The 142,556-nt window shown below is 33.2% G+C and overlaps 14 protein-coding genes, 3 long non-coding RNA genes, 2 other non-coding genes and 6 pseudogenes across 29 annotated transcripts; 10 read left to right on the top strand and 15 right to left on the bottom strand.

The window, feature by feature from the left end:
• Positions 1–1,639, bottom strand: part of LOC140841588 (protein trichome birefringence-like 19) — a 3,946-nt pseudogene extending 2,307 nt beyond the window's left edge.
• A 2,789-nt stretch (positions 1,640–4,428) lies between these two features.
• Positions 4,429–7,327, bottom strand: LOC140841587 (protein trichome birefringence-like 19). 2 transcript variants are annotated; one of them, XM_073209117.1, is made up of 2 exons: positions 6,445–7,327; positions 4,429–5,332 (listed from the first exon to the last, which is right to left on the bottom strand). In XM_073209117.1, exons 1-2 carry the CDS (start codon positions 7,150–7,152, stop codon positions 4,571–4,573), a joined length of 1,470 nt encoding a protein of 489 aa, XP_073065218.1. In that variant the 5' UTR covers positions 7,153–7,327; the 3' UTR covers positions 4,429–4,570. The 2 variants fall into 2 exon arrangements, with proteins under 2 accessions (XP_073065218.1, XP_073065217.1); XM_073209116.1 differs by having other exon boundaries at positions 4,433–5,332; positions 6,364–7,325.
• Positions 7,328–10,992: 3,665 nt separating this feature from the next.
• Positions 10,993–11,699, bottom strand: LOC140840526 (basic leucine zipper 43-like). Its single transcript, XM_073207705.1, has one exon. It carries the CDS (start codon positions 11,644–11,646, stop codon positions 11,140–11,142), a length of 507 nt encoding a protein of 168 aa, XP_073063806.1. The 5' UTR covers positions 11,647–11,699; the 3' UTR covers positions 10,993–11,139.
• A 6,819-nt stretch (positions 11,700–18,518) lies between these two features.
• Positions 18,519–21,594, bottom strand: LOC140840525 (GDSL esterase/lipase 7-like; annotated as a pseudogene).
• Positions 21,595–24,519: 2,925 nt separating this feature from the next.
• Positions 24,520–27,965, top strand: LOC140841586 (transcription factor BIM2-like). Of its 3 annotated transcripts, XM_073209115.1 has the most exons (8): positions 24,520–24,723; positions 24,833–24,923; positions 25,041–25,110; positions 25,190–25,285; positions 25,650–25,875; positions 25,957–26,062; positions 26,712–26,841; positions 27,600–27,965. In XM_073209115.1, exons 1-8 carry the CDS (start codon positions 24,666–24,668, stop codon positions 27,681–27,683), a joined length of 861 nt encoding a protein of 286 aa, XP_073065216.1. In that variant the 5' UTR covers positions 24,520–24,665; the 3' UTR covers positions 27,684–27,965. The 3 variants fall into 3 exon arrangements, with proteins under 3 accessions (XP_073065216.1, XP_073065215.1, XP_073065214.1); XM_073209114.1 differs by having other exon boundaries at positions 24,836–24,923; positions 25,650–26,062; XM_073209113.1 differs by having other exon boundaries at positions 25,650–26,062.
• Positions 27,966–28,850: 885 nt separating this feature from the next.
• LOC140841585 (uncharacterized) lies at positions 28,851–31,731 on the top strand. The gene is made up of 4 exons (XM_073209112.1): positions 28,851–29,075; positions 29,276–29,383; positions 31,084–31,158; positions 31,257–31,731. The coding sequence occupies exons 1-4, from the start codon at positions 28,942–28,944 to the stop codon at positions 31,486–31,488; spliced, it is 549 nt and encodes a 182-aa protein (XP_073065213.1). The 5' UTR covers positions 28,851–28,941; the 3' UTR covers positions 31,489–31,731.
• A 113-nt stretch (positions 31,732–31,844) lies between these two features.
• Positions 31,845–32,972, bottom strand: LOC140841584 (uncharacterized). The gene is made up of 2 exons (XM_073209110.1): positions 32,674–32,972; positions 31,845–32,566 (listed from the first exon to the last, which is right to left on the bottom strand). The coding sequence occupies exons 1-2, from the start codon at positions 32,846–32,848 to the stop codon at positions 32,001–32,003; spliced, it is 741 nt and encodes a 246-aa protein (XP_073065211.1). The 5' UTR covers positions 32,849–32,972; the 3' UTR covers positions 31,845–32,000.
• A 3,238-nt stretch (positions 32,973–36,210) lies between these two features.
• LOC140841583 (E3 ubiquitin-protein ligase At3g02290-like) lies at positions 36,211–39,543 on the top strand. Of its 3 annotated transcripts, XR_012120231.1 has the most exons (6): positions 36,211–36,398; positions 36,830–37,193; positions 37,349–37,775; positions 38,082–38,191; positions 39,132–39,241; positions 39,300–39,543. XR_012120231.1 is itself a non-coding variant. In XM_073209108.1 (5 exons), exons 2-5 carry the CDS (start codon positions 37,077–37,079, stop codon positions 39,156–39,158), a joined length of 681 nt encoding a protein of 226 aa, XP_073065209.1. In that variant the 5' UTR covers positions 36,211–36,398; positions 36,830–37,076; the 3' UTR covers positions 39,159–39,543. The 3 variants fall into 3 exon arrangements, 2 of the variants coding, with proteins under 2 accessions (XP_073065209.1, XP_073065210.1); XM_073209108.1 differs by having other exon boundaries at positions 39,132–39,543; XM_073209109.1 differs by having other exon boundaries at positions 36,827–37,193; positions 39,132–39,543.
• Positions 39,544–40,458: 915 nt separating this feature from the next.
• Positions 40,459–42,015, top strand: LOC140840524 (uncharacterized; annotated as a pseudogene).
• A 644-nt stretch (positions 42,016–42,659) lies between these two features.
• Positions 42,660–46,883, bottom strand: LOC140841581 (agamous-like MADS-box protein MADS2). Its single transcript, XM_073209107.1, has 8 exons — positions 46,404–46,883; positions 44,727–44,805; positions 44,522–44,586; positions 44,285–44,384; positions 43,817–43,858; positions 43,690–43,731; positions 43,066–43,205; positions 42,660–42,961 (listed from the first exon to the last, which is right to left on the bottom strand). Exons 1-8 carry the CDS (start codon positions 46,586–46,588, stop codon positions 42,871–42,873), a joined length of 744 nt encoding a protein of 247 aa, XP_073065208.1. The 5' UTR covers positions 46,589–46,883; the 3' UTR covers positions 42,660–42,870.
• An 8,092-nt stretch (positions 46,884–54,975) lies between these two features.
• On the bottom strand, positions 54,976–56,555 carry LOC140840522 (uncharacterized). Its single transcript, XR_012120013.1, has 2 exons — positions 56,410–56,555; positions 54,976–55,397 (listed from the first exon to the last, which is right to left on the bottom strand). It is a non-coding gene; the product is annotated as an uncharacterized lncRNA (long non-coding RNA).
• A 78-nt stretch (positions 56,556–56,633) lies between these two features.
• TRNAD-GUC (transfer RNA aspartic acid (anticodon GUC)) lies at positions 56,634–56,705 on the top strand. Its single transcript has one exon. It is a non-coding gene; the product is annotated as a tRNA-Asp (tRNA).
• Positions 56,706–57,670: 965 nt separating this feature from the next.
• LOC140841580 (uncharacterized) lies at positions 57,671–60,171 on the bottom strand. Of its 2 annotated transcripts, XM_073209106.1 has the most exons (8): positions 60,000–60,171; positions 59,765–59,886; positions 59,599–59,651; positions 59,386–59,449; positions 59,196–59,238; positions 59,018–59,065; positions 58,037–58,231; positions 57,671–57,855 (listed from the first exon to the last, which is right to left on the bottom strand). In XM_073209106.1, the coding sequence occupies exons 1-7, from the start codon at positions 60,084–60,086 to the stop codon at positions 58,061–58,063; spliced, it is 588 nt and encodes a 195-aa protein (XP_073065207.1). In that variant the 5' UTR covers positions 60,087–60,171; the 3' UTR covers positions 57,671–57,855; positions 58,037–58,060. The 2 variants fall into 2 exon arrangements, with proteins under 2 accessions (XP_073065207.1, XP_073065206.1); XM_073209105.1 differs by lacking the exon at positions 57,671–57,855 and having other exon boundaries at positions 57,922–58,231.
• An 8,436-nt stretch (positions 60,172–68,607) lies between these two features.
• LOC140841577 (putative receptor-like protein kinase At5g39000) lies at positions 68,608–77,315 on the bottom strand. Of its 2 annotated transcripts, XM_073209100.1 has the most exons (8): positions 77,154–77,315; positions 76,919–77,040; positions 70,919–73,050; positions 70,140–70,300; positions 69,822–70,029; positions 69,479–69,683; positions 69,256–69,394; positions 68,608–69,104 (listed from the first exon to the last, which is right to left on the bottom strand). In XM_073209100.1, the coding sequence occupies exons 1-8, from the start codon at positions 77,238–77,240 to the stop codon at positions 68,808–68,810; spliced, it is 3,351 nt and encodes a 1,116-aa protein (XP_073065201.1). In that variant the 5' UTR covers positions 77,241–77,315; the 3' UTR covers positions 68,608–68,807. The 2 variants fall into 2 exon arrangements, with proteins under 2 accessions (XP_073065201.1, XP_073065202.1); XM_073209101.1 differs by lacking the exons at positions 68,608–69,104; positions 69,256–69,394 and having other exon boundaries at positions 69,544–69,679.
• Positions 69,357–82,503, top strand: LOC140841579 (uncharacterized). The gene is made up of 6 exons (XR_012120230.1): positions 69,357–69,493; positions 69,566–69,700; positions 70,965–71,074; positions 71,157–71,232; positions 71,351–71,549; positions 82,428–82,503. It is a non-coding gene; the product is annotated as an uncharacterized lncRNA (long non-coding RNA).
• LOC140841578 (putative receptor-like protein kinase At5g39000) lies at positions 78,536–85,446 on the bottom strand. 4 transcript variants are annotated; one of them, XM_073209103.1, is made up of 9 exons: positions 85,313–85,446; positions 85,078–85,199; positions 82,597–82,766; positions 80,644–82,458; positions 79,859–80,019; positions 79,545–79,752; positions 79,202–79,406; positions 78,979–79,117; positions 78,536–78,827 (listed from the first exon to the last, which is right to left on the bottom strand). In XM_073209103.1, the coding sequence occupies exons 1-9, from the start codon at positions 85,397–85,399 to the stop codon at positions 78,588–78,590; spliced, it is 3,147 nt and encodes a 1,048-aa protein (XP_073065204.1). In that variant the 5' UTR covers positions 85,400–85,446; the 3' UTR covers positions 78,536–78,587. The 4 variants fall into 4 exon arrangements, 3 of the variants coding, with proteins under 3 accessions (XP_073065204.1, XP_073065203.1, XP_073065205.1); XM_073209102.1 differs by having other exon boundaries at positions 80,644–82,766; XR_012120229.1 differs by lacking the exon at positions 78,536–78,827 and having other exon boundaries at positions 78,982–79,117; positions 79,202–79,402; positions 80,644–82,766.
• A 1,619-nt stretch (positions 85,447–87,065) lies between these two features.
• On the bottom strand, positions 87,066–109,851 carry LOC140840882 (putative receptor-like protein kinase At5g39000; annotated as a pseudogene).
• LOC140840521 (cytokinin riboside 5'-monophosphate phosphoribohydrolase LOG3-like) lies at positions 90,805–91,616 on the bottom strand (annotated as a pseudogene).
• LOC140842197 (small nucleolar RNA R71) lies at positions 97,117–97,227 on the top strand. Its single transcript, XR_012120329.1, has one exon. It is a non-coding gene; the product is annotated as a small nucleolar RNA R71 (small nucleolar RNA).
• A 1,598-nt stretch (positions 109,852–111,449) lies between the features above and the next one.
• LOC140841576 (ABC transporter B family member 27) lies at positions 111,450–116,708 on the top strand. Its single transcript, XM_073209098.1, has 17 exons — positions 111,450–111,757; positions 112,417–112,491; positions 112,589–112,624; positions 112,708–112,782; positions 113,079–113,203; positions 113,316–113,415; positions 113,494–113,665; positions 113,735–113,853; positions 113,936–114,046; positions 114,343–114,487; positions 114,679–114,811; positions 114,889–114,964; positions 115,216–115,281; positions 115,378–115,485; positions 115,562–115,669; positions 115,763–115,960; positions 116,296–116,708. Exons 1-17 carry the CDS (start codon positions 111,674–111,676, stop codon positions 116,524–116,526), a joined length of 1,962 nt encoding a protein of 653 aa, XP_073065199.1. The 5' UTR covers positions 111,450–111,673; the 3' UTR covers positions 116,527–116,708.
• A 409-nt stretch (positions 116,709–117,117) lies between these two features.
• On the bottom strand, positions 117,118–121,005 carry LOC140841575 (uncharacterized). Its single transcript, XM_073209097.1, has 10 exons — positions 120,814–121,005; positions 120,533–120,662; positions 120,004–120,142; positions 119,715–119,927; positions 119,471–119,609; positions 118,124–118,274; positions 117,884–117,993; positions 117,707–117,804; positions 117,562–117,631; positions 117,118–117,404 (listed from the first exon to the last, which is right to left on the bottom strand). The coding sequence occupies exons 1-10, from the start codon at positions 120,904–120,906 to the stop codon at positions 117,315–117,317; spliced, it is 1,233 nt and encodes a 410-aa protein (XP_073065198.1). The 5' UTR covers positions 120,907–121,005; the 3' UTR covers positions 117,118–117,314.
• A 1,103-nt stretch (positions 121,006–122,108) lies between these two features.
• Positions 122,109–122,546, top strand: LOC140840519 (large ribosomal subunit protein eL39x). Its single transcript, XM_073207704.1, has 2 exons — positions 122,109–122,130; positions 122,230–122,546. Exons 1-2 carry the CDS (start codon positions 122,128–122,130, stop codon positions 122,380–122,382), a joined length of 156 nt encoding a protein of 51 aa, XP_073063805.1. The 5' UTR covers positions 122,109–122,127; the 3' UTR covers positions 122,383–122,546.
• LOC140840520 (uncharacterized) lies at positions 122,414–123,759 on the bottom strand. Its single transcript, XR_012120012.1, has 2 exons — positions 123,215–123,759; positions 122,414–123,159 (listed from the first exon to the last, which is right to left on the bottom strand). It is a non-coding gene; the product is annotated as an uncharacterized lncRNA (long non-coding RNA).
• A 7,984-nt stretch (positions 123,760–131,743) lies between these two features.
• On the top strand, positions 131,744–135,534 carry LOC140840881 (protein LONGIFOLIA 1-like; annotated as a pseudogene).
• A 3,982-nt stretch (positions 135,535–139,516) lies between these two features.
• Positions 139,517–141,159, bottom strand: LOC140841574 (uncharacterized). The gene is made up of 2 exons (XM_073209096.1): positions 140,728–141,159; positions 139,517–139,787 (listed from the first exon to the last, which is right to left on the bottom strand). The coding sequence occupies exon 1, from the start codon at positions 141,117–141,119 to the stop codon at positions 140,736–140,738; it is 384 nt and encodes a 127-aa protein (XP_073065197.1). The 5' UTR covers positions 141,120–141,159; the 3' UTR covers positions 139,517–139,787; positions 140,728–140,735.
• Between the last annotated feature and the right edge of the window lie 1,397 nt (positions 141,160–142,556).

Raw genomic sequence — 142,556 nt, 5'->3', positions numbered from 1 at the left:
CTCAATTTGTGATATTAATTAGTTTGTATATGAAAATACCTAGAAACTAATTAATAGTTTGTTAGTTGTGCCGATCTTCAGTATCTATTAATTTGACCGTATAGGTAAAAAAAACATGACATATAACCATATAATTAGTCGTATTCATTTTTAAAAAATCTAGGCAAAAACTTGTATAAATAGGTCTCCCGAGTCGTATTTTGTGATGCTTATATTTTATTTGGATCATCCATAAAAAATATTAATTTTTATGTTAAGAATATTACTTTTTATTGTGAATATATGTAGGGTTGATCCGTCTCATAGATAAAGACGAGACCTAATCAAATATCTATTATTTATAAATTTAAACATATAAAAAAAATACATTTATTTACCAAGTAAATATTTGATTGGACGATTGCAAAAAGGGTCGGCTCTAACTTTTTGTGTTACAACCATATTAGCTAAGCAATTAAAAAATAAATCGTCAGTTGTATTTTGTCACATTCGTAATATTCTTCCTAGAAATAATAAAACTTAATTATATCACAATAGAGTGATTAAAAAGAGTTTTAATGTGCTGCAAATTCATAATACATATTTAATATCGATAAATATTAGATATATAATTTTTCAATTTTTTTAGGTAAAAACTTGTGTGAGACGGTCTCACCGGTCGTATTTCTGAGACGGATCTCTTATCTGGGTCACTCATGAATAAGTATTACTTTTTATGCTAAGAGTATTATTTTTTATTGTGAATATGGGTAGGATTAACTCGTCTCACAGATTATGATTCATGAGACGGTCACACGAGACTCACTCATTTTTTTATCATATGTAATAGATAAATGTCACTTCATGTAAAAAAAAAAAAAATTGATCAAGAAATTACCCAAAAATCAAGTCTTGATCGAAATTAATTACTAGTTAATTATGACAGAGAATTAGATGGAGATGTATACTTACTCGCGACAGAAGGCAAATCAGAGATTGCATGTGATTTCTCGCGACTGAATCTCCAACGAAGCCCAAGGATTTCCCCTTCACCAGTTCCAAGAACTTGTGCGGGTCGAATATGGGGAGCTCGCAGTCATCGGGCCTCCATCTCCATTTCATGAACCCCGTGTCGGGCCGCCCGAATTTCATGCAGTTCTGATGCTCCTGTATCGTTTGACATATCGCGTTCGTGTAATACGGGCCGCCGGGATTCGGCACCCACTCCCCGGAAAACAAGTCGCAGGTTGTACCAGGATCGCCGCTGTTCGGGACTTTTCTACTCTTTTTTCCTGGGGTTTTGGCTTTGGAGTCAGCCTTGGCGGTGATTGGTAGTGGTAGTGGTGGTGGGTTACTGGCCGACGATACGCCACTGTCGGGCGTCGTTGTTTATCTCCGTCAGCTAAAATTATGGTGTTCTCCGAGGGTTTGTCGTAATATGTGATAATGAAAGGTAGAGCTAATTTCTTTGGGAAGAAAGGGAAATATAGTGTGAAAATTAGAATAAAGAATATAAGTATTGAGAGAAACTTGGGGGATCTTTTTCGGGTTTGTAATTTTCCTGAGAGAATTTCAGAAGCTTGAAACTTCATTGAAGAAGTTTTCTCAGGAGAGAATGAAACAGAAAACCAAGCTGGTGTAGATGACAAAATGTCAAGAGTACTGATGGCTTTCGATTTATATATTCAAAAGATATTTAATATTTTATGGTTTTGTATCATTTTAAAAATAAACAAGTTGTGATTTAAATAACATGTATCTTTATTCAATTTAAATACAAGTTATTAAACTACAGTAAATTTTGATTAATTAGAAGATTTTAATTTTATCTAGGCCAACTTACAAAGCAGTTTTAAAATTTTCACTATATAAGAGTAAATTTCTTGTAAGATATTTTTACGGATTTATATTTATGAAACGAGTTTATCTGAGTCATATTTACAATGAAAATTAATATTTTAGAAATACAAGTAATATTTTTACATGGAACGATTAATGTTAGAGATATGTCTCACAAAATTAACATGTGAGACGATCTTATATGAGTTTTTGTTCATTTGAATAGATCTCTTGTAAGATAGTATAATACATGTATATAACAATGAGATAAATCGATCCTATTCAGAAAAGTAATATTTTTAGAATAAAAATAATACTTTTTAATTGGTCTGATCGGGTAGGAGATCCGTATCAAAAAATTGACCAGTGAGACATTCTCATAAGTTTTTGAGATCATTTATACAGTTCTGTTTGGAATTTGGAAATAAATAATTACATTAAATTTGATTTATTTTAATAACAATCGAACTGTAGCGTGATCGGCGCGTGATAATGTGATATCGTGGCCGGTGGTAATTTTCGCGTGAACGATGATGATATTACTAATTATAACTAAAATTAAACATAGGCTAAATTTTATTATAAGCATCTCTTGCTATAGACATAACATTAGTAGACATAGTCCCAAAACACATTAGTAGACTTCATAATGTTTTGATTATGCTAATTTTTTTTAAAAAAATATAATATTTGTACTTTAAAATATATAACCACAATAACACCAAAATCAACTCTCAAGTAGTCAAGTTGCCAAAAACTTAAATAAAATTGAGTATGTATCTTGTGAGACGGTCTCACGGATCTTTATTCGTGAGACTGGTCAACCAAGTTCATATTTATAATAACAAGTTATATTTTTGACATAAAAATTAAAATTTTATCATGAGTAACTCAAATAGAATATTTGTCTCATAAAATTGACCGTGAGTCCGTGTCACATTAGTTTTTGTGAATAATATTTGTCATAACATGATATATTGTTTTTATTATTCTAAATAGTTTATACAAACTAAAATATTTAGAAATAAGATTATATCATTTTAAAGATTTTCTGCCTAAAAAAATGCCTATTGATCTAGCCCATACGTATTCCGTGTTATAACCTTTGAATCCATTTACTTTAAGGTTTCGTTAATGATTGTGACTTTCTACTTTTCGATTAATTTTTCTAATTTTCAAATCAAGTATAAATTATTATTTTAATTAATTTTTTTTTACTCTTAAATTATCTAGTCCGCCCTTCCGCTACCAATTGTAGCTATACTTCAACGAATTTAATGATGATTGTACATAGACTAATTTATAGTTTGGACTTTTTCTTGTTACACAAATTTAATTATTTATTATAAACAAGTAATTTGTCACATCTTCTCAAAATATATTATTGTGCACACTTGCTTAATTTCCTTACATATATATAAGTTCCAGAGTTGTCGATTCCATTATTGTATGTAATCTAAAGGGAAAATTAATTTATGGTCAATTAAGTTTTCAAATTTTGGTTTATGTATAAATTTTAATTTTCTGTTATTTTTGTTCAATCGTCGATGTAATATCTGACATGTTAATAATAATTTATGTCACGTCGGTATTTTCGGTCTCAGATCAATAATTAGACCAAAATAAAAGAAGATTAAAAGTCTGTATAAAAAACACACTTTAAAAAATTAGTAAAACCAAAATCTAAAATTAAACATGTAAGAAGAGAAAAATAAACCATTTTCCAATCTCAAAATTAGCAAATGCCTACACTTTTGTCTCTCTAAAATTGACAGCACAACTGATTAATATGCTTTCCTTGTAAGAAAGAATCTCTTACTTATTATTTTTGCAAAAAAACAACTTTGGTCAAAAATAGTTGACAAAAATTTGTGTTTGATGGTTTCACGGGTCGTATTTTGTGAGATAGATCTCTTATTTGGGTCATCATTGAAAAAATATTATTTTTTATTGTGAATATCGGTAGGATTGACTTGTCTCACATATAAGATTCGTGAGACCGTCACATAAGAGACCTATTCAAAATGGTTTCTTGGTGCTAGAAGCAATTTATGCTTCAATTAGTAGAAAGGCAGAATAATTTTCTACACATGAAATTGGTGGAAAATCAAATTTAATTTCTTTGACTTTTATAAGCAATATGATTATGACCTGATCAAGTTGTTGGTGAAAGTATAGAGTATTTAATTTAAAGCGAATAATTAAACACATATATTGCGTATTTGTTATGTTAATGAATAAATACTATTAATGTTTCTTCACCAACAATCTACTAACAAACATCTAAATTTCTAGCAAAATCTCAAAGAATTATCGAGAGACACGTCTACATCAATAAGTATTTCATGGTTGATATTCGTTTACGAGATGATCATTCTACACAAATTCGATCAGAGCTCTCTTATTGAATTGCTCATTCAACGAGCATTCTCAATATTATGCCTTGAAGAGACTCGAACCTCCACGCTCTTTAGCACGAGATTTTGAGTCTCGCGTGTCTACCATTTTACCACCAAGGCATCTTGAAAGTGTATCTTATTTCATGAATATGATATCTATCTATTGATTTTGCGAAAGACTTTGATTTCATATTGGAAATCATTTTGTAAACGATGAATAAAAGTAATGAGAGTGTCAAAATTGATATACAAATTATAAGAATTAAAAAAACCTATCAATTTTATTTTCTATATGACTATTTTGAAATTTTCTGAATAAATAAATAAATAAATATAATGTACTCTCCAATAACTTATACTTCTATTTTCAACAACTGTAGCAAGAAATCATTCCAAGAATCGATCGGGCCAGGCAAACACCAATGAACACAATCATTAGCAAATGACTGTTTTAGCCCTTGCAAATGCCCATATTTACTCGGGTGCCCATCTGGTCTCAACAACATGGGCTTCGTCGCATCAAACAACCTAAACTTCGCCCCTCCGTTTCTCCTCCCTGCTTTCTGTGCAATTCGAAGCTCCTCCAGCTGTATCAGATACATCTCCAAGCTATAATCCTCCAGAGCAGTCTCGTTCCTCCTAAACGGCGCCGTTCGCACGCAATCGCCGCCCTTATCCCACGGGCCGCCCTCGAAATGCGACGGCGCAAACGTCCTCAGAAACGCGACGCCGACGAAATCGGAGGCTTCGTTTATCGCTCGAAGCGCCGTCCGGAATGCCCGTCGGTAGCTGAAGCTAGCCTTCAAGTGGCTGACTTCGGTTTCTGGGCAGTAGAGGCAGCCGACGAGTTGGCGGTTGAGGTAGAAGTAGGTGGGGCGGAAGAACCAGTGGCCGGCGGAGATGATGACGTAGTCGTAAAACGGGATTTTGGTTGTCCAGTTGAGATTTACTTCGTCGAGGTGGAGATTGAAAGGCCGCTTTTCGTCATCGGGATCGGTCTTGTCCGTGTGGACCAAGTAAGGCGACCAGAACATGGAAATGTTGAAATCGTGTTCGTTGAATTCGTAGCGTTTGTTTTGATCCAACGGGTGTGATAGGTCCACAGGAGTTGATGTCTGAAAATTGGATAAACAAATAAATCAGAACAAAATTAATTATTTTTATTGATAATAATATTCCATGTCATATTTTCAATAGTATAACAAAATAAATTAATTTACGATGAAAATTAGAGAATGCTATTTATCCATACAAAATCAGATGTAAAGCATATTGTAGTAATTTAATGACCCATTAAAGTAGCAAGATATACACAATTTATTAATGTTTTTTTACAGATTTATGAATTCATGGAATAATTCTATCAAGCAGGTAGTTTATTTTTATAATTCAACATTTCCTCGATCATGTTTAAAACAATTATTGGATTATATCTACTTAACACATGAATGTTAATGATTCAACACTTATCACTAGGTCAAAAATTGACAATCAAGACGCAATTTTATTTTCCTATATTCATGATAGCAGAGATAATATCATAAATTTGTTTTGTCCCCAACAAAGACAACATCATTAATTTTATAGTCAATTTAACTAACCAGATCAAGCTACGCAACGACAACAATTTGATGCACGAGAACTCCATAGCAGGTCGTTCATCCCAATATTACTCTTATTCTTGCATGTTTAACCCAACAAATGATTTTCATGTTAAAAAATTAATTTATTTCAATATAAATGAGAAAATCTAGTGGTACTAATTCACTATAAATCATAATTTAGCCATCCATCTTATCCCACAATTATAATTTAATAATGATATTATGCCTAGTTATATAAATATTTTGATTAAAATTATTAATGTATTTTACTATTTAGATCATCACATAAGGATTTTACAATTTTCCATCACTTTGTTCCAAAATTAAAAATAAAAATTGATGGTGTTACAAGTTAGCTCTTTCTTCTACAAGAAATTTTACTATAAACTATCATAATGCGGCATGTACAAAACTCATACTTCCATTTTTCAAGTTTCCAATGATCTTTATTACACTGTAAGAAGTAATTATGATAGATAACCACACACACAAAAAAAGGCAAGAAATTGAGTTATTTGGTCGTGGAAAGGAAATATACTTACCCTTGACAATAGGCAAACCAAAGACTGCATGTGATTTCTTGCCACAGAATCACCCACAAAAGCTATGGATTTTCCCCTTACCAGTTCCAGAAATTGAACAGGATCAAAGATGGGAAGATCACAATCATCGGGCTTCCACCTCCATTGCAAGAAACCTGTGTCGGGCCTCCCGAATTTCAAGCAATTCTGGTGCTCCTGTATCGCGTTGCACGTCTCGTTCGTGTAATACGGACCCTCTGGATTCGGCACCCATTCCCCGGTGAACAGGTCACATTTATCCTGATCCGCTACTTTCGATCGTATCGTTTCGATCCGATCATCGTCGTGGCCGGCGGCAGTTGCGAATTTCTGTATTGTGTTTTCTTCACGTACATAATCTCTCCGATGGACAACGTCCCTCTTAGCCCGACGGGCCTTGGTCCTTCTTCCCTTAACGTTCCGTCTACCTACTGGTGAGGAGACATGGCGCTGCACCACCGTATCATCACCCCCTTCGCTACTCTCACACCTCTCCGCCTCGGCGGAACAAGGCTGATTTATATCTTCCTTCACAGGAGGAGCCAAATATTCCAAATGAGACGTCGGCTGTATCGTGTCCTCTGCCGAATCCTGCAACGATTCGTATGCTTTCGATTCTTCCGTTAGTTTCTTGGAGGAATCTCGAAACGAAGGGTAATATAAAGGGATTGTTAGGAGTACCGTTAGGGCTATAAGTGGGGCGATCTTTGGAGTTTTTCTTCTTGTTTGTTGAGGTTTCCCCAATGGAAGTTCAGAGACTTGGAGCTTCATTGTAATCCTCGTGTTCTGTAAAAAAAGGAAAGGGAAAATCGGAAAATTCGTGAAGAAAAAAGACCAACTCTGCGCAGCTTTCGGTAAGGTGGTAGAGAAACCAGTGATGGCTATGGGAAATGGAATAATTAATAATAATTGGAGGAGAAATTTCAATATTTCCTTCGAAATATAATCACACAATTTTATTTATTGCGTGTAATATTATACATACATAAATATGAATATATATTATAAGATCGATAAATACTAATAATATTTATGAAATAATTCAATATTTGATTAGGAAAATGAGATGTAAAATCAATATTTAAAAATAATTCAATATTTGATTAGGAAAATGAGATGTAAAATCAATAATTAAATATTGATTATAACTTTTCAAGAAGCTGAAATTGGTCAGCAATTGTTAATGCCTGGCCTCATAATTTGAGGTTTTAATTTGATGATTATTATTTTAGGCATTTTTAATTATACTTTGTATACTTTATTCCAAAAAATAAATTGTGTATGATTTTCAGTTAAAAACAATGTACCTCTAAATGAATTAACGAATGTTAAGATAAAAAATTAGACTCTTTTTTAAAATATGATACTATCGAATATATAAAATTAAATTTTATTACGGAAATATATTTATTTGGTATTGTTTTTAAAATAAATAAAATCAAATCTGTTTGATCGGATTATCGATTTTTTGAAATAAATCAGTTGGTCTGTTATTTCGATTAAACAGAAACTTTTTTTTTCATATCTAAATTTGCTAATATAATAAATATATTTATATTGTTGTTAATTTTATTATATTTTTTATTTTAATATTTTTAACATTATTATTAATACAAATAATTTACCTAACATCATCATCATCATCTTATTTTTATTATTAATAAAAAGTAGTTCACCTATGTTTTTTAGTTATTTAATTTATATTCAAATAGATATAATATCATAATTATAAAAATTATTAAGAATCCTTACTATAATTTAAAATAATAAAATGAAATTATAAAAATTGATTATAGAATATGAATTTACAGTTTGAATAATAGATGTTATTATTCATTTATTTTGTATGATTCTTTATTAATATTATTATTTTTTAAAATAAAAATAGTGGCGGATTGCCTTAATTTGAAATTACGATTCTTTTTTCTCCAATATTTCGTGCCGACCTACGAATTAGTGAAATTACAATGTCGCCGTCGCGAACAGTAGAGGCCAAAAAGTCTATTTTCGGAACGTTTGTCACCAAAATGATATTTAAAAAACATAAGGGTCTATTGACTAATAATACTTTTCTAGCCTGTATGATCTATTGGGAATTCCACCCTCTTCCCTATAGATTCTCAAAACATCCCCAATCTGAAAAACACTAATAACCAGAAATCATAATCAATATGAATTTTGTATTGAAAGTGGTGAGGATTTTTAATGGAAGTGGGAATGTCTTCACTGATGCTAACCTAAACTCCATACTCAAGTCTTTAACTAGTGTTGGGAGATTGAGAGAGTGGAAAGAAATATTGGGAGCAATGGAGAAGGGTGGTTATCTACCTAGTGTTTCTTCTGAATGTCAGATTGCCTTCAAGCTTTGTAGTGGTGGGAAAAGTAGGGAAGCTCGGGAATTTATGGATAAAATGGTAGAGGCAGAGGGTGATACGGATAACAGTACTTGGGTTTCTTTACTTGAAGGATACTGCTTGGATCGTGATTTGGATGAAGCAAATTATACGTTACGCAAATTGTTAGCAAAAGAGGGCCTCTTCAGGTTGTTGGTGGGTACGTATTGTCGAAAGAACAAGCCTTGAAGTGCATACAAGTTACTGAAGTTAGTTTTAGAGATGGTTAATGGCAAAGGGTTAACTCCTCGGCATACCATATACAAAGAATTAACGAGGAAACTGTTGCTCACAAATCATAGCACTGGATGTGATGGATATGATGAAGAATCATGTGGAATCCTCTGTTGCATATCTCTCCAAGATTGGCAATGCTGAAGAAGCTGACTGGTTTTCACTAGCCCTGGCTTCAAAGATATCTCCATCGGAATCTGTGTGTCTTCTTCTATTATTTAAAAGCTGTTCGACAAAATGAAGCTCAGGATTTCCTTGCCAAATGCTCTAGTCACATAAAGAATCATGCAGATGTTTTGAATTTGTTTTGTACCATGAAATCTGGAGATAGAGCTCGGAATGTCACCAGAGTCCTTTAGGACTCGAAATATGTCTTACCTGTTGTTTCTTGTAGTACTATGTGATGGGGTATTTCCTTTTCGATCCCGTCTCCTCACATTCCAATTTATTAAATTTTGTACCGGTTTTTTAAGCATGCTTAGATTTTGATAGAAATAAATTCGGGAATAACACACGATGATCATATTTTTTGATAAATGTGATTATGATATTCGAATGGTGAAGTTGTGATGTTTTGAGGTCTTTCACGGGATATAAATTTAAATTTTGTTAATTTTAGTCATGCATCGTAGGCTAGGCGCTCCATAAACAAGAGAAGATTTGAGTTTCATACAGAAAATATCGGCCCGAAACAAGAAAGATAGACTCTGGGCTTGAACCGAGTTCGCAGGCAAGCTTTCCTCCTGCAACTGTCGAAATAAGCAAGACTAGCAGACATACCAGGGGTGATGCCCGTGTTCGTTGTGAGGTGTAAAACACTTCTCCAAGCAGACTGGTGTCGGATCATTTCGTTTGCAAACTTGTCGTCGACTAGAATGCTACCAAGATCAGGGTCGTCTTGATCTGGTCCGAGAAGATTGCTCTACCGATTCAACCTCTGTTCGAAATCCGGGACAATTTCCCCAAACCTAAGTTATTTGGTTGTTTGTTCTATTAAAATAATGTGTTCCAATTAAGTATTTTGTAATTATTATACAATAATCTTCAAAAAGTGAGCTAGGTCCTAATGTGATCCCAGCTTAGCACGTCATAAAAAAGATACATACAAGTCTTCAACTGTAATATTTCCACGGACTATACTCAAACTCAAAGTTAGCAGAATTCTCAGTATGACTCAAATAAATTCAGCAAGATCGCAGCTTCCCCATTCCAAATCACAATTGACACCAAGAAACTCCAAAACCCGAACCAAACCTTGATTTGGTTGGCCGAAGAAATCAAAGGGATCCCAACCCAGCAGCGTAAAAGATGCTAAAATCTGTAAAATTTCACAGATGATTAAGTATCAATCATACTGATTTATAAAGAGACAAAGAGAGATAGAATCAACGCAAACACCAATCTCTTGGAAGTCTTGCTAGTATCTAAAGCTGGTTGAGCTCAAAGTCCTATCCATATTTGTAAAATTTTCAATATGGACAGGAGAATATATTTCAAGAATGTTCAAAGCAAAGAGTCCTGGACCTGGCACAACATGCACATGCCGCGGATGATATTATCCGGCTTTAATTCGAGTATACTTTAGATACTCTCATTTGAGCCGCACCGATAATGTCCTTAAAAGATATGTTGGAACAGGACATGTTTTTTTTTTAAAATGAGTCGGACTTTATGTGGCATTTTTATTTTGAGCATTCGAGATTCCCCCTGCTTGCTAAAGGCCAAACTAGTGTACCGGGTATTCGGATGGATCCTTAATGCTTAAACTATAAAGCGCAATTAGAGAAGGTATTCTTAAGTTGCTTCGAGTCCTGTAAATGTATTAATTCACCTGGAAAGACTAATGTTTTCAATTGGTAGAAATGTTTTGTTTCATTCTAAGACTTGCTTGTACTGGTTGCTTTTTTGTGCATCCATGGCAGGGCAGATACCCAGAAACTTATTTACGACAACATATCAAGATTTCGATATAATGCAACTCTATTCTTGTAGTGAACACCAAAGTCTAACAAGACTTTAAATTTGTGAAAAAAAACGAAAACAAAACACAGAATCACAGCCTTCTCTCCAGGAAAATTCAGAGAACCTGAGAAAAGAAAATAGTTGATAATACTTGTAGACTTCTATTTTGTCATTTGCAGAGAATATCTTGGAATTCTCTAATCATACTGGGATAAGGACTATTGAGCTGCATATTAGCAATCATCTGACGAAGCTCGGAAGTTTCTTCTTTCAGTTGAGCATTCTCTTGAACTACTCGTCCATGATCCTCCGACACATGGTTCAACTTGTCGACGAGTTGATTATTCTCACCCCGCAGCCAAATGACTTGGGACCAGAGCTCATCCAAGTGCTTCTGCTTCCTCATACGCGATCTTCTTGCAGATTCTCGGTTAGAAATCTTTCTTCTTTGCTTCCTCTCATCTATGACGCTGCATTGTTGCTCATCTGCTTCATCAGAAGTTGTATTGTTGCTCAAACATGTTGTTTGAGGATTAAATTCACGAACTTTTGGATTAATGCATACTTGAAATAAAGGGTCCGGAAATCTGTTACTAGTCGTAGCAAAATGGGTAGGGAAGGCAATCAAATTTGAAGGAAATATATAGTGGAGCTCGCTGTCTTCACCCGGTTGCATTTCTTTAGTATTACCAATGTATATCTGTAAGTAATATGAGAATGGAAAATGCAAGTGAGAAGAAGTGTTGGTGTTAGAAGGCGAAGGAACTTCTGGTAATTTATAGTGTGGAATACCCCATTCTATCGATTTATTGTGCAGTAGAGTTCGATGAGACCATGGGATACTGATGCCAATTGAAATTTCGCTTAGTGTTTGAACCTAACTCAACCTCAAAAGCTAGCTCTGAGGGAAGGATTGTCCTTATTTATATATACAACTCTCAGATATTTTATCCAACCGATGTGGGACAACTAACACACTCCCTCACGTCTAAGAATGAACATCTGCAGAATGAACATCTGCAGCATGAAGTTCACAAATGACCTAATTGTGGGTCAAACGTGTGCCTCAACTAAAATAGATGGGTGAAGTTTCTTAAATTAAATATTAAATAAATATAATAAATTATCTAAAATAAAATTCTATAAAAAAGAATGTAAATACTTCATTTCATACATATTTGAAAGATTCAATTAGTTGGTTCAAAGACAAAAAAAAAGTCGAAGTTGATTTTGGACAGTCCAACATATGACGATGAAACTTGAGCTCTGATAACATGTTAAGAGTAAAACTTAGACCTAACTAGCTTTTCTACAATGCATTAATTTAACATGATGGACTAGTCCATACATTATGTTGTCCATGTATATATTTCTTTCATGCATGCATGATTATCATGGATGTTATTAGGGTCAGTTCCACCCGACATGTCAAATACCCCGAGGATTGATCCAATGGATATCGAGAGGACACGTCATTATTCATGTGATGCAATGTACTGATCGATTCACATGAAAATACACATATGTCCTCTTCATCACAAAAAGACTGCTCTTTTCATATGGAAGTGTTTATAGATATTACTTAAATTTTGAAATATTGGATGACATATGGATAATCTTCAAGATTTATTTCAAGTAAATGCTTACATAAGTGAGACGGATTTTATCATGGCCTCATGGGGCGTGCAATGATTGAATTGGGGAATACTAGGGATAGTGGATTGAGAGGTCAATCTAAAAGTGGTGTTAATACAAGGTTGGCCAGAGTAAAATTGTACACCACAATATATTGGAAATAGTCTTCTGAAAGTGGCAATCTTAAAGGGAAATATCGGTGATTCCATCGATCGCCACTTTTGTGGACTTAAATTAGGACAAAAAATTTGTACTTTTTATTTTAGTCATATTTCAGTATTGGGATTTTTTTGTCAGATACAGAAAGGAATGTCTTACTAGCACATTAGGCTGAAAATTGAGTTGGGCAAACCCCAGATCATCATGCATGACTCAACAAAATTAATATAAGTATGAGTCGGATCGACCTCGAGTTTGAATATTTACTTCGATTAATATATGAGTTAAGATTAGGCTTGTATAGGCTCATCTCATTTAAAGCTCAATCCTATTCGGGCGGCCCAAGCTCAATCCAAAGCTCGAAAAATTTTACGAGCCGGACACGAGCTGCACATACATGTGAGCTTTATTGAGCTGAGCTTGAGTGAGTCTAGCGTGTATTTCTTGTATGCATTAAGAAAAATCTTCTACGGTTTGTGGTGAGTATTCAAAGTTGTTGAGTGCATGAAATTGTACTTTGAAAAATGCATCTTTCCACTGAGAAGAAGGGGTGGAATGGAGGCAAAATGCTTTCTCCTACATATTGGTTCAAGCTGAGTGGCCTAAACGTTCAACTATGTCATTAGACAAATGTTGACTCCTCTTTCTTTTCTTGTCTGAATTTGTTGCTTTTGTGGTTTGTTTGTTTTTTTTTTTTTTTCTGATGATGATCATCTACTTTTTCCCCATGTATGTCTTTTACCATAATGGGGATTGAAAGGTTGAATACAAGACATCACCACTTTTTTTTTCCCTTTTTTTTTTGCTTTTAGGAGTTCTGCTTTCGTTTTTCCACCTACAGAATTTCGAAGGATCACCTTGCTATTTTACTTAGGAGCACATAAGCCAGAATCTTCCTATAGAGGGTAAAAATGCAAGGATCAATATCATCAAGCAATCTAGAGTTGCATTGCAGCCTAGACGCGAGCTTGCACGATCCTTGAAATACCACACTCGCGCGCGCGATGCCTTATTTAACCACTTCGATGCACTGCTGGGTATAGATGTAGAGAATTCGATACCGAGCCAACCAGGACGTCTAAACCATAGGTGACTACTCGTCACGAGCTGTTGATCATCCACCGGCATTCACATGGTGGATGAAAAGGTGTTTGGTTACTTAAAGCCGATGATACCAATGTTTTTCCTTGGTAAAATTGGTGTTGACAAAACATTTTGGAGATACCTATGTTTCTTGCTTTTGTTTGTCGAAAAGTATATCATGTAATTAATCACTTAAAAGTCTATTTAACTTTTTCTTTTGTTCGATGAATTCGTTTGTTCAATTAAAGTATGATTGATGGTGTTACATCAATTGTTTCGGATGATCGACAAACCACCCAACCGAATGGAATATTACGAAACTGATATGTACGAACAAAGACCTTATTAAATAGAAAATTAATTGTCGAAATCCACTCGTTAGAACAAATTTTACTCAAGCCAATTGATGACCCTACTCAACTGAATAAGTCGAACTAAACAAAAGATATTCCCTGAAACTATCGGTTTATTAAAAATCCAACTGATTTTTTGGATAAAGTTTTTCGTACTGATACCACCTCTGATTGTGTGTAAATGTCAAAATTCTGCGATTAATATCCGTATTGTAATATTTTAAGAAAAGACGATGACATGGAAAATGACCTGAACAACAACTACCGTATTTGGAACGATAATAAGATTTTATTTGATCGACTGTTGGATCGAAGACAGTAAATATAAGAAATAAGCAATCAGTCAACAACTTTATCAACATTCAAAATTATCTATTACTCTCAAGCTATTAAGAGCCAAATCGATTAAAATTTTCAAAAGTTACACACTTAAGAGTTTACATAAGACCATCAAAGAACTTTTGTACATAGAGTTTTCATTATACAATACTTGTAATCTTACTGTAAAAGTTTATTGATCAAGTTTTCTTAATTCAGTGAAATATTCTAGTTAGGCAGTGGTAAGATTTACTGAATTAAGTTGTTACAGAGTTTTGTAATTCCAAAGTCTTCTAATAAAAATCATTCAATGAGAAAAAATGAGTGACGTAGGAGTTATTTAAGTCTTCCAACATAAAAAAAAAAAAAAAAAGTTGTGCAATTCACATTTCAGCTACGCTGCTTTTAGCTTTCATTTCATAACCAAACTGATTGTCTTTCGTTTCATATCCAAACTGATCATTACTTAAGTCATTTTTGTGAGGTATAGGGCCAACGAAAGCAGGGGATGATCGTCGGTGTCATGAGGTTGCACAAACAATGAATGGCTCATGGCATGCTTCTAGGCGAAAGGAAAATGAACGAACCGATCTTACACCTGAAGGAGAGTGATTTCAAAAACTGTCTAAGTATGAGATTGTGCAGTTGAGGAGTGCTTAAAAGATTTGATATGTATTACTCATATCAAGAATGTGCATCTTCTTTTCGGAAACTCATCACGTAAGAACTCCAAAGTTAAGCATGCTTGACTTAGAGCAATTCTGTGATGGGTGACCCAAGTTTTATAGGGTGCGTGTGAGTGAGGACATAAGCACGCTGGAAAAACTCGTCTTGGTACATTGGGGAAAGTCGTCAAATCTGGGGCGTTACAGTTGGTATCAGAGCCGACCTCTCATAGTACGGTGTGGTTTGGGGACAAACCAAGTGGAAGCTGGTGGGCATGTAAGGCCCGGGGCCAAAGAGGGCAGGGGATTATCGACGGTGCCATGAGGTTGTACGGAGAATGAACGCCTCCTGACAGGCTTCTAGGCGAATGGAACATGAACGAACCGATCTTACACCGGAAGGAGAGGGATTCCAAAAAACTGTTTAGGTATGAGACTGTGTAGTTGAGGAGAGATTAAAAGATTTGATGTGTACTACTCATATCAAGAAGGTGCATATTCTTTTCGGGAGCTAATCACATAAGAACTTCAAATTTAAGCGTGCTTGACTTGGGACAATTTTGGGATGAGTGGCCCCCTGAAAAGTTTCATAGGGTGCGTATGAGTGAATGCATAAGGACGCTGGAAAGACTCGTCTTGGTACAATGGGGAATGCCACCGAATCTAGGGCGTTGCAATTTTTGTATTCAAATCGTGTCACTAAGCTTCTTTTCGTGGAGTACCTAATTGCTAACTTATTGATACCTAAACTGACGAGAAGTCAATTTCAGTCTAAGCTCAACCGTAGTATTTCTCAGAATTTATTAAGATTATTTATTCACTCCCTCTAAATAAATGATTAAATTATTAATGAGTAAATTTTATTTCGGTGCGTGCATGAATTATATGTTAATTATATAATATTGTCCATAAGCTCAAATATCTTAAGTCCAAAAATTTGTCCATCGATATTAATTTCAATGGTATATTTATTTTTATGAATAATTATAATGATGAAAATTGAAAGGTGTAGATCAAGCCAAAATATGCACCCTATCCTATGGACATCGTTTATCTTTTGGTGGCGCCTTGTCTGTTTATTTGCAAAACCCTTTTTTTTTACTCAAAAATATAAATTTCATCGCAATGCAATTATCACACATTTATCTATACTAGCAAATATTTTCTTCATATGAAAAGAATAAAAGAATTTCACCCTCATGGAATAATTATAAATGAGAATATCTTCGGAAAAATAATTAATTTATATTTGATTTCGAATAAGAACAAATAACTCAATGACAAAAACTTGTGTGAGACGGTCTCACGGGTCGTATTTATGAGACGGATCTCTTATTTGGGTCATCCATGAAAAAGTAATATTTTTTATGCTAAGAGTATTACTTTTTATTGTGGATATGGGTAGGGTTGACACGTCTCACAGATTAGGATCCGTGAGACGGTCTCACACGAGACACACTCTAACTCAATTGTCATTTATATTATATGATGCAAATTTATTTCGTGAGAAAGAAGAGACGTACATATATATAATTAATATAAAAAATAAATATTATATGTTGAAAATGTGTAATACATTTTTATTTTTTAAGTAATTAGTTTAGTTATTTATATTACTGAAATCACATAAAATTTAAGATTTCTTGTAATTGTAAAATAAGTGTAGTATTGAATAATTGAAAAATTGATCGAGTAAAAAATTTTTTTTAAAAAAAAAATTGATTGAGTAGTTGAGTGTAAAAGAATATGAAATTCGTACAACGTAAATGATCCAGGCATTATATGTGCCTTAAAATTTAATGCTGCCATATTTTAGAAACTGATAAGAATTTCCAGATATTACATGTCGGAAAATACCACTCCCCACGAATTGGAAAATTTGAGTATTTGACAAAGATTTTGATATATAACCTATTAAATTTTCATCGTCTTACGCAATGTATCAAGTAAGTGTGTGTGTGTGTGTGTGTATTGCAAGTAACAAAAAATCAAAGAAAATTATAAAACAAAAAATATTTAACCTTTAAATTCTATTTTGGTTGTAATCAATAAATAATGTAATGCATGCATTACATTATTTATTGATTACAACCAAATTAATATAAAACTAAATTTTTATAGATTTCCAGTTGTATTAATTTAAATGTAAAATAAATTAATTTTAATTATGTACATTAGTAAATTTCTATTTATTTTTAAATTAATCTAAAAATATGTTATAATTTGATCTTTAAAATCGTGTATGTAATTACGAAAATTACGACATCTGAATTCTGAATTCAGTTGAAAGGATGAATTTCAGTTTCGTTTGTACGTTGTTTTTGGTGATGATCATTCAGTTTAGATAATCAAGTTCACCATTTATGCAGTAAATCTACACTTTATGCATGCAAAGGCACACGCTTAGAAAACGCTGGGGTGTGCCATGCAGATAGAAAGAACATTATTCCTTATTGACATAAGATAAAATCAGAGATTGAATCTTATGGCCTAAAAGTTAATTTGGCGGCACGCTGATTTTGTTGAGAGTGTAAGACTGTAATTTCAAAGTATTTTTGCAGTTCTGGCAGATGGGCAAATTCTGCTTAGTTCCTCTACCTCTAGTTAAACTGAAATAATTGAACTTATCTTTAGTCCTGCGGTAGAGCTAGCAATCTCATCCTTGGATCTTGAAGTGGTCGGTCCTACTCTTCCATCATGATTAAGGCCGCTCAGTTCTTATAACAATGATGCTCCAAATTCAGACTGGTTGTTTTTAAATGTATATGACTATGATTAAATTTTAAAAATTCTGCTTTATTTCATCACCAAGACCTGGAAGCATCACAAAATGTTCACATTTCTGCTAGAAACTGAATAGGCTATTTGCCACGGTAGTTAATTTGGATGAAGCTGCAGATCGTCAAGGTGTTCGTGGAACGCATGGACAGCCGGCTTTTTCATTGTGACCTTTGTGGTCACAGGCAGATGTTTTACACAATAATTTGTAATGGAATCACATTTCCTTAAAAATGCCCTTGTCATGGAGTTTGTAGTATGGTAACGATGAGTGAGGAACGGAATGTAGATGATGATGAAGAATTACCCGCAGTCTCTTGTTGTTAGACCATTTTTTGTTAGATGAGGATCTTTATGTTTAATTTACCAATCAATTTTTTTTCTCCACCTTCTGTTTGTGAAAAAGGTTTTCATATATCAATATATGTGACCTTTTGTACTAGTGCCATTGACTAAAGGTAGATTAGGACGCAATATTTTGACTCACTTGTTATAAGTTCTAGAGAGGACTATATAATATAGTTCAGTCAGGCATAATTTTCCATTATGGCGTCAAATTTGAATTTTCAAACAATTACGTGAATGTGTCGTACAAAAAGGAAGAGTAATATGTCTTCAATGTGTTGAAAGGCAAAAACCAGAAGACTTATGTTTGCATCAGTTCCTGAATATTTTTCGGTATGCAGACAGAGGTGCCACTGAAGCAATAAGTGGCGAGTACTCTGTTACTGATTCCGTAGGATGATAGCCATCCCAGAAAAAGTGTTGTTCTGGATCGGGACACGCGGGAAGCCCTGGAATGCATGCTGATGTCCCATTCATCAAAGCTATGCAGCATGGGTTACTTGTATCTTTCAAACCTAAAAGTTAGACAAGATAATTAGTGGATGGTTGATTGGCTATACTCACTTTCTTGGACCCATCCCTGTGGACATGCTTTGTACATATAATAAGTAGATTTGAATTTAGTTACCGTATTGAGATGGGTTGAGGATCGCATCATATCCTAGCCGGTGACCCTGGCCAAGAATAAAAGATGAGCCTTGGAGTGTAGATGCTAGATTTTGAAGCATGGAGGCTAACTGAAGATTAAACATGATTGCCATCTGATTCAACTTCTCGACGCAGGGTCCACTGTGTTTGTATTGCCTAATAATGTGTGGAATGCACCCAAGAGGGCCGAGCTCGAACATCACCACCTTCCTTGCTCCCAACTTGTACAATCTCTGCAATGAGAAAGTTCAGTAGTTTGTGTATTTTCTTGATTATTTGTACGAGGAACACATAACCAGAGGAGGACTCATGTTTTCTGATGAGCATTGACAGAGTATTATTCGATGCTACCTGGAGGTGTAGGGAGAGTTTATTTATAAGAATGTTAGCGAATGATTGAGGACTTGTGGTGGAGTCATATTCTTGTGGGGAGACAATATCTAGGACCGAATTCGAGATACTTCGAGGATCGATCAAAATGTTGCTTGATTCATTGCTGTATTGAGCTGCAAAGTAACCGAGGTAGTCATTGCTCCCAATCGTGATCACAAATAATGACTTTGATAAATGGCTTGAAAGCTCCTCTGGATTGTTGTAGTATTTAGGCAAATCCTTTTCAACTGTTCGTTGAAATAAGTTGATTTGGTCACTTAGACTCAGGCACTTTCCCTGCAGACAACCACAGTTTACATGTTAAGAAAATTAGTGAGATGAATGGATGGATATACACTAATGTAAGAATATACGGTCTCACGGATCTATATCTTGAGACATATTAATTTGATCCATAATTGCAATGAAAAGTAATATTTTTAAAATAAAAAATATATTTTTCACGGATCGAATCGGTTTGAAGAACGGAACGGTCTCACCAAACTGATCTGTGAGACCGTTTCACAGGAGTTTTGTGGTAATTATAAAATCGGGCCAGAGTTTTTTTTGGAAGTAATATTATGTTTTATTTTTAGAAAAAATGTAATTTTGCTCTTGCACATTTGTCTCTTCGCGATTTTGGTTATCTATGTTGTCAAGTTTTAATCTTAGTTTTTTGTGTTTTTTTTTTTTTTGCAATTTTAGTTTTTTATCTGGCATTGCGTTGATATGGTAGTGACATATACTTTGTCATACTAGCACCCTGTGCAAAAAATACTAGAATCGCCAAAAATTGAAAGAAATTCAATAATATAGAAAATCAAAACCCCCATATATTCAAACAAATAGGACCGAAATTGAAATGTTGGCTTATTTTTGTTCTTGTTCCTACTTATTTTTCATTTTTGCTTTACAATTGTTGAGATAAACTAAAAAGAATATTAATGCTTAATATTTTTCTTTTTTTATTTAAAAAAGCATAGTAAACGTAGTGGTTAAAACAATTTAAATAGTAAAAATTGTATTCATAATCAAAAAGAAATATATAATCATATATTACGTAAATGTAATAAATATGATAATCGCAAATTATATATGTATATATGTGTGTGTTGTGTGTGTTTGTGAGCACCGAAGAGATGTCACTCACCCATTGAATATGATGAAATATAGAAAAATTGTGCATCCAATACCTATCGTGCACATCTATGTGAGCACCGATAAGGTGTCACTCACCCATTGGATGCTATGAAATATAGAAAAATTGTGCATCCAATGGGTGAATGATAACTTATCGGTGCTCACATAGGTATGCACGATAGGTGTGCAGCATATCAAAACTATATATATATAGATACGTATTGAAATAAAAAATAATTAGTTGTTGAAAAAATTTACCAAATCGCGTCCAGTTTGAGGAAGAATTCCACATGATCCAGAGGCAAAATTCAGTCCTCTCAATTCCAATTCACCTCTTACATTTAGCAAGCCAATTTGATCAGCCAACTTCAAGCATTTTCCCTGAAAAAGTCAACCCCCCGTTACAAAAATTATTATGTAAAAAATATCGAGTATTTTTACATAGCCAATCTAATTTTTTTAATTATATTCACGGAATAGTTAATTCATGTCAGACATATATATATAATTTTTATTTCAAAAAATCAGTAAAATAGTAAATTTTTAATCATAAATATATAAACAAACTTTTATTTACCCCGTTTTCCATTCCCGGTAGATTAACGGCACACGGCCCTGTTAATCCGTCAACCAAACTCACATATGGAGGAGGAAATGGCAATCCAAGAAACTCAGCTGCCAAAACAAAAAATTCTTACTTCATTAATTTTTAGCAGCAAGATTTGTAGCTACTAAACAATCGAGATATTGATTTTTTTTTTTTTACTTAAGAGGATTGTTGATCGAAAAGACATTCGTTTTGTTAAAATTACCTATAAAATCGACGGTCGTTTTGCCGTTGGTGAATCTTCCGGTGGGTCCTCTCTCGAAGTTCATACCATAGGGGGGATAATTCACCTTGGATAAAGTTGGCAGCAGATTATTATTGCCACTGTCGAACAGAGAATCGCCGAAGGCATACAATGCAGGTGCTGAAGGAGATTTCTCTGCCCTTCCGAGACTAAAAACAAGAAATGCGATCAACATTGGAGATAGCAAATATGTATTCATTTTACTCCAAAGTTTCGTGAACAAGAAAAATGAGATTTGAGTTTTGGAGACTTTTTGAAATGAGTTATCAACCCATAAAGACGGGGAAATCATGTGCTATATAGATGGAATGATGTATGGTATGTGAATTTATAAATGAGTAGGGTCTCTTGTAAGACAGTCTCACGAATCTTTATCTGTGAGATCGGACAACCCTACCGTATGTACAAGAAGAGAGAATGGACTTTTTAAATGGATAAATCTGAACAAAAAATGTTATAGTAAGAGAGTGAGTCTCATATGAGACCGTCTCACGGGTCATAATCCGTGAACGGGTCAGCCCTACCCATATTCACAATAAAAAGTAATACTCTTAGCATAAAAAGTAATACTTTTTCATGGGTGACCCAAATAAGAGATCCGTCTCACAACTACGACCCGTGAGACCGTCTCACATAAGTTTTTGCCATAGTTAAGAGGTGGTTGTGTCCAAATCTTCAATTTGACTTTAGCATTAGGACAATGGCTAGCACTTTGAGGATTCTGAAAATATTCTTGCGATATTGAGTTGTCACCCGCACCTCTTTTACAACGGTACAATAGCACGTAGCAGCCTCATGTTATATCGTTGAAAGATTACCTTGTTATTTTCCTCCACCGATATTGGTGGATCCAATATATATTTATATCGACCATTGAATTTATTCAATTCCGAAGGAGCAAATAACAACGAAATTTTAAAAAAAAAATCAGAAATTTTTAAAATTGAAGGTCAACTTCCTCCGGACTATATTGAATCTTTATCTTAGTTTCTACAAAAACTTACGTGAGATCATCTCACATGTCAATTTGGCATGACTCGATTCATCTCATGAAAAATATTTTTTTTTATGTCAAAAGTATTATTTTTCACTATAAATATGAGTCGGATCAACTCATCTCATAAATATAGATTCGTGAAATTGTTTAACAAAATATTTGCTCGTTAGTTTTAAAAAGTAATTCTAAGTTAAAAATTTCGTAATAATCTCAAAAAACAACTAATTTAATTTATTAACTTTATACAATTTACAACAGTGAATAATAATAATAATAATTTGGCGCAAAAAAAACCAAAATAAGACTGATATCACAAAATTTGACAATATGGTATTCATGTTTATACATAACACAGAAACTATATATATTAATTCATTCAAAATGCGATGAAATTGATTTATGCTCTTCCAAATTAGGTTGTTAAGTGTATGAGGTTACTCAAAATATAGTGATAATCATACGTGCGAATTGTTTCGGGCGCGACGCTGTGAGAGGACCGGAGCATAGGAATGTTTGATGGTCGAATTAAGGACGACAAAAGTTTTTTTTTTTTTTTTCCACCAAACCTCCCTTATAAAACATCGGAAATGCACACTAAATAGGCATTCTATATTTTATCATTTCATAAAAGTTGCATAATACTCTATGCACCATCTGAAATCATGCGAGTTGAAATATTTTGATGATATATTATATAATAATGATCAAAATGACCAGCGAACAAAACGGTCAGAAACAAGACTTAATTTTCTACGAGTCATATTTAAGGTTCACTAGACTAGTTCGGTTATTACCTATGCTAACATAACGCTGCAAGATCGAGCTGGATTACACATAACATCCGAAGTAGTCTAGCCAGCCTGAATATTACTTGTAGCAAATTAAGTTTTCTTTCTAACTTTTTGTCCGCTGTTCATTTTGATCGTTAGTCTATGAGATATTATCAAAACATTTCAGCTCGCAGAATTTCATGTGATACGCAGGGATGTTCGTACAACTTTTATAAAAAAGCTAAAGTTTAGAATTCTTTTTTAATTTTCAAATAGAAGAAGTAAGTATTTTCGATATTTCATTGGAGAGTTTGGTGCAAATTTGACAAAAAATATGAATGAAAAACAGCTAGTGTAAAAAAAGGTTTTATACGTAGGTATTTATTGGTAATTGGTATAGAAAGTAGTTTATTTTCTTAGTATGGGTCCGAGATATTTTTCTCCTTATCCACAAGTTTTTATTTGCGTCACGGGGATTTTTCTAGTAAGGCCACAATGTTATTTTTTCTTATCACACAAATTATACATATATTTTGGATGTATAATTGTCCCGTTTTTCATGCGGAAAAACTATTGTCATTATCTTAATTACAAATGATATTGTCAACTCTTTGATTTTGTGATTTTCTAATGAAAATTTCAGCTTTTTATGTAAATAAATTGTTTGGCTTATGGTACGTTATAATCAAAGAATGTAAATATGTTGTACGAGTAATCGGTCTCACGGATCGTATTTGTGAGACGGATATCTTATTTGGGTCATCTATGAAAATATATTATTTTTTATGCTAAGACTATTACTTTTTTATTGTGAATATGGGTAGGGTTGACTCGTCTTACAAATTAAGATTTGTGAGACGGTCTCACATGAGATCAATTCTATATGGCAAAAACTTGTGTGAGACGGTCTCACGGGTCGTAATTTGTGAGACGAATCTCTTATTTGGGTCATCCATGAAAAAATATTCTTTTTTATGCTAATAATATTATTTTTTATATGTGATATCAGTAGGGTTGATCTGTCTCATAGATAAAGATTTGTGAGACCGTCTTATGGTAATGGATCAACTCATTGCTCCAAAATGTGAAATCGCTCACCTTAGGCGCCCCTCACCTCCGGCCCGACAGGAATGTGAGAAGAGGTAAATCACGGTGACTCAGCCAACCAACAACAGCTAGACCTTATGTTACGCCGCGCACAAGAAGCTCCCCTCTTATGGACAATTTTGGCAAAAGGAAAACATCGAGGTGTGTTTCCTTTGTTGGCATGGAAGAGTTCTTTTTTCTTTCTAAATAAATAATACTGGATAATAGTAGTAGTAGACCGTAAGAGCCCACTTATATCCTGTCCAGTCCACTACAGAAAGGCCCAAAGAATAGTCCAAAGCCCACTTTTAGCATTCTATTAAAAAGTATACCGCGCACGTTAGAGCACGTCCCCCACCAAAATTTTCTAAACTGAATACGGTTGCCTAGGGCTCCTCAAAATCTCTCGTACAGTAAATATTCTTTTAGTATACATAATACTCCCATGTTTCCTTGTATGCAAACACGTACATTGCTCGAGAATTTGAATCTCAAATGGTAAGAATTGGGAGCCGTGTTGAAGATGAAGAAGCTCCCGATGGCTCTCCGATAGGTATACAAGAATGCTTGTTTGTGTGTGTGTGTATAGGTATCTAGTCGGGGAGTTAATGTCTGCTCGTGTTTATTTGTGTGATTTGAGTTGCGGAATTTTGAAATTTGAGCAGAGAGGGTGAGAGTTGATCATAAGGTGGATGCTTCTCGGTCGAAGCATTCGGAGACGGAGCAACGTAGGAGGAGCAAAATTAATGAGAGGTAACTGTTAATTTGGGATGGAGACAACCATTTCCATTGTGAGACCTCCATTTTTATTTCACAGTCATCATACGTATCTTCTTGGGTGGAGATCATTGTAAATTTTATTCATTGCAGATTTCAGATTTTGAGGGATTTAATCCCTGAAAGTGAACAGAAGAAAGATAAAGCTTCATTACTGCTGGAGGTCTGTTATCCGCTTTTACAGTTAAATTTTTGAATGGTTTCTTACTTCTGGTACGAATGCTAAAGCTTTATCTATACAGGTTATACAGTACATCCAATTTTTACAGGAGAAGTTACAAATTTATGAGGGAACATATCAAGGTTGGAGTCCAGAGCCCACAAAGTTGGCTCCATGGGTAAAATATACATGCTCTTTGATTTCCTTTTGATGCTGCACGAGTGAGGCTTTTTCTTTTTTTTTTGGCTCTTACTATTGGCTTCATGTAATTTTCACCAACAATCTCTGCAAAGTGATGCAGACATCAAAAGTTTGAGCAGAATGTAGTTCTTTCTCATTCATGTAAATTGGGTTGTCTGCATCAAGTTGTGTTATGATATTCTATCCGTGTGGGAGAACCATTGTTGAGAAACGACCAGATTCAAAGTGGGGATGGCATGACTGCTGCTTTGTGTATCATATAGTAGTTATAACAGGCGCTGTAATCTTTTGAATTGCTTAGTCAAAATTTTTGTCCATTACTTATGGTTGACACTTGACAGAAAATCAATTCTGGACCAGTTGAAAGCTTCCTTGACCAAACTCAGCTTCAGAGGCATGTATATGGGAGTGAAGACGACGGTGTTCTCAACCCTTTACGTCATGTACGGAACTCACCAGAATCTGAGTTGATTGGATCTGGCTTGTATAAATCTACAGATAACGTACCTAATGCAACAAATCAACCTCTTCTTATTAACCTGCCAACTCAAGCAGCAACATTTGAGGGTATGTCTGGTCAACCTAATCAAGAAAGTTTTCCTGATGCTGAGCATTTGACCCAGCTGTCGCAATCCCAATCATGGCCAGGGAGATCATGTGTGGATGATTACTCCATTCCTATTTTCAATACAAACGAGAGTGAACTGAAGAGTGAAAGTGGGGAAGCCAGTCAGTCAAATCTTTACTCTCAACTGTAAGCACCCATTATGAAAAGAAAAGGAAATTGATCTATGTATATGACATATACCCAATTAGACCTGTTCATCTAATTTTATTGGAAACTGCATTTGGTGCTGTTAATTATTTGATATATGCTATTGATTGTCGCAGGTTTCGTATCTCTATAACAATGATCATAGTGGAACACGCTTAAATAAATACTCTAATAACGCACCATATATCAACATTAATGCACATATTTGATGGGTATCAGTGAACTGGTTGTTAGTGTTTGATGGGATTTATGCTTAGATATGTGATTCTTTTTTGGCAATTAAGTTGGAATTTCATTGGATTTTTACATACTGATGATACATGGATAGAAAGTCTCTTTAGGCTTTTGCATAGTTTACAATTTTGATGTATAGGGATATAATGTAAGTATGTAACCATTTCGTTTAAACTCGTGACTTGGAGATTGTATCTAATATCACTAATGAAAAGCTTCTAAGTAGATGATTGTAGTTACTTCTGATGTCGGTTTTTTTTTCAACATCTTTTTGTTAAAGGAGATTTTTTTCTAAATATTTTTTAACCTAATCTCTGTGTTCCCCATTCATTGATAGGAGATTTTCATGAAAATAATTACATATTTCTGGGGTTAATGCTTATTTTGTTGACAGGATATTGAGTTCTTTGAAGAATGCTCTACAATCATCTGGAGTGGATTTATCTCAGGCCTGCATTTCGGTGCAACTTGATGTTGGCAAACAAATAAATGACAGAAGTACCATGGCAAAGTTTAGAATGAAGGTTCTTCCATCTTATTACGAAGCTATACTTAACTTTGACTCCCCTGTGCCTATCTATGTTTGCTTGCTACTTTCTCAAACTATTCTCAAGTAACTGCCTAAAGATCTCCGGAAACTTCAATAGTATTCTGATGTATTCCAAATTCATATCATGTAATCTCTTCGAGTGCATGTTGGCTCCTACAATTGATTGGGAAAAGGGGAAACCAAGAAGAAGAAACTAGTAGGAACGGGAAATAGAAAACGGGGAATCCAGAATGGTCGAAGCCCAGGAGAGAACTTATCAAATTTTATTGCCTGTACAAAATAACCATCTGGCATATTTATTCCCATTTGACCAATTGATTTCTAATTACAATAACTCTGTCAAACAGAGAATGAACTTATACATTATCATCTGTATTAATGTACGTTCCCAATGTTAATATCGTACCATATTCAAAGATCAATTAACATTTTAACTTGAAATGTACTCCTTGAGATGCAAACTCTACATGTGCTGGAAATTTTTTCAATTTTTTCAGTTATCAGTCATGGACTGCAAAAATCAGAATTATGAGGAAAGGTTCTTATGAATGACTGCAGTGCTTGTGATGTTCAGCACTTGGACATTTTCTCTGTCCGAGGAAACTGTGCACAATCTATTATGATCCAATCGGATTACATTGTGTGATTCATCTATGTAACTTAGATTTTAGTGTTTCCAAATCGGATCTACTTTTATGTGCTTGGTCTCTTACATTTTTCCTACTGATTTAGGATAATCAGAATCCACCTGGTCTTGCTTCTGTGGCTTCTGGGAACGAACATCCTCATAAACGGTTCAGAGTTGATGAAAGCTAGTGCAGTGCTCCCAGACGAATGTACATACATGCTCATGCTCTTCCGAAAGGAATTGTCATCAGGTTTTAGCATATTATGTAATTTTTTTTCAATTTTGGCAGGCTTCCCTTTCTTTATAACGAGGTTTTCCGTAAGGGGGCAATTGCATTAGCTTAACTTGGGTAGCTACTTAGTTGTCTATCACTCCGAATATTACATATTCGGGCTATATCGAGCATCTGCCCTATTGCTGCACCTTTTAGCCTATACTTTATCTCAGACTATTAACTATAATTATGAAAATGTGGATAAATGAAGGTTATAAGATGGGTGAAGTTGCATTTATTGGGTGGAATGCCTTAGAATAGAAGAGCTGTTTCAGTAAAAACTCCATTTTATTAAATAAATAACAATGGGTTTTTGATAGAGAAACATTTTGAAAATAAAATGCTCAAAAAGATAGAAACAAAAAGACATAATATTTGGCTTGTGAGTATTTGTTTCCCTTCAAAAAAAAAATTTGTTGTAAACTAAAAATGAAAAGGAAAAAAACTTACAAAAGTTGATTTTGCTCAGGAATTTTTTAAATTCTCAGCTTCTAGCTCGAAATCATTTTGATCAGAAATAATTGATCAAAACGTTCACAATCTAGCTCATACGTTTTTGTTATTTATTTCTTTTTTTCTTGACAAAACATCTCATCTCAACATTTAAGTTTAATTGCAATAAGTTTGGAATTGACTTATTTATTGTCTTTCATAAATCAAATCAATAAGTAAAAAATATTTATATAAATATAATAAAATATTTTAAATTAATAAAAAGTATTCGCATTCAATTATTATTTCCAAAAATAAAAAAAAATCACAATAATAAATTTCAAAATCCATTGGATTTTATGAGAAATTTACAAATTTTGATTAGAATCCAATAAAAAAAATATCTTGAATAAAGATCTAAACGAAAGGAAAAGTAATATATGTTTAAATCTTTATTCAAGATTTTCTTTTTAAACGAAAGAAAAAATTAATATATATTAAAATTTAAAAGAAAAATATGAAATAAAAATGTTAATATATATCCAGATTCCTATTTAATATCTATATGCCACTGGATTTAAGCCCAGAATTATTGGGCTTAAACTTTCTTTAAAGCCCAAACGGGCATTTATATTTCCGTTTCTGTTGTTTATCCTAAATTTCTAGGTTTTAGTTTGTGGTGATTTCATCCGAAGCTCCACAGCCTAAATCGATTATACACAGTTACAAAGCAAGAGGAGATGAGGAAGCTGAAGTTTCATGAGAATAAACTCCTGAAAAAAGTTGATTTTTTGGAATGGAAGAGAGAAGGCGGGCACAGAGAGAACCAGGTTATGCATCGGTATCACCTCACGGGCAGAGACGACTATAAAAAGTATTTCTCACGATTTCATTTCGAATTTATGTTGCGGGACTACTAAATTTTCTGGATATTGGTGGAATACTTGGTGTATGAATTTTTTTGTTTAATTTTTCTGAAAATTTATGTTTCTTCTGGACTGGACTGGACTGAACTGAACTTTTTAGTTATTGACGGTTGATGAACTGTTTTCTTATCTCTCATTGTTTTTTCAGGTATTCGAGTTTGTGTAGAATGGTGCAGAAGCTTGTGAATATTTTGAAACAGATGGATCCGAGAGACCCTTTTCGGATTGAGATGACTGATGCCCTTCTTGAGAAGCTGTAAGATTTACTCGTCAAGTCTGACTTTTAATGTTTCGTAGTAGTTAATATGTGCTCGTCTGGATTCAAGAAAATATTTGTCAATTACTATGACGTTAACGACCAAAATTTAGGTGACAATAGTTAATTGTCTCGTAGATTCTTTAGTTTGAACAGAGCATGTAACCGTCTGTGACTAGTTTGGGTCTTGTGGTGGACCTGTAGGGGTGGAAGGACTCAGGTTTCCTTGTAATTTGTTGGACATAGGACTTCATGCCTCTTAATTTCCCTTTTTGTCAAAAGTTATGTGAGGTATTTCTATATATACACAACATGCATCAATTGCAGTTGAATCACGTGAAACTTAACTGTCTCTTGGACCTGCATAATCTATTGGCATTGAATGTGCCTAGTATGGGTTGCAAGGTGTAGCAAATGTTTCTAGTTGTTCACTAGGTAATGCAGCTAGAAACCAACTGTTCCAGCATCATAGTAGCAGAGCTTTTATTTCACTTTGCCCGCAAATTGTAACCATATGTGGAAGCGTCTTACGAATAGAATTAAAAATTAAAAAGAACATAAATAAAATAAGCTTCAAGGGTTGTCTCTATCATTAGCTCTAGAATTGCTGTTGTTCCTTATCTGGGAGGGGAGAGGAAGGAGCTGAGTATTTGGGGAAACACTCAGCAAGTGGACGACGTTCGAGCATATACAATAACATTATACATGATCTTTGAAAATAACATAACATGACATAACATATTTAATTCATAATCGTAATGTATAGTGTATAACATAAACACTAAAATTCATCTTATTTTCACGGTTTACTAATATTAGTCCTTAATTTTTGGTTCTCTAAGGTGTCGAGACCATGACAACGGTTGTATCCCACTGTATCAAGGAAATAAGCTTATCGTATTTTGGTCGTATTTTGGAATTCTCACTCATATCCAGTTGAATCATAACAATGCTAAAATGTAGGATAGTTTTAATCATAACACAAAAACGAATGAAATATGCTGCTCGAAACTTTTAAAACGAACGTAATCGAGTCATATACGAACTCTTATTTTAAAACAAGCCTCTTCCTTTAATCTTGAATAAAAAAGACGTGAAGAATGATTGCTTGACTCGAAAATAATCCTTGAATCTTGACAATGCTTGGGCAGAACTTATGCTTGCAAAAGCTTCGAAAGTTTGACAGCACTTTGAAAGAAATTCGCGAATTTTTGGGTTGAATTGAAAGTTTTGATTTCGTGAAGAGGGTAGGGTATTTATAGGTAATGTATCTATTTAGATAAACATATTATCTTCATTTTTAAATTAAAATTTCAAAAATTAGGATAGATTACAATGCGGAGATTTGAACTTTGGTTGTGGATAGATGAAGACCACGATCTTCTTATCTTGTAAATATTTAATCTTGAAGTATATGTCTTGTACTCAATTTTCACAATTTTTTATCGCGTTTACTTATCTTGTAAATTTTTTACCTTGAAATATACACATGGATATGTGTACACAAAAATTCGAAATCTATGTACTCATGTAGTTGAAGTTTCAAATCTCCCATATAAAATCTCATACAAACTTATCCGGTACAAATTTCGAGTATTAAAAAAAATAAATACCGAGTTTGAAAATTTGCGGGTTTTACATGATAAATAATAAGAGGGGAGAAATATATATTTGATTATTTTTATTTTGCATCAATTCAGTTACAGAATGGGTGTGATACCATCTCGGAAAAGCTTGGCTTTGTGTGAACGCTTGTCAGTATCAGCTTTTTGCCGGTAAGAAGTCTGTACCATGTAGTTTATCGCTGTGATTTAAACAATGATAGGCTGGTGATGTTGGTGCTATTTTCTTTTTGTACACATGCTTGCTTCAGGCGCAGGCTTGCAACTGTCATGGTGCTGTTGAAGTTCGCAGAGCACTTAAAAGAAGCAGTGACATATATTGAGCAAGGCCATATTCGCGTGGGACCAGATACTGTTACGGACCCTGCATTTCTTGTCACAAGGAATATGGAAGATTTCGTTACATGGGTCGATACGTCAAAGATAAGGAGGAAGGTCTTGGAATACAATGATAAGCTGGATGACTTTGATGCTATGAACTGAGAATTCCTTCACAAGTTGATTTCTTGCATCGGATAATGGTTTATATGTGATTAGGTACTATGGCACACTGTAAGCTTCGTTTGTCTTGGTAAATTGTAGGGTTGACGTTATGGTAAGAGTGACAGATCTAAGAATTAAGAGCTTAAGGCTCTTTTTAACATATCCTGGGAGTGGAAAATCCCTTTGATTTTTCAGAATCGATATGTATGAAATTTCAAACTTGAGTTTAAAATGTGTTAATTTAGCTTGAGCTTTTGAAGATTGACGAACTCAACTCCACAACACGCTCCTCTCTGATAGTACAGATGAGCAGATGGAACATACAAATCAACATAAAACTATGTCAAGACTATACAAATCACCATCAAATTTAACTTTTTTATTGAAGAGAATTGCATCTTTAAATTCATTATGCAAAAATAGAAGAAACTACAGTCACCATTTTAGGAAAGCCATTAATCTGTTTGAAAGGGAATGGAGGGAATGAGATCGGCAACAAGTTGCTTTGCCGATCATTTACCTTTATTATCTGCTACTTGGGATGGTTTTACGGCAGCTTCTTTCTTGGGGGGCAAAAATGGGATTCCAGGCAGTGGTGGCAGACGTGGAAGCAGCGGTATTGGTGGCAACCTAGGAAGCAACGGCAGTGGAGGAAGGTAGGGCCCAAGTGTTGGTTGTTCAGGCGGTGTTGGATCTTGAATTGGAGGCAAAAACGCTGGATCGTTAGGATTCGAAATGGAGGATTTTTGAACTTTCCGGTTGTTGAAATTCTTGATGCCTTGTCTCTCATCGCACATTTCTGGTTCCTTCATTGGCTTCAACGTAAGAAACCCATCTGAGAAAATGTTTCTTCCTTGTTTTCCTGATCGGAAATGGTGACTTGCTGATGCCGCAACGGTGCAGTAGGGATGGCTGCTGCTGAGTAAGTTAACGGAACAGCCCTTGATTTTTCTGACTTGTTTGCTTATATAGGGAGGGAGATGAACTTTGAATTCTCCATTGTCGTTTGTTTTCACTTCCTGTCTGAAACTGATTTTTGCTGAACTTGTGTCCTTGCACTCCACTGCAACAGACGCACCTAAGACACATGACAGTATTTATTTTTTGGTTAAAATATAATAATAAAGATCAAGGGCAACCCTTCACTTGAAATATAAAGAAAGAGTTATTGAAGATGAAAAGAACCTGAAAAGAAGTGTCTGATCTGTGGAAATTTATGTTGGAAGCATGTATCACAGTACGCAGTTCCGTAAACAACGGCAAGAGATGGAAGCTTTTTCACATATTTAGCCTCAGAAAGGTTACCATATGTGAAAAATAATAAGATTACTGCCGAAAACAAAGACATGGTTTGGATCATAAGTACCCAATATCACATGTATCTGCGGGGTTCGATTCTGAAAATGAAGATCTATCGATCAACCAACTATCAAATTCATTCACAAAATCAAATTTATGTCCTTGTTGATTTGGAATTCTTGATTGCTTAAACATTTGTAGTGTGAGAAAAGGCATGGCTTTTATGTCATTCATGCAGAAACCAGTGAACTGCAAACTAGCAAAAGTTATTTCATCGGTATTGTAGCGGTCAGTAGTAGACAGGACAAATATAAGATTTTAACTTTAGAATGAATTTGGTTTGGTTATGGTTGAGAATTGGATGAATGGGCAGTTGGGATTCTAAGTTGTTCCCGAGAACTTGCTAGCTGCCACACAATTCATGGGCCTTCTTAGGCTGAGTTCTTTGAATACACAAGAGTTACACTGTTTGCCTTCAACTTTACTTTTAGACATTGAAACGAATCGACACACACAGAGTTATGAGCATTGAATTCTCCTCTTCTAACATTCTGGGGGTTAATGAGATGACACTACCCTCACTTCATTTCAACGGGTAAGATCTTGCCACACATACAATTTCAAAAAAAAAAAGTTGGTTTTATATATGCATAGGCAAATCTTGGTCATCCGTCCTATCATAAGACAATACCCACATGGATAGGATGAAATAAACTCATTCTCGGGGGCTAGAATTTCCAAAGAATTAACTAATTTCCTTTCGGTCATTGTTTCATCCGAGTACTTGTTTATTTATCATAAAATGCCGGTTTGTTTCACCCTACCGCCTGCACGGGTAATGAACGGTCCGGATCACTCCACATGAGTGATCCGGGCCCACCTCCATGTTAAAAAAAAATAAAAAAATTGACTCGAAAAAATCCGAGCCGTTAGATCGACCTCTGCGGATAGTGCTCGCAGGGGTAGGGTCGAGTTAAACTAAAATGCCAGAAGCTGCTTCGCATCATTCACCGGCTTTTACGCACATGTTCCTCTGCAGGCAGTGGTGACCGACACATTACAAAGGGAGGCACCTCTGTCAAATTACAAAAATATTCAACCTATTTTAATGAATTTGTAAATTGTCTATAACTAACACATCTTATTCACTTTCAAAAATCTTTTAAATTTCTAAAAGTTTTATTTATTTTTAACTATATTTTAAAAAAATTAGATGATTATATAATCTATTTGCACTAAATATATTTATATTAGGTCTCTTGTGAGACGTTCTTACAGATCTTTTCTCGTGAGACGAATTAACCCTACACATGTTTATAATAAAAATATTATTTTTGGTATTAAAAGTAATTTTTTTATGAATGACTTAAATATGATATATATATCTCACGAAATTTACTCCTGATGAAACTGTCTAACGAGAATTTTTGTGCTATATTTAAGCCCAATTCGTTATCACGTCTAAGCCGACTTAGTCATTTAGTGGGATAAAGACTCGTGTGTTGGTGTTGAATATTATGAAATTAATATAAATAAGTTAGCTATTAAAGCTACTTACAAAGTAAACAAAAAATAAAAATTCACCCATTATATTTTCACGGAATTATTTTAAAAATAAAATTTAATTACTAAAATATAATATTTTCTGTTAAATTCAGAGAGTAAGTATTATATCTAAATTTAGGGTATTAATGCATAAAATTTAGTTTTTCATCACTAATGGTATTTAAAGAAAATGAAAAGAACAAAATACTTGAAAGATATAAATTAAGAAAATGAAAGGATTAATATAAGGGAATTTAGTTGTACTAATACAAATAAAATAGAATAGTTAGCAAAATAACTTTGGTCAAACATTTTTTAAAAAAAAAGATCCACGTGTATATTTGAAAACACTAATATACACTTGAAAAGTAACATTTTTTTTAAAATAAAATCTGATCAAAGTTATTCCCCCAATATCCCATCTAAAACCTGTATTTTTAAAAAGAACCTTACTTAAAATTTTATAATATAGTGTTACATAATTTAAAATAATACTCTTAGCATAAAAAGTTATAACTTTTTCATGGGTGATCCAATAAGAGATCCGTCTCACAAATCGACCCAGTGAGACCGCTCACATAAGTTTGTTGCCTAAAAAGCTTTGCACCATTTCTCTATCTTAATTTAATTTTGGATTTGAAACGTTAAATTTTATCATCATAAAAATGGTCAATTTACTATAACTTATTAAAAGTAGGTATCTGTGAGACATGTCAACCTTACTGATATTCACATTACACGTAAGATTATTATCATAAAAAGTAATATTTTTTTAATGAATTACCCAATAGATATATGTCTCACAAAATACGACCTCGTGAGACGTATCTCAACACAAGTTTTTGTCAATTATTAAAGTCAAATATTTTTCATGATATGATGTTCACAATTTGATTTTATTTTGATAAATATTTACTTATTATTATTATTTTATAAATTGTTTCTACTTAAATTATCCATTTTTAGTAAATATTACGATTTTATCTTATTAATTTTCTATTAGAAAAATTTAAAAAGAAAAAGGAAGAACGAGGCCATACTGCAAAAAAGGGAATTGTACAGTACTTACTATTTATTAATTTTTTTAAAAACGCCAATTTATCTTTTATTTGACTACTAATCTTGGTGAAAGATTCCATGTTCTATTTCTAGATTTTTTTTTTCATATACGTGTAAACTTTCAAAATTTAATCATGAAATTATTCATTTTTTATTTTTTTGACACAAAAGTTTCTTTAAGTCTTACCTTTTTTTTTTTTTTTATCATATTTAGTTAATTTTGCTGGTGTGAGTTTATTAGTAATTTTGACATATATTTCTATCTTTTCCAGGACATACATTTCTATCTTTTCCAGATTTTTTTATCCGACTTATCTCTATTTTTTTAATATGTTCAAACTATCTCAATAAGTTTTATGTATTCACTTATATATAAGAGTGGGTCTCATGTGAGACCGTCTAACGGATCTTAATCTGTGAGACGGGTCAACCCTACCCATATTCACAATAAAAATGCATACTCTTAGCATAAAAAATAATACTTTTTCATGGATAACTCAAATAAGATATCCGTTTCACGAATACGACCCTATAAGACCGTCTCACACAAGTTTTTGCCTATATATAGATATCATATCTTAATTAAATAGTATATATTTTTACATCAAAATTATCGTTGCTCCAAAAAATTGAATATGTAAGTCACAAAAAACTAGTATATGTTTGGTTTGTACGATGTGATTTTTGGTCATTTTATTATAAATTTAATCACTTAATGTAAACAAATTATTATTTTTTAAAGTTTATTTTACGTCCAAATCAAATATTTCAATAATAAGGCGATTTTTTTTGTATCTAGTGTCATCCAGACCATAGTAAACGGCAGGAAGCTCTTTTGTTTACCCCGTTTCGTCTCTCTTCTTGTTCTCTCTCCCTCACCCCGTGTGTGTATATGTAATATATATATACGAAGAGAGAAGACAGAGAATAAACTGCAGAAAAATATATACTTTTTGCTGTGATTTTGCGGCCCTTGTGAATTGTCCCTCCACAATCATCTATCCCAGGTTGCTTTGGCAGACCTTTGTTGTTTTATTGTATAATATTATTATTATTTTTTTTGCTAGCTTATCTTTCTTCTGTTACAGTCTCCCTTCTATTTAATTGATTGGAATTTATGAGAATCGCATAATCTGTCATGGTTTTTCTTGATGAAATCAAAATTTATGTTCTCTTACAATACTGTACGATTGCTTGTGTTTCTTGACTTTAAAGAAAGAGATATATACGATGTTTCGTAATTTGGGTATTTTCTTTACGAATCTGTAAGCTGTTTTTTGAATTTAAAGAGAGTTATGTAATAGGTTGGTTTTTTGTTATCAAAGTCACCCAGAAAGGAAATTGTTCTAGGGGTTGATGGGTGGCGGTAAATTCCAATTATTTTTCTTGGATGGTTCATCCAATTTGATTGTATTTAAATCTTTTGTTATTGTAGCAGAGGTTTGTTCAGTTACTTAAGGCTGCCATATAAGGAAAGGCATTCGGGTATTGTTTCCTGTCGAGAGAGGTGCTTGCTCGTGAAGTCGATGCGTCTTCTGCGAGCTTGATTCCTTTCTCGCTGTAATTAAGTTATCGTCGACCTCAAGATTTGATCTTTATTGTTTCTGCGATCATATTCTTGCTTTCACATGGTATCGGCGGGAAAGAGAGTCTCGTAAGATTAAATTTTGATTATCATTTCAATCATGGGTGCTGTTTGTTGCTGCTGGAGGGATGAATGGGAAGATTTTGCAAATCCGAACAGCTCTGTGTATAGGAACTGTGTTTGCCTTCGTTGCGTTGTTCAGAACTTCTTACTTGTGGTATGATGTGGTTTCTTCTCTGTCAAACTTTATTTGAATGAATGCTTATAATCCGACTTTGTTGCGCTTTAAGTCATTTTCTGATTTTAGGGTGCTAGGTTCAGTGGCTATATTGTTCTCGAACTTTATTATAATTATATAATTGCATTCTGCAGTATGAATCAATATTTCACAGAGGACGACATGCCTTGCCTTCTTCTTCTCAGGGGACAACATCTTTCAGTTCTACGGAAGCACTTGATGACTCTTTAGCTGATATGTATCATGCTCCTCCAAGACCTCTGCCTTATGATGCGAATCCAAGATATGTCCGCATCCAGCCGGATGAATCAGTCTCAAGAAGGGAGAAAGGCTCAACTCATGCAAACAATGAAATGGAACCGCTAAGAATGAGTGCATTTGAGAAAGAGTCTGATTCATTGAGTTACACAAGCAAACAGAAGGACTTTACGTGTGATGAAGGATCGAAAGAATACCATTCGAAATCTCCACTAAAGCTCTCAACAGTTAAAACCATGACAGGTTTTGCCCATATTTACCCATCTTCGGAGGATGAAGATTTTTGTCCAACATGCCTTGAAGGTACCGAATAGTAGCTGCTATGATAATGTTATGTTCTTGCAAAATTTATTTAGTTAGATATGCCAAGTAAACATCTTTACATATTCATAATCAAAATTTACCGTGAATTGATTGTGTGGCTAAAAGTACTATCAGCGGTAGTTGCATGCTTAGGAAATAGCAACATAATAGGAACAAAACTCTCAATAAAGCTTGAATTATTTTGTAACGCTCGCATTTTATTGGTTGTAGTTTGAGTTTATCTCTAAGCAATAAATAGAACTCGTTTGTTATGAAACTGTAAGACTGTTGCATCCTCTTCTGCAGAATATACCGCTGAAAATCCTAAGATACTGACAAAATGTTCTCACCATTTCCATCTTGGTTGTATATATGAGTGGATGGAAAGAAGTAATACCTGTCCGGTTTGTTGCAAGGTACAGACTGATCCTTCCTGGTGTTTTGCTGTCTGGTTATAATTTACAGTCGCATTTATTTGCTTGCAAGCTTTGAATTGTACTTTCTCCCCTTTATTTTTTTTCTGTTATCTCAAACTTATTAAAACTCCTCGTGCTTGTGTATGTTGTAATCTTTTGTCATCCTTTCTGCACTGGCTAAGATTAATTTTTTTCTAAAGCCCGTGGTTAGTCTCGTTAACTGTGCATAGGCGGATAGTTATGTGAAGGCCTTTGCTCTTCATTCTTCATGCTCTAGTCCCCTTTATTTATTGCTTTTCATTTGGAGTACTTGTAGGCTTGTTGATCAAACTTATTTTCCGTGCGGAATTCTTTGGCACTGTGCATGTTTCTTAATCTTGTAAGCTTTTATGTACCACCTTATTCTGTATGCCCTCAAACAACAAGAGGGATCGGAAGGTATGCAACAGAACTACAAACTAGATAATTGAGTGTTGATGGGAAGTTGAATGGTTCAATAGAGAAGTAAGGTGGTGAAAGGCCGCTAGGACTGGTAAACTGTGACCTCACAGTAGACTCGACTAACGATGCTATATAAATCCGTGTGATATGTAACTACTGCTTAACTTTTGGTGGACTTGAGTATTTCGGGGCCTTGGCTTGTCTGGGTCTGTTGTATGAGAGGACAATCTTTAACATGTACACCACTTAAGCCAGGTGCCAGCATCTGAAACTTCAAAAAAAAATTAAGTAGCAAATACATTATAAGGAGTTATGGGAGAAAGAAGCTTTTTCAACTGAAACCATGCCGAGAAAATTGTCGCCGGTCCAATAAAATCCCAATCTAAAATTGCATCCATCTTAGAAGCGCTGAAGTTTCAATGAAACATTGATTTGCTGTACAAATAGACGGATATATGTTTCAGTCTCAGAGTCTGATAAATATATAATTGGTTTACAGGTGATGGCATTTGATGAAACAACTTGATTTTTCAAAGAAGCTCCGGTCACGCATGAGTGTAGCCGCCACCGGAGAAAGAAGAGCACTTTGAAGGAGACAGGGAGTGTAAAGTCATTTAGCCGCCATGGGAGAAAGAAGAGCACTTTGAAGGAGACAGGGAATGTAAAGTCATTGTAAATACCGCTTGCTAGTTAAACAAGAGTGAAGTGTTGCCATTATACGCAGCAAGACAATATCTCACATATATAATTTCTCCCTGTGTTTCTTTGTATATCATCCGATCCTGACATTTATTTGGTTGCAACAATTGCGGAACGTGAGCAAGTTGAATGGAGTTTGAGGCTGTGAGGTGATATTTCAGTTTCACAAGATTTGAGAGCGCCAGCTAAATCGAAGTTGGTCGATTCGAACTCGATGAATTCTCTCTTTTATTTACAATCGATTCATTTATAAATTAACTGATGTTTGATAGATTGATTTATTACTGTTGAAAGATTGATAACATAATTTAGGAGGGAAGAGCCAATCTTTTGTGAAAACTTGAAAATGAAAGTTTAACAGCCATCATCTCAAAATCTGCATCTTAAAACAAAATTTTCGAATTAAATCTGTTTAGTTAGTTAATTTGGTTACATTTTTTTAAAAAAAAATATGGGTTCGGTTTTTTTTTTTAAAAAAAATTAGTAGATAATAATATTAATTTTGTTTAGGATTAACTGATAATGGTAATATCCAAAATATATTTTGTTGTGGGTCGTGACTCATCAGTTCGGTTTTGGTTTTATAAAAAAAATCGATCGGTTCGATTTTAAGAAATTCAATTCAGTCAGTAGACAGACGAACCGACCGGACAAAAGACTCACCCTAAGTTTAAAGAGAGAAATTTCATGTGGAACAAAGTCTTTGGCACCATCAGTTTCGGACATGCACGTGAATTTTTTTTTGGATAATTCCAGAGCGTTTACGAACCTTGATATTTTATTAAAAATATAATAATATATTAAATATATATAAATTCAAGCTTTTCGGATGTCTCGATCATTTGAACTTCATTCTTGAAGCTTACTATTCGAACAAAGATTCGAATAGCTCACAAATAAGTTCGAAGATTTCGTGTCTTCCTGTATTTGGACGTTTTCTGTAAATTTTCTTTGAGTGCTTATTCTAGTATCTTATTATCAAAATCCTCGTGCTTCAATTTGCTATTAAAATATGCTGTTGGTTTTTGGAAAGTGTTGTGTCTGTTATAGAAGATAATGCAAGTTAGAGTAACAATGAGTTGTGTGTTTTGCAATATCTATTGAGCACATTGTTTTCACCATTGCTGTCACTGGTTTGTCATTTTGCTTGCTCGCAACGGCCTTTGTTTCAAATGTTACACAGTGCCTTTGGCATTCTTTGATGTTCCTGCTTGAACGGTACTCATTCCAGGTTGTTCGCCAAGTTTCTTGTGGGGCTGCTCAAGTGGTTGTTTTATCTGAAGATGGCTTGTTACAAGCATGGGGTAATGTCTCTATAATATGTACTTAATCCAACATGCTATACTTGTTTGGCATTATCCTAATGCACACATTTTGTTTGTACCTGTTCCTTCTGATGCATAGTTTATCTATAATGTTTACTCTTTAATTTTCACTCTGCGTATTACATCTCCTATGTTGGTTGATATTAGTTTCTATATCGTGGCCACACTGGAACTGTGAAGTCGAAACTTTTCAAATTTGGGTTTTCATTTTATTAATAAAATTTTGTCACTCGTCTGTGAAATCAGGTTATAATGAGTATGTCCAGATTGGCAGAGGTATTACTTGTGAAGGCTTTCAGGCGGCTCGTGTAATTAATGGTTATGCTAGGTTCCTTGACGAAGCCCCCGAGTTTTTGAATATCATCCAGGTTTCTTGTGGAGAATATCACACTGCAGCCATGTCGGAAAAAGAGAGGTGTAGTGCTCCAGAGGTCCAGAGGAACCGTTGTGATGTAAAAAAATTCTTGTGTTGAGATGAGAATTGAAATTAGCCATATAGAACGAGTAATTAGAAATCTTGGGGATTAGAACTTCATACATCGAGGTTTCCTTGTTTCTGCTTTAACTTTTTTAGATTGTTTTGTGAACACTTACACTTTGTTTCTTCTTCAAATTATTGATCTCATTTATTTTTCATAGCTATACTTGGGGACTTGGGAGCATGGGTCAACTTGGGCATTGTTCACTTCGGTCGGGTGATATAGAGCTATTACCTAGATGTGCAGTTTCTAGATTAAGGATGTTTCATGTAGAGGTGTCCACACATGTGCTTTGACGGAGACAGGAGCTCTGTACGCTTGGAGCGGAGGGGTTGCAGGGCAGTTAGGCCTTGGCCCCGTGACTGGTTTATTTCCTTGCACTCTAAATGAATCTGAAACTATGCTTCGCAATATACCCGTTATGGTGATCCCAACAATCGTGCAGCTGGTCGCTTGTGGACACTCTCACACTCTCATTTGTACCAAGGATGGAAGAATTCGATGGTGGGGCTACAACAGCTACGGCCAGGCTGCTAATGAGAATTCTACGTACGCTTGGTATCCTTCTCCAGTTGAATGGTATGCAACCTATAAAACTGATGCTTGTAATTTTGTTTTGATAATGATTGATTTTTAAATGGGATCTTCTTTATATGTAGGTGTGAGGGAGAAGCTCGGAAGTTGGCTGCAGGAGGTGGCCATTCAGCCGTGCTGACTGATGCATGTTCCTTGAAGGAATTGTGCAAGTTCAGGCTTGCAGATAGTGTGACTCTTGTCAAATGCATCTGCCATTGAGGATGCTGCATCAGGAACCGGATCATATGCTTTGGTGCGTCTTTGTGGAAGATTCCTCTAAGAATTTTGATACTTTTATATACAAAAATTCTAAAACTACAAGATTAGCAGTCAGTCTGAAATCCATGCTGTCTCATCTCGGCCCTCTTTGTCCTATCTCGTCCCTCTGAATTTCGCCTAGCGTTGCACAGCAGCACAGCTACTATATTTCATTGAGAAGAAAACTCATTTAAACATTTTTTGGGCTCATGCAGGGAGCATTTTCTCAAGGGTGGAGATTGCGCCAATGATGATGACGACGACAATGATAAATTTACCCTTTCAATCTAAAGGCCATTGGATATTGTTTTAACCCCTTGTAGCACTGAATTTCTTCATGCAAAGCCATTGATATTGGTGTAAACTGTAAAGGAATAAGTTATGTTCATCTGTGAAGTGTGAATTGGAAAAAGTTGCGATATTATCATCGATCTCTGTACATTCTGAATAGTACAATAGTCCACGTTTAAAACCATTTTTCAGACATGGGGGCATATTCAAATTTATCTTAGAATGTAAAACTTTGTTGGACCGCAAATTAATAATGTCTCGGTGACCTGTTTTCTTGACATTTTTATCCACGAGCAAGGATATTTTTATTATCTCAGAGGAGCTCAATGTCAACATTTTTAAACCCAAAAAAACAATGAATCCAAAGATTTAAGAACATTTTTAATACAGCCATTTGTACAATAATATTAGAATCAAACCTTACCAGCCAGAATCTGACAACTTCAAGGTGGCCAATTACCTTTTACAAATAACTTACAATACAAAACATGTTTTACACAATTCATTTATTATCATTGCCTCTGCAATCAAACAAGATCAACAACATCAAAATCAATCCCTGAAAAATACACATAAATATCTAATAATCAAATGAAAATTCATCACATGATCAAAGCATCCATCCCGGAACCAAACTGTTGTCGTTTTGGACGTGATTCATCGAAGCATTCATCTGACTCGAATTCGCCTGATCATTATATCTATTTCAAAGGGGGAAATATTAAAAAATAAGTCAAATAAGGAAAAATGTACTTCAAAAGAGCTTTGCTTAATTAAAATTTAACTTGAGTAGAAAAAAAAATACCCAATTTGCAGATTAGAATTGCATTGAAGAGGTTCAAAGAAGCCTTGGAAATGAACATTGTGATGATGTGTATATGCATTGCTTTGTTCTCCTTCGACCCAAGATTGCTGAAAGTTTTGTCCAGCATATAATTCATGCAGCTGAATTCACCCAAAACAACAAAATGAAATGTAGCTATGATTACTAGTTTATAAAAAAACGCGAGTCGGGTAATCGCCTTATATTTTTAAAAAATTATAGGCATAAATCTTCTGAAAGTTAGATACAAATTAATGTAGTATGTATCCTCGTAATTTATAGAAATATAAGGTTTTTAAAAAACTTTTGATTTTTTATGGGAAGCTTTAATTTGTACTCTTCTAACTTACACATGGATCACGAATTCAATTTGCCCTTAAATAAAATATAAAATATTTTCACCAATATTTTTCCTTATAATAAACCACGAAAGAAATTTTCACAATATATGTTCCAAAACATATTCCTTGACAGCCAAAACATGCGAAAATAAAATAAAATGTTATATTAATGCAAATATATTACTATTAATTTATAGCATTGATAAAATGTTATATTAATGCAAATATATTACTATTAATTTATAGCATTGGGTTGACTACTAACCTTTCTTTCTAATGAGCTATTATCTTCGAGCATCAACTTCTCCTGTAATTAAAGAATGTACATAAGAAAATGCAATTGCCTGGCAATTATCAAAATATGAAAATTAAATATACACACACACACACACCTTAGCTTGAAGATCAGAAAGTTGATCAAGCATACTCTGTGTCTGCAATAAACAATTTAAAGTGTAAGTAGAGACAATTCCCTAAAATATAATCTTATAAATAATAATCAAATTTTGTAATTTTAATCAGGTACATATATATATATATATGTAAATCATTGCATACAACTATATGTAGTGTATATGTGGGAAATTAGGTTACAACTATTTAGGTTTTGACCTCGATGATCATGTAAATTAGGTTACTTTGTCTTTAGTCTCATTTCATCGCTGACATAGCATGAAGTTCGACTAGTCGTCAATATTAGATATCACGTCGACACTTCGATGAAATACAACTAGAAGCCAAAAAAACATAACTCAAGAGACCAAAACCTAAAATATTATATATTGATATCTGCACAAAGTGAAGAATTTGAATTTATTTTAATTTCTAGAAAGAGAAGTTGCATGAAAATGAATTTTTACCCTTGTAGACCGGATGTGGTGCAATGATGTCTCCAGTTGAGCCTCAATCTGCTCAAGATCATTCATGTTTAGGGGTCCCAAGTCATCTCCAAGAAGATGTCTGCATGCATCACTTTTATTAGGAAATTCATGCAACTTCAGAGGTAACTACTATTTTGTCTCTCTTGTTTCATGCTATAATCCACTAGCAGATCAGAACTGCCTAGCCATAAAACACAGGAGATGAATGTTAAATACCTTTGGCATCGTTGCAGCGACTCGTATTTCGATTTTAGTTTTACATATTCCACATAGCTGCTTTGCTACGAGAGAAATTTCAAGAATATATGAATAAGTTAATGTTTCTAAATTTAAAATACTTTGAATACAATCATTTTTTGAATTTTTCCAATGCTTACTATTTGTATAGAGTTGGTAGAAATATTCATCACACAAATATTACCTCAATGTCGTTGGTTGGATGATTGACTTCTTGTGAGCCATAACTGCATTTCTGATACCTTTCGAGTGTCTTGAGCATGCTGGTTAGTTCAAATGTAGAAATATTTAAATAAGATTGAAATATTGTAATTTCATAGAGAATATAATCTGGCATAGCGTGCGTCCGTGCGTGTGTGTGTTCTAATACAAGAATATTAATTTATAAAAGTTTATACTTTTTTTTAACCCATTTTAAACTGCTTAATAATACACACACGAGCGGAAATTTGATGCTGCGAGTAGAACACTTGGGGTCGTCGGATCTAGGCTTACAGCACCAGCCACGAATTTCCCCACACGAATGTAAAATATTCTCACAATTTTTCAGTTGTTCCAAAGTGCCCTCAAAGTTTTATATCTTGAAACACACAAAAAATCCATGTTTCCCACAAGTTAAATTAATCTCAAGACCATCTCTTTTAAAAAGACAATCTTTTAATTTGAATTCTGCTATTTAATAAACCGAGGATCAGAGATATCTGTATGCTCTTTTTTTTATTTCTTGTTGAGTACAAATCCAATCCTCTCTCATTGTAACCTTTCAATTTATTATACATTAATTAAGGGGTACAATCATATAACTTAGTCTATTTATCTTGAATCTTGATTTCGACCTGACCCTTAAATGCCCTTCTTCTCTATAAGATCTCAAAGATGCTACTTTGATAATATAATATTATGTAATCCTCAATTTATGCATGTAATTTTCTATCAACAAATATGGCAAACATTAAAATATCAAGATAATTCAATATCTCAAAAACTTTCGTGAAGGTCAATTTTGTGGGACAGCTCTACCCGACTCAATTTATGAAAAAAATATTATTTTTAATGTCAAAAATATTAATTTTCATAATAATTATTAATCGGACTCACTCGGATCACGGATAAAAATCCGTAAGACAGATACTTGCTGATTAAAGATATGAAGGTCAAATTAAATTGATGGCTCACCGATAGTAATTGTTACAACCCCTTCAATATTTTGAGCATATATTTTTAACCAGTGATTATAATAAACAAGAAAACAAACAAATGTAATAATATATGGTACAAGAACTTATACTCCATGAACATCTAAAGCAGGATGTGATCTGCAAAGAATTAAGGGATACTGGAATAAAAGAAAATAATATGCAATAATTAGCATTTTTTCCCTATCAAAATGGATTTGACTGAAGAAAATCCAAAATCTCTGGTTCCATTGGATTATAGATCAGGTCACGCTCACAAAAATTATAAAGTAAATCCGACTGAAAAGCAAATGAATGGTTTGATATTATTGAATAATGATCTGCCATCAAATAAAAGCACTAAAAATCAATAAACGTAGAAAGTCACAATTTTTTTTTAAAAAAAGTGCAAATTAAGAAAGAAAACGGAAATAATTTTCAAAAACAAGAATCTTACAAATTCTTGAACAAGATCCCATTACCAAAATCAAGAAACCTAAACTAAATTTCTGATCAAAGCTGATATTGATCAGATAAACTAATAAACAAAAACAAAAACAAAACTTGCATCTTAAAATCAAGAAACGTAAAGAAACCAAACCAAACCAAACCACAACCATAATCATGAACTAAAAAATACACAACTACGAAACAAAAAAAAGGGATAGATTTAAGGATCAAAATACTTGGAGGAGCTGCAGAATTCGTAGAGCTTTCCCCTATTAGAGAATATGATAAGCGCAACCTCAGCATCGCAGAGCACAGAGAGCTCATAAGCTTTCTTGAGTAGCCCATTTCTCCTCTTTGCAAAAGTAACCTGCCTATTTATTTTGTTCTCTATTCTCTTCAACTCCACCCTCCCTCTACCCATATTATTATAAGTAAACAAATCCCAACCTATATCTATCTATATATCCCTATATTTTCTGTATGGGTTCTGATATTTTTTTTTCTCTTTCCCTGTTAGCCAAAACTGTGAAAATCTTGAAACCCTAAACACAGGAAACTAAAAAAACTGGCATATTTATGCTCATATACATACATATATATGTACACCTGTAAAAGATTTCTTCTTTATTAATTTTTTTGGATTTGATTTTAATATTTAATTTCTGAAAGAACTAGCCCAAGATCTTTAGTTAGACGTGCAGATGAGATATGGAAAACCTAGGGTTGGTGTTATGTTTTATCCACAGGGATGAAGGCTGAGGTTTCGAGCGATGGGGCACGTGGGGCACAGTGTCGGGAGATTTGAGGGTGGTTGTACGTAACGCGGCGTATGGGCGCGTGGCGGTGGACCGTGTTGACCATCGGTTAATCAAAGAAAATTTCTTATCAGACAGCCGTCGCCAATTAAGTATGGCTCAACACGTGTCGGATCGTAAGTGGTTTCGAATCCTTGCTTTCTGCTAATAATCTGTTTCAGTCGTGTCCATGAATATATATGCCCTAATTGTATGTATATTTTCGAAACAATTATGTGACCTCTTTCGAAGAAAAATTATTACGTGACCTAATAATTAATTTAACATTGCTAAAAGGACAAAAATTAAGTATGACAAAAATTTATGTAAGACGGTCTGTGTGGAATGTATGTTTATTTAAATCTTGGCTCGAAACCATGAGATATTGGGGTCGAATCAGGGCCGTGCCTATTAGGAGGCAAATGAGTCCAATGACTCAGGCCCATATCTTTTTTTGGGCCCAAAATTTTTTTTTAAAAATTATTATGTATAATACTAGTTATTAGATAGTCCAAAACCAAGTATTTATTAAATAGAACTTGCTTAGCATGTTATCGATTTATTCTTCAATCTTCCCCAATATTCATCTGCAGACAAGCCTTAATCGACTCCAGTCGTTGCGTCGTCTCTAGGTTTGATTGAAAGATCCATGAGAAGCTGTAAGCCTATTTTCTTGTATTTGCTTTGTTCGAGCTTCTAATTTTTTATTGTAGTTTTTTATTTCTTCGGGGCTTTATGTGGTATCTATAATCTACGTTTTTTGACTGAAATTTTGGTGGATGTAATGCTTATCCGGCTTTCAAATGCTCATATTGCTTATAAAATATTGTTGATTATCCCGGTCATAGTAGCAAGTGCCGAGCGAAGTTTCTCAAAGATAAAGCTCATCAAAACTTTTTTCCGATCAACCATGTCACGAGAAAGATTAAATGGATTGGCTATGTTATCGATTGAGAAAGAAATTACTGAACAACTTGATTATACTGACTTGATTAGTATTTTTAGTTCTAAAACTATTAGGCGAGTTGTTTTTTAGTGATCATTTTGGACATATTTGATATATTTCTTTTTTTAATTTTTTATATTGTCTTTTGACGTATTGATTTAATTTGAAAAATAGCTATGAGACGAAAAAAATATAAACACACATTATGATTCGGAAGCATCTTTTTAAAAGTTAGACTCAGGCCCAAATATTATTAGGATCGGCCCTGGGTCGAATCTTATTGATTGTGTTAGATACCACTTAGTGAGGCATGCAAAGGGATGTCAACTTTCTCCACGGGTTTGGGGTCCCATGGGGAAAACCAAAAATGTGGATGGGGATTCTCGATTTTTTCGGTTTTGGGTTCAGGTCGGGGATGAGATTACTATTCTCATTCCCTAACCCACCCCGAAAATAATATTTATAATAAATGATAGTATTATTAGTATAATTAATATAATAATAATACTATTTTTAAAATATTATTAACATTAACATTAATATTAATATTATCACTAATAATAATAAATATTAATAAGTTTTGATTTGAGAAAATATCCGAATCCGTCATCGTTTTGTCATATTAACATTTTTGAAACGGATATGAGGACGAGTATGAGAGGTTGATCCCCGAATTTCGGGTTCGAGGAATGGGTTTGGAGATTCCTCGAACCCAAAAAAACAGAGATCAGGACGGTTATAGTGGTGTGGATGGAATTCGGAAACGGAGATGGGGATGTCAAACCCGCCCCCGCCCCGTCTCATTGTCATCCCTAGGCATGCATACATATAAACTGTTACAAAAAATATTGTTCGAATATTTTATATAAAATATAATTATGTCGGAATGTATTTTCCTCAATTATTATGTTTGAGTTTTTATTTTATTATGTATATTTATTTATATTAAAAATGGACTAAAATTGATAGCAGTGTCAGCTCCAGCCCTTTGGTCGAGCCTCCAATTTTTTTTAGATATTTTATTATTATTATTTTAGTTATTTTCATTTAAAACTTCAATGGCCTTCTCATTTTTTTTGTTAAAAACTTGAAACAGTTGCCAACTTTTTTACTTTTGCTCCTCATTTTTTGCGTAACAAAAAAAAAACTATTTATTTTTAACAAGCTCTTTTTCTTTGTTAAATTTCTCCACTCATATGAGTTAGGTGCTCAAATTGGGTCAATTATATATCATGTCGTTTTTTTTATTGAATGTGATTTTTTTGTCTATTCGTATGTTGTGATTGGTGTTTTATTTTTAATTAATTTTGTTTTTGGTCTCCGTGATTCTATAATATTTTAATTTGCTTATTTGGCCCTTGGGCTGAATTTTAATCAATTCATCATAATTATCCCTTGCATCTGTTAATATTTAAATTATAATTTGTATTTGTTTGTGAAAATTTAATTATTTACACTTCCTTTTTTTAGTGATACTTATTACTTTTGTATTATACATAGATTCATCTCTGACTCGTGAGATTATGCCTTGAAAGTTAATTCATTGAGCTGTTTTTTTGTCAACATATGTTTTTTTTTATAGTTTAATAAATTTTTTCTTAGTATTTTTTATATTCGTAATAATTTATATTTAATGATCAGCTCATATGTGAATATATATATATATATATATATATATATATATATATATATATATATATATATATATAAATATATAAATATAGTGTTCCATTAATTAGGTAATTAGGACCCAAAACTTACCTTTTGATAAGAAAACTATTTGCTTAAATGTTTCTACCATCCATTTAGTCAATTACAAAATATAAAATGGTAACCACCATAGGTGTAGGACCTAACATGAGCTTCAGCCCATACGCATGGACCACTAATAGTCATGAGCGTAGGTTGGTCAAGCATAAGACGTAACTTGTGTCCATGCACCGTCACTCATAGAATATCTCACATCTGAAAAGTGATTTCTTTCGTCTCCTCCAACACTCGAACCCAAAATCTTCAAGCTTAAATACCTAGATTCTTAGAGTGTTGACTGAACTAATTTCGATTTTAAAAATTAAAATAGTCATTAATTGGTTAATTTATTTTAAGAAGTTTGTAATTGGTTAAATTTAAGTAGGTATGCATGTATGCATAATTGATGTCATGTTGCATGCCACATTCATTCAACATTACCGTCATTTTTCTTATATTGTAGCTAGGTCCCTATGTCTGCAAGTTTGTGGTGTTAATTAGAAATTTGTAACTCAAATGTAAATTTAAACTAATGGTTACGATTATATTTTCATTATTTGACCAAATGCTAATTTTATTATCCTAATTATGTCCATAAAATTAATCTTACACAAAAATTTTTGCGAGACGGTCGGACAAGTCAATTTTGTGATAAAAATATCATATTTGTGTCACTCATTAAAAAATTATTATCTTTTATGACAAAAATATCATTTATTATTGTAAATATGGACATGGTTGACTCGTCTCACAAATAAAGATATGTGATACCTATTATTAATCTTGTCTTATTAAAATGGCAAGTTACTTTCATGAAAAATTCATTGTAACTAATGAATGTGAGTTGTCATTTGTGACACACACTTAGACACCAAAAAGAAATATCCAAAAAAGCACGTCGTTTTAAATTTTCCAACACACGTAACTAAAGATTTATTTAAAAATAGAATTTACTTTTCAAATGAAAATTATTTTTCTTTATTTCGAAATATTTGTGCTATCGATGTTATATAACTAAACAAAATTGAAGTTCTTTCATCTTTAAAAATATTGGACTCTAATATATTGTTGGATTAAGTGTATTGGGTTGTGAGGTTTATGGGCTTTCAATGTGAGTGAATGCAAATTTGGAAATGTGGGTTTGTCCCACGTCGGAAAAATAAAGTGGTATAGATAAATTTATATTGTGTTATACTTTATGGAGGTGTAACAATGATTGATAAAAAGGCTCTCTCTCGCGCACGCCGGCACAGGAGAAGTGCAAATCCTAATTTGAACTGGAAAAGGCTTGACTTGTGTGCAAGCGTACGAACGCGACCTGGATACGTCGAATTTCGAACCGATGAAGGAAAAAATCGTCTAGCAGTTTATGAGCCCTGAGACGACTATCTCACGAGTTGATAAATAAGTCAACAAATTTTTAAATTGAATTACTTACAGAGGCGGAGGTACATGCAATGATACCCGGGCATAAATTTTGTATAATTTTGGAATAGTATGATATTAGCCCGGGTAAATCAATTTAAAATATTAAAAATTCTAGATTTTAAAATTCTAGCCCAGGCAGAGCCATATTTTTTGCTCCACCACTGTTTACTTAGTTATCCTTTCTTAAGAATTAAATTTTTCACGATGTCTAATGGCGGATCTAGAACTTTAACAGCAAGTTTAAGCTCAGGTTGCATCGTCCCGTATGCATAAGCCGGTTATATTTTATAAACAGTTATTAACCCAACGATTAAATGACTCTTAGATGCATTAAACTTGTTAAATTTGTGCATACTAATCAAATACTCAAATTGAGGACATACCAATCTATAATGGATTAATATATCGAGCTTTTATATATTAATCTCGACCTTACAATAAAAAATAATATTCAAAATAAATGAAAATCTATAGAGAGCTCGGAATATGTAGTTGTATTATAGAGTTAAGGTAATTCAGACATCGTTTATGTAAAACCTCTTGATTTGATGACATTATCTCTCTCATTCATGAAATGAGTGTCATGCTCGAATCGTGGTCGCGAGTTTGCACATGGCATAGTACATTGTGTTTTGCATGGAATCAATGTTCATGAATGCGTATGAAGAAAGCAAGCAAGATTCTTATTAGTCATATATAATGTAAAATTTTCAAAATAATGAAAAACCATAATTTCGTAAGAAAAAGGACCCTTAAACCAAACAATATATATATATATATATATATATATATATATATATATATATATATATATATATATATATATGAATAGGCCTCTTGTGAGACGATCTCACGAATATTTATCTGTGAGACGAGTCAATTCTACCTATATTCACAATTAAAAATAATACAAAGTAATATTTTTTCATGGATGACCCAAATAAGAGATCAATCTCATAAAATACGACATATGAGATTATCTCACACAAGTTTTTGTCAATATATATTATTACCGTGCGATATTTATAATTTTAAAGTATTTTTACATTTACAAATTGAAGAATGTGACATAAATATGAAATTCACGGGTCCGAAAGAAAAGAAGAAATTAATATTTTAGTTCGTTAGTAACGTCTCTTCATTTCGTGACCTCCGTGTATTTTCGGGACTCGACTTTACGGTCCGGATTTAGGGGCTCTTCCACGTGTCAGATTATGACACGCTGGGAGATTAGGTTGCTAGAAGAATATGAAACGACAGCACAGTAAATTTAAGACAAATTTTACAAGTGTCGATAAACTGCCAAGTTCTGCCAATCTGCCGGCGAGAGTGATATAAAACGGAGCCGTTCTGTAATTATTTTCCTTTTTGACTGTCTTAGATTTGAAAATTGTACGGTTTTAGGGTTAATAATCACATGCTTTATCTAATATACTTTGTACAGAATTTTTGTCGTTTTACTATTCCATTTACCTGATCATATAATAAATTATTAATTATTATTTTAAAAACAAATTTTTAGATCAAAAATTATAATTATTAGTCAAATCGTAAAAAATATGTATTTTAGTTCTTGTGGGTATGAGTCTTTTCCCTCATGCCGTAACAAAACATGTATTTTAGTTCTTGTAATATTATTAAAAACAAAGTGAGCAAATGCTTTAGAAGCGCCGAGTCCTAAATTTGTTTTATATTGCAACAAAGTAAAAAAATAAACGAATACAACTTCATCTATTTAGATGATAAAAATCCAAAATAACTGACCATATAAACCGAATTGCATTTAAAAAATACATGAATGAGCCGTAATAAAATGGTTTCGTTTTTTACCAGAGATGTTCAAAACCGAAAATCGAACTGTTGTAGAGTAAAAACTGATCAAACCAAAAAATGCTCACCCCTAATTATACATGTGGCAGCACAAAATACACTTACTTGGGTGCTAATGAGTCGGACTGTTAAGCACATGATTACGGAAAAAATGCGCGTCTATAACTATCTGCTGATATTGTCTCATACCCCTCGTATATCAGTTTTACCATTTCTTATCACTGACTATGTCCTCAGCAAAGACAATATTATCTAAGATTTGACGTCATTATTTTACAACCCACTCAACCAACTAGATCAAGCAGTACACCATCAATAATTTAACACACAATTAGAACTTCACATGAGATAACTTATCTAAATACTACGTGATACCCATGGGCCCACTAGGCCCAGATCACATTTGGAGGTCGAGACCACATTTGGGTGGAAAGCCCATCAGGGCCCAGATATTCTTCTATAAATATCAGGTTTGAGTGTTTCATTAAAGAATTCACTATATTATTTTCAGCAGCACCCTTAGCTGCTCTCCACTTATATCCTCGGTCTCTAACTTGAACGTCGGAGGGGCTACGTCAGGACACCCTCCTGGCCCCTTTCTAATGGTTTTATTCGTGATTTCAGGCTCGAGACCATTTTGAAACCTGCGTCTGGACTAGTGACACTCGCTGGAATCAGACCCTAATTTTTCGTGAGTATCACTGCCCTCATATATGCACGCTTAAGTCGACACAAATAAATGATTAATTACTTACTGACATAATATAATAACATGTAAATCGATATTGGTAGAAGGATATTTTGTTAGATGAAAATCCATCACGGGCCGTGAAAGGTTTTGATGTTCTGGTAAGAGGAGGAATTAGAACATGTACATTGGGGATATTACCAAATCTATTCCATCTAAGTGTCTTACCATAATAACTGGTGAGTTGATTTTTACTCTGTAAAATATACCTAAAAAATAGACACTCTGAATTCATGGCTAAATAATTTTTTTAATATAAGCTTGCATTTATTAATATATCTTTTTTTAAAAAAATGAAAATATTTATATTTATTTTTATATTGTTATTAAGTTTTATTACTCATTCGAAAATAAATCATAAGATATATAATGGTGAATCGGTAATGGTTTTGCTAAAATATATTGTCACAATGCTATATTTCTCTTGGTCCAATTTAATATATTGATGATGATTTGGTTTGATAAAAATTAACGAACTACATTATCGTTTCATTAAAGAATGTAGGGGAAAAAAATCCTTCCATTTTCAATATAAATTTTAGGGGAAATTTTATTATTATAAAATTTAAATTTATCAATTTATCTAACAAATCTCATTCAGTATATTCCTAAGTTATTTATTTCTCCATCAATTGAATTGTGTTGCTAAATATTTAAATTTGAATTTTATAATCATAATTTATGAGCAAAGTGCAATTCTATTTGGTCAACTTTTAGTTCAAGAATAATGACATTTTTTACTCTCAAAAGTTCAATGATTGAATTTCTTTAACCTGCCCAAAATTTTAATATTTAAGATAGATTTTATTTTTGACCAAAGATATTTTAAAATTTTACTTCATAAATTTAAATCAACACGAAATCCAATTAGATGTTACACTAATAATTACTTGATTACGGTAAAGACAAACTTGGAGAAAAGAATTTACTAATCACACATTTGTCGGTGAAAATTTCAAATTTGGGTTTCATATTAGCAAACTATATATGTTAAAAAATAATTAAATTAAATTATCTTTAATTAAAATATGTATTTATATGTTAAAAACAACTGAAATTAGCTAATTTAATCCTCTAATTGTCATGTGTTTTGTTTTGATCATCTAACTTGTCAAGTTTGTATCTTAATCTTGTAACTTTGGTTTTTGTTAAATTTCAGTCATATTTCTCCGGAACACTAACGTGACACCGGAAAATACAAATTTTTCACTAAAAAATGTTTACGTCACATTAGAAATCGATGATGTTTATGACATCATGTCAGCAATCCGGTTAAATTGGACTAAAATCAAATTGACTATTTTCTAAAAAAAAAAAAAAAATATTACACCTTCATGATTTATAATTCCCCAGTTGATCAAGAAATTCTCTCTCTCTATACCAACCAAACAATCGACTGCCAACATATAGACTCCATCGTCATTGAGACACAAGGCAGAATCCTTGAAGAATCATATGACAAAGAAACAGAACATACGTGTACTATGCAAACTTTTAGAGTTTCAAGCTCGGTTCAGTGGAATCTTAGAGCACTCTGAGCAAGAAAAATGCCCTTTGGCAAGACAATTGCTGCAGCGAGATGATCTCGATTTCGCCTTTCCATCCAATGATGGAGTCTGATCAACAACAGGAATCAAACAGAACAAGCCCACCTTCTTTAATCAATCCAGAGCCTTTGCATCTGTAGCAGGAAATCAGCTTCAGGTCACCACATCTCTTGCACATTCCCAAAGAACTGCTAGTTAGGGAGTAATTCAAAGCATTAGAATTCATCTATATGATTAACTACAAAGTATTATTGGTTCTACCACACATCCCACGAGTTCGAGTCTTGAAGAATAAAACTCTATATTTAATTAAGTTGATCTTAGAGTAGTCTTTATTGCCTAATATTCGACCAACTTGTACTATGCTTTTTGGATATTAAATTTAGGATTTATATTCCAGATTTCAAGCTTCCTAGTCTTTGTTATCTAATATTTGATCAACTTCAATATATGCTTCAGGTATTAAATCTAGAACTAGACATCCTTAACTTCAGCGAACTCAGGATGGTTTTTATTGTATAACACTCTACCAGATTTCGAGCTAACGCACGTGTTTACACTTATAAGTTAAAACAATCCTCTTCTACAAGTTCAAGCTTATAGAAGATTTAATATCCAAAAATGCGAATCGATCGGACATTAGGCTACAAAAGCTGCCCAACAGCAACTTAATTATATACAAATGGGGTTTTGCGCTCCAAAAATATCATGTTGAACTGGTTTGCACTCCACACCAACGTAAATGTAAACATTCTTATGATTATTGTATATGTTTTGAGCGTTAAATGTAGGATATATATTCCAGATTTCAAGCTCGTACATGTGCTTAAACTTAGAACTTTCTTCTTCAACTCGCTGGAGCTTTTGAACAAATCGACTATATAAATTCATTGATCAGTTACAGAGTAAGAGCATGGCCATTTTATTTGTCCCTCTACTTCTGAAGATCGAATCATAAAAAGCCCTTCAATTTAATTCAAGATTCTAAAGTTGTACGCCTGATATTGAATCGATTTCAGCATAACAAGAACTTCGTTCTCCGCAGGTTAGCAGACGCTATCAAATCCAAAAGGAATTATACTTGACACAAAATTCAAAACTAAAGTAGTTTTTTAGCTCATCAATCAAGCTTGTAGGAAGAAAAATCTCCAAAATTCCAACTCGTAATTCAAAGAAATAAAAGGGTTTCGGGTGAAGTACCTTCTCTGGGAAGAAGCAATGGAGGAATCGATTTTAGGAGCGGAAATGGTAGCGTAAAGTATTAGAGCCCCAACAGCGTAGCCTGCAATTTCCGACGCTGTTCTGTTTTCAAACATGTTTCGTTGTTTCTTTCTTCACAGGCTTGGCATATCACTTGGAGTGCCTGAAATTTGTTCTAGTTGATAGCGTAGTAATAAATTAATTTATCAACCTCTAACATCGAAGTCGTTGTAGTATAGTGGTGAGTATTCCCGCCTGTCACGCGGGTGACCCGGGTTCGATCCCCGGCAACGGCGATATTTTTTAAAAAAATTGTGTTTATCAATGGGCCTTACAGGCCAGCCCAATGCATGTCTGGCCTATTTTATTCCAAAGCTCACGTTTGCATTGATTCTCTTCAAACTGTGTGAGCTTTATCTTTTTGTCCAAGACTTTGCCCAGATGTTTCTCATTTCGTTTCCAGGTTTCAGAAATTTTTTATTAAATTATCATCGTGATTTCTTCCATGTAATATTATTTTACCATAAGTATTTTTTTGTGAATTCTTCCATGTAATATTATTTTATCATTAGTATTTATTTGTCCTTTTCATGCATTAGTCCGTTTCATCAAAGGTTTTTACCATAAGTATTTATTTGTCTTTTTCATGCATTAGTCCGTTTCATCAACGGTTTGCTCGCAGCGTTCCGGAACGGCTGCTGTTGCGACAAAGTTCCGGAGTGAAATGGGTTTCTTACTGTAACTCTGTTAATGGAGTATTGTCGATTTTTTGGTGGTCACGACACTTTCCCCCACAAAATTTCCAATTTTAAATGTTTTTCAAAATTTATATTTTTTCCCCTCAAATCTGCAACAATCATTGGTCGACCATTGTATGAAATAATTCTACCGCCTTTAGCACTGCTTTTGTTTAATGTAATAGACAAGTCTTTAGGTTAAAAAAAAAAACTCATTTCATTTTTAAGCAAAAATACATGCTCACGATGTATTCGACACCACTTAAATTAGAAGTAAATATTTTGTAATTATTTCTAAACGGAATAACGAATCTTTGTACTTAACATTTTTAAGCAATAATTTGAATTCCGGATCGGTGAGATGGTCCTAGAGTTGAAAAGGGTATGTATGCGTTGTAAAGCTCAAGAATCTCCTCACCTTTTCATCTTGTTTATTGACTTTGAGCCAATATATATTTGATAGCATGTCGATAATTTGGTGGGTTGGATTATGACTTGAGAAGAAATGTAGCTATTTGAGATCATAGAAAGGGATTGATCCTAGAATTGAAAAATACTCGTACATGAAGAGCAACGGGGAGCCCAAAAAAATTAAAATGAGCAAGTTTTGGTGTAAACGGAATCTGGGACTGGATCCAACCTTAAATATTGGGCTTAGCCATATTGATCTGATCTTGATCCTAAAGTTTGATGAGCATATGGCACTTTCCTGCAAATCACAGATCCTCAAGGACTCAATTTCAGAGGAAAGGGATAAATTATCCTCAAGAACCCATGAAGTTAGTCGGGGAAGAAAAGTCCTCCGATTAATGGAGCCAGCGTGCATAATTTATATAAGTTGATTGATAATCTCTGTAGTCTGTATATCCTTACAAGCAGTGAACACTTGCCTTATAAATTTGTTGAAATATGTTCTAGCTGACTATGTGGGGCTCTTCGTTGTCGCTATAGTTGTCCTCATCATCTCTGCTAAATTCGGCATATTCATCTAGCGATGAGGCAGTGAATAATTCACCAGCCTTACTGTTGTCTTTGGTTGGTGTTAGCATCGGCTGAGTCGCACTTTGAGATTTCCCTTTGTTCATCTGTTGCACAGACATCGGATGAGCATAAGCTACAGAACAAAATAAACAAATATATAATGGAAGAAATTCAATCTAATCACATAAAATCCCATAAATAAGAATAAAGTTCACTACTAGAATAAATAACAATATCAAGGTTCCCATTTTGTGCTCTTCCTTTTCAGTAGCAACATGAATCCCTTCCAGTCTTGCTCTCACCACTTGAGTATCATCAGAACTTTCATCATAAATGTTTCTCTTGCTTTTCAGTAGCAACATGAATTCCTTCCAGTCTTGATCTCACCACTTGAGTATCATCAGAACTTTCATCATAAATTACATTTTACAAGTCTTTTCAGACTTCAGAGCGCTAGCATGCATGCATTATGAATGTGATACAACACACATTTCTTTCTTACATCGATTCCCAACAATCACATGATACCACTAGCACGTGCGCACATGGGCCATGGATATACATTTAAGATGTAGGTATAGATATGGTTTCTCTTAGATTTTCTAATCATGCACTAATGACAGGTCGATATCAGTCATTCGCAATATGTTTCACCAAAACCAATATCAAACTCTCACATAAAGTTGCCAAATCATGAGTGACAATAAAATCTTCATGACAGTAATAATCTCAACATATTCACAGAATGTGGAAATTGTTTCAAAAGTGTGCTTCTACTTCTATATCACGCACCACCAAGCACCCCCAAGGAAAACAACAAATATTGATAAAAATAAAATTAATAAAAGACTAGATCTTCTATTGGGATGAAACTTAAAGGATATACTTACAGTTCGAATCAAAGTTCTCCTTTCCCTCTCCCGAGCATTATTGATGGCCTATAAGCAATCAACATTCTAATAAGGCTCTAACATTACAATCAACAATCATTTTCATAAATTCACAAAAATCTAAGATAGGCAAGAAAACAAACAAAATAGGAAATTCTTATAATCAGGAAAAGCAAACCTCCTCTAGTGTCCTCTGTTCAGCTTCAACTTCAGAAATATCTCTGCAAGAGTACCCAAAAAATATCTTAAATACGCCACCTCCACCACCTTAACAATCAATTCATATAATCTTCTTCCTTTCTCGAGGAAATTCAATTCATCGAGATATTGATCTGGATAAAAAAATTGAAAAATGGGGGAAAATACACCTCCCAATTATGTGGCCAACAGGACGCGAGCACTTGGCACATACATGTTGCTCCTTAGCACAGCCTACACACATTTTCCCCCTCAGACAATCAGAACAAACCCTCTCGAGTTAAAAAGATCAAAACTTCCACACATTATGCACGTTATATTTCGTAGAATAATTGCCTTAACGCTTGATTAAATCATTTTTTCAAAAAAAAAAACTAACTAACCATTGCATAGATTGTGGTAAGCTTGTCGAACATTCCTCTTGGAACACTTCTGACTACAAATAATTCACTTAAATAAAATCAATACCCAGAAGATAATACTAAGCAGAAGAACCGCTACAGATAAAATAATTGCACGATAAAAGAAATTTTCAAATGCGAAACGTACCATTTCGAGGGTTCCATGAGAGGCTTATATTTTCCGTATTTTCTCTTCCATTCAATCTGTTCTTTACAGCGTGAGCAAACCCCTGTCACTTCTGAATACGGCCTGAAACTTCCCCCAACTTCCTGGAATCATCAATCCATAAAACAATTACATTAACAGCAACACAAATTCAATACAAATACATACATGTCTACGTTAAAAAGAGTGTGAATTTAGTATGAAAACAGATATATACGGTGGGATTAATTGTTCGGCCGGAGTTGGGCTTCCAGGCGACGCTGTTCTGGTGCTTCGGTGGACCTTTACGGATGCCTCCGCTCATCTCTAGGCGGCGCGTCGTCTCCCCAGACTAGAAATTTAGGCGTTTTATGTAGTAGCTAGTTTACTGGGCCGGATAAGTAAGGTCTAAGCCCATCTCAAATATTTGGATTAATTTTTAAACCTTCTAATTCATCTATCAACTCTTTATTCTCTTTCTCTCATATCTCATCGTCTTTCTCTCGTCTCGTCTCGTCTCTATCACTTTCTCTAATTTTTAAAATAAATCTCTATATACATTTTGTTTTTTCTTTTCATATGTTTAATTTTTGGCTGATTTTTCATTTAATAATTCTTTTATTTTAATATCTTAGAAAATTTTGAATTCAAAAACTGATTTTGTGATATTTAATTTATGATTTATACAAATAAATTTAATATTCAATAATAACAAAAGATGATCCACAAAATAATGTCTCTTAATTCTTAATAGTTGAATATACTCTCAACAAGCATGATAAAAAAATAAAATAAAATAAATTTTTTGAGTTATAATGTATAAAGAAATTTTACAATATTATGGATAAAATAATTTGTTTTCTTTGTTGTTTAAAAATTTATTATTTTTCTCTATTTTATGACTTCTACTTTTGAAATTCTACTATGAATAAAATTATAAAAAAAATTAATAAAATTATTGCAGTATATATAAAAAAAATTATAAATTTTTATTGGCTCATAAAATTAAAAATAATAGAAATTTTTTATTAAATTAAATTAAATTAAATTTTGTATTATCAAATTTTTATAAAAATTGTATATATGTATATAATGAATATGTTATATATGTCAATTAATTATTATTTCAAATATATTAATAAAATAAGATGTTATAATTAGATACAATTTTATAAAATTCTATAAAAAAAAATTTAAAAATTCTATAATAATATTGCAAAAAAATCTACATGAATCAAATAAATTTATTTGTAAATCTGTGAGATTCTATAAAAGTCAATAAAAATTTATCAAATCTAAAAAATATATCATTTAGAAAAAAGAATAGGTCTCTTGTGAGACGGTCTCACGGATTTTTATATATGAGACGGGTCAACCCTACTGATATTCATAATAAAAAGTAATACTCTTAGTATAAAAAATAATATTTTTACATGGATGACCCAAATAAGATATATGTCTCACGAAATTGATCTGTAAGATTGTCTCACAAGAGTTTTTATGTTAAAAAAATTAAAATTCATCAAAACAAACTTTAAATTAAATACACTCCATTAACTTTATTTCTCAAAATAAATACGCTAATAGTTAATTTAATGACAAAATTCTTATAAAATGGTTAAAAAATAATATTTTATTATTTTAATCTTCGATTAAGCCCATCATTTCGGATACAGACCCTCTAATGTGTAGAGGACAACAGCATTTTGTATTGTTGTGCTGTTATGTTTTTTTTTTCTTTTTTTTTTTTTCTTTTTTATATTTTTTTTAAGTTTTCTGCTTTTAGGCTTGCCATTAAAACACGATCCAAATTGTATTATTATTAAAATCAAAAAAACAAAAAATAATTCAATGTTAAATAATTGACTAACTATACTTAAAAAATTAAACTGAACGAAAAATTTAATTAAAGTATAAATTTATAACTATAAATATATATATTAAATTATAATTAAATTTATGTTATAAGAAATAACGTATATCTATCAAGTTAAATTAATGAATTTAAAATTAGATATTATTATATTAGTAATATATTTTTACTTGTTAACAAATTTTCACGAAAAAATTCTACTCCGATCTTAAAAAATGTTTACTTGTTAAAAAAAATTCCATACTTGTTAACTTAAAATTTTTACACACCCAAAAATTCTAAATATCAAATTCAATCAATAAATGTGTGATATTAGGAGTCGTTCTACTAATATTTTCAATGGCAAAAACTTGTGTGAGACGGTCTCACGGGTCATATTTGTGAGACGGATCTCTTATTTGGGTCACCCATGAAAAGGTATTACTTTTTATGCTAAGAGTATTACTTTTTATTGTGAATATGGGTAGGGTTGACCCGTCTCACATATTATGATCCGTGCGACGGTCTCACATGAGACTCACTCATTTTCAATAAGGGGCTGCATTTGGAAAAATACACTTTCATGAACCTTGTGAAATTATTTTGATAAGTATAAGGAAAATATTTTTACTCAGTGCATATAAAATTCTTAATCATCAATCACGACATCATTTATTTGTTAATACATAAAACCTACAAAAAGTATGAGGATAATATACTATTTTCTTAAATGAGATCTCACTTAAGCAAAATAATATTTAAGATAGTTGCACAATATACAAAAGCGGTTGAAGCAAAGCAACTAGATTGACAAATGAAAAAGTATTATGAATTTCTGATAAAACTGTTGAAAATTAATATTTAAAACATGTGTATTGAATATTTGTATGTTGAATATTTGAATGCTGAAAATAAGAGTTGTAAATATTGAAAATTAGTGTGTGATGATGTAGGTACTGATGAATTTATTTTTGGATTATTTGTAAAGAAATTATATAAATAGATCTCTTATTTGTAAAGAAAATCACAATTGAGTAGAGAGAATTTTTTTATAAAGTGTGTAGTTTGGTAAATTTTGAGAGTTTGAGATTTTTATTTTTTACCATAAATTTTTACTTTTTCATAAGACGTTATCAGCACGAAGCTCTAAAAGTACTCCATATTTTTCCAAGCTCCAAAACAGAAGAAAAAGGTAACAAAAGTAATCATATTTACTTTACTGTTTATTTATTTATTGTGTATATATTTAATATATAATATAATGTTATTCAGAAATAATAAAAATAAATTTTTCAAAAACTTGTTATAAATCCTGGAAGGATATTAAGAAGACATCCCACACTTCCGGTAAGGGATACGACAAGTATAAAAGACTATAAGGTTTTTAAACAAAATACCTTATGACACCTCATTATAAAATGTGATATAATATACATAATTATTTAAACATGACTAATATTATATACATTATATTATTACCATAAAATTATACAAATACATATATTTATTTTTTGTACACCAACGGTCATAAACGGTAACAAAATGGCTAGTTTTTGCCCTATAAATATGATCTCACAAATACATTCAATCACTCCAACTTTTTCTTCTTCTCTAAAAAATTATTCTTCATCAAATTTTTTGAAGAAAAAAGAAGATGACTTTCTCAATGTTATTTTTAATTATTTTGGTTATCATACTCATGAGTCTTGTATTTATCGGAGAATATCTTCCTCGTGTGTTTTCTTTATTTTTACGAATACTTGTACTTGTTGTTGATCCATTACTTTGTATTGCAATATTCATTAACTAATAAAATCCATCGTAATTTTTTTAGTACCACCATATCAAACTTAGTAAAGCTCGAATTCATTGCTCTTGATATTACGAGAAAAAATTAAATGTCATGGACTCTCGATGTAGAAATGTATTTTGAATCATTGGGTTTAAATGAGACCATAAAAGAAAATGGCATATCAACATCACAAAAAAAGGCAAAAGCCATGATATTTTTGCGTCCCCATCTCGACGAGAGATTGAAATGTGAATATTTAATTGAAAAAGATATCATGGCTTTGTGGAAGAGATTAAAAGAAAGATTTGAACATATAAGAGAAGTTATACTTTCGACCGCCTGGCATGAATGGAATACATTGAGATTCCAAGATTTTAAAAAATTCAGTGATTACAACTCGGCGATGTATTGAATAATCTCGCAATTGAAATTTTGTGGGCACGAGATTACTGAATTGGAAATGTTTGAAAAAACAGTTTCAACTTTCCACGCATCGAATATAACTCTACAACAACAATACAGAGTGCGTAGATTTTCAAAATATTCTGAACTTATCGCATGTCTCCTTGTGGCAGAAAAAAATAACGAGCTGTTAATGAGAAATCATCAGGCACGACCCACTGGTTCGACGACATTTCCTGAAGTAAATGTTGTAAGCAAAAAATGAATTTAAATCTGAAAACCAAAATCAAAGTTATAGACAAGATTTTGGTTGAGGACGAAATCGAAGTCGTGGTCGTGGACATGAACGTGGACGTGGACGTGGACGTGGAAGTGGTCGTGGTAGTGGACGAGGCTGTGGTTTTAAAAATAATCGAAATAGTTACTTCTATAACTCATCTCAGAAGAATGTCCCAAACCATCCACTGAAAAGGCATCATGAGAATATGAGTGTTAATGAGAATCACTCAAAAAGATTTGAAAGTTATTGTTTCAGATATGGTACTCCAGGACATTGGTCCCGTATTTGTCAAGACCCTGAGCACCTTTGTAAACTTTTATAAAGAATCAATAAAGGGGAAAGAAAATGAGACCAACTTCACTTAACAAAGTGAACTTTTGAGTGATTCAACTCATTTTGATGCTGGAGATTTTCCGATTGATTTCTCGGACAATGATCAACTTGTTGGTGGAATAAATATGTAAAATATTTTATTTTTTCATTTGATAACGTTTTATCGTGTGTTATATTTTTACATATGTATTGTATTTTATTTTATTTTTATAAATGTATTGTCAGTAATTTTATTTCATTGCATATTTTTTTTGAAGTTCAAATATGGAAAATGCTATGAACAAAGCTGAAGTTTGTATACCTGATAGTAGTACAACGCACACTATCCTCCGAGATAAAAGATATCTCTTGGAACTAAAACCAACAAAAACAATGGTGAATACAATATCAAGTCCTGTAGACTTGATTAAAGGTTGTGGTAAAGCACAATTTTTGTTACCTAATGGTACAAATTTTTTATCAATGATGCTTTGTATTCACCACAATCGAAAAGAAATTTGTTGAGTTTTAATGATATGTATTCCCATGTGTATGATACTCAAATAATGAATGAAGGGAATGAGAAATATATGTGTCTTACCACATATAAATCATGAAAGAAATATGTGATTGAAAAACTACCAATGCTCCCTACTGGATTGCATTATACACAGTCTCATTGAATCAAACATGGTAGTTGATAATTATTCAATATTAACCAATTGTCATGATCGATTAGGACATCCTGGTTCAACAATGATGTGAAGAATTATTGAAAATACAAATGGTCATCCGCTGAAAGACCAGAAGATCTTTCAAAATAATAAGTTTCAATGTAAATCATGTTCTCTGGGAAAACTTATTATAAGACAATCACCAGCCAAAATCCAAATTGAATCACCAATGTTTCTTGAACGTATTCAGGGTGATATTTGTGGACCAATTCATCCACCATATGGACCATTTAGACACTTTATGGTATTGATTGATGTCTCCAGCAGATGGTCACATGTATGTTTATTGTCAACTCGAAATGTTGCATTTGCAAGATTACTGGCTCAAATAATAAAATTGAGGAATCAATTTCTCGATTATACAATCAAGAAAATTAGACTTGATAATGCTGGTGAATTCACTTCCCAGACTTTCAATGATTATTATATGTCTATGAAAATCACTGTTGAGCATCATGTTGCTCATGTGCATACACAGAATGGATTGGCTGAATCATTGATTAAACGTCTGCAACTGATTGCTAGACCAATGATTATGAAAATAAAGCTACCTAATTCTATATGGGGACATGCAATTTTACACGTTTCATTAATTCGCATCAGACCAAGTGCATATCATAAATACTCCCCACTGTAGCTTACATTTGGTAAAGAACCAGACATTTCTCATCTAAGAATTTTTGGATGTATAGTGTATGTGCCTATTGCACCACCTCAACGAAAGAAAATGAGACCTCAAAGAAATATTGGAATTTATATCGGTTATGATAGTCCATCAATCATTCGATATCTTGAACCTCAGACATGCGACGTGTTCACAGCACGTTTTGTTGATTGTCATTTTAATGAGGAAATCTTCCCAAACATACCGAAAAGGAAATTACATGGTATGTATCATCATTGTTACATCTGGATCCAAGAACATAACAATGTGAAAAAGATGTACATCAAATTGTGCACTTGTAAAGAATAGCAAATCAAATACCAGATGAATTTACAGATTCAAAAGGGATAACTAAATCATATATACATGCTATAAATGCCCCTGCTCGAATTGAAATTCCAAATAAAAAAATTGAAAAAACTCATGATGTCGTAAAACGCCTGAAGCGTGGAAGGCCAGTCGGTTCCAAGGATAAAAATCCTAGAGAAAGAAAATTCACAGAGAAACACGATGATCACAAAATAGATAATAATGTTCCTGAAGAGACACATGATGATCACAAAATAGAGAATGATGTTCCTGAAGAAACACATGATGATGAAAATGTTCTGTCAGAACCACAAACTTACGAGAATCGTGAAATCTCTATCAATTATATTAATACTGGAAAAATATGGAACCGAAAAGATATAGAAGAGATTGATGATATATTTTCTTATAATGTGACAATTGACATCATAAATGATAATGAAGATCGTGAACCAAAATCTTTTGGTGAATATAAAAATCGGCAGGATTGGATAAAATGTAAAGAAGCCATCCAGGTTGAATTGGATTCGCTAAATAAACGTAATGTTTTTAGACCTATAGTCCTTCCACCTGAAAGTGTAAAACCTGTTGGATACAAATGGGTTTTTTTTCGAAAGCAAAATGAGAAAAATGAAATTGTAAGATATAAAGCTCGACTTGTTGCACAAGGTTTTTCTCAAAGGCCTAGAATTGATTACGAAGAAACGTATTCTCCCATGATGGATGCAACTACGTTTCAGTATTTGATTAGCTTAGCGGTATCTGAAAATTTAGAAATGCGTCTTATGGATGTTGTTACAACTTACTTATATGGATCACTTGATAGTAATATATATATGAAAATCCCTCAAAGATTTAAGATGCCTGAAGCACAAAGTTCAAAATCCAGATAATCTTATTCTGTGAAATTACAAAGATCATTATATGGGTTAAAGTAATCCGGTCGAATGTGGTATAATCGGCTAAGTGATCATTTGATGAAAAAGGAATATGTAAATAATTCAATATGTCCTTGTGTTTTCATTAAGAAAACAACAACCGGATACATAATTATTGATGTATATGTTGATGATTTAAACATCATTGGAACAAATAAGAAAATTCAAGAAGTTGTGTCATACTTGAAGGAAGAATTTGAAATGAATGATCTTGGAAAAACCAAGTATTGTCTGGCTTTAAAAAATTGAACAAAAAGAATGTGGAATATTTGTTCACCAGAAAAATTATACAGAAAAGATCCTTAAATGTTTTAATATGGATAAATCAAATCTTTTAAGTACTCCAATGGTTTTTAGATCATTAAACATAGAAAAGGATCCATTCCGTCTATGTGAAGATGATGAAGATATTCTTGGTCAAGAAGTACCATATCTAAGTGCTATCGGTGCCCTTATGTATCTTACAAATTGTACAAGATCTGATATATCTTTTGACGTAAATTTATTGGCAAGATTTAGCACATATCCATCAAAGAGACACTGGAACGGAATAAAACATATATTCCGTTATCTACGAGGAACGACAGACTTGAGACTTTTGTATTCAAAAGATGTTAATCCAAGTATAATTGGTTATGCCGATACTGGATACTTATCTGATCCACACAAGGCACGTTCTCAAATTGGATTTGTACTTACTCGTGGAGGCACGGCAATTTCTTGGCGTTCACGGAAACAAACACTCGTAACAAGTTCATCAAATCATGCCAAGATTATTGCACTACATGAAGCAAGCCGTGAATGTGTGTAGTTAAAATCAATGAGCCAACATATCCAAATCTCATGCGGATTATCATTCGACGAGAAGCCTGTGATACTATATGAAGATAATGCTGCATGTGTTGCTCAAATGAAAGAATGATACATAAAAAATGACAGAACTAAACATATTCCTCCTAAGTTCTTCGCATTAACCAAGGAGCTTGAGAAGAATAAATATATTGATGTTCGTCACATTCAATCAAGTGAAAACTAATCAGATCTCTTTACGAAGGCACTTCCTACGATAATATTCAGAAAGCACATATATAATATTGAGATGCGCAATCTACGAAATTTATGAAGAATTGTTCGTGTCAACATGAGGTGGAGTTTACGTAACTGCACTCTTTTTCCCTTACTATGGTTTTTATCCCAATGGATTTTTTTTTGTAAGATTTTTAACGAGGCAGTATAAAAAACACGTATTGAAGACAATCATTATTATCATCATCACAAGGGGGAGTGTTGAAAATTAATATTTAAAAAATGTGTATTGAATATTTGAATGTTGAAAATAAGAGTTGTAAATATTAAAAATTAGTGTTTGATGATGTAAGTAATGATGAATTTATTTTTGGATTATTTGTAAAGAAATTTTATAAATAGTCTCTCATTTGTGAAGAAAATCACAATTGAGTAGAGAGAAAATTCTATAAAATATGTAGTTTAGAAAATTTTGAGATTTTTATATTTTACCATAAATTTTTACTTTTTCATAACAAAAACGACTTTGCATAGTTTATTGACAAAAATTATTCATACATTTTGAGGACGAAGTTGATGGCCGTTTGTGGAGGGGAAACAAAACAATGTGAAATGGACAGAAACGAAGTGAAATGGAGAGAAATTTGGGCCCATATTTTTCCAAGCCCAATTGAAAAAAAAATACGATGCTTATTGGCCCATATTTTTCCAAGCCCAATTGAAACCAAAAAAAAATACTATTGCACAGTACACTGTGCTGTTGAACTGAATCCCACCATTTCCATGGATTTTTCCAAAATATAAGTATATCTTGAGTATCTTCGGCGTTCCGCTTCTCTCATATCCACGTGCAAATCTTGACTACCTTGCAAAGCCCTTAGAACAAGGGACATTTCTGGTCGGTATTGTGGTTGGAATTGAGTGCATAAAAGAGCAATTTGGATGCATGTTTTCGCCTGCTCGCTTGAAAACTCGATAAAGTTCCATGTCTCTAACAGGCCCAACTCTCTCCCTTCTCTCCACAGGTTCCATACCTGCAATATGGTACGTATTCCCTCATGTTTGTGAGTGAAAAGCACAGAGATTTATATATGTATTGGCTTATTTACTGTATTTGGTATCATCATACTATCAAGTTATTCACTACCTTTTTGGAATTAATTTGTTTCAATGTGTATGACTTACAAAAGTAATCAGGTCCGGGTGTTGATTAGAACGGCCATGTTTACGTCCACTTAGTATCTCCAGGACCATTACTCCAAAGCTGTAGATGTCTGATGCACGTACCTGGTTAGCCTGATAACCTTCCGGAGGGGCATAGTCACTGTACACATAAATCGCAGAAAACAACATTTAATTTGACCAAGAGAGTAAAGAATATTGTACTAGAAAGGATCTTGTAACTCACCTTGTGCTGATTACGGTATTGGTTTTAGTTTTACAGTAGTCAAATGCTATTTTAGGATTCATGTCAATGTCCAAAAAAATATTGCAGGGTTCAAGATTGCAGTAGATTGCTCTCAAGCCTGGACTTTGATGAAGATGGCAAACTCCTCCAGCAATCCCAATGATGAGTTTGAAGAACAGACTCCAAGGAAGCCGCTCACGTCTTTCTATTCGTGAGAGCAAGGTAATTAAAGTCATATATGTATCATGAAATGCAATTTTGAATTTCTGCACGTTATTCATCTATCTAGCAAGTATTATGTGAAAAGTTGGGAAAAAATAGCAAATGATTCTGAGTTACTTACCAAATAAAATATCATCAAGTCTTCTGTTTTCCATGAACTCGTACACAAGTATCGTCTCTTCTCCATGAATGAAGTTCCCTAATAGTTTCATGATGTTTGGATGCTCATATTTGGATAGATGGTAAATCTCAAGTTTCGACAGCTTACGCCCAAACCAAGAACATTTAGTCCGTTTAACCGCGACTACCTGAGTTGTATGTAACACAGCCTATGCAAAACAAGAACAAAGTACCTTAATACAAGGATGATGGGGTGAACTTTAACTCAATAAAGGTTAAATAGAGGGAAGTAATTGAGTTCAAAGTCTTGAAAAGTCACCTTGTAAAAAGTACCTCCTCGCCCTTTGCCCATAATGTTTGAATCAGAGAATCCAATGGTGGCAACTTGAATTGTTTCCCAATCAAACTCACTCAGTTTGAGCTGTGTTGCACAATCTTCTACAAGATCATCCTGCCTCTCATTAAAGAGTTCACTTCGTTCTATGAATTGCGCGGTCGAGAAGTTAGTTCGCAATAGCTTAATTTATTTATAAGGCATATGTGGGGCCCCAATTGTCAGGAATAAAGCCATGCCCCCAAACTCCAAAGGAAGAAGTAAGAAAACTCATAAATGCATATCCAAAGTAAAACCTTTGTATAATTCAGGGTCATCATTTTCCTTGATTGAAGTATGAAAAATTAAAAAGCAAATGGGTATATACTCGGCAGTTCTTAACACTCCATGGTATATATAAGAAAGCAAATGGGAGATCCAAAGAAGAATTTGCTGCTGCTGCTGTTTTATTGTTTCTTTTAGTGCCAATCTAGGCTCATATCGATGTTAGTTATGAAGTTGGTATAATTTCTTGGTTACAAACGTTGTTCACGAAATTGGTTGTGAACTTTTCTCTAGGTCTGTCAGCTACAAATCTGTTTAGGAGTCTTGCTCAAATACATCAGAAAACTTTGGATAAAAGAGTATAAATTTGATGATTGATTGATAAGATAAAATCATCATAATGATATATGTCGATCTTTAATGTGTTTAGACCCTTTTATTAGTTCTTAGGAAAATATGTATGAAAATGTTTCTCGATGTTGTTATTGCTGCATGATTACCTGATGTTGATTCTGTAAAGAAGAAAGACTTTGGCTTCTCCTGTAGGTCAAGTGCAAACTCAAGTTGTAATACAACTTTAGCCATTGATGGCCGTTTCTTTGGTTCATCATCTAAACAACTTTCAGCAACTCTCACAAATGTCTTCAAGCTATCTGGTAAGATTTCTCCCTTGATATTTAAACTAATAATCTTTTCAATATCTCCTTTACTAATGTTTTCTCGAGCCCATGTGGCTAGACTACGCTGATCTTCTTCAAGCCTAGGATCTAAAGCCGGTCTCCGACACAATACTTCTAACAAGACCACACCAAAGGCATATACGTCACTTTTCCTTGTCAGTTCACGAGTTCTAATATAATATGGGTCGAAGTACCCATATGTTCCCTTAACATTTGTGCTAACATGGCTTTGTGACTCGCAAATGTTTTCAGGTTTGGCCAAACCAAAATCTGAAACCTTAGCTACAAAATTTTTGTCCAACAGGATGTTTGAAGTTTTTACATCGCGATGTATGATTCCATGACCTGTGTGGAGATAGTCTAGTCCCCGGCCAGCTCCAATGCAGATTTTAAGGCATTGGTTCCAGGAGAGAGAAGAAGAATGATTGTCAGCCTTAGCTTGTTTGAAGAGGTGATCCCCAAGTGTTCCTTGGATCATATACTCATAAACAAGAATCATCTCCTGTTGTTCATTGCAGTAGCCAATTAGTGAGACAAGATTAACATGTCGCAGCTCAGAAAGTGTCTCAATTTCTGTCCAGAATTCACGTGCTCCTTGATTGGAGCTGTACTTTAATCTCTTTATGGCGACAGTATCTTGTCCGTTGTTAATAATCCCCTTGTAGACTTTACCAAATCCACCATTTCCAATAACAAATGTATGGTTGAAGTTTTGGGTGGCTGCTTCAATCTCAGCCAGTGAAAAACAGCGGCATAGCCTTCTTGCCCTGGCTGATGGCTTTTTTTCTTCTTTTGTAAAATCATCGTCCCAAAGTTGCTGCAATATATAAACAACAATGTTTACGATAGTGATTATAGTTACAATTGCAGTCGCAATTATATTTCGGTCCCCACAAACTTGAAGTAACTTTTGTATAGTAGGGAATGGTGACCGTCGTGCTGGTGGCTGTGGATTTGGGCCTGCAAGACTGTTGTCCAAGTTACTCAACTTTATTATTTCAAATCCTTTAAAGGGTCCATTCCTATCCATCAGTTCATCAGTTGACTCTATGGAAATCAATAAACTGTGTTTGCCATCCTGTTTTCTTCCTTGTATCGTGGCCATGTAGTCCCCATATTGCAGGAACTCACTGTCGTACATTTTTTCAATCAAATGAATATCATAGTCTACTCTGATTTCATTAATGGCGATTTTGAAAATCACTTGGGATTCTTTTGCGTTCTTGAGTCCTAACTCACAGTAATGAATCCTTACCAAGTATCTGAATCCCACGTCAACAGCTATCTTCCAAGTAATATTATTGAGCTTGTTTATTTTAAGCTCGGGAATGGCTGTCCTCATCATAAACATGTTAGAAAAATCATCACTCGGTTTCACAATCTGCCGGTGGATTATTTCAAGAGCGGTATGATTATGATTATAGACGTGGGACAGAGACTTAAGACCAACCATCTGATCTCCACCACGAAAATAAGAAAGATGCATAGGGATAGATATGATCTCAATACCATTGATGAAAGCATATGTACCATCTTGTGGTTGAATACTTTGAATACTTTGATCAGGATAGAAAACGATATCTAATCGTTGGTTTTCTTCTATGTTTATGCAGAATTCTTTTGCAAAAGATTTCACCTTCCCACCTAGAGCATCAGCAGTTAATGAAGCACTAAAGTTACTAAGCAGAGTGAAAGGACCAGCTTCAACGGTGAATAAATCCTTGAACCCTTTAAACCCTCTGTATAAAACTGGATTAAAGTGAAGGCGAACAAACTTGGGACCTGGATGGAGATGAAATGTGTATGAGAACTGAGATCTTGAAATCCTCGCTGCCTTGTACTGAGTTTTTTCATCTGATAGAATTGATCCACCTGCGACGCTTGAGCTTGTCGATGAGCCCTTTATCTGCACCGAAGCGGATATTTTTCCGTATTTATCTCCAATCCATTCCCTGCCATCAACCGCTGCAAAATTTTCGGTTGAGCCGCAATTTATAAGAATGCCACCCGTGAGTTGTTTGTGATCATGAAATGCAGCTGTGATTATCGTAAAGAAACCGATAACAAATGGAGCTGATAAAATTTCGAAGAAATCCATGTCAACCAAGGGGAAGGATACTTTGTCTTGTGGTGTTTGCTCAGTTCTTGTCTTACTTTCCAAGCGTTGACATTTTTTTTTTGTTTATCATATCTGCAGATTGATAAGCAAGACATGACTCATATTTTGTTGTCAAGTTTTTTTTAATGGCATTTTCTTCTCTGTTTTGGAATATAAATGCTGAACATGTTCTTTTTGTTTGAGGAAATCTTGAATAAATTTTCGTCCGCTAATCCGCCGAATTTGGGATTTAATATTGCAATAATTTTGGTTTTTTTAATTGTTTTTAATCTTATTTCTCCATTGCAGTAACATTTTTTTGTTATGAATAAAACCAAGGTATTTCAAATTCTCATAATTTTCAAATCCGTTGTCGAAATGAAATCCTTTAAACGGATCAAAGTTTTAAATAACGATGCTTCATTTAAAAACACTTTGGTTATGATTTAAAAAGTCAACCTTCATTCAGTTCATGAGACCCACCAACTGACTAAAAAATTATTTATTACTTTGTAAAAATGTATACATTTCCTAGATATATCAGAAATTTATTATTTTATGGCATGTTTTCATAAAATGTGTAGGTCGCCACCAAGCCTTTTTAAATGATTTTCACATATGATGTACAAATACTCGTAAAAATTGTCATATGTCACTTCGAATTGCAGCTCTGATTGTTGTACAAATATTTGTATAGTTTAAAATATCATTGTCATCATCATATATTTTTTTTCCTAAATTGATAAACGTTCGGTCCTGTAATAGATATTAGAGTCAAGTTCACAAATTCGATTGTTACTGATGGTAAAAAAATACGATTATTAGCGGGGTTGTTGGGGGTGGCTTGGGGATCAATGAACCTGATGATGACTGAGCTGCTATTTTAGGATTCATGTTAATGTCCAAGAAAATATTGCAGGGTTCAAGATTGCAGAAAATTATTCTCAAGTCTTTTTTTAGATGAAGACAGCAAACTCCTCGAGCGATCTCAACGATGACTTTGAAATGAACTGACCAGGGAAGCTGATCATATCTTTCTATTTAAGGTAATTAATGCCATACGATGAAATGAAATTTTATTGGCGGCAGTTTCTGTCACGCCCTGAGACCGGAGTTAGTCAACACCGATGTTATTCAACAATCACATAATTGCTAAACAACAAGCCTCGTAGTACTATATAAACCAAAACCAGTTTATATCATAAATACCATAAAAATAGAAACGTCTTTACAACATTAACTCTGAAAATGATAAAAATCTGTGGAAGCGTTTACAACTTGAATCATAGTTATGAAAGGCGAGCACCTGACTGCGCCTGTCGCGCCTGGGTTATGACCCAAGCACAAGACATTAAACAAGTGCGCGCCTGAGAGCGCCTCGGCCCAGGCGCGTCTCTGCAGAAAGGCGCGCGCTTGTGCGCTTTAGTATAATCTGAACCGATTCAATATATATAACTCAAGCCCAATAAAATTAAAAGCCCAATAACAAACAAAAGCCATGTTTAATGTTTAAAAAAGCCCTACAACATGCATGTGCCGGTCTGAAATTTTTCTGTGCGCTGCGGCCTCTCTACGTCTCAAAACTCTTTTTTTGTTCGTCTCTGTTCTAGTGTGCTTCATCTGGCTGTTACTCTGTGCTAGTTTGCTACTTCAGGTGTACTCTCTCTCTTTCTTTCCCCCTATCTCTTGCTCGTTATTAGTTGTTCTTGATTCCGCTTCCATCTCAATATTTTTTGCTTCAAGTAGATGACTTGTTTGAACTATTATTATTATTTGATAAATCATTTCTAATCAATCACAATTCACATCACCCCAGTTTCATTTTCATACTCCTCTGTCTTTTAGTAATGGAAGGTTTCTGATTAAACAGTGGTAATCATGTATTCATGATTTCATGTTATGCACCAAACCTTCAAAAACGTGCATCACATATTATCTCCATTACTTTTGTTAAAACGTGGGCTATTTTTCGCTATTATGTTTATAATTTTAAAATTTGTGTCAAATGCGCTTTACTTCGATAAAGCGTGCGCTTCGCCTCGCGCCTCAGGCCCCAAGACACCCTTGCGCTTTAGTGCGCCTTGCGCCTCAAATAACTATGACTTGAATTAAAACTCACAAGAACACATTCTTAATTAAAATTCTTCATGCGTCCACTATCAGTCCAAAAACTGGTGTCTGATTCTTCTTTCACTATTTTTTCTTCTGATTTATATGGGAGGATAGAGAAAGGGGTGAGTATTTTGGGAAATACTCACCAAGTGGGGGCCGTTCGAACACAACATAACAAAATGCATAAAAATTTCGAAACTCACACCTTTCATAACATGACTCATAACACGTGCACATCATTAACCAGACACTGAGATTCATCTACTTTCAATGGTTTACTGATATCAGTCCTTAATTTTTACTCCTCTAAGGGGACGAGGACGTATAGCGGTTATCTCCCCCACCGCGTAAGGGTACGTATGGTTGGGATTCTCACCCATATCAAGTTGAATTCTCACATTGTCAAAACATTTACTCATGCCAAAAATCGTTAACCAGAATGTGGTAGAAGAAGAATTTGCACTCGACCAAATTTTAAAACACACAAAATGCATAATCGAAATTTACACCTTTAAAACAAGCCCACTTACCTTATCCTTGGAGAAAACGTGAAAATTCGAGAAATGAGAAGTTTATTGTCATATTTTATACGGTGATGATCAGTCGACCAAAAAAGCTTAATCGCTTAATTCGGTGCTCCGATCTTCAGTTTCACGAATTCACTTGACAAAATGTAAATAATTTTTTTTAGTAATTCTCATTCATCGGATGAGTAAATTCTATAGTCGCATGCAGTATTTTCTAAAATAATTAACAGGTATGTGATGTGAACAACGACCATCAGTGTTGGGAGCGGCCCGAAGATATGGACACGACGCGAACACTGTATAAAATCAGCGCTTCTTCTCCGGGAACTGAGGTAGCTGCCGATGCTGCCGCCGCCCTTGCTGCTGCATCCATTGTTTTCAAGGAGGTTTCTCCAAATTATTCCGCCCGACTCCTACTCCACTCAAAATTGGTGACTATATATATTTATTATACATTTTTTCACATAGTCTGAAAAATTAGTATATATGAGTAGAACTGTTTAAAATTATTAAACTACTGTTGGTTTCAGTTGTTTCGGTTTGCAGACAAGTATAGAGGATCTTATCAGAAGTCTTGCCCCTTTTACTGTTCATACTCTGGTTACCAGGTAATAAATACCAAACGGCACCATTTTATTCCTAAGAATACACCATGCCCGTACTATGATGGTAGCTAGTGCTTATAAGACTGTATCATATTCTTCTATAATTCTATCAATGTTTCAAGCCAACTCGAGTTCAAATAGACCGAAGCTTGTCCGGATTGAGCTGAAATTTATTTTACAGAAACTCGTCACTACAAAAATATTTTACTCGAGTCTAACCTGTAAATTTACAAGCTTAATTCCCGCAATAGTTACCCATATTCAACATCTGATCTCGAGAGAAGAATTGAGTATGAAGTCGACAAGTACAATAAGATAAGAATCTGAAGCCACAGTTGGATCCATATATAGATTTTGAGCCAATCAATCATGCACCCACGTTATATTATTGTAAAACGAGGGAGATAATACTAAGCAGAAGAACCGCTACAGATAAAATAATTGCACAATAAAACATAATTTCGAATGCGAAACGTACCATTTCGAGGGTTCCATGAGAGGCTTATATTTTCCGTATTTTCTCTTCCATTCAATCTGTTCTTTACAGCGTGAGCAAACCCCTGTCACTTCTGAATACGGCCTGAAACTTCCCCCGACTTCCTGGAATCATCAATCCATAAAACAATTACATTAACAGCAATACAAATTCAATACAAATACATACATTTCTACGTTAAAAAGAGTGTGCATTTAGTATGAAAACAGATATATACGGTGGGATTAATCGTTCGGCCGAAGTTGGGCTTCCAGGCGACGCTGTTCTGGTGCTTCGGTGGACCTTTACGGATGCCTCCGCTCATCTCTAGGCGGCGCGTCGTTTCCCTGGACTAGAAATTTAGGCGTCTTATGTGGTAGCTACTTTACTGGGCCGGATAACTAAGGTCTAAGCCCATCTCAAATAACTCCTTTTATTAAACTTTATAGCACACTGGACCGGTTCTTGTGACCTTCCGGTCCACGAAATTATTAGTCGATTTAGTTAATTTAATTTTATTTAAATTCGAAAATTATCATTTCGTTTTATCTTGATTATCTTTTGCCCGTCGAATTTTAGTTATTTTTACCATTTATGTTTGACTATCTCGGTTTTAATTACTCATTTTAAAAGAAATCCGCATATTCTATGGATTAAACTCTCCAAATTTCAATAAAATTTCAACAACTTCATAGAATTAATTAACATACAAACATTAAAATCTCAGATATAACTATAAATTGTCAAAAATTGTAATCTCAAATATTTGGATATATTTTTAAAATTTCTAACTCATATATAAACTTTTTATTTTTCTCTCTCACATCTCATAATCTGTATTCTCTTTTCATCTTCTACATCCTTGTCACTCTCACTAATTTTCACAATGGATCTCTATATACATTTTTTTTCAAATGTTTCATTTTGACTGATTTTTCATTTAATAATTTTTTATTTTAATATTTTAGAAAATTTTGAATTTCATAATTGATTTTGGATTTTTATTTTATTATTTATACCAATAAATATAATATTCAATTATAATAAAAGATGATCCAAAAAATAAAGTCGTGTAATTCTTAATAGTTGAATAGACTCTCAATAAACATGATACAAAATAAAATAATATTAAGATTTAAGTTATAATTTTTTTTAAAAAAAACTATGATATTATTAATAAAATAATTTGTTTGCTTTGTTGTTTAAAAACTATATTTTATTTCTTTATTTTGTGACTTCTACTCTTGAAATTCCACGATGTTTAAAATTATTACAATATATGAAAATTATAAAATTTTATTGGCTTTTTGGCTATCATATTTTTATAAAAAAAATATATATTTCCATAATGATAAATAATATTATTTTTACATAAATAATATATATATATATATAATTGAATATATTATCTATATAAATTAATGATTATTTTAAATAAATTAAAAGTAATAATATGTTATAATTAGACACAAAATTTATAACATTTTATAAAAATATTGCAAAAAATTCTACATTGATCTACGTAAATTTGTTTGTCAATATATAAAATTTTATAAAAATCAATAAAAATTTATCAAATCCATAAAATCTATTATTTAAAAAATCATTAAAAGTTATGAAAACAAAATTTAAATCGAATACGTAGATTAGGTCCATCATTTCAATGTATTTTTCAAAAATATAAATATCTTGGGTATCTTCGGCGTTCCGCTTCTCTCATATCCACGTGCAAATCTTGACGACCTTGCAGAGCCCTTAGAACACGGGACATTTCTGGTCGGTATTGTGGTTGGAATTGAGTGCATAAAAGAGCAATTTCGATGCATGTTTTCGCCTGCTCGCTTGAAAACTCGATAAAGTTCCATGTCTCTAACAGGCCCAACTCTCTCCCTTCTCTCCACAGGTTCCATACCTGCAATATGGTACGTATTCCCTCATGTTTGTGAGTGAAAAGCACAGAGCTTTATATATTTATTGGCTTATTTACTGTATTTGGTATCATCATACTATCAATTTATTCACTGCCTTTTTGGAATTAATTCGTTTCAATGTGTATGACTTACAAAAGTAATCAGGTCCGAGTGTTGATTAGAACGGCTATGTTTACGTCCACTTAGTATCTCCAGGACCATGACTCCAAAGCTGTAGATGTCTGACGCATATACCTGGTTAGCCTGATAACCTTCCGGAGGGACATAGTTGCTGTACACATAAATTACAGAAAACAACATTTTATTTGACCAAGAGAGTAAAGAATATTGTACTAGAAAGGATCTTGTAACTCACCTTGTGCTGATTACGGTATTGGTTTTAGTTTTACAACAGTCAAATGCTATTTTAGGATTCATGTCAATGTCCAAAAAAATATTGCAGGGTTCAAGATTGCAGTAGATTGCTCTCAAGTCTGGACTTCGATGAAGACGGCAAACTCCTCCAGCAATCCCAATGATGAGTTTGAAGTACAGAGTCCAAGGAAGCCGCTCACTTCTTTCTATTCGTGAGAGCAAGGTAATTAAAGCCATATCAGTATCATGAAATGTAATTTTGAATTTCTGCACGTTATTCATCTATCTAACAAGTACTATGTGAAAAGTTGGGAAAAAATAGCAAATGATTCTGAGTTACTAACCAAGTAAAATATCATCAAGTCTTGTGTTCTCAGTGAACTCGTACACAAGTATCATCTCTTCTCCATGAATGAAGTTCCCTAATAGTTTCATGATGTTTGGATGATCATATTTGGATAGATGGTAAATCTCAAGTTCCGACTTCTTACGCCCAGACCAAGAACATTCAGTCCGTTTAACTGCAACTACCTGAGTTGTATGTAACACAGCCTATGCAAAACAAGAACAAAGTACCTTAATACAAGGATGATGAGGGTTTTACTCAATAAAGGTTAAATAGAGGGAAGTAATTGAGTTCAAAGTCTTGAAAAGTCACCTTGTAAAAAGTACCTCCTCGCCCTTTGCCCATAATGTTTGAATCAGAGAATCCAATGGTGGCAACTTGAATTGTTTCCCAATCAAACTCACTCCGTTTGAGCTCTGTTGCACAATCTTCTACGAGACCATCCCGCCTCTCATTAAAGAGTTCACTTCGTTCTATGGATTTCGCGGTCGAGAAGTTAGTTTGCAATAGCTTAATTTAATCATATGGTATATGTGGGGCCCAATTGTCAGGAATAAAGCCATGCCCCCAAACTCCAAAAGAAGAAGTAAGAAAACTCATAAATGTATATCCAAAGTAAAACCTTTGTATAAACAGGGCCATCATTTTCCTTGGTTGAAGTATGAAAAATAGAAAGCAAATGGGTATATACTCGGCAGTTCTTAACACTCCATGGTATATATAAGAAAGCAAATGGGAGATCCAAAGAAGAATCTGCTGCTGCTGTTTTATTGTTTCTTTTAGTGCCAATCTAGGCTCATATCAATGTTAGTTATGAAGTTGGTATAATTTCTTGGTTACAAACGTTGTTCACGAAATTGGTTGTAAACTTTTCTCTAGGTCTGTCAGCTACAAATCTGTTTAGGAATCTGCCCAAATACATCAGAAAACCGCACATGGTTTGGATAAAAGATCATAAATTTGATGATTGATTGATAAGATAAAATCATCATAATGATATATGTCGATCTTTAATGTGTTTAGACCCACCCTTTTATTAGTTCTTAGGAAAATATGTACGAAAATGTTTCTCGAAGTTATTACAGCTGCATGATTACCTGATGTTGATTCTGTAAAGAACAAAGACTTTGGCTTCTCCTGTACGTCAAGTGCGAACTCAAGTTGTAATACAACTTTAGCCATTGATGGCCTTTTCTTTGGTTCATCATCTAAACAACTTTCAGCAACTCTCACAAATGCCTTCAAGCTATCTGGTAAGATTTCTCCCTTGATATTTGAACTAATAATCTTTTCGATATCTCCTTTACTAATGTTTTCTCGAGCCCATGTGGATAGACTACGCTGATCTTCTTCAAGCCTAGGATCTAAAGCCGGTCTCCGACACAATACTTCTAACAAGACCACACCAAAGGCATATACGTCACTTTTACTTGTCAGTTCACGAGTTCTAATATAATATGGGTCGAAGTACCCATGTGTTCCCTTAACATTTGTGCTAACATGGCTTTGTGACTCGCAAATGTTTTCAGGTTTGGCCAAACCAAAATCTGAAACCTTGGCTACAAAATTTTTGTCCAACAGGATGTTTGAAGTTTTTACATCACGATGTATGATTCCATGACCTGTGTGGAGATAGTCTAGTCCCCGGCCAGCTCCAATGCAGATTTTAAGGTATTGGTTCCAGGAGAGAGAAGAAGAATGATTGTCAGTCTTAGCTTGTTTGAAGAGGTGATCCCCAAGTGTTCCTTGGATCATATACTCATAAACAAGAATCATCTCCTGTTGTTCATTGCAGTAGCCAATTAGTGAGACAAGATTAACGTGTCGCAGCTCAGAAAGTGTCTCAATTTCTGTCCAAAATTCACGTGCTCCTTGATTGGAGCTGTACTTTAATCTCTTTATGGCGACAGTATCTTGTCCGTTGTTAATAATCCCCTTGTAGACTTTACCAAATCCACCATTTCCAATAACAAATGTATGGTTGAAGTTTTGGGTGGCTGCTTCAATCTCAGCCAGTGAAAAACAGCGGCATAGCCTTCTTGCCCTGGCTGATGGCTTTTTGTCCTCTTTTGTAAAGTCATCGTCCCAAAGTTGCTGCAATATATAAACAACAATGTTTACTATAGTGATTATAGCTACACTTGCAGTCGCAATTATATTTCGGTCCCCACAAACTTGAAGTAACTTTTGTGTAGTAGGGAATGGTGATCGTCGTGCTGGTGGCTGTGGATTTGGGCCTGCAAGACTGTTGTCCAAGTTACTCAACTTTAATATTTCAAATCCTTTTAAGGGTCCATTCCTAAACATCAGTTCATCAGTTGACTCCATGGAAATCAATAAACTGTGTTTGCCATCCTGTTTTCTTCCTTGTATCGTGGCCATGTAGTCCCCATATTGCAGGAACTCATTGTCGTACATTTTTTCAATCAATTGAATATCATAGTCTACTCTGATTTCATTAATGGCGATTTTGAAAATCACTTGGGCTTCTTTTGCTTTCTTGAGTCCTAACTCACAGTAATGAATCCTTACCAAGTATCTGAATCCCACGTCTACAGCTATCTTCCAAGTAATATTATTGAGCTTGTCTATTTTACGCTCGGGAATGGCTGTCCTCATCATAAACATGTTAGAAAAATCATCACTCGGTTTCACAATCTGCCGGTGGATTATTTCAAGAGCGGTATGATTATGATTATAGACGTGGGACAGAGACTTAAGACCAACCATCTGAACTCCACCACGAAAGTAAGAAAGATGCATGGGGATAGATATGATCTCAATGCCATTGATGAAAGCATATGTACCATCTTGTGGTTGAATACTTTGATCAGGATAGAAAATGATATCTAACCGTTGGTTTTCTTCTATGTTTATGCAGAATTCTTTTGCAAAAGATTTCCCCTTCCCACCTAGAGCATCAGCAGTTAGTGAAGCACTAAAGTTGCTAAGCAGAATGAAAGGACCAGCTTCAACGGTGAATAAATCCTTGAACCCTTTAAACCCTCTGTATAAAACTGGATTAAAGTGAAGGCGAACAAACTTGGGACCTGGATGGAGATGAAATGTGTATGAGAACTGAGATCTTGAAATCCTCGCTGCCTTGTACTGAGCTTGATCAGCTGATAGTATTGATCCACCGGCGACACTTGAGCTTGTCGAAGAGCCCTTTATCTGCACTGATGCAGATATTTTTCCGTACTTATCTCCAATCCATTCCCTGCCATCAACCGCTGCAAAATTTTCAGTCGAGCCGCAATTTATAAGAATGCCACCCGTGAGTTGTTCGTGATCATGAAATGCAGCTGTGATTATCGTAAAGAAACCGATAACAAATGGAACTGATAAAATTTCGAAGAAATCCATGTGAACCAAGGGGAAGGATACTTTGTCTTTTGGTGTTTGCTCAATTCTTGTCTTACTTTCCAAGCGTTGACATTTTTTTTTGTTTATCATATCTGCAGATTGATAAGCAAGAGATGACTTATTTTGTTGTCAAGTCTTTTTTAAATGGCATTCTATTCTCTGTTTTGGAATATAAATGCTGAACATGTTCTTCATTTAAAAATACTCTGGTTATGGTTTAAAAAGTCAACCTTCATTCACTTCATGAGAGCAGCCAACTGACTAAAAATTTATTTATTACTTTGTAAAAATGTATACATTTCATGGATCAGAAATTTATTATTTTATGGCATGTTTTCATAAAATGTGTAGGTCGCCACCAACCCTTGAATGATTCTCACATATGATGTACAAAATACTCGTAAAACTTGTCATATGTCACTTCGAATTGCAGCTAATTGTGGTACAAATATTTGTATTGTTAGAGTAGATGACATGCAAGCCAACTGTTGGCTACGGATTTTATTGACTCAGTTGAAATTAACAATCTTTATTTTAATATAATTCATTATTTCATGGTTTGTTATTTCTTTATCTGTATACTCATGTTATCAAACATAGATAAAGACCTTGATTATATTTTAATACAAATGAATCGTAATTCGATGTTGAAACTCGTTTGTAAACACTGTATGATCTAAATTTGTTCCTAGTCGATTCAGCCATCTAAAACATGGATAAAGGTCACTTGAGCTCGAGACTAGCATCTGTGATGTTGTGTACTGCGTTTCTTGGTAAGGGGCCTAAGGGCATAGAGATGTCCAAACATGCAGATGGGTAGTCATATGATGATTACACCGAACAACCCTCCCTCGGACTTTTCAAGTGGTTATCATTAATCTAGAGGCTAAGTCCGTGGTTATGATTGTACACCATTAGTCCTTACGACCCGGGACAACACTGAGGCTTTATATACTAGGGTTGTGCTTTGACTCGTTTACCGACTCCAGGAGAGTCATCAGATGGTGAGGTTGGGTATAGCTGCGACACATATAGGAGCCAGTGCGTTGAAGTCGGGGATTCACCGCTCACCTGCGGGTGTGGATATCCTATGTGATCTGATGAAATAATAGTGCATGGAATCTCTGGCCAGAGTAGGAGATGTACGTTGGAGAAGGAGTTCTCCAAATAGTACATGCGATTCCATTATTATAGTTATCACATAGTGATCGAATTAATATGCAACCCTCGATGAACCAATTGTTGCAGATTCGATCGGGATATATGAGATGAAGGGACCGTACTGTACGTTAATCATAATCGACTGGTTCTTGCAGGCACTATCAGTGATACCTAGGGGATCATAGGGTGATGCTACTAGACGCTCTTACCATGATCCAATGGGTGCAATCAGAAATGAGTTCTGACATTCTTGATCAAGGTGTTGATGAAAAGAATGGGGCTAACTCGGGTAAGCCCGAATAAAGGATTATGTCCTGAATCACAAAGAGTTGTGAACCCACGGCTAGCTGTATCCCTGAACCATTGAGGGTCACACAAGCACTGGATCGTTTGTTCCCGTTGAGAGAATAAATTCAAGAAGCTGAATTTATATCATATAATAAATTCAAGGAGTTGAATTTATGATAATTAAATTTTGAGAGAATAAATTCAAAGAGTTGAATTTATAAAATTTGAGAATTTAATTTATTAAACTCAAATGTTGGGTTTATTAAATATTAAATTATGGATGTGATAAAATTCAAATAGTTGAATTTATAAGTTAAATAATAACTTCAAATGTTTAATTTATAATGAATTTAATTAATTAAGCTCAAAAGTTGAGTTGATTAAACATTAAATTAAAATTGGTGTGAAGTATATTTGATAGGCGTGTAGAAATACAAGTCCAACATACTTAATAAATAAAGTTTAATGGACTTGGATTAAATTAATTAAACTAGTTGGACTAGTCCAATTAATTAATCAAGACCGTTACAAAAAGAAAAAAAACTAACCATTGCATAGATTGTGGTAAGCTTGTCGAAAACATTCCTCTTGGAACACTTCTGACTAAAAATAATTCACTTAAATAAAATCAATAACCAGAAGATAATACTGAGCAGAAGAACCGCTACAGATAAAATAATTGCACAATAAAACGAAATTTCAAATGCGAAACGTACCATTTCGAGGGTTCCATGAGAGGCTTATATTTTCCGTATTTTCTCTTCCATTCAATCTGTTCTTTACAGCGTGAGCAAACCCCTGTCACTTCTGAATACGGCCTGAAACTTCCCCCGACTTCCTGGAGTCATCAATCCATAAAACAATTACATTAACAGCAACACAAACTCAATACAAATACATACGTGTCTACGTTAAAAAGAGCGTGAATTTAGTATGAAAACAGATATATACGGTGGGATTAATCGTTCGGCCGGCGTTGGGCTTCCAGGCGACGCTGTTCTGGTGCTTCGGTGGACCTTTACGGATGCCTCCGCTCATCTCTAGGCGGCGCGTGTATTTTTATAGCAACTGGACCGGTTCTTGTGACCAACCAAATTATTAGTCAGTTAAGTTGATTTAATTTAATTTCGAATTTTAGTTATTTTTGTCATTTATGTTTGATTATCTCGATTTTAATTTATTCATTGTTTTAAACTTTAAATACGAAAACCAGCTCCAATATGGCAAGGCTAATTTCATGTGTTTCAAGAAATGTAGGAGATTTAATAATTTTTTTAGATTTTAAAAGTCTAAATATATTTAATCAAGATTTTTTTTGTATGTTTTATAGAGTATAATGATATTTAAAATAAACTTTTATTAGGTTTTAAAAAGTCAAGTGCTATTCAACATTGACTTTTAAAATTTTTATAAAAGTTTAGATGTATTCAAAATTTCAATAGAATTTTAACAACTTTATAGAATTCAATAACATACAAATATTAAAATTTAAAATATAATTATAAATTGTCAAAAATTGTCTTTGATTGATCCCAAATATTTGAATGGATTTTTAAAACTTATAATTCATACATAAACTCTTTATTTATTTTTCTCTCACATCTCATCATCTCTCTTCTCTTCTCGCCTAATTTCATATATCTCTACCACTTTCTCTAATTTTTGAAATGTATTTCTATATAAATTTTGTTTTTTTTTTCTTTTCAGATGTTTATTTTTTGACTGATTTTTCATTTAATAATTTTTTATTTTAATATCTTATAAAATTTTGAATTTTAAAACTGATTTTGTGATATTTAATTTATGATTTATACTATAAATTTAATATTTGATAATAATAAAAGATGATCCACATAACAATATCTCTTAATTCTTAATAGTTGAATATACTCTCAACAAACATGATAAAAATTAAAATTAAATTAAGATTTTAAGTTATACATAAAGAAATTTTATAATATTATGGATAAAATAATTTGTTTTCTTTGTTGTTTAAAAATATATTATCTTTCTTTATTTTATGACTTTTATTTTTGAAATTCTACATGTTTAAAATTATAAAAAAAATTAATAAAATTATTGCAATATATATAAGGAAATTATAAATTTTCATTGGCTCATAAAATTAAAACAAAGTCATTTTTTATTAAATAAAATTAAATTTTTTACTATCATTTTTATAAAAACTATATATATATAATGAATATGTTATCTATGTCGATTAATTAGTATTTCAAATAAATTAACAAAATGATATGTTATATTTAGATACAAAATTTATAAAATTCTATAAAAAAAAATTATTAATATTGCAAAAAAATCTATATGAATCCACAAAATTTTTTTGTAAATAAATATGTGAGATTCTATATAAGTCAATAAAAACTTATCAAATCCACAAAAATCTATCATTTGAAAAAAAAAAAAATTCATCAAAACAAAATTTAAATTAAATACACTCCACTAACTTTATTTCTCAAAATAAATACGCTAATAGTTAATTTAATCGCAAAAATTCTTATAAAATGGTTAAAAAATAATATTTTTTATTTTATTCATCGATTAGGCCCATCATGGGGTATTTTATTTTTTAACCTCGGTCAACTTATTTTTTAAGAAAATGACCTCCTCAAGTGTATTTGAAAGATGTCATTTTCTTAAAAAAAAAAAAAAAGTAGACTTAAGTTATTTAATCAATTTTCTCTCATTTTCCATATATTTTCCAAAATATATGTATATATGGGTATCTTCGGCGTTCCGCTTCTCTCATATCCACGTGCAAATCTCGACTTCCTTGCAGAGCCCTTAGAACAAGGTACATTTCTGGTCGGTATTGTGGTTGGCATTCAGTGCATAAAAGAGCAATTTGAATGCATGTTTTCGCCTCCTCGCTTGAAAAATCGATCAAGTTCCATGTCTCTAACAGGTCCAACTCTCTCCCTTTTTTCCACAGGTACCACGCCTGCAATATGGTACGTTTTCCTCTCTTCATATGTTTGTGAGTGAAAGCACAGAGATTTAAAACAATATATGTGCTGGCTTATAATTTACTGTATTGGACGTATATGCATGTATTTGGTATCGTCATACTATCAATTTATTCACTACCTTTCTGGAATTAATTCCGTTTCAATGTGTATGACTTACATAAGTAATCAGGTCCCGGTGTTGTTTAGAACATTTAAGTCCAATTAGTATCTCCAGGACCATTACTCCAAAGCTGTAGATGTCTGATGCATATACCTGGTTAGCCTGGTAACCTTCCGGAGGGACATAGTCACTGTACACATAAATTGCAGAAAACAACATTTTATTTGACTAAGTGTTACTACTTAAATAATAATTCATCCAAGTGTAGATTGTCTGCAAGTAATATATTTCGTAAGTACGAGATCGATCCACAGAGAGGTTATTTTGAGTTTAAATTTATTAATTTATAGATTACCAAATGCAAGACTGAAGTTTACAAATTATAAATATTGTCAAGGCTTGAGGATTTATTCTTGGTTTATGTAATATTGTTTAACTAAAAGTGAAACAAAAGAAACTATCATAAATAATGGTTCCAAGAAAATTAAACACACACATAATCTAATATAGTTCCCACTATAGAAAATACCGAATTAACCGATATTTTATATATGGTACCTATGATTATAATTATAACTATATAAATAAATAATTGCATAAATTAAATGTTAAATTAAATCATTATATTTCATTTAGAACAACCGGCAGAGCCACGCTATTGCCTAAATGAAATATATTGATTTAATAAGTTAGTTGCGGTAAAGTAAAAGTTAGTTGCAATAAAGTAAATGTTAGTTGCGGAAAAGTAAAAGTTAGTTGCAAGAAAGTAAATGTTAGATGCGAAAAATAAAAGTTAGTTGCGAAAAAGTAAATGTTAGATTGTTAGATGTTAGTATTAAGTCATAATATTTCATTTAGAACAACCGGCAGAGCCACGCTATCGTCTAAATGAAATATTATGATATTATTATATAAATATACATATATATATATATATATCTATATATATATAATAATAAGTGATGAAATATTTATTGTATCAAAATTAAACAACGAATCAAGATAACCACTTTAATGGTATCAAGCATTTGATGTAAATTGATAACAACAAATAATTCATTTTTATACCTACAATAAAAATAAGTTAGCTAAATGAAAAGAGATAAAGAAATAATATACAAAATATAAACAATCTTACTTCACCAAGAATGCATCCTCTTCACCTTGACATAATAGATTTAGCTTGCCATGAACTTACTTTTGATCAACACTAAAATATCACTCATAGTTGAGAAAATGAAAGAAAATATATTTAAACTTAGAACTTTGATACACACTCACACTATATTTTACAATGAGATAGAATGATTCTCAAGCTAGCACAAGGCCTCTATTTATAGGCCAAATGAGAGAAAGAGTCAAAAATTCTATTAATGCCATGTAGTTGTAATAGTATTCTTTGTCTCCTCAACTCCAATTCCATGTCCCTTCTTTCAATGCCTTGTTCCACGACTTTTCTCACCACTTTGACTCTGATTAAGGCCACAAACATGTGGGGAATTTTGTGTAGATGAGTTTGGCCACTTGATTCACCTCATTTGGATAAATATTGAAATAGTTATGAATTTTTTACTAAATGATGGTCATAGTAAAAGTAAATGTGTCCTCCTTTTGATCTTTGCACAATTTGATCATCTTAATGAGCTTTTTAGGCAATCATGTCTTCTGCAAAGTTGTAAATAACTTCTCAAGGATTCCAACCATGTTTGAGTCACCTCCATTTGAATTTTCTAGCTTGAGTTATCATTATTTTACCAACACGTAAAAAACCTGAAAATAAAACAAATTTAGTAATACATTTAAATATAAACAAACAATACTAAAATAACATAATTTATAATTTTAATGAAACTTAAAATTTTAAAATACAGGTTTTAACATATAATAAATTATTAATTTTAAGTTTCATCACACCCCCACACTATCTTATTACTAGTCCCTTAGTAATAAAATTTATCGGAAAGTCACAACCTAGATTCTTTATTCCTTTTATATATTCAAATACAAACATATTCATTAAAAACAAAATCATATACCGATTTATATATATATATTCGTTTAATATAATAATATATAATTAGATGTGTTTTTATTCTTATTTTCACATAATATATAAAGTAACAATATATATATATAATTTTTAAATTTCTAAAAAAATTTATAATAATATAGTCAAAAAGATAATTCACACCACCCACCATAACATGTATAATATCAAGAATATTATTGTAAAAGCCTCAACTCCATATAATCTTTCAGGTCAAAATGTTTACGGAATAGCTAGTTTTCACTCATGGAGTTGGAATGAATATTAACTCTCATCGAAAAAGGCCAAGTATTAAAGCAGACAATTAATCTAACTAATATTGAAAACAAAATAGGAAAATTTACAAAGAATAAAATCCCCTTTTTTTTCTTTTTTCTTTTTTCTTTTTTTCTTTTTTTGTTATTGTTTTTTTTTTCTTTTTTTTTTTAAATAACGTGACTGCAAAATTTTACAATAACATAAAATTTTCTATCCAAACATTCTACCATAAATATATATATGTATATATATAAACATTTATATAACGGATACATCCGATTTTCTTTGGAACTTATCTAGCACAAACAAATCTTTTTTTTTTTTTTTTTTTTTTTTTTGAGAACATTGATTGATGTTTTTAGAACACATTGATAGTACATCAATCAAATCTAAAAAAATTTACACTGAATAAAGTATTTTGCAGTCCGTTATTTATTTACTTCTTTTTTTTTTTCAATAAATATTTTTTTTTAGGGGATTTATATTCTTGTAATAAACCATTTTTTAATAATCAATAAAAGTTTATTAATTGTTTTCTCATTTCTCACCACTCACTCACAAAAGATATGTGAGTATATATTATACTTTTACAAAAGAATTCTTTCAATTATACATGTTAACAACCATACAAACTATATCTTTTAACTATATTCTCATAAAAATTTTAGAAATTATTTTATTTGAAAACACACACAATTATATACATATATGTAAATAAATAAACACATCTATTATATATTTTATATTAATTGATCAAAATATATATGTATATAAATTGGTACATATGAAAACTAATTTTTCTTGTAGTCTGTAATTTGAATATAATGAATATTAAAATCTAGTGTATTGCGATTTTCCGATAATTATTAACTAATGTGTCTCAGGTGCATTTTACTGACACCTTACTCGACATTGAACTAAAAAGTATTATTATTATTACTACATATTTTTATTTTTTATATAATAAAAAAAACTAAGAAGAGAAGAAGAAGAAGAAGAAGAAGAAATTATTCATACCTTAAAAAAAAACATTAAAAACATACCGTTGAATCGCAAGTTTAGCATCACATGAATTTTCTTTTCTTACTCTTGGATGTTGGCCAATTAAGTTGAGATAAGAATGGATCTGGTTCATGACTAAATCCTTGCAGTAAATCAATAAGTTCACCTTCACTTGTAGCAGAAACTAACATCCTTCGCGAAGCTAATGAAATAAATCCCTGTTCCACAACATCATCAAGAAACGATAACAGTTTATCATAATAATTGTTAACATTTAACAATCCAATTGGCTTATTGTGGATATTTAATTGTGCCCAACAAACAGTATGAAATATTTCTTCCAAAGTACCGAAACCTCCTGGCAGAGCAATGAAAGCATCTGAATGTTCAATCATTTGAGTAATTCGTTCATACATATGTTGTCCACTTGCATTTCTTCTCCTATTGTTGGTCCTGTAAGATTGGCTAAAGTAATCGGAATAATGCCTAAGACTTCACTTCCACCTGCATGCGCAGCTTTTGCAACTTTTCCCATGAGGCCAACTTCACCACCACCATATACCAAATGAATCTTTCTTTTAGCAAGTGTTATTCCAAGCTTTTCTGCTACATCTTCATAAATTGAATCTTTTCCTGCACTAGATCCACAAAATACACAAATATTTTTGATTTTACTTACCGTGGACGTTGACATGTTGAGAAATATGTTTTCTGTAATTGTTAGATCACAGCATATGAATTTATAAACGTAACATGCCAAAAGTCAATATTTGAACAGGAAATTATTATTATTAAAAGAAAATAAAAATGACAAAATTAAAACAAATATATACAGCGTAGTTGTGATTGTGGCTCACATCTTCCTCTGATTTTACGTTCAGTAACGGCTTCAACGCCTTCTACGAGTCGAGGATATGCTTCCCATCCAATTTTCTTATAAATTGGCAAACAAGGTCTTTTAACGTCAGATTCTCATGACGAAATTGTGTAGATTTTTACTTATCTAAATAGATATGCGTTACTACAGTAGGATCTTTGTAAGGCTGATTCCACCGTCCATATTGATATTCCTCCTGTTGAAATTGCCACCATAGTTTAAGAAGTTCATTTTGCACGTACCCACTAGAATGCGTATCAAGAACCTCTAGAAAATTATCCAAAGGCTCTTTACTCAGACCATTCTTAATGAATAAAATTTTATCTTCTCTATTCATTGATGTCATTCCAACATTTTTGCAATTTCCTTTACAAGTCCACCTTGCACATTTATGACATCCACCTATACGTTTAGCTCTTCGCTTTTTGGCATATGTGCTTTTACCAAATCCTGGCATATGTCTTATTATTAATTCACTTGCTTCCCCAACCAATCGGACTTTTGCTTCAATTATCAAACGGATATCATCCGGTATGCCATATAACATCATCAACCTTAGCCGCTCACATCTAGCTTTATAAATTTTTTTCAACGCATTATCAGGTAACAAGCAAAATATTTACGAAGATTCATAATACACACATCCATATTATTATTATTATATATATTTCAATTATTTTGGGAAAACTGAAGAAACCGACTTAAACAGTCACGGAGTACCGTTATCCGCCACTTAACCGGGAAATGAACTAGAATCTGCAAAACAAAATGAAAATATCAAACAGCTATTGTGGATCATATAAAGGCATAAACTCATCATTAAGAATTTCATTTTCTATAAAAGGCTTAAGTCTTTGCCCATTAACTTTAAACACGTCATTATTTTTAGGATTTTCAATATCAACAGCACCATGAGGATAAACAAATTTGACTATAAATGGTCCTGACCACCTCGATCTTAGTTTACCTGGAAATAAATGCAAACGAGAATTATAAAGCAAAACTTTTTGTCCAATTTCAAATGACTTTCTCATAATATTTTTATCATGAAAGGCTTTAGTTTTATCTTTATAAATATTTGAATTTTCATATGCATCATTTCTTAATTCTTCAAGTTCATTTATTTGCAATTTTCTTAATTTAGATGTATCATCTAAATTAGTATTAAATGCTTTAATTGCCCAATAAGCTTTATGTTCTAGTTCAACCGGTAAATGACAATGCTTACCAAAAACTAACCTATATGGTGACATCCCTAATGATGTTTTAAATGCAGTTCTATATGCCCATAATGCATCAGTTAATCTTAAAGACCAATCTTTTCGATTTGGATTAACTGTTTTTTCTAAAATTTGTTTTATTTCTCTATTTGCTAGTTCAACTTGACCATTACTTTGAGGATGATATGGGGTAGAAACTTTATGTGTAATGCCATATTTTCTTAACAAAGAAGAAAATGATTTATTTATAAAATGACTTCCCCCATCACTAATTATTGCTCTAGGTATTCCAAATCGACTAAAAATATTTTCTTTTAAAAATTTTATAACAACTTTATGATCATTAGTTCTACATGCAATCGCTTCAATCCATTTTGAAACATAATCAACAGCGACTAAAATGTACTTATATCCAAAAGATAATGGAAATGGACCCATAAAATCTATCCCCCAACTATCAAATATTTCAATAATTATGATTGGATTTAAAGGCATCATGTTTCGTTTTGAAATTGATCCCATCTTCTGACAATTTTCACAAGATTTGCAAAATAAATGCGTATCTTTGAATAAAGACGGCCAATAAAATCCACATTGTAAGATTTTTGTAGCTGTTTTATTGGATGAAAAATGACCTCCACATGCTTCAGAATGACAAAATTTAATAACATTACTTATTTCATTGTCGGGTATGCATCGTCTAAAAATTTGGTCAGGACAATACTTAAATAAGTAAGGATCATCCCAATAAAATTTTTTAACTTCTATCAAGAATTTATTCTTATCCTGTGAATTCCAATGAGAAGGCATTTTATTTGTCACAAGAAAATTTACAATATTAGCAAACCATGGCATAATAGTAGCATAAAACAACTGATCATCTGGAAAATTTTCATTTATTGGTATTTCATTATGAGATGATTCAGTCATTATTCTAGATAAATGATCGGCTACAACATTTTCTTTTCCTTTTTTATCTTTAATTATAATATCAAATTCTTGTAACAATAAAATCCACCGTATTAATCTTGGCTTAGCATCTTGTTTATTTGATAAATATTTTATGGTAGAATGATCGGTGTAAACAATAGTAGTAGAACCAATTAAATAAGATCGAAACTTATCTAATGCAAATACTACTGAAAGTAATTCTTTTTCAGTAGTTGAATAATTTATTTGGGCACTATTTAAGGTTCTACTAGCATAATAGATTGCATAAGGTTTTCCTTCTTTTCTTTGTCCTAACACAGCTCCTATAGCATAATCACTTGCATCACACATTAATTCAAATGGTAAAGACCAATCTGGAGGTTGTAAAATAGGTGATGTAATTAAAAGATTAATTATTTTTTTAAAAGAATTTTCACATTTTTGAGTCCATTCGAATTGTGTATCTTTTGTTAAAAGATTTGAAATTGGTTTAGATATTATGCTGAAATTTTTTATAAACCTTCTATAAAATCCTGCATGACCCAAGAATGATCGAACTTCTTTGACCGTTTTTGGTGATGTTAAATTAGAAATAACATCAACTTTGGCTTTATCAACTTCAATTCCTTTTTCAGATATCACATGTCCTAAGACAATCCCAGATTTAACCATATAATGACATTTTTCCCAATTTAAAACAAGATTTTTTTCTTCACATCTTTTTAATACTTTTTCTAGATTTTTAAGACAATTTTCAAATGAGTTTCCAAAAACAGTTATATCATCCATAAAAACTTCTACATATTCTTCAATCATATCACTGAAAATACTTAACATGCATCTTTGAAAAGTAGCCGGAGCATTGCATAAACCAAATGGCATTCTTTTAAATGCAAAAGTTCTGAAAGGACAAGTAAAAGTAGTTTTTTCTTGATCTTCTAATGATATAGGTATTTGATAATACCCCGAATACCCATCAAGAAAACAGTAATAAGAATTTCCTGCTACTTTTTCTAAAATTTGATCTAAAAATGGTAGTGGGAAATGATCTTTTCTAGTTGCATCATTTAATTTTCTATAATCAATACACATACGCCAACTAGATGGAATCCTAGTTTGTAATAACTCTCCTTTTTCATTTTTTATAACAGTGATGCCTGACTTTTTAGGTACTACTTGTGTTGGACTTACCCATTTACTATCTGAGATTGGATAGATAATTCCAGCGTCTAATAGTTTTAATACTTCATTCTTAACAACTTCTTTCATATGTGGATTTAACCTTCTTTGCGGTTGTTGATACGTTTTAGCATTTTCTTCCAAGTGAATTTTATGTGTACAAATTAAAGGATTCATACCTTTTATATCTTTCAAAGTCCATCCAATTGCATTTTTATATTTTTTAAGTAATTGAATTAAATCTTCTTCTTGATTTGGTAGAAGAGTGGAAGAAATTACAACAGGAAATGTTTTATTTTGACCAAGAAATACATATTTCAATTCTAATGGTAAAGCTTTTAATTCAAGTTTTATATTATCATCTTCTTTAAAATTATTTTCAGACTCCAAACTTTCTACTGAAAAAACTTCACATTGTTGATTTAAGTTTTCTTCTTGTATATTTTCTTCCACAATTGTTTGAATTTCATTATCATCTTCATTTTCATTTTCATTAATACTTGGTTGTTTACATAAATTAAACACATTAAGTTCTAGAGTCATATTTTCAAAAGACAATTTCATTATTCCATTTCGACAATTAATTAAAGCATTTGAAGTTGCTAGAAATGGTCGTCCCAATATTACTGGAATTTCATTATGTACTTCTATTGGTTGTGTATCCAAAACAATAAAATCTACTGGATATATGAATTTATCAACTTGAACCAACACATCTTCTACAATACCTCTAGGTATTTTGATTGACCTATCCGCCAGTAAAAGAGTAACAGAAGTGGGTTTTAATTCCCCTAAATTAAGTTTTTCATAAACTGAATAAGGAAGTAAATTCACACTTGCTCCCAAATCCAACAAAGCTTTTTTAATTTTATTTTCTCCAATAATACATGAAATTTTTGGACAACCAGGATCTTTATATTTTAAACTAGAATTGTTTTGAAGAATAGAACTTACTTGTTCAGCCAAGAATGCTTTCTTCTTCACATGCAATTTTCTCTTCACAGTACATAAGTCTTTTAAAAATTTTGCATAGGAAGGTACTTGTTTAATAGCATCTAATAATGGAATATTTATCTTTACTTGTTTAAAAACTTCATAGATATCAGAATCACTTTTTTGTTTTTTATAATTTGTTAATGCATGAGGAAATGGTGGAGGTTTATTTGAGTCATTTACTATTTTAGATGATTTATCATTCACCATATTATTCTTAGAATTTAAGGTATCATCATTCTCAAAAGTATCAAGATTATCATCCTTACTCTTTGATTTTAAATGATCATTGTTTTCATTAATATATGGATCATTAACTATTTTACCACTTCTAAGGCTAATAACAGATTTTATTTGATCAATTTTTTCATTTTTTAATTCTTGATTTTGATTTTTAGGATTAGGTTGAGGTTGAGATGAAAATTTTCCTTTTTCATGAATATTAAGTGCAGATGCAAATTTCGCAAGAGTTTATTTCAAATCATTCATAGATTGACTGTTTTGAATATTGATAGACTCTTGCTTTTGGATAAATGCATGAATTACATCTTCAAAGTTTTTTCTTGGAGGTGTAACATAAGGAATATAACCTTGATGATTTTGGTTATTTTGAAAATATTGTTGTGACGGTTGTGCATTATTATCATTCCTCCAACTAAAATTAGGATGATTTTTCCATCCCGGATTATATGATTGTGAAAAAGGATCTAGTATTGTTTTTTTATAATTGTTAACATAATTTGCTTGTTCATGGAGACATTCTTTAAATGAAGGTAATGTTGGACAATCTTTTGTAGCATGATCATGTGTATCACATATATGACAAACAATTTCTTGAATACTTTTTAATTGACCACTCTTTTTCATTTCTAATGACTCAATTTTTCTTGCTAAAGATGCAAGTTTAGCTTGAATATCTACATCATCTTTGAGATTATAGATATCACCCCCATTTGTTGAATTATTGTTTTTAGTTGTTGGTGGTTCTATTGTACCTATATTATCCCAATTTTGAGCATTTTCTGCTAATGAATCCAAATATTCCATAGCTTCATTTGGGTTTTTATCTTCAAAAGTTCCATTACACATGAATTCTATCATTTGCCTATCTTTAGGTATAAGACCTTCATAAAAGTGAGAAACTATTCTCCATGTTTCAAAACCATGATGTGGGCATGTATTAAGTAATTCTTTATATCTATCCCAACATTGATAAAATGTTTCTCCTTGTTTTTGAGAAAAAGTTGTAATTTGTCTTTTAAAAGAGTTTGTTCTATGGGAAGGGAAAAACTTTTTGAGAAATTGTTGTTGCATTTCTTCCCATGATCTTATTGAACTTGATCTTAAATTTTGTAGCCATGTTTTAGCTTTATCTTTTAAAGAAAAAGGGAAAAGCTTTAATCGAACTATATCCATGCTACAATTTTGATCATTATAAGTGTTACAAACTTCCTCAAATTCTCTTAGATGCAAATATGGATTTTCAGAATCTAAGCCATGAAAATTTGGTAAAAGTTGAATAATTTGAGGTTTAAAGTTGAAATTTGATGCGTCAGGAGGAAAAACTAAACAAGATGGGGCACTAGTTCTAATAGGGTTCATATGGTGCCTAAGTGTTCTTAATTGATCATGTTCTTGATTATTATTATTATTATTATTATTATCATTATCTTGATTATTTGAATTATCATCCATGTTTAAATTATTTTCAGATACTCGAATAAGTCTACCACTTTTTTTTCGACTCCAAACACTCATACAAGTAAAAACACACAATACTTATAAATAAAACATAAATAACAAATATAAACTTAATTTATACCTCCCCGGCAACGGCGCCAAAAACTTGTTACTACTTAAATAATAATTCATCCAAGTGTAGATTGTCTGCAAGTAATATATTTCGTAAGTACGAGATCGATCCACAGAGAGGTTATTTTGAGTTTAAATTTATTAATTTATAGATTACCAAATGCAAGACTGAAGTTTACAAATTATAAATATTGTCAAGGCTTGAGGATTTATTCTTGGTTTATGTAATATTGTTTAACTAAAAGTGAAACAAAAGAAACTACCATAAATAATGGTTCCAAGAAAATTAAACACACACATAATCTAATATAGTTCCCACTATAGAAAATACCGAATTAACCGATATTTTATATATGGTACCTATGATTATAATTATAACTATATAAATAAATAATTGCATAAATTAAATGTTAAATTAAATCATTATATTTCATTTAGAACAACCGGCAGAGCCACGCTATTGCCTAAATGAAATATATTGATTTAATAAGTTAGTTGCGGTAAAGTAAAAGTTAGTTGCAATAAAGTAAATGTTAGTTGCGGAAAAGTAAAAGTTAGTTGCAAGAAAGTAAATGTTAGATGCGAAAAATAAAAGTTAGTTGCGAAAAAGTAAATGTTAGATTGTTAGATGTTAGTATTAAGTCATAATATTTCATTTAGAACAACCGGCAGAGCCACGCTATCGCCTAAATGAAATATTATGATATTATTATATAAATATACATATATATATATATATATCTATATATATATAATAATAAGTGATGAAATATTTATTGTATCAAAATTAAACAACGAATCAAGATAACCACTTTAATGGCATCAAGCATTTGATGTAAATTGATAACAACAAATAATTCATTTTTATACCTACAATAAAAATAAGTTAGCTAAATGAAAAGAGATAAAGAAATAATATACAAAATATAAACAATCTTACTTCACCAAGAATGCATCCTCTTCACCTTGACATAATAGATTTAGCTTGCCATGAACTTACTTTTGATCAACACTAAAATATCACTCATAGTTGAGAAAATGAAAGAAAATATATTTAAACTTAGAACTTTGATACACACTCACACTATATTTTACAATGAGATAGAATGATTCTCAAGCTAGCACAAGGCCTCTATTTATAGGCCAAATGAGAGAAAGAGTCAAAAATTCTATTAATGCCATGTAGTTGTAATAGTATTCTTTGTCTCCTCAACTCCAATTCCATGTCCCTTCTTTCAATGCCTTGTTCCACGACTTTTCTCACCACTTTGACTCTGATTAAGGCCACAAACATGTGGGGAATTTTGTGTAGATGAGTTTGGCCACTTGATTCACCTCATTTGGATAAATATTGAAATAGTTATGAATTTTTTACTAAATGATGGTCATAGTAAAAGTAAATGTGTCCTCCTTTTGATCTTTGCACAATTTGATCATCTTAATGAGCTTTTTAGGCAATCATGTCTTCTGCAAAGTTGTAAATAACTTCTCAAGGATTCCAACCATGTTTGAGTCACCTCCATTTGAATTTTCTAGCTTGAGTTATCATTATTTTACCAACACGTAAAAAACCTGAAAATAAAACAAATTTAGTAATACATTTAAATATAAACAAACAATACTAAAATAACATAATTTATAATTTTAATGAAACTTAAAATTTTAAAATACAGGTTTTAACATATAATAAATTATTAATTTTAAGTTTCATCACTAAGAGAGTAAAGAATATTGTACTAGAAAGGATCTTGTAACTCACCTTGTGCTGATTACGGTATTGGTTATAGTTTTACAGTAGTCAAATGCTATTTTAGGATTCATGTCAATGTCCAAAAAAATATTGCAAGGTTCAAGATTGCAGTAGATTGCTCTCAAGTCTGGATTTTCATGAAGACGGCAAACTCCTCCAGCAATCCCAATGATGAGTTTGAAGTACAGAGTCCAAGGAAGCCGCTCACGTCTTACTATTCGTGAGAGCAAGGTAATTAAAGTCATATATGTATCATGAAATGCAATTTTGAATTTCTGCACGTTATTCATCTATCTAGCAAGAATTATGTGAAAAAGTTGGGAAAAAATAGCAAATGATTCTGAGTTACTTACCAAATAAAATATCATCAAGTCTTGTGTTTTCCATGAACTCGTACACAAGTATCATCTCTTCTCCATGAATGAAGTTCCCTAATAGTTTCATGATGTTTGGATGCTCATATTTGGATAGATGGTAAATCTCAAGATTCGACAGCTGACGCCCAGACCAAGAACATTCAGTCCGTTTAACCGCAACTACCTGAGTTGTATGTAACACAGCCTATGCGAAACAAGAACAAAGTACCTTAATACAAGGATGAAGAGGGTGAACTTTAACTCAATAGAGATTAAATTAATATATATATATATATATATATATATATATATATATATATATATATATATATATATATATATATATTAATTTACCACATTTTATGGTTATGGTTTTTTGTTTTTGACTTTCTTCTCTTATCTTTTTTTCATTATAATATTAATTGTGTCATATTTCATTCTATCTCATTTTAAAAAAAAATTATTTCACTCTATATACATATAAGTGTGTGAATTTTTCCAATTACAAATGAATGCGAGAGAAATAAAGTTGAGTTATATTCATAATGAAATGACCCATTATAAAGTATATAGATTTTTTTAAAAAACTTTGAAAAATTATATATATGAAAGACCCATAATAATTAAAACTAATTAACCACATTTTATGGTTATGATTGTGTACTTTGACTTTCCACCTTTATCTTTTTTTTATTATAATATTTAATTATGTCATATTTTATTCTATTTCATTTTTAAAAAATTATTTCATTATATATGCATATAAATGTGTGGATTTTCCAGTTGTAAACGAGCGTAGGAGAAATACAGTTGAGTTATATTCATAATTAAATGACCCATTATAAAGTATATAGATTTTTAAAAAAACTTCGAAAAATTATATAAATGAAGGATCCATGATAACCTATAAAAGTGTAGATCATTGTCTTTAAATATTTTATCTTTTTAATTTTCTCTTTACATCATATTTTATTATTTTAATGCAAATTTGTAATTATATTTTTAGTACAGTTTTTAATTAAGTAATAAATTATAGTATCACAAGAAAAAATATGAAAAAATTAATTATATATGCAATAAGTAGAATAACATGATAAGTATATAATAATATAATATGAAATTTAATACTAACCTATTTTTTAGTTTTCTAACTAAGAATTGAAAATAAAGAGTTTAATAAATTATTTAGGAGAATTTTTATCAACAATCATGTGTGTTAATATATTAATAATATCATAAAATATGAATATCTTAGAAGAATTAAAATAGTTGAGCTATAATAAGAAATTTAAGGATTTTCATAACACTTTAAAAAAAAATTATATATCAAACAAATTTATACATTCAATAAACAAAATTTGGTAGTATTTGAAACATCTGCTAAGAATATTTAAGATTTAGGTAATAAGGGTCTAAAGATAAACTCGACCATGGTTTTCAAGAACACTGAAACCAAAATCAGAACTAAAATTTTTCTTGACTTCAGTTTCAAAATCCGCTCTCATAATATATAAATTTAAGGCATAATTGTTAAACACTTAATTTTATCGTCTCACATATTGTATAACTATTTTATTTAATATTCAATATTACGACCTATTTGATATTAAAAAATAAATCATAAAAAACAAATAGTTTGAATGTCCAATGTACATACATATATAAGTACTAAACACATACAAATACATTTATATATATATATATATATATATATATATATAAATAATAATGTTGATATAAAATAAATTATCTATGATATAGAATTCTAAAAACAAAAGATAAAAAGCTTTGTAAGAAGAAAATATTTTTAAATTATATATTATGAGTTATAGTTTATTATCAATATTATTATTTCATTAGTTTTGATATTGTTTTGATGAGACACGAAAGTTATTTTCTACTATAAAAAATAATATATGACATAACATTTATAATAGATATAAATTATAATGATCATTGATTAACATCTGTCAAAGTATTAGAGCTTTTATTTATGATATTTTAATATCTTTATTTATTTATTTATTTTGAAATCAAACTAACTAATTCAACAAATACAAAAAATAGCTTTTTTATGCAAGTTTATTTCTTTGGTTATATTTCAAATTTTTAAGTGAAAATCGTACCGGTAGTTTAAAATTTATATTTAATAATTATTGTATGAGTTTATTAGATTTTATTTGATATTTACCATTTAATCTTATTTAAATGTGTATTTCATTACATACGTTGATTTATTTATTATTTTAAAATTATATTTAACAAGAAATTAATTATCATCGATGTAATTTATAAAAGATCGATTCTGATATAAAATTAATTATCTATGATATAAAATTCTAAAAACAAAAGGTAAAAAAATCATGTAGGTGTTTAAATATTATTTAGATGGAATATTATGAGTTGTATTTTACTATCAATATTATTATTTCATTAGTTTTGATGTTGTTTTCATGAGTTAGTCACGATATTTAAATTGATAATTGTTTATCGTTAGGGTGTTTAATTTATGTAAATTATGATTTATGCATTGATAAAGTCCATAATTTGAGTGATTTTTAGTTTATTATATGCCTTATACGTGGTGTTTGGATATATATTTTGTAAAAATTTGTTTCGGTTCATTTGATTCTATATATTATACTAATTATAATTTATTATATAACATAAAATTAATATTTTGAGTTTTAATTTGGCGAAAAATTCGAAAGTAAATTATATAGGCAAAAACTTATGTGAGACGGTCTCATGGGTCAAATTTGTGAAACAGATCTCTTATTTGGGTCATCCATGTAAAGTATAATTTTTTATGCTTAGAGTATTACTTTTTATTGTGAATATGGGTAGGGTTGACCCGTCTCACAAATTAGTACCCGTGAGACGGTCTCACATGAGACTCACTCAATTATATAAGTTCTTAATTAATTTATTTGTCTAATATAACAAGAGATTAAACTCAAATAAATAATAAAATGATTTAAATTACTTTTTTAGAAAATCAATTTTTTTATTTTTATCGTATAATTGGTATTTACGTGCATCGCACGTGATTCATGCTAATAGTCTTGAGAAGTCACCTTGTAAAAAGTACCTCCTCGCCCTTTGCCCATAATGTTTGAATCAGAGAATCCAATGGTGGCAACTTGAATTGCTTCCCAATAAAACTCACTCAGTTTGAGCTCTGTTGCACAATCTTCTACAAGACCATCCCGCCTCTCATTAAAGAGTTCACTTCGTTCTATGGATTGCGCGGTCGAGAAGTTAGTTCGCAATAGCTTAATTTATTCATATGGCATATGTGGGGCCCTAATTGTCAGGAATAAAGCCATGCCCCCAAACTCCAAAGGAAGAAGTAAGAAAATCATAAATGTATATCCAAAGTAAAACCTTTGTATAAACAGGGCCATCATTTTCCTTGGTTGAAGTATGAAATTGTAGAACCCGTAAATTGGACTGCGTATACGCCATGCATAATTCCTAGCATTTAAATCAAAATGATTTTTTTTGCATGAGTACTTAAATTTTTTTCTTTAAATTTAATTATTTTATGCAGCAGTTTAATTGTTACATTTTCAGTTAAATAAGTGAGGCCGGACTGGAGATGGAGTGGAGATAAGTTAATAAAGACTTATTTAAGAAGTGGTAATTTAGCATGTTAGTATATATATTTTAAAAAAGTTGGCATGCATGCAAGTTATTAAATTTCTTTGGTATTTTATTTAATTGTTTCTAAAGCATTAAATGTATGTTTATTTCATTAATTTATGTTTAATTATTTTTATGCATTTTAGGCATAATTCATGCATGATAGGATTTAATTCATGAAATTCATTCATTAGAATTTCTAGATGCATTTCACGTTCAAACGAGGATCGGAGACCGGAGAATTATCAGGAAAATTATTTTATTATACGATTTATTTTATAAATTAAGTTAAGGTATTTTTAAGGGTATTTCTCAAAAATGGGATTTTATTTGGGGTATTTTTACCCGCAGGACTTTATTTTTAACGGTACGCAAATTTTATCCAATCGGGAGACTTTTTAATGGTTGGGATAATATTTTCAAAATATTTTCAACACGAAATATTTTACGGGAGTGTGTTTGGATTTAATAGACCTAATTTTAAGTCTATTGGGCCTAATTCTCTTTTAATCTTTTAATTAAACAATTTAGGCCCATAAACTAATTTGTTATCTATATAATTAAGCCCTTAAGCACCATTAACCCTAAACCTAAATTTTTGCACCCACACACCAGCCGACACCCTCTTTCAGCACCCCTTGTCCTCGGTTTCAGAAAACAGCAAGCTGAAGGTTTCGTTTTATTTCATTTAAACGTGCAAAGAAAACTTCTTCCGGATTCCATTGCAACGTTCTTGTTCTTCAATCACCAAGGCACGCTTTTACTCTTTTTCTGCATCATTCACGTTATACTACTGATGTACATGTATTTATGCATTAAAACTTTCGATCCAGCAACTATACATGAGGATGTATCGGTTATGCTTTGTTTCATGCATTTCCACAATTACTACTCACGTTTTCTAAATTGTGGCGCAAGGGCTGCGAGTGCTGGTTGTCTAGGGGATGAGCAAGGTGATGAGATGTTGTTCTGGGGTTAGAGATTACAGCAGCTTGTGGTAGGATGAAAAACCGAGGAGTTGAGCGTGTTTAGGGGTCTTGGGAGGTTTAGCGAGAAGCTGGAATCTCCAGCGTGCAGAGGACTAGTTGCGTGGGTTCAGTGGGAACAAGGACACCCTAGGATGGTTCGAGGAGGGTCTCAGCTTAGCCGGTTAGGTGCTAGTCTTCCTGGTCGTGTGCTAGGATCGACATTTGCAAGCCAAGGGAAGAGGGTCTTCGGTTGCCATGGTGTAAGCGATGTTTCTGTGGTTAATTTGAACGGCAGCTTTATGCTTCGGTTGAGTTTTATTTAGGAGGTTCATGAAGGGCTTAATTAGTCATAAAGGCTGATATGTGGTGGTAGGAGAGTGGAGCCATGTGTTGTAAGGGGTGGAGCCATGTGTGGTAAGGTGAGTTAGGTAAGTGACCGAGAAATTTTTTTAGGCTGTAGGTTTAAGCCGTGTGTTATGGCGCTGATGACATGGTTTCAGAATCATTTTTAGTGTTTGTTAGGAATGATAAATAATTGGGAAAATTTCGGATGAGTTTCGAGTCGATTCGGGTTAAAACCGAGACCCGATCTAAGTTTTTAAAACGAATAGATTAAGTTGATTTTTGGGCTCGAATTTACGTCTAAGAATATTTTAAATATGTTTTGGATTATTATAACGAGTTTGGTAAGCTTCGGGTCAATTTTAGAGGTCCAAGGGTAAAATGGTAATTTTTGGATTCCAGGGGCAAAACGGTCATTTTGCACCCGGGGTGAGATTTTCGTCCTAGCAGCGCCCTGAGCACAAATCATAATTTTTTTTTAAATGTTCATGCATCACGTTTACGATTTTTATGCTATTATAATAATTATGGTGCATGCTTAATTTAAAGGAATTAAGTGAGAAAGTGAAGAGCACTCCGTCTCCGCCGCGCCGCGTCGTTATTTTGTTTGTTTTCAGTCAAAACAAACCAAGGCATGTTTATATCCTCTTTTACTCTGCAATCAAGTCATATAGGTATTTTTAATATCGCAAGTACATGATTTTAAAGCAAGAAAATCGAAGTGGTTCATATTTAATTATGCGATTTAATTATATTACGTGCAAATACAAATTTTGAGATTTATGCGATATGGCTTGTGGTCACGTTACTATCAGTATTAAATCCGGTCCCCAGTATCGGTCCGGTCACCAGTTACCGGTTATTTCAGTTGTTTTACCCAGTACTGTGGCAGTAGTCTGATCAGACGCAAATCCGATCCCCAGTATCGGTCCGGTCCCCAGTATCGGTCAGCTCAGTTCAGTTCAGTTCAGGGACCACTTGCATAGACCATAATCTCACCAGAAAATTTATTACAAATTATTTCAGTACAGCGCTCCAAGGAGCAATTATTTTTACCATGCGTTTTTCAGTTCAGCTATGCACGTATTATAATTGCTCAGGACATGATATTTTATCCCATGCAAATTTTATTGTAGTATTTACTTGCTATTTACGATATATGCATGTTGAGTCTTTAGACTCACTAGACTTGATTGTTGCAGGTACTGATGATGTTGGGACCGAGGGCGGGGACCAGTGAGCTAGCTTGGGTCGGCGGTAGTGGCACCCGAGGACCTCAGTTCAGCATTTGCAAATTTTATTTTTAATGCTCAAACATTTTATCGCTTGTTGAATTATTTTAAATTGTTACTTTGCAAATATTTACTTCCGCTGCTATTTTTAAACAGTAAACATTATTTAACGGTTTATTTTATGAATTTGATACTTCATTTAGTTTAAAAGAAAATTTTTAATTTTTCCGCAAATTTTCAAGCACGAATTTTCGGGCCATTAAAGAAATATTAGAAAATGGATAGTTAGGCAGCAAAGTCGTTCTACAATTAGTTTGAAACTTAATTACTTCTATCTAGTAATAGGTTACATAGTATAGCAATCATAAAACACATTTCAAAAATGTCAAAAGTTTTGATTTCTGAATCCATAATAAACGTTTTTCTCATATTTTTTCATAATATATATTGCATGTGATGAACAAGTTTGCAAAACTAAAAGTATTATTTATACCAAATGGTTCGAAAAATTCCTTTAGTTACTCTATTGCTAACCAATATGCTATCTAACTGTTTAGCCTTCTAGATAAGGCTGGATATAAACAGTTATTTACGCCATCATCATAGAGCTTTCCCTTATGTTCTACTAGGTATATATATAAAAAAATTGACTTTGAAGTAAAAAAATATGCTACAACCAACTCACAATCAACTCGACAGTTATGAAGTTGGTATAATTTTTTGAAGTAAAAAAATATGCTACAACCAACTCACAATCAACTCGACAGTTCTTAACACTCCATGGGATATAAAAAGCAAATGGGAGATCCAAAGAATTTGCTGCTGCTGCTGTTTTATTGTTTCTTTTAGTGCCAATCTAGGCCCATATCAGTGTTAGTTATGAAGTTGGTATAATTTCTTGGTTACAAACGTTGTTCACGAATTTGATTGTAAACTTTTCTCTAGGTCTGTCAGCTACACATATGTTTAGGAGTCTTGCTCAGATACATCAGAAAACCACACATGGTTTGGATAAAAGAGCATAAATTTGATGATTGATTGATTAGATAAAATCATCATAATGATATATGTCGATCTTTAATGTGTTTAGAACCTTTTATTAGTTCTTAGGAAAATATGTACGAAAATGTTTCTCGAAGTTATTATGGCTGCATGATTACCTGATGTTGATTCTGTAAAGAACAAAGACTTTGGCTTCTCCTGTAGGTGAAGTGCGAACACAAGTTGTAATACAACTTTAGCCATTGATGGCCGTTTCTTTGGTTCATCATCTAAACAACTTTCAGCAACTCTCACAAATGCCTTCAAGCTATCTGGTAAGATTTCGCCCTTGATATTTGAACTAATAATCTTTTCAATATCTCCTTTACTAATGTTTTCTCGAGCCCATGTGGCTAGACTACGCTGATCTTCTTCAAGCCTAGGATCTAAAGCCGGTCTCCGACACAATACTTCTAACAAGACCACACCAAAGCCATATACGTCACTTTTCCTTGTCAGTTGACGAGTTCTAATATAATATGGGTCGAAGTACCCATGTGTTCCCTTAACATTTGTGCTAACATGGCTTTGTGACTCGGAAATGTTTTCAGGTTTGGCCAAACCAAAATCTGAAACCTTAGCTACAAAATTTTTGTCCAACAGGATGTTTGAAGTTTTTACATCTCGATGTATGATTCCATGACCTGTGTGGAGATGATCTAGTCCCCGGCCAGCTCCAATGCAGATTTTAAGGCATTGGTTCCAGGAGAGAGGAGAAGAATGATTGTCAGCCTACGGCTTGTTTGAAGAGGTGATCCCCAAGTGTTCCTTGGATCATATACTCATAAACAAGAATCATCTCCTGTTGTTCATTGCAGTAGCCAATTAGTGAGACAAGATTAACATGTCGCAGCTCAGAAAGTGTCTCAATTTCTGTCCAGAATTCACGTGCTCCTTGATCGGAGCTGTACTTTAATCTCTTTATGGCGACAGTATCTTGTCCGTTGTTAATAATCCCCTTGTAGACTTTACCAAATCCACCATTTCCAATAACCAATGTATGGTTGAAGTTTTGGGTGGCTGCTTCAATCTCAGCCAGTGAAAAACAGCGGCATAGCCTTCTTGCCCTGGCTGATGGCTTTTTTTCCTCGTCCCAAAGTTGCTGCAACATATAAACAACAATGTTTACTATAGTGATTATAGTTACACTTGCAGTCGCAATTATATTTCGGTCCCCACAAACTTGAAGTAACTTTTGTATAGTAGGGAATGGTGACCATCGTGCTGGTGGCTGTGGATTCGGGCCTGCAAGACTGTTGTCCAAGTTACTCAACTTTATTATTTCAAATCCTTTAAAGGGTCCATTCCTATCCATCAGTTCATCAGTTGACTCTATGGAAATCAATAAACTGTGTTTGCCATCCTGTTTTCTTCCTTGTATCGTGGCCATGTAGTCCCCATATTGCAGGAACTCATTGTCGTACATTTTTTCAACCAAATGAATATCATAGTCTACTCTGATTTCATTAATGGCCATTTTGAAAATCACTTGGCCTTCTTTTGCGTTCTTGAGTCCAAACTCACAGTAATGAATCCTTACCAAGTATCTGAATCCCACGTCAACAGCTATTTTCCAAGTAATATTATTGAGCTTGTTTATTTTACGCTCGGGAATGGATGTCCTCATCATAAACATGTTAGAAAAATCATCACTCGGTTTCACAATCTGCCGGTGGATTATTTCAAGAGCGGTATGATTATGATTATAGACGTGGGACAGAGACTTAAGACCAACCATTTGAACTCCACCACGAAAGTAAGAAAGATGCATAGGGATAGATATGATCTCAATACCATTGATGAAAGCATACGTACCATCTTGTGGTTGAATACTTTGATCAGGATAGAAAATGATATCTAATCGTTGGTTTTCTTCTATGTTTATGCAGAATTCTTTTGCAAAAGATTTCCCCTTCCCACCTAGAGCATCAGCAGTTAGTGAAGCACTAAAGTTGCTAAGCAGAGTGAAAGGACCAGCTTCAACGGTGAATAAATCCTTGAACCCTTTAAACCCTCTGTATAAAACTGGATTAAAGTGAAGGCGAACAAACTTGGGACCTGGATGGATATGAAATGTGTATGAGAACTGAGATCTTGAAATCCTCGCTGCCTTGTACTGAGCTTGATCAGCTGATAGTATTGATCCACCGGCGACACTTGAGCTTGTCGATGAGCCCTTTATCTGCACCGATGCAGATATTTTTCCGTATTTATCTCCAATCCATTCCCTGCCATCAACCGCTGCAAAATTTTCAGTTGAGCCGCAATTTATAAGAATGCCACCCGTGAGTTGTTCGTGATCATGAAATGCAGCTGTGATTATCGTAAAGAAACCGATAACAAATGGAGCTGATAAAATTTCGAAGAAATCCATGTCAACCAAGGGGAAGGATACTTTGTCTTGTGGTGTTTGCTCAGTTCTTGTCTTACTTTCCAAGCGTTGACATTTTTTTTGTTATATCATATCTGCAGATTGATAAGCAAGAGATGACTTATTTTGTTGTCAAGTCTTTTTTTAGTGGCATTCTCTTCTCTGTTTTGGAATATAAATGCTTAACATGTTCTTCATTAAAAATACTCTGGTCATGGTTCAAAAAGTCAACCTTCATTCACTTCATGAGACCAGCCAACTGACTAAAAATTTATTTATTACTTTGTAAAAATGTATACATTTCATAGATATATCAGAAATTTATTATTTTATGGCATGTTTTCATAAAATGTGTAGGTCGCCACCAACCCTTGAATGATTCTCATATATGATGTACAAATACTCGTAAAACTTGTTATATGCCACTTCGAATTGCAGCTATGATTGTTGTAAAAATATTTGTATAGTTTAAAATATCATTGTTATCATCGTATATATTATTTTTTATTGTGAATATTGGTAGAATTGACCGTCTCACATATACCGTCTTCTTTCAATAAAACCTAATTGGATGTGACTTCTTTTATCATTACTTAAGTATATAACACCTAGTCAATGGAGATGGAGACTTAGCCCACCGATCTCACCTCAGGCCAGAATAGCTGACACTCCCCCAAATTTGTACTTTACAAAAAAATACCTAGACAATGCTTATATGGTGGAGGTTGTAATAAATTTAATAAATATTTCTGACAAATATGGACTGTAAGTAATCCACGGCTAGAGTTGGACAACCAAATAAAAAAAGTATATTCCAAAAAAGTTACACGTGCTTCAAGTTACGCCATTATTTATTTTCCTTTCTAGAAGGACAGCAGTACCAAAATGGTACAAAAACATTGTCCCTGCCGATGATTTATAGGTTAGTTTTCTAATGTGAATATATTATTATTATTATTATTATTATTATTATTATTAGAAGGATTAATAATTAATTGTATACAAACGAAATATTTATGAGACGGTTCTGTTGATCAATTTTGTAAATATAGATAGAGTTGACAGATATTATAAAAGACTCATTCTATATTTTTTTGTTGTTCAATTCTTGAAACTAAAAACAAACATTACTCTCATTTTAGATCGTCGAAGAATTAATTTTTTTTAAAAAAATATTCTATTTATTATATATTATATTTCATTATTCCATATTTCAGTTTAGTACGTGGTTTACGATTATCGTATGACTCATATTTAAATTTAATCATTTTAAATTGAAGTATTTTTTGTTATTTTTTACTATTATGAGATTATTTATATTTCAATGTAAATATAATTAATTATAAAAACGATTTACAAGCACATAATGTGTGTATCATGTGTTATATGTAGTTTTTTTTTTAAATAAAAAATAAAAATAAAAGTTAATAATTTTAAAATGAAAATGGTTTTTTCTAAAATAAAAAAAAAACGTGATTGGAATAGTTGAATGATATTTTACAAATCTATATTATTATATTATTAAGTTTAAAACATATAGAGTAACTAAAGTTTGATGTCATGATTTGTTGTAGTAAGTATATATATGACAAAAATTTGTGTAAGACGGTCTCACGAGTCCTATTTTATGCAAAAAAATATTATTTTTACTGTGAATATCGGTAGAATTGACCCTTCTCACAGATAAAGATTCGTACGACCGTTTTGTGCTCCATATATATTAATAAAGTCGTTAAATTTTGATATATGTCACTATAGCAGTTGATATATTTTTTATTTTCTATATATATCGAGTTACATTTTTTTAACTCATATCAAAATGACGTTATAATTTTACATTTTTTTATTATTATATTTTGATATTTGTTTAAATATATATCAAATAAATTATAAAAAATATTATATAATATATTTGTCGCATGGTCAAGTTAGAAATTTTCCACTTTCAATATATAATAAAAAAAAGTGGACATGGGTAACTGAATGAATATACACACGAGGAAGGCTATGAAGTCACAGAAAGCGAGCTCATATCAAGACTGAAATCAATGCTTTGAAAAACCTGGTCGATCACCAATTCCCATGAACTAATTCGCGAATTACAAAGTTGTATTTCTCTTTTTCCCGGTGAATTTTGCGGATTTGTGTAAGCTTTGGGTTCAGAGCATCAAAGAATTATTTTCTGTTTCGTTGTGTCTGATGGGCAAGAAACAGCATAGTGATCGGACTTCGAAATCCTTTATGTCCTCTGGGAGTGAAAGGGTTTCTCTCTTGAATAAAGAGGCGAGGAATTCTCTATTTATTACAGTAATCTTGTTTTATTTTTTCTTGTTTTTTTTTTTTGGTTGATTGGTTGATTTTGCAAGTCGAAATACTCGGTTGATTTGGGTTTGGGTGAGTTGAAAAGATTTTAAATGATTAGCAATTCTTGATACTGCTGTGGTGGTCTGTTGCAACGGTGGTGATGTCACGGTGGATGCAGTTGGCCAAGAAATCATTGTGTTGTGTATAAAATGATTTGTCTAGGATTTTGATTCTGTTAAACATAAGAAATTGTTTGGTATTGTGGTGATGCGGATTCATGCACTTTTACTTTCTTGAATACATGGTTGCTAGGAAAAGTTTCTGGTTAACAAGTTTACAAAACACCATTTTAGGCTGAAAAACTGGAGGCTTAAATCACTGTTATTGAATTAAAACTTGTTATTTTAACAGTTTATTGTTGTCTATCGTTCTTTCATTTAAATGCCTTTAATCAGACTTGGTGTTTTGTCTTTTATGATCTTAGGATCACTATATCAAGGCTTTTCAAAAGAAATTGTTATTAAAACTAATACTTGAAACGATGTGTTTATGACAATTCCGAGAAATTAATTGGATTGAGTTAACATGCTATATTGTTGGTCCTACAATTATAACTTCAAAATCTATTCTTCACGTAGGCACAGCGCAAGGCTAACGAGGATGGAACACCTGATGATCGAACTACAGATCTTGAGCTAGGAGGTACCACAGAGGTGGGCGATCAGTGATTTTATTGCATTGGTTTCTCTTTGAACTCTAAATATGTACATGGGACTCTTGCAAAAAATATTGACTTTGTGATAATTTCAGGCATCCAATGTTGGATTTGGTAGAGTATTACATCTGGTGAGAAAAATAGTGACACTTCGTATTGATGAACTAGGTTTTATTTATTAGGATGTTTAGTTAATGGTTTTCCAAATAAACAGGCAAAGCCAGATGCTGGAAAGCTAATTATCGCGACTGTTGCACTGTTGATAGCATCCACATCTAGCCTTCTTGTGGTAAGGCTTTCTCCATGTTTATGCTATAAATCAAGATTCAATCACCCTATAATTTAGTGCGTTATTAGTGTCCTGAAAATATCCTTTATGATTATATCTGCAATAATCCGGCAAAACGAGGGACATTGTGCAGTTAATGCATTCATCTATTGATAAGCTGGTAATTTTGCCATTTTAATTTTTCTGATAAGATTTTTTAATTTCTTTATCTGTATGTTGTCTTCTGCAAATATACTATTGAGAAACTGTGCAATGGGGCATAAAGGGTATTAATTACTGTTTTTATTTTGTCGCAGCCCAAATTTGGTGGTCGAATAATTGATATTGTATCTAGGAATCTGAAAACTCCTGATGAGCGAGCTGAGGCATGGGATGACGTCAAGAAGACAATACTAGCTATCTTTCTAATTGTTGTTGTTGGGTATGAATTCAATATCTCTGGCTTTTACTTCCTCATTCCGGTTCATACTTTGAGCTCTTCTTTTTCATAATTACTACCCTTAAAGCATCTTGTTTTCGGAACTTCCTTCCAGTTCTATATGCACATCAGTTCGAACGTGGTTATTTTCTTCAGCCAGTGAAAGGGTTGTTGCTCGGCTAAGGAAGAAATTGTTTGGTCAACTAATCCAGCAAGTAAGACCTGATTTTTGGTCAATTTTCCAGAGGAAATGAAGTTGGATTCTCAAATTTTATTTGGAATAACAACTACAGGAAATTGCATTCTTTGATGTAACTCGAACGGGTGAACTTCTAAGCCGTCTATCAGAAGATACCCAAATTATTAAAAGTGCTGCTACGACAAATCTTTCAGAATCGCTACGCAATGTGACCACTGCCCTTATTGGCATTGGTTTCATGATATCATCATCCTGGAAATTAACACGTAAGGGATTTTCGGATTCTTTTGTTTACATGAAAACTTTCTAAAAAATTGACATGTATTCTTTCTCAGTTCTAGCATTAGTCGTTGTTCCACTCATCTCAGTCGGAGTCCGTATGTTTGGACGATATCTTAAAGAACTGTCACATGCAACTCAAGCCGCTGCTGCCGTAGCCGCATCAATTGCAGAGGTACTTACTATTCACCATGCATAATGAATGCCATATGCTTTAGCTATCTATGTTATGGAAGCCATCATGTTTTGATCTTTAGGAATCTTTTGGAGCAATTCGAACTGTAAGATCTTTTGCACGAGAGCAACATGCAATCTCAGGTTACTCGGAAAAAGTTGATGAGACACTGAAGCTTGGAATCCGGCAAGCGGTGAGTTTCTCCATTTTATTCTCTTCTCTATACGTTAAAAGAAGGGGGCTGATTGCGTATGATGTTTTTTGAAAACAATTGCGTAGTTTGACTAAAATTTCAACTTTCCCCCATAATCTTTTCAGTTGCCTAACCTTGTTCCTCATCCAGTTCCCTTCTCTCAAATTCTTAAATTCATCTCTAATGAATCCTCTTGTATCCATCTATGAGCTAGAATTGGAACAAATCTTATCAAGCAGCATGTTAAATGATTGCTGGGCGCTGAAATTTCACATATTTCTTTTTGAAAATTACAGAGAATGGTTGGCTTATTTTTTGGAGGATTGAATGCAGCATCTACCTTATCTGTGATTATAGTTGTAATCTATGGAGCTTACTTGACTATAATGGGCCACTTGACTGCTGGAGCTCTCACATCCTTCATTTTGTATAGCCTGACAGGTATTTTGTATTTACTAAATTAGCGAATAATCACCTGAATGGCTATCACTGTGAGAAAAACAAAATATAATACAATAAGAGGACAAAGACGCCATTTCACATATATCTCAGCAAGATTCACTCTTTTGTTTGTTATTATGATGGTGACTAATCAGCAACTTTTTCTTATGAATGAAATCTCCCATCTACAGTTGGATCCTCAGTATCCTCATTATCAGGATTGTATACCACTGCAATGAAAGCTGCAGGAGCGAGTCGTAGAGTTTTTCAGCTTCTAGATCGGGTCTCCACCATGCCTAAATCTGGAGATAAATGCCCAATCAGGTTAGTTCTATATATAAATTCCTCCTTATAGATGCATATAAAGCACAGCCATATTATGTTTCTAGTTTTGTTCGCAGTGATCCTGATGGAGATGTGGAGTTAAGTGACGTCTGGTTTGCTTATCCTTCTCGTCCAAGTCATATGGTACTCAAGGTATTATTCTGGTTGCTGAAATATCAATTGAAATGTCGAAGATATCATTTAGCAGTTGATTACACCTAAAAACTGCAAATCATATATTTTAGTGCCGTTTTTATTTTGTTTTGTCCAAGTTAGAAGCAGATCCGAATATCACAAAACCAAGACTTAGATAGCTCTTACAATTTTTTTGCACGCTTGTGAACGTACAGTGAGTTGTGTGCTTACCAATTCTAATTAAGTAAACTCACTGTTCATTGTTACAGGGAATAAGTTTAAAACTCAGTCCCGGCTCCAAAGTAGCTCTTGTTGGACCGAGCGGTGGAGGAAAAGTAATGAACTCCTCACATTTGTCTCTTTATAGCTCGTTTAAGTAAATATACCCCTGGATCAATAGTCTTATAATAAATGCACATCACGGGTTGCAGACAACAATAGCTAACTTGATCGAGAGATTCTACGACCCTCTGAAAGGAAAAATTTCGCTGAATGGGGTTCCCTTAGTGGAAATATCACATGAATATCTCCACCAAAAGGTAACATTAACAAACGATCCAATCCATTTCACTATAACTACTCATTGTGTGTCACACGGACTAGTTTCATCTATAGATCAGTATAGTAAGCCAGGAGCCAGTTCTTTTCAACTGTACGATTGAGGAAAACATTGCATACGGTTTTGATGGAAAAGCAAGTGATTCTGACATAGAAAATGTAGCTGTAAGTTCAAAACCGTTTTTCATCTTTTCAACCTTTATGTTTTGTTCAGAAACCTTACTTTTAAAATTTTCTACATTATTGTCGATTCTGCAGAAAATGGCGAATGCCCATGAATTCATTACAACATTCCCTGAAAATTATCGAACTGTTGTTGGAGAACGTGGATTGAGATTATCAGGAGGCCAAAAACAAAGAATCGCAATTGCAAGAGCACTACTGATGAACCCAAAAATCTTGTTGTTGGATGAAGCCACTAGTGCTCTTGATGCCGAGAGTGAATACCTAGTACAAGTAAGATTAATACCTAGAAATCACTTTTTCTTAGTTTTCTTGAATCTTCTTGTCTGTCGTTTGTCCACATTTCTCGTCTATTTTAAAGTGTCTTCTTGATTTTATTGCTCGTTTTAGGATCATTCTATTTGAACAAGAATTAGTGGTTTTTTTTAATCTTTTTGTTTTTTATATCTCACGCAATCACATACACTGCACATGGGCTCTGATAGACATAAAGCACACACATTTGCTGTTGATTGACCCGGTATAGAATTATTTCTCGTTTCCAGTCATGGCTTGTTTGTATAAACTATCTTATCTCCAGCTGACCACTTGCACATGTATATCTATAGGATGCAATGGACTCGTTAATGAGAGGAAGGACAGTCCTTGTTATAGCCCACAGGCTTTCGACTGTCAAAAGTGCGGACACGGTTGCAGTCATATCTGATGGACAAATAGCCGAAAGTGGCAGTCACGACGAGCTTCTTGATATGAATGGAATCTATACCGCACTTGTGAGGAGGCAATTGCAAACAGCCAAAAGTGAACAAGTGATGCACAATGAGGAATGTGTGGGATAAGCTCTCGTGGGGTTATTTTTTGGAACATAGGAATAGTTTCTTCTATGCTTCATTTGGTAATCTAGAGTCTTAGACTGTCATAAGCATGAACCGAAGTACTTTTATATGAAGATTTAAGATATATTTACGTAATAAATTTTCAATTTTAAAACAATTATAATAAAAATGAGATAATATATGGATTCAAATCGCCACTCACCTTCCTCAACTCTCGTCAGAAGTAATTGTCCCTCTGAAAAAATTTGAAGTTCGAACAGCAAATTTCAGGTGAATAAGACGCAACAAACCGCCTAATTCAAATCTCAATCACCCCATTAAATTCTTGGGTTCACCCTAAATTTATCCGATATCCAGAATGCCATTTGTTCGAAATATACTCGTCACAAAAAAAAAAATAAAATAAAAAACCAGGAAAACTTTATTTCCACGTAAAAAGATGCCTTATGAGTATGAATATCACCATATATTTTTTATCACTAGCACCGGTACAAGTGATTTTCTGAACGTTTTCGAAGCAGAGGAAAAAATGAAAATTAAGATAATATGTCGAAAGCTCGTGAAAAACGGGCGCAACCAGAATTCACGTGACTCTTCCAACAAAATTTAATAGAATAAAACTGGCGCAAACAGAATTCATTCTGCTACAATAAACCTTAACTCAACCAAAATTAGAGTAATGTGACTGGCCTGAAGTCGAGATTCTGGGGAACAAGCCAGCCCTGGGTGATACAATACTCAATTTGACACGTATCAAAAATTCAAAATCAAATAAGGCAAGAATAAAAGTCTCAGCGACTCGCCAAACCCTGCACTGCTTGAGTGTCCTCTTCAGTTATCTTGTTAGCTTGGATGGTAGTAATCACATTCGAAATGTGTCCCTGAAAAAAATTTGTCATCTAAATCAGTCACAAAACCCAATGAAATACACAAATGAACCGGTTTAGGCATCCACAGATAGAAGATCTTAAAAAGCGCATGATCTCTGATTCAGCTACATCATATAATCAAATTAGAAATGCCAGATTTGAATCCTACCCGCCATGCTCCTAGCTTTGATCTAAGTGCTTGCCATTGCTGATGCCCAAAATCACGTTCAGTATAGCGGCTGCAATACAAAATACAACTTGTAGATGCTTTTCATATCAATTTAAATTATGCATCTGAAAAGTATATTATGTACCTGACGATGACCACTTGGTTCATTTGATCCATCCTGCAGTCCATCAATTTTGCTGTTATCGCCTTCACAACCCAAGGCTCGACCTCATTGCCTTCTATCTAAGAAAGCCATGAAGCACATAAATGATTGGAGACGTAAATCAGATATTATGCCCATAAGTGGAAAGAAAATCATTACCTTCAGTGTTTCCTTAATCAGTGAATAAGGAACACAACCAGATTCATTTGTGCTAAGATCAACCAAGGATAGCAGCCTCATCTTAGCAACACAATCCTCATGCACCAGGCCTACACCATACCATAGAAACATTAAACTCCATCGTACAAGAGTTGGCTTGCCAACTAAGTTGAACAAACCTGCTGAATGAGGCTTAGAGCATGTAATATTCAAATGCAGGAAATACAAGCAACAACTCACCATAGCTTGTGATTAAAGTGGGATTTGCCGCGTGGAAATTCAAATATGCATCCAGCCTTTGAGTCACAAAGATTTTTAAAAGTTGATACACCAGGGAATATTTAGCATCTTTCTCCAGCTGTGAAGCAGCTGGCATGTCTTGCAAATCACTCTGGTGCACAAAATAGAATGTGGAAAATGAGAAGGCCAAACTAAATGCTTGCTAGTAAACATGATACATTGAGATGCATCAAACAGAGAATGCCAAAACAATAAACCAAAAATATTTCAAAATTTTATCATACCTAAGGCATAGACAACGAAGTGAGGATGTATCACAGACACATATTTAATGTTTGGAACCACCTTAGACCCAAAAGTGCCTAGAACTGCTTTAAACCGGACTAACAAGACTGAAATTTGGACCTGCTTGTAATATTTATGGCCTCATATTCAATATTTATTCTTCAGCTGAGCTCTTAAGAGGGGGGAAAAAAGAACTGTCGTGCTTCACAGCGAGGAACATGAAATAGACCCCAAAGGTCCGGAACATAGAATTGCTTGAGAACTGATACAATGGAGTACAAAATATTTCAAAAGTTGACCACTCATATATCCGTTGCAGCATGGTCTTAAGAAGAACTAGATTCTTCTTACCGTAACTGGTAAGAGATACTAGATCACTTTCAGGAATACTGGAAGTGAGCTTAAAAAGAATAGCTTTGGGTCATAACTGTACCTTCTTGACCATAATCAATCAAGACTTGTTTACTTTAGATAGTCATTGTGGATTTTACATGAAGAGAATATGATTCAAAATGGTTAACAATGAGAAATGAAACAGATAACTTCTAGAAATGCAAGTGAACATTTAATGAGAATATTGCGGACCTTAACATTTGCACAGGAACTGTACAGATGTTGAAGCTTGTAACACCCTTATTTTTATTTCAAGAAATAAAAAATTTAATATCTGCGCAGAGACTGTCATTAATGTGCTCAAAGTAGGGCTCGAAGTTGGTAGCATGAAGTTCATTGCTTTTCTCAACAACACCACATCCACGCAACGTTTCTTATGATTAAAATTTTAAAAATTCAACATGTTCCATTATTCGCACCAAGAGAAGAACTCCGTTTGTCTCATAATTAAAATAAAAAAAACTGGCACTTTTACATCAATGATGATACAGGGTCAAAAAAAAATTCTTGCATAAGAGACATGATACATGAGCAGCCATAAGACATGGCAACCAAGTAACGATATTCACAATATATTCTAACATAATTAGGGATGTAATCAAGATCAAAAGCACGAAAAGATGAATGGATTTTAATAATGTTCACAACTGAAATCATGCAGAATTTTACATGAAACATATCAGGTGCCTTCACAAACTCAATAATAGCTCGAACAGCTTCTTCTTTAGCCTCATTAAGAGTGGACGCATCTTCGCCGGAAAAAGTAGCCAGGTACTTGACAAGAAATTTAAAAGTCTCTTTCGCAGTACTGGAAAGACAGGAATTTTGTTTGATGATCAGGTCGTGAAATAATTTCTTTGTATAAGAAAAAGTATCGTAAAAGTGTAAAAACCGAATAACTTATATTTCTAACCTCTTAGTCTCCTTCAATATATTAGAAACAGTAAGAAAGAGAGCTCTCTGGTCCTTCACTCCAAGATTCCACTCCCTGAGAAAGCTATCCATCTTCTTGAAAGATGGAACAACATGTTCTGTAACATTTCCACTAACTGCCAAGTGAAGTGCCTTCATATAAACAAAGAATCGGCTATACGGGTTCTCCAGTAGGTTGTAGAGGTTGAATAGACTGTATAAAAGAAAATGTTAAAGGCGGCAGTTATAAGGTCCTAGGATCTTGATGATTAATTGAAAATATCCATTACATCTTTAGGCGCAGTGCAGGCTTATTGTTAAGCTGTTGAGTTAACTTGGTTGCTATAAGCTCCGCCATCTCATGCGCTTGATCAAGACTCTCAGGCTTCTTAACAAGGTTGCATATGACAACATATATGCATTCAAGATCTAAAATGAAATTAATTAGCAGCCAGCGAGAAACATCTAAGAAACCAAACACATAATTTTGGAATAACTAGTTCAGTTGCAAAAATTAATGATCAGCTCAGAACCAAATCAAAAACTAACCTGGAAGAATAACAAAAACACATAATTCTCACAGAGAGATTCACGTAATTCAATCAGAATGACCAAACAAACACATCCCAACAGCGTCCAACTATTGAAATTCATTGTTTTCACACAAGATTTTTATTTATGACTTTAACTAATTTAAATTGCAAACTGGGTATCACCCCAACAAAGAATGTAAAACTGGACCACACAGCATACAGGTATTAAAACATCAGAACCATCAAGTGACCACTAAAGAGCCTCATCCAAGGCAAAGTATATCACCTTTTTCAGAAGCTTTCGAGATGATCACATCAGCGGAGGTAAGCATCAACGAAGCTAAATCCAACAATCGGTTTTGAATCATACATTCTCCAGCTTCCGCCAACAATCTACTGACCTGCTCCTCCGCCACCTTTCGACACGGACATCAAAATTACACAGAATTCCGTTACAGACGATAATCACGGAGCAATTACAATCAGACGCACACAACCAAACTTCCACATACGTCTCCACAAAACCTGTATTATTTAATGCGTAGATAAATCTTGTGTAAGTATTACCTCCGGGCCTGCATCTCCCCATGACAACTCGGCAGTGAAACGGACGACGGAAAGGGCAGGATCTTCTTCTGATGTAGGGACAACGGTCGCCATTCTCTGAAATTGTAGATTTGGAACCCTAGAGAGCTCCGGTATAGAGGAACTGAAACCCTATCTCAGGAATAGTGTCGCGAAAGGTTTCAGTTTTTAAGTTTTCTAATTATCCCAAAAAAAACTTTTAATAATTAATAATTAACTGGTTGGTTTTTTTTTTTTAAAGATATTTATATAAAAAAATTCAATGTATATATCAATTTCTAAATATTTTTGCACATAAATAGAAAATAAAATTCTTAGTTTTTTATTCACAATTTTAAAATAAGAAGAAAATTTTTTTATATTAAAATTAAATGTAAGATTAATTTTATTTTATTATAGAAATACACTTAAATTTAATATTTTTAATATGTTTCATGAATATACGATAATCACTTATTAAAATAATATTTTAAGATTGATATTATTTAAATTTTATTTTATGTTAAATACGCTCATTTTATTATTAATAACGAAATAAAATTATAATAATTTTGTACATATTATGAAGTAAATATTTATATTGCTGTTATTATTTAAGTTGAGGCTTGTGGTAACTAAATTTCAGCTCATTGTATCATTTTGTAGACAAAAACTTGTGTGAGGCGGTCTTACGAGTCGTATTTTGTGAGACGAATCTTTTAATTGAGTCATCCATGAAAAAGTATCACGTTTTATGCTAAGAGTATTACTTTTTATTGTGAATATCGGTAGGGTTGATCCATCTCACAGATAAAGATTCGTGAGACCGTCTCACAAGAGACCTACTCTATTTTTTTTATAAATAAAAAATATATTTCTTCTCAAATTACAAAAATAATAATAAAAAAAAATTATATGAGTATAGTAAATTTCTCTCTCTTGATCAACCAAATATACATATTTTATCATATTAAAAAATATCTATTTTTATTTAATAAAAAATATATGATAAAATGAACTTTTTTTATCTTTCCTCTTATGCTCTTCATCTTTATAATTATATAATATAATTAAATATTATTTGCCTGATTTTAAATTTCTCCGTTAACAGAAGCTGAAGGGTAATAATGTCTTATTAATATCCTCCGGGGCCGTTCGGCAATTTCTTGACTTTAAGAGGGTAAACGAGAATTTTACGGTATTTGGAAATTCTGTACTAAAATTATTTATTAGGGTTAGGGTTTATATAGCAGCCGCACACAAGTTTGCGCAGCCGAAGCCCTAAAGCAGAGAGCTTTCTTGCCCCCGGAAATCAAGATGGTACAGTTTTCTATCTCCCCTTCTCTACTTAGGCTTACAAATGAATGCCTTTGTTTTTTCTTGAATAATTTAATATTGTGTGCATGATTGTGTAATCAGCCGTCGCACAAGACTTTCATGATAAAGAAGAAATTGGCGAAGAAGCAGAGGCAGAACAGGCCCATCCCGTATTGGATCCGTATGCGTACTGACAACACCATCCGCTACAATGCTAAGCGCCGCCATTGGCGCCGCACCAAGCTCGGCTTCTGAGCGTTTCCGTTTCCATCTTATCTTCCTCTGCTTAACGATTATGTTTTTGTCTCCTCTGGATTTCATGTTATAATTTAAATGAAATAGATAGTTCTGTGTTGTGATGCAAGACTTCTTGGCCGGTTTTGATAATGTTATGGATTCTTGACAATTGCATTTGGAAACTCGGTTCGTGATTCTTTGAATATAATTTTAATTTATTTTCCTGTACGTTTAAAAATATTTTTAATTTTAATGTTTCTGTCCATGGCTTGTTGGTTCGGGGAAAAATTAGATTTTTAGACAGTTGAAAGCTTTTGTATTTGTTTCCTGTAGATATGGCTGTCTTTATATTTTCGACTTTTGTTCTCCTTTATCCGCCTGTATAGAGTTGACTTGTCCAATTGAATTGACTAGCTTGGGTTAAGGTTACTCGACTGTAGCATTGACATGAAATAATTATATAAAGTTAACTCTCCACTGAAGCATGAGCTAATATTTTTATTGTGGCTTCTTGACTTGTCTTTCGGTTTTTTAACTGTCATGTGTGGAAATTGTGCAACATGGTCGGAGTGCTAGGTGTTTTGGTGTGTGAGATTGAGTTTTGGTTTAACAGATTGAAGTTTGATTTCTTAATCAACTGTTTCACATATGGTTGTTTGTTGTCAATCCGTTGCATTGACCAAGGGAAGGATAGGATGGCTTTGTTACAGTATGATCACCTTCAACTATTTTGGTCCTCGTGACTTTTGCATGTGTGTTGTATTTATTTTGGGGAGTGTTTTGAGTATAACTGGCCTCGATTATCCAAAAAATCAGTAACTTTAATTGGTGGTGAGGAAGAAACGGTGACTTCAACCCACTTTGAGGGTGTTAGCGCTAGATTTAATGGCCATCATCTGTCTTTTTTTCTGTTTTATAGTGAATTACTGACCACATGTTTAGGCCAAATGCAGAAGAAACATATTTGTTGTGGGGGAACTGGTTCTGTGCATAACACCAGGGTTTTTGGTGGTGTTGAGCCTGCAGCTGCCTCGTGAATTCTTGTTACTTGTCATAGGATCGAGTTTATCTGCTTGTTCATGATTAGCGTAGGCTAGGTTTCTTAAAAATATGTATTGGGTCTTGCCTTTAAACTCTGGTATTGGGCAGGTTTGACAAGGAAAGAAAGTCTTTAATATATCTGTCGACACTCCCATTTTCATCCATCTCTTCCCGTTTCCCTAACTTCTCAATCGAAGAAAACTAACACGGATGGACTGAATCATTCTCTTCCCCGTTTACATTTAGGTTATCTGCTACCCTATCTTTAAAAATTGGTCAGTTCGGTTGGTCAAAACTGATTCGATGAGAATACTGCGTTTATATATGTTTGATTTAAGTAGAATTTGAACAAGGGCCCGTATGATAATTGAGAACAAATATATGCCGGCCCAATTAATATAAGAAGAATGTCTTCTCTATCTTTAATGTTGGCGGCCCAAATGTCAAATAACTTTTTAATAATTTTTCGAAGAGGAAGAAAACCTTCTTCGATTACTTATAAAAAGTGATTTGGGAAACAATTATCCCTAATTGTGTTCGTTTGTATTTTTGGATTTTTTTAAAAAATTAAATAGGTAACTTTTTATACTTGTTTTTGAAGTTTTATTGTTTTTTTGTTTTTTCTTCCTTATAATATTGTTTGGGTTAAAATTGTACAAGCCCAATTACTTAAGCCTAAATCCTGAAAAAATGGATTAGCCCACAAATTATGGAAGCTCGTCAATTCAAAACAATTTGAGCAGGTCTTTTATGAGACTGTCTCACAAATCTTTATCTGTGAGATGTGTCAATTCTACCGATATTTACAATAAAAAATAATACTCTTTGTATAAAAAGTAATATTTTTTCATGGATGATCCAAATAAGATACCCGTCTTATAAAATAAGATCCGTGAGATCGTATCATACAAGTTTTTACCAAACAATTTGAACAACTCAGATAGCGGAGAGATTTCGAAAACTCCCAAAAATCTGAACAAAAGAAGGGAATGGACATAAGGAAAAGGGTCTCAACACTCAAAGAATGGCACACACTCTTAAAAATTACAAATTTTTCATCGTTCGAATTTCATTTGTTCTCCAATATTATTTTTCCAGAAGATTTTCTCTAGATTATTCAGCAATTTCTCACTTTTCATCCAACCTTATAATAATTTTAATGTTTATTAAGATTCCTCTTGGTTTTTTATATATGTAAATCATATTTAGGGTTTTCCAGAAATTTTCAACGTCATTTTCATTGTTTTCTATTGTTTTGGTCCATTTCAGCTTAGGAAATCATATCAAATAGTCAAATTTTAAATTCACGTTCTTTGAATAGTTAAAGTTAAAAGTTAGATTTGTTACCGCTTGTCATTCAAGAAGGTGCATTTGCACTTGACCACCAACATTTACAAATTTTTGCGTAAACAATATATATATATATATATATATATATATATATATATATATATATATATATATATATATATATATATATATATATATATATTCCACTACATTCGATGCACTAAATTTCCAATATATAGTCATAAATTGGAAATTTAGTGCATCGAATGTAGCGGAAAGACAAGGATGATGCTAAGGCATGCGCAAATAATAAAAGCCGAAAAGTAATGTACTGACTACTGACTCTCTCGCCCACAGCCTTCGTTATTATTTGAATTATTAGAGTACTTGCATGTTTGTGCAAGTGTACAATAATTTTTCATCGGACATCGGGATTTCCATGTACCAATTATACTGCAACGAGATTTCACGTGTTTATATTATTTTATATTTGAAGTTTTTCTAGATCTCAAAATCATTAAATCATGTCAATCTCTGGTATTTTACTATGAATTCACTTTTAAATTCGAGATTCCGTCTTAAACTTAGAGAATATAGTGGTTATTTCACCACATTACATACGACATAGTATAGAAAACGGCGATTTCATGGACGACTCTGAATTTTATCGTGTAATAATGTGCATAGATAGGAACTGTTAATTTAGTTGACGGAATTTGTTTCAATTTTTTGTCGTCCTCCCACTATTTTTTCGTTGTTTCTTCTCCAAATACCATACTTACTAAAAAAAATAAAAAAAAAAATCGCTGCATTTGTTAAGAAAAATATCCAAATAAGAACCATCGAACAGATGATTCATCAAACGAAACAAAAAAATATAGCGAATAATAGTGGTGCAATCGGGGGTGGAGCCATATGCTCATTTATCTGGGCTTTAGTCCGGGTGGTCCAATATTTTTTTTAATGTATATATAAATTTTGTATAATTTTGAAATAATATGATATTAGTCCGAGTAGATCAATTTAAAATATTAAAAGATTCTAGAGTTTAAAATTTTACCCTGGGCAGAGCCATATTTCTGGCTCCGCCACTGGATGCAACTCAAATATTTCAAATCATTCGACGATATAAGTTTCATAGTTCAATCGCTCTACCCCACGAACAATTATTTCATCCCAAAAATCTTCTTCTCAATAATTGCACTTCTTGCAAACAATGAGAATCGAACTCATGTAATGAGAACTATATTTCAAGATGTTTAGGAATGATATGCGTGTATATTTTCCTGTAAAACAGTTCAATGTTTGAATTCCAAGTATAAAAAGATTTATTTAATGTTGTAGGATACTTTGATATTTGAATTGCAAAGTACCAATTAATTTTTTTCAAATTTATTATTCCCCAAAAGTTGAATATAACATATCCACTTTTCCAGTATAATTCATGAATCTGAACACTATAATTTAATGAATGAATAGACTAATCTATGTGCATTTCATCACTCATTATTCAATGTAAAAATACGTTAACCAATTCTAAAGTTTTTTTATGCTATATTATTTGGGAAAATTCCAATTTTTGGTTGTGTGTGTTTGTTTCTTGGTCATTTTGTTCTTTTATATTATCAAAATTCAGTCTTAGTCTTTTATGTGTTTTAAAAAAATTTATTCATCTTTCATCAAGAATGCTGATATGACATTGTACACATATGAACAAGTGGCGTCAGTTTGGAAAAAAAAAGGACCTAAATTTCCCCAAAAAAATAGCGGATTAAGACTAGAATTTTACAAGATATAAAATCAAATATATAAGATCAAGATTAAAATTAACAATAATATTTTTTCATGATTACTTTACGTGATTTCCACTTGAATCCAACTAAGTACTTACATGATCTTTATTGGTAAACCTTTAAAAATATTAGAGTGGTTGCCCAAATCAATTTATTATTGTAAGAATTATATTGTTATTCTGTAAATTAATTTCTAGTCGGATGATAATAATTTTATTGAGATTTATTATATTCCACGAAAATATAATCCCGCAATATGTGATAATTATTAAAAAAAATCTTGATCTGACTCTCGAATTCGTTAACTCGTTTAATTTGGAATCTTATACAAAGTTAATGTTATTATCATATTACATGAACGACTTGCGATCTATCGAAATAATTCGAGTTATTGTTTACACTTGTATTTTGAGTTGTGAACGTCTTTTATATTTCTAAATTTATTAACTTTAATATATTTTTGTATTCACAATTTTATTATTAGGACGATTGATCTTCATTTAATTTCTGAATCAAAATCTTTACAGTTAATCGGTCCAATATTATGGGTAACCACTAGTCGTTAAACCTGACACGAGACGAAATTTCCAGATTGAAGAAATCTTTTATAATATATTTTCTTCATTAAATTATATTTATTTTTAGTTTTATAACTAATTTCCAGATCCCTATTGATTCGATCGCAGTTGCAGGAAGGCAAGTGGACATGTGCATACATATGACTTCTGATTTACACACTTCCTATGATCTGGCACATGACAATGCACCTTAATTTCTAAGAATTGTTTCTTGACTTTTAACAAATTATTTTGGCAAAAAAAACTTGTGTGAGACGGCCTCACGGGTCGTATTTTATGAGACATATCTCTTATTTGGGTCATCCACGAAAAAATATTATTTTTTATGCTAAGAGTATTACTTTTTATTGTGAATATCGATAGAGTTGACCCGTCTCACATGATAAAGATTCGTGAGACAGTCTCACAAGAGACCTACTCAATTATTTTTGCCTCTAAACTTTCATTGACAAAATATTAATTATTCAACGACTATATTTTGCTTAAAATTGTTCTAATTATCGGCTTGTAAACTTGTTCATCCTTCAATAATGAGAGAAATTGCTTTCTTGTTACTTCATGTTTGTCTCTTTGTAATTTTGTCATCAGTTTTGTTAAATTTCTAATTATTAATTCGCGACGTGACATTGTTACAGTGCTACGTGTGTAATTTCACATCAACACTTTTGATAAAAAAAGATAAAAAATTTCAAAAATCGAAAAATACATGAATAAGATTGAAATTTGATAAACACTTATTACCAAAACTCTTTCCTTCAATTAATAACACCCAAAAAATATTAATCATTTAGAAATATGACCATTACAATATCATTAATTTATGTATGTGTGTGTGTGTGTGTGTGTGTGTGTGTATATATATCACATTATATTCAAAAAAAACTTGTAAATATCTCATGTCACATGATATAGGGAAAATATTTATTCAGAAGCAAAATGTACCCTTACTCAAATTAGAAATGTCACACTATTTTATTGGTCTATTGTAATCAAATTTGACACACACCCTCTTCCATTAAATGATTATGAAACTAGATTAATATCTGATTAAGAATTAGGAAATGATCCCATTTGACTAGCCTAATTCACACAAGAGTTTATATGTCCTTGCACCTGGTTGTTGATTCGCAGGGGTCGAGCGGACGTCTCAGCGATATAAAAGATTATTTTGAAAATTCAATTAGATCACTCACGAATTAACTACGTTTAAAAAATATAATTTATATTTCCAACTTATCATATTTAACTCGGATCTTTCTTAAGAATATCGATGAATTATCACATTTCGTCTTCTAGATCCACCTCGAACATATGGGTAATTACAGATGGGTAAAGATATCACATTCCGTTTTCTTAAGTAATATCGGTGAATTATCATATTCGTGTATGTTGGATCGCCCTCGAATGGATGATTTCTTGGAGCATGGTATAAGCTTAGTGGGATTGATCAGGAGTTGGTTTTGGCCTTATGAAGTATATCTTTACTTTATACACGTGATGTGCCAACCTTCTTTTGTAGCCCTCTATTTCATGTTTCAACTATCAAATCATCCAATTTTATTCGATTATTAAAGTCAAATAACTTGAAAATTCATAGCATGTGACAGATATACTTATGTACTCATCAACTATTTTACAATATATATTTAAATTTTCAAGCAAACAAAGGATCTTTCTTGGGAAAAACACCCCATGTTCGCCTTGCAAGAGCATCCACTTCTTTAAGAAAAATAACAAATGGATGGAGCTTCGGAAAATTGGTGGTGCCTCCTATTGGAAAAAGTCATCATAAATCAAAATTATGTAAATTTATTATGAAATTTAAAGTTTCGTCTCACAAAATATTACTAAGATGCTTCCTGTTATTTCAAATGAGGAAGCTAGATTTTGATGAACTTCCAAATAAAATGCTTAAAGTAAAAGATCAATGAATAGAATGAAGAAGAAAGCGAACTATGGAAGGGTTTGTCGTTAAAAATAAAAGTTTAAAATACTTTTTAAAGGCTTATAATAGACTTTTATAACAACTTGTGTTATCATTTTCATAAAGAGTAGGTCTCTTGTGAGACGGCCTCACAAATATTTATCTGTGAGACGGGGTCAACCCTACCGATATTCACAATAAAAAATAATATTCTTAGCATAAAAAAGATAACCCAAATAAGAGATCTGTCTCCACAAAATACGACTGGTGAGACCGTCTCAGATAGAGTTTTTGCCTTTCATAAAACGATTCCGGATATAAAGTAGTGTCGATAAGAACTTATTGTACAGTCACACGGGCTTTAGCCTAGGACGTGACAATAAATGAGAAGAAAAAAAATCAATTTAATATGGCATTTCTCCACAATCAAAATATAGAATCCAATTTCAAGTTAACCAGTTAGGTCCTTGAATTTTTTGAATCTGCCCCTTATCAATGTGATTGAATGAACATGTGAGAGGATAAACATAGATAAAAGTGTCCCTTGAATGCGCTTTGCCATCCATGTTATTAAATGATATTTTCGTTGTTAAACAAACTTATTATTGGTTGGGCTGTCAGCACATCAAAGTGCTTCAATCAATACCCACAATTAATTGGGACAATATTTAAATTACAGATATAATTGAGAAAATTTTAAATAAATTATAGGGCATATGTCCCAAAAATAAAATATATGAGTAAAAATAATTTATTCAAGTTCCTTTAATGTATTTTTTTTACCATCGCCCATTTGAGAGAATATTACCACACATATAAGTCATGGAAACTAATTTGATTAGTTAATCCTTTTAGATACTGTTTCGCTCCATAGATAAATGATGAATGATATATAATGTATGAATAATGAAATAATATAAAATTCTAATATTTTATAAAACTTGAATCAATTACTGACAGAAATATTAAAAAAAATGTATACATATTGTTATTGGAAGACATGCAAAAACTTATGTGAGACGGTTTCACATGTCGTATTATTTGAGACGGATCTCTTATTTGAGTCATCAATGAAAAAATATTATTTTTTATGCTAAGAGTATTACTTTTTATTGTGATTATCGGTAGGGTTGACCCGTCTCACAGATAAAGATTCGTGAGACCGTCTCACAAAATACCTACTACTGAACACGGTATCCTCTAAAAATAATAATAATCGGTAAACAAACAAGCAAAAGAAGCCATATTCTTACTATATAAAGATTATATTGAATATATATTATGATGGATTACAGTTGCACCCTCTATCTATATTTTCTTGCTCAATTATAATTCATTAAAAGAAGACATTAACTGTTGTGTCTTCTTCCTTATTTTCACATTCAATTCCAGCAATTAATACCGGACCACATTAACATTAAAAAATAATTATTAGACTTACTATTATATGAACTTATAATATTATACACTTGAATGCTAAGCTGAAATTAACAATTAAAATGGCAACCACTTACCATTAAGTTATGTGAATCATGCAACTGAACTTCAAAACAAGACCAATCGGAACTTAAAGACAACATCAAGCATCTGTCACTCGTATAAATTTACTAAGATTATCAACAATCGAAGAGACCTTACAAAACTGTCGTAGAAAATTTTACGAGGTCGTTCTCAATCGATATCAAAATTTTGGATACCATCAGAGTTTCTATCCATGAGTTTACACTACCAAAACATGCATTAAAACCAATATGATCTAATTTGTATATTCAACCAAAAGTCCAACGATGACTTGTAACTCGGATGGATTTTTTCCACTCTTTAGGATTAAACCTGGCATATTCTGAGTTATAACCTTGAAATATCCCCTCCTGAGTCCTAACCAATCGACATTTTCTATCTATTATTAAAATTAATGAAAAAAAAAAGGAAGAAGAAGTGAGTGATTAGAGAGTTGTGACAGAAGTGTATTTGCCTAAATGAATGAATCCACTTTCTTGCACAATCTGACAGACTCCCACATGCCAAAGTAGAGAGGTCCAGGCTCCAGAATCTTGACCCCACCCACATTACATGATCCACATGGAAATCAAAGAATATGACCAGTGAAGCTGTGTCCCATACATTCACACTACATCTGACTCAGATTCTCTCCTCAAAAAATAAACTATAATAAAGAAACACTTACCATTTTATATATATATTACCTGCACAAACTACATTCCCTCTGAAAACTGTGTTCTCTAATCTACATCACCCTTTTTCTCGATTCTGTGAGAAAACCCAAATAAAACAGCATTTTTGTTTTCTGGGAAGGATGGATCTTTGAGATTCTGCATTGATGGTGGCAGGCAATTCTTGATTTTTGGAATCCAGAAAATCTATAGTTTTAAACATAATCCCATCTCTGTGTAAGTGCTATGTTTTCTGCTTCTCATTTATCATGCTCACAGTTTCAAGTTTTATGCTTGCAATGAAAGTTTATATTTTTTTTCCAAAGTCTGGTTGAATCAAAACCTTAAAACCACTGGGAAAGACTCGGTATATTCCTCCCTGTGGCAGAAAACAAGAAGCAAAACATGCTGAAATAAAAGTCCAGTGATAAAAAAAGGCTTCAAGATTAACTGCGTGATCAAAATATTTCTTGAATCGAGTTACTTTCATGTTTGGAGGCAACATAAGCTATTCAAGAAGCAACAGAGGATTAAAGATCCAAGTTTTTTCATTATATGTTATCGGGGAAGGAAACGGATATGCCTGAGAGGATGCTTAATCGAGATCTGCAAAAGCAGATTGGGTGTATGAATGGCATATTTCAGCTCTTGGACCCGAATCATTTTCTTGCAGGCCGGCGTGTAACAAGTCGCAACCACAAAAGGCTAATCCAAGGTAGTTTCTCATATTCATTCTTCGAGTATTTTTTTACAGTTACAGAAAGTTATAAGCTCGACTTATGACTCATTATCTATTTTTCAAGTAAAACTCAATTCTTTGGCAATCTTGCATGTCATTTATGGTGAACCATCTGGAAAATCACAATAGATTAAAGATAGAGATATATTTACACAGTTAAGAGAGGCACCTACTTAGAGATCGGTTCCACTCAGTCAAATTTCTCTCAACACTAAATATAGCTGCAACTTTATGCTTTCAGGTGCTCAACACCATTTGGATCCTAAAAATGCACCAAAAGCTGTCATGGTAAGATTCTGCAGTGTACTACTCTTTGTTTTATTGGAGAAAGAAAGAAGAAATTGGTCAAAATTCATTAAAATTAGTTGTCACCTTCATTATTTAATTTGAAACTTATATTGGCAGGCAGAAGATTTGGAGGTGCAGAAGGAGAAATCGAGGAGTTCCATGGAATCAGTCCCGACCCTCTTATTCATCGTCTTCTTCTTGTTCATCTATATTCTCATCACTCGAATGTAACAGAACAGTTAAACCAGAATCACTTTCTGTGAGGCAAATCGGTATGCCTGAGACCCGATCAAAGATCACAGCTATGAACGAGCAGAAATCCCATGATCTTCAAGATGTAGTGAAGGACTCGTTGTACAAAAAAGCACATGGATTGTCGGTAAAATGTCAAGCTAAAGATGAAAAAAGAGGCCGCGTCTTGAAACATGTCGACTCTCCCAGGCCTTTGGAGCTGCCCAAATACGTGAAACCGAAAGCCATGAGTGCCAAGGTATCAACTCGAGTTCTTGCCAAGCCCCAGGATAGTACAAACAGCTCCAAGGATGAGCGGCCGGCACTTCCTCGCTTCTCTTACGATGGAAGAGAATCACGAGAGACATCAAAGTCAACGATGAAGCTCAAAGAACTCCCAAGGTTATCATTAGACAGTAGAGCAAGTACCATGAAGCGTTCAGCACTCGAGTCAAGATTGGATTTTTTGGGCTGTGACTTGCACATGAAAAATGAGAAATGGAGCAAAGTACCCCAAACGAACCAAGAACCGGGAAGCCACAACCGATCATCCAGTTTAGTAGCAAAGCTAATGGGTTTGGAATCTTTCCCAGATAATGTTGCCACCAGGTGATACTGGGATCACAAACATCAATAGAAGCCCAAAAAAGATTTGGTTTCAAGATCATCCTCAACAGCAGAGAACAGCAACCAAAACCATGTTTGTTACTCCCCACGAATTACACGGAATGATCCCGCCTCACCACGATTGCCTAATTCCGATTCTGATTGGAAATCAAGCAACCGTTCAAGGTTTCCAATGGAACCTGCTCCATGGACGCAACAAAATTCAAGTCAAGATTCTCCCAAAGTGGCTTCCCACAGTAGGACAGCTTCAACAAATATCCAGCATCGATCTTCTTCAGTTTATGGCGAAATTGAGAAGAGAATAACAGAACTTGAATTCAAAAAGTCCGGTAAGGATCTGAGGGCTCTTAAACGGATACTCGAAGCAATGCAAAAAACAAAAGACAGAATGGACAATCAAAGAGGAGAGTCTGTTCAGTTCACGTCACATACAAGGGCATATAGTTTAGATGAAAGCTGCTCTGATCAGAATTATTGCTTGTCAATGTGGCGTGATAAAAAGAATCATCAACAAGCTTTTACCATTAACGAGCACAGCTTTCCGAATATAACAGATTCTTCAATCGTGATCATGAAACCAGCAACAGTAATGGACAGAGAGAAACATTCAAGATCAACTCAGGTTTCCAGAATAGCAATACAGCATTTGCAGAGGTTTCAGAATCAAGACTCTAACCAGTACAGGGATAACTCACTTCACAAAAAAGTAGTAGAAGATCTGAAAGCAAGGAAAATTGATTTTGGTGTCTCCGCTCCACATGATCCTTCCATCGAAAAGAAGATTACAAGGAGAACCACAAAAGTAGAGCAAACCTTAAAAGCGTCTCCACAGATGAAGGTAAGAAGTTGCAATACTTTAGGAAGGAGTTCTGAAAGTGTGAACCCAAAATTAACAGAGAATAGAGGCAGGATAGAAAGACAATTCCATCCCACAACCCCGTCATCAGACTCGGCCAGGGTCAAAAGGCTACTCCATTAAGAAAGTCATAGAAAAAGGTTCCAACGCCAGGCAACTCAACATAAAGTCAACAAATCTGCAATTAAGTGATGATCAATTTAGTGAGGGAAGCAGCGAGACGAGATATTCAAGTAACCAAGGTGATACAGTTTCTATAAAGTCGGAAGACAACATTAGCTTATACTCACAGATGGAAACAGAAGTCACAGGCACTGCTCGTTCTATTAGCACAAATACCAAAACGCACAAGGTAAGAAAAGATAGAGATAACTTAACATAATTCTTGTTTGTTATTTTGCCCCCCTAGTTTACTAGCCTTCATTTTAGGTATCCCAGAATTCAGCGGCAACATTGATGGAATACACGCCAACAGTCGAAGTTGCAGCGACCATGATGGAACAACCAAGTCCAATCTCAGTTCTCGATACCACAATTTATGAAGAAGATTCACCGTCTCCAATAAAGAAGATATCAACAGCTTTTAAAGGTATTGTTCTCTCTTCAGAGTGGCAAACAGAAACTGAAGTGGATAGTAAACTTCACATTATATAAACATATGATTTAAAAAGTTTCGCCTGTATAATACACACCTCATATCCATCATCTGACGTGTGATTATTTTTGTCTGTTGTGTCCTACTTGTGCAGAAGATGAAAGTTCAAATCCTGATGAAGCTCTATGGAATCTAGAGAAACTTAATCCTTTGCCACCCTATCTTTGTCACGAGTACAATCAAAAGAAGCTAGAAAATATAAAGCACTTAATCCATGAGCGTAGATTGTTGAAAACCAAACCTGATGAAGCTACTGCAAAACAAACTGCATCGGTGGATGTGAGCTCAAATCAGGATCACAGATACATTAATAAGATGATACTCGCTTCACGACTTCTTGAGGATGTGAATGTCATCTCCATGACTGATCAGCTCCATTCCTCGTCACATCTGATCAATCCAAATATGTTCCACATCCTTGAACAAAGTGAGGAGATTATGGAAAGGGGCTGATGGAGAACTCAACAGAAAGAGTGATTGGTCACAGTCGAGTTGTAGAAGCCATAGAAAAGTTGTTTTTGATATGGTAAATGAGATATATGCCCGCAAAATTGCTTCAGACGGGTCATTCATCCCAGGTAGGAAAAGGGTAAGCCCACATGTGCTCATAAAAGAAATATATTTGGAGGTGGACCGGGTGCAGCAGAAGACGGAATACAATCTTGACGAAGAAGAAGGTCTGGTCAGAATCTTAAATGCAGATATGATGTCTCGATCGGAAGACTGGGCAGACTACGGTGTTGAGGTTCCAGCCTTGGTGTTGGATATCGAACGCTTGATCTTTAAAGACTTGATTAATGAGGTAGTCACGAGTGACACTGTGGGTCTGCAGAATTGGCCAAAGAAACATTGCAGGCAACTGTTTAGAAAATAGAAGTTATGCTTACCCTCTGTGCTTCTACATTTCTCGTCTTCTATGTAAAACATCATGTCAAATGTATATATAAATTAACATATCTCTAGAATTGAGTAAATATCTCATTTACTTTAAAATACCATTATTCTTCATGGCTAAGCCTCATTTCATGAATCATTGTACTGCAATTGCAGTGATAAAATAAGTGGATCAGAATATATATTAACACTGAAATTCATTTTAACCCACATCGTGCAATATTAAAGGCCAAGAAATTGGCTCCTCCAATGTTTTCTGATTCATCATTACCAGTGGACACGAACATTTTCTGATTCTCAGTAGTTTAGGTGCTTCACAGAAAAGTGATCATATGGTACGACTTTTGCCAACTACCTCATGGCTGAAGGAAAAGCAGTATACAGGTGTCGCATGATCATTGATATTACTTATTGCTACAACATAAACACACAAGAACTAACTAATTGATACAAAAATAAGGCATAAGGGAGATAATATTAGAATTGGTTACTCCTTTAACTTATCCTGTCCACGCCCTGCGAGATGGAGGATCCATCAAAGTCTAGATCTTGGAACTGAATCATGAGAAATGGACTACCAACCCTCTGTAAGCCCACAAAAGAATAGGCAGAAACTTGTTCTCGAAAAAAGTGATTTCAAGAGCTAAATGTTTCATACACAAACAGGATTGGAACATAAATATGTGGCTCCTGTATTGTCACAAAATAAGGTAGGAGGCCGGTGTATATAGACACCAATCTCTTGTAATAAATTTAGAACCCATAAAACTTCTGCTGCTGGATTTGCTCTTGTACTCAGCCTCGGTGGAGGAGTGCTGAAACTTATTTTGATGAGCTAAATGCCACGAAAAAAATATTGAACCAAGATATATGAAATATGTTGTGGTAGAACAACCTCCTGTCCTTAACAGTCACAATCAGTCCATAAAAACTGAGAAGTTAGCAGGAAACCGGTTTGAGAAACAAGCGATGACAAATTGAGCCATTCAAGTACTCGAGAACTCCTTTTATAGCTTGTCAATGAAATTCCATTGGTGCATGCATATATTGGGACAATTATTCACAGCAAACTGATACATGGGGACGAGTTATAGAGTCGATATGTGGAGAACCATCAACAAGAGATAGAGTTTCAGACTATTTCAGGGGTGTGACTACATTCTTTGCACCAGTCATGTGTCGTTGGTCAAAAGGTTAGCAATGTGCTGATGCTGTGACAGGACGAGGCCCTTTGAAGTGGGAATGACTTCAGCTCCCAAAAATTGATGTCAGAGAGCCAAAATCTTTGATGGAAAAATTACAAGCTAGCTTGCCGAACGGACTGATCCGAGAAATCAGGATGACTACCTGTTATAACTATGTTATCTACATAGACCATGAAATATGCCATGACACCATTGTTATGTTAAACAAGCAAGCATGCATCAGAAAATGATTTGTGGAACCCAAAAGGTAATAAAAATGTTATTAGCATCACACCATGCTTGAGTGCTTCTTTAAGACGATAAAGAGCTTTCTTGAGTTCACAGATGTGCATGTGGAAGCTGCTGATGGATATGGCTAGGGGATTGTGTATCATATAGACTGTTATGTGTCTTTCTGTTTGATTTTCGGTGTACAACGAATATGAGTTGAGGCAAAGAAATTCCTTTTTCCACAAGACGAATTTGCCCGAATGTATGTACTATACGGAATGACAATTGTCCTCAAGATACAACTTCACTCCAGAATGCAGCACTTCAAGTTCTGGATGTCAGCGAACAATCATATGCCTGAACTTTCAAGTTTCGGAAGAAAAGAATGCAATGAAATGTATGCGGAGAAGAGGTTATGAATGCTCGGTAGAGAGATATATATAGAGCGAGTCACATGTATGACATAAAGGGCGCACCCTTCTGTAATAAGCCATGGGACACTCGCACAAGCCAGGGGACGCATGGTTCTGCGCCAAGGGACTCACGGTTCTGCGCCAAAAGACAGTCACACGAGACGCACTGGTTAGAACTGGAGCACTGGCTGGAGGGTGCAAACATTGGACGCACTGTTTTGAAAATAAAAATTATTTTCCAAATAAATTTTGTCCAAAAAAATTAACACTGTCAAGAGACCACACTACACCACACTGGACCTGACCGGGCCGAGCCGGCCGTGCGTGTTTCACCGAGACCCAGCCTACCAGAATTTTTTCTCTTCCAAAAACTTCTGGTGCCTCTTGGGGCTAAACCCTTAGCTCAAACTTGGAACTAATAAAGAAGAATATACTTGGTTCATTTCTCAATGTGGGACAACTCTCACTTCCTTTCATTCACTACTCACAACTTATCTAACACAGACATCTTCATGTAATGTCCCAGGGACAAACACAACGTTGACATCTAATTATTCAAAGGCCAGTTGTTAGATAAGGCAAGACAAAAAAATGATTTTTATCATTGCAGGTTTTGTAATTCACATGATTGAATGCACAAAAATCGTCTCTCTTTTGCTCATGTTGAAACACCTTTGCCACAAGACGAGTTTATTATTTATCTATTGAGTCATCTAGATTTCTCTCACTCAAAATATCCATTTAGCAATGTATATACGCATAACTGAACTTCGAGATAAATTCCCAAGCATCATTCAACAAAAGTACATTATGTTCATCATCTACACCCTGTTGTTAAAGGGGTTCTTTAAGAGCTTGGATTACTGTCGAAGGTTCAAGTGCAGGTGACAATGGGTGTTTTCCAGTGAGGTTGATGGATTTACCATTCTAGGACTCCTAACACAAGCTGGGCGAGAGTGGTTGAGATTGGGATGGTAATTTTGGGAGACAGTAACCATGGAAAGATCATGGGGCGAAGCCTGAGTTATTATTCACCACATTCTTTGAAGTCTCTTAGTTTTTCAAAAAGTTCATAGTAGGAAATTGGAGATTCACGAACTTGGGTAGCTGCAACCGAAATCATATGAACAATAAGGCCCTCTCGGTGAATTGGATTTGGGTCAAGAGCCAATCCATCTGCAATTGAACTAGTGCCCTTCAAATTCTTGGATAGCTTAGCCTTGAGAGGGATGAGTGGATACCGAAAAATTGGCAAAGCTGAGAGTAAGGCGTACCAGGCTCCTTACGAGGTTTACGGCCTAGAATTACGCTAACACGAATTTGGTCCTGGTCAATACCATATAGTATGGATTGGGTTGACTTTTGCTTTAGCACTGTCCAGAGATTGTGATGGTGGAGTAACTATTCCATCAACATATATGCTACAAGATCCAAGACAGATAAAAGTTGATCGAATTTGTTTTCTCCATAAAATGTTCACCAAATTCAAGAGAATATATGCATGCAGAACCAAACATCTTGCAGCTTCTTCATGGATTTTTTCGACAACAGCGGAACGCCTGCTTTTGTCAGAAAAAGATAAAACATACAAGAGGGGGGAGAGACAACAAATTGGTTGCTTTCTGCTGCTCCCAGTTTCTTTACAGATTCCCTTATTCAACGAGTACCTCAGGGAGATACTTGTTTGGATAATGACTGAAGAATGAGGCTTCCATTAAGGCTCTCATTTCTGATAATTATTTGATTTTAGTTTGAAGACGGCAATTTTTCTAAATTGGCCACTCTTTTTGACATAGCATGGGATTAAATAGGTTAAAGTTTCGCTTATTTTAATATATAGATTATTCATTAAGTTTGTGTACATTACCTTATGGTGTTTAATGATGTCATAATAGTTTTACATTAATAATCTACTTATTCGGACAAATTTATTCTATTGTTGTATTACAGTTAATTATTTGTTAGTCTGAATAACAGATCAACTTTTTGGTGCCACAGCTGTAACAATGGGATTTATTCTGTCAAAAGAGTTTTAAGCATTCTGTTTTGTCGCGGGAGACGATAAAAAATGGAGCCAATTCATTATAGGAACTGAATCTAGGTGACAAGTGAAAACATAGATTGTTATATCAACTGAAATTGATGCAGATTTCACATATATCATCCTTACCTTCCACTTGCATTACAAGCACAGAAGGTTATCATACGCAGATCGGTTTGTTGCATTACATGAATTACACAATTCTCCAGAGCTAAATTGGATTCAAGTAAAATAGAATCAGACAATATCACTTGAAGGCAACAATACATCATCAACAAAACGTCATCCACAAATACATTTTAGGTCCTAAACCTTCTTATCTCAACTTAGATCGTCTAAGTTGTCGAAATACAGGTGATTATTGATATACGGCAAGAAATAAGAAACAAAGCGATCAGGCTTGAAGCTAGAATGACCTCGAATTCAAGTAGTGAGCAGCAACCGGTCCGTCGCAGCTGACAAATCTGTTATAAAGAGAAAATGCATTCCTCAGAGGTTAAATTCCAACTTCTATCCTTTTCTACCAATATTGTACAGATGAATAGAAGTGGTACTGTGCTTCTCCAGAAAATCAAAGCGCACCGAAGAAAGACTAAATAATGTAAATAAAGAGATGATTTAAAGGTCGCAGACTACCAGTGTCTTAATCTTTCAATCATAAAAGCATTATATGATCACCAACTATCAAACTTTAGAGTCACATCATGCGAGCCCCAAAACAACACAAGATTACCGTTCCAAGTCCAAATAAATGTTTCTAAACATCAATGACACATGAGTCTCACAAACACTGAATACAACAGAGAATCACACTCACTCCTACTGATGCCCCAACAGATCTAAATTATAAATGCAACCTCAAACCACTTGAAAGAGTGTGTCGATTTAAGCATTTTATAATTCCACGTATATATAAAATCTACGAGATCTAATCATGTTCAAGTAAATCTCTCCTAACTTCTGACGAACATGCATTTCGAATGGGTTGATATGGAACATGGCAGCAGCAGCAGCAGCAGCGATAGCATGATCTGATTCAATTGCAGTCCAAGATTCTACCAAGATGTAAACTAAACCCCCACTCGTATTCCTCAAAAATGTATCTTTTTAAGAACCAAACAGATTTGTCAAAGAAATTAATCAACTTTGCACGTAAGCCAAAACATATCAATTCAAAGTTCGCAAATCACTAGTCACTACCTCTGATATCAAAATCATTCTCAGAACATCGATCATCGACACAAACCACCATTTTTTACAACAAAACCAATGGACAATTAAAAGCCTCAACCATTTGTAACTCTCCATATATCCATCAACAAACGTAATTCAAAAGAATCAAAACCCGTTTGTCAGCCAGATGTATAAACATTCAGGAAAAGAGAGAGAAGATGAAGGCCATACCAGATCTTTCATTTCTGGTACCCACCGCCAATAGCATTATCATCTTCCACAACTTTTGCAGTCAAATACGGCCGTGGGAAATCGCTGGCGGGATCGAAAGCCTTCTCCTTCATCATCGTCTCCACGTCCGCCTTCTTCAGAACAGTGCGTTTAATCGGTGGTCGGTTGCGCCGTTGGTCCCGAGAAAAGTACTTGATGTCGTAAACAGTCTCGGGGAGGGAAGAGGGCACAATCGCCTGAGAGGGTACGGTGGCGGGGCAGTAGACCCGATACTCCGTTGCCTTAGGAACGGCTGAGAGGTACTCCGGATGAGCCGCAGGGCCCGTGATTTCCCATGGCTTCTTCACGTATCGACGAAGGGTTTGCCATAGGGATTTTACCGTTGACGCCATGGATGAATTGGGGAAAAGATCTCAAGTAACATCAACAAAATATAAATAAAGAGCGAATTGGGCTTATAGATTTATGGAGCCCAATTTCTTGTAATGAACTGAACTCTGTTGTTATTTGTGTATAATTTTCTTTAATATAACGATTTAATTTTTAGGGTTCGTTCTTAAAAGTAAAAAAAGTATGATATGTTAAAATTTTAGTATTTATAATTAAATAATTAATTGAATTTCATTAAGATTGCGTTTGGACATGTGAATTTAAAATATATTTTTATTAATTAGAAAAATAAGACCATAAATATTAAATTCGCCTTTTACGTGTTTATATAGTATTTTATGTTAGTTATGGTGATTTTTAACTTCACTCATAATATGTCATTTGAAATTCATTCTACTATCTATTAATAATGTGTAAACAAATAATGTATAAATTTAATATTATTGTTTAGAAAAAAATAAGATCTTTCAGCTCAGACAGAAAGATACGTGAACCTAGAAGATGCACGACGGCACAAGAGGATGGAGCAGCGACATGGATGAAATAGGGTTGAGGGAGTGGAGATAGGGGGTTGGAAGAGAGGTGTGAGTGAGAGAGAAGAGGATAAAGCTAGAGGTAAAGGACAATTTTTATCTCATGTTCCTCTGAATAGGAATCAAGACAATGTGATGGAGATGAGGGAATCGGACGGGAAGTGGGAGAAATCGCAGAAGGTTGAGAGTGATGCTATATTGCCTCTGTTTTATAGACAAGAGAAAAGAAAACCAGAGAAAAAAGTTGAAGAATGCGCCGGGCAATGTTTTAACGAGCTCCTGAAATGCTTACCACCTTAGAAAATATTATTCTTAACTTCATTGTTAATGTAATTTGTTTCTGAATATATGATGCAAATCGGTTGAAAATTAATAAAACCAAGTTCTTGTATCAAGTTCATGCATGTTGTTCTATTATGAGGATGACATGAGCTGAAGTTTACTTACTTGGGCTATGATTGGTAGAGAAGAAGAGGTGGGGGAGTGAAAATTAAAATTTACTTACTTGGGCTATACCTAGTAGATGAGAAGAGTTTGGAAGATTGAAAACTAAAATTTTCTACTTGGGCTATGCCTAGTAGAAGAGAAGAGGTGATGAGATTGAAAATTGAATTTCCTACTTGGGTTATGCCTAATAGAGGAGAAGAGGTAAAGATATTGAAAATTAAATTTTCGTACTTGGTCTATGCCTAGTAGAGTAGAAGAGGTGATGAGATCAAAAATTAAATTTTCCTACTTGGGCTATGTCTAGTAGAGGAGATTGAAAATTGAATTTTCCTACTTAGGCTATGCCTAATAGAGGAGAAGATGTGAGAAGATTGAAATTTAAATTTTCCTACTTAGGCTATACCTAGTAGAGGAGAAGAGTTGAGAATATTGTAATTTATTATTTTTCTGATAAGACAT

The sequence above is a fragment of the Primulina eburnea genome, chromosome 9, assembly GCF_022965805.1.
Source record: "Primulina eburnea isolate SZY01 chromosome 9, ASM2296580v1, whole genome shotgun sequence".
Taxonomy (NCBI): Eukaryota; Viridiplantae; Streptophyta; class Magnoliopsida; order Lamiales; family Gesneriaceae; genus Primulina; species Primulina eburnea.
Note: the sequence above shows the minus strand (reverse complement) of the source record. Positions and strands in the feature narration are given on the sequence as shown.

Coding starts and splice junctions, on each gene's coding strand:
- LOC140841578 (XM_073209102.1), bottom strand. CDS start 85,399: ATGAGCGGAGGCATCCGTAAAGGTCCACCGAAGCACCAGAACAGCGTC. Junction 82,767..85,077: donor CTCATGGAACCCTCGAAATG/GTACGTTTCGCA, acceptor GGTTGATGGCAG/GGAATGGATTGGAGATAAGT. Junction 78,828..78,978: donor ACTCGGACCTGATTACTTTT/GTAAGTCATACA, acceptor ACCATATTGCAG/GTATGGAACCTGTGGAGAGA.
- LOC140841587 (XM_073209116.1), bottom strand. CDS start 7,152: ATGAAGCTCCAAGTCTCTGAACTTCCATTGGGGAAACCTCAACAAACA. Junction 5,333..6,363: donor TGGTTTGCCTATTGTCAAGG/GTAAGTATATTT, acceptor TCCAATTTTCAG/ACATCAACTCCTGTGGACCT.
- LOC140841584 (XM_073209110.1), bottom strand. CDS start 32,848: ATGATCCAAACCATGTCTTTGTTTTCGGCAGTAATCTTATTATTTTTC. Junction 32,567..32,673: donor GATCAGACACTTCTTTTCAG/GTTCTTTTCATC, acceptor CATGTGTCTTAG/GTGCGTCTGTTGCAGTGGAG.
- LOC140841574 (XM_073209096.1), bottom strand. CDS start 141,119: ATGGCGTCAACGGTAAAATCCCTATGGCAAACCCTTCGTCGATACGTG.
- LOC140841580 (XM_073209106.1), bottom strand. CDS start 60,086: ATGAGCGGAGGCATCCGTAAAGGTCCACCGAAGCACCAGAACAGCGTC. Junction 59,887..59,999: donor GCCGAACAATTAATCCCACC/GTATATATCTGT, acceptor TGATGATTCCAG/GAAGTTGGGGGAAGTTTCAG. Junction 59,066..59,195: donor AACAGAGGACACTAGAGGAG/GTTTGCTTTTCC, acceptor GATTGCTTATAG/GCCATCAATAATGCTCGGGA.
- LOC140841586 (XM_073209113.1), top strand. CDS start 24,666: ATGGTAAGAATTGGGAGCCGTGTTGAAGATGAAGAAGCTCCCGATGGC. Junction 24,924..25,040: donor AGGAGCAAAATTAATGAGAG/GTAACTGTTAAT, acceptor TATTCATTGCAG/ATTTCAGATTTTGAGGGATT. Junction 26,842..27,599: donor TGGCAAAGTTTAGAATGAAG/GTTCTTCCATCT, acceptor CTACTGATTTAG/GATAATCAGAATCCACCTGG.
- LOC140841577 (XM_073209100.1), bottom strand. CDS start 77,240: ATGAGCGGAGGCATCCGTAAAGGTCCACCGAAGCACCAGAACAGCGTC. Junction 70,030..70,139: donor GAGGAGGTACTTTTTACAAG/GTGACTTTTCAA, acceptor TGTTTTGCATAG/GCTGTGTTACATACAACTCA. Junction 69,395..69,478: donor AATACCGTAATCAGCACAAG/GTGAGTTACAAG, acceptor TTATGTGTACAG/TGACTATGCCCCTCCGGAAG.
- LOC140841581 (XM_073209107.1), bottom strand. CDS start 46,588: ATGGGTAGAGGGAGGGTGGAGTTGAAGAGAATAGAGAACAAAATAAAT. Junction 44,385..44,521: donor TCGCTGCAACGATGCCAAAG/GTATTTAACATT, acceptor TGATGCATGCAG/ACATCTTCTTGGAGATGACT. Junction 43,206..43,689: donor ATAGCTCATTAGAAAGAAAG/GTTAGTAGTCAA, acceptor GGGTGAATTCAG/CTGCATGAATTATATGCTGG.
- LOC140841575 (XM_073209097.1), bottom strand. CDS start 120,906: ATGGCGACCGTTGTCCCTACATCAGAAGAAGATCCTGCCCTTTCCGTC. Junction 119,928..120,003: donor CCTGCACTGCGCCTAAAGAT/GTAATGGATATT, acceptor TCTTTTATACAG/TCTATTCAACCTCTACAACC. Junction 119,610..119,714: donor ATATTGAAGGAGACTAAGAG/GTTAGAAATATA, acceptor CTGTCTTTCCAG/TACTGCGAAAGAGACTTTTA.
- LOC140841583 (XM_073209108.1), top strand. CDS start 37,077: ATGGGTGCTGTTTGTTGCTGCTGGAGGGATGAATGGGAAGATTTTGCA. Junction 37,194..37,348: donor TTCAGAACTTCTTACTTGTG/GTATGATGTGGT, acceptor TGCATTCTGCAG/TATGAATCAATATTTCACAG. Junction 38,192..39,131: donor CCTGTCCGGTTTGTTGCAAG/GTACAGACTGAT, acceptor ATTGGTTTACAG/GTGATGGCATTTGATGAAAC.
- LOC140841576 (XM_073209098.1), top strand. CDS start 111,674: ATGGGCAAGAAACAGCATAGTGATCGGACTTCGAAATCCTTTATGTCC. Junction 112,625..112,707: donor TTGGTAGAGTATTACATCTG/GTGAGAAAAATA, acceptor CCAAATAAACAG/GCAAAGCCAGATGCTGGAAA. Junction 114,812..114,888: donor GGAGATAAATGCCCAATCAG/GTTAGTTCTATA, acceptor TTTTGTTCGCAG/TGATCCTGATGGAGATGTGG.
- LOC140840526 (XM_073207705.1), bottom strand. CDS start 11,646: ATGCAACCGGGTGAAGACAGCGAGCTCCACTATATATTTCCTTCAAAT.
- LOC140841585 (XM_073209112.1), top strand. CDS start 28,942: ATGAGGAAGCTGAAGTTTCATGAGAATAAACTCCTGAAAAAAGTTGAT. Junction 29,076..29,275: donor GGCAGAGACGACTATAAAAA/GTATTTCTCACG, acceptor TTGTTTTTTCAG/GTATTCGAGTTTGTGTAGAA. Junction 31,159..31,256: donor TCAGTATCAGCTTTTTGCCG/GTAAGAAGTCTG, acceptor TGCTTGCTTCAG/GCGCAGGCTTGCAACTGTCA.